This window comes from Dipteris shenzhenensis, chromosome 25 (genome assembly GCF_047967505.1).
Source record: "Dipteris shenzhenensis isolate YYH24624 ecotype China chromosome 25, Dip_SZ_1.0, whole genome shotgun sequence".
In the NCBI taxonomy this organism is placed as follows: domain Eukaryota; kingdom Viridiplantae; phylum Streptophyta; class Polypodiopsida; order Gleicheniales; family Dipteridaceae; genus Dipteris; species Dipteris shenzhenensis.
The window spans coordinates 21,320,645-21,464,823 of record NC_141620.1 but is presented as its reverse complement, the minus strand read 5'-3'; the positions used below and the strand labels follow the sequence as shown (position 1 = coordinate 21,464,823).

At 44.2% G+C, this 144,179-nt stretch overlaps 1 protein-coding gene across 4 annotated transcripts; it reads right to left on the bottom strand.

Annotated features, from left to right (window-relative positions):
* Nucleotides 1-49,489: 49,489 nt before the first annotated feature.
* Nucleotides 49,490-137,429, bottom strand: LOC147885598 (pheophytinase, chloroplastic-like). Of its 4 annotated transcripts, none has more exons than XM_087396995.1 (14): nt 137,246-137,428; nt 136,850-137,154; nt 127,194-127,434; nt 126,818-126,959; nt 126,610-126,645; nt 118,210-118,413; nt 117,970-118,034; nt 91,650-91,796; nt 91,389-91,494; nt 91,079-91,225; nt 67,732-67,810; nt 67,439-67,514; nt 50,409-50,500; nt 49,492-50,046 (listed from the first exon to the last, which is right to left on the bottom strand). In XM_087396995.1, exons 2-14 carry the CDS (start codon nt 136,973-136,975, stop codon nt 49,903-49,905), a joined length of 1,605 nt encoding a protein of 534 aa, XP_087253121.1. In that variant the 5' UTR covers nt 136,976-137,154; nt 137,246-137,428; the 3' UTR covers nt 49,492-49,902. The 4 variants fall into 4 exon arrangements, with proteins under 4 accessions (XP_087253122.1, XP_087253121.1, XP_087253119.1 ...); XM_087396993.1 differs by having other exon boundaries at nt 137,282-137,428; XM_087396996.1 differs by having other exon boundaries at nt 49,490-50,046; nt 136,877-137,429.
* Nucleotides 137,430-144,179: the final 6,750 nt, after the last annotated feature.

The following is a 144,179-nucleotide window of genomic DNA, read 5'->3' as shown; positions in this document are numbered from 1 at the left end:
CTACTTATCTCTCTCTCTCTCTCTCTCTCTCACACACACACACACACACACACACACACACACACACACACACTTCTTTTGAGTTCCTAGTTCGAAAAGATGACTGCAAGACAAACGAGGAGAGGTAGGTAGATGGAATATGATTAGGTATGGGTTAAATGAAGAGAGGGTTAGAAAACATAGAGAATGAGCACAAGTCCGCGGAGGAAAATAGGAAAAAATAGAGAAAAATTTAGGGAACATAGGAGAAAATAGGAAAATATTAGGGAAAAAATAGGACAAATATCTCTCTCTCTCTCTCTCTCTCTCTCTCTCTCTCTCTTGTTAATCCTATTTTGCTTTCACTTTTCTTGTTACTAAACTATGTTTATGGGCTAATAGGATAGAGATGCACTTTGATTCTTCTATAAAAGAAACTTGTAATTCTTGATGAGTTATACTTTGTTTTCTTCGTAGAGATGGCATGAAGAATTCTTAGGTTGGTAATATCACCCAATTTAAGACCTCCTTGTACTTTTGGAGGACTTACCTTTGGCAACAAATAGTACCTGGTCCAGCACATGTAGGACTGAGAATTTCAACCCAAAGAGATGGGGACTAATACTGGAGGAAAGGATTCTCCTCCAACTTACACTAACCGTACACATGAAGTGATGCCTCTCCTCATGCATGGATTCTCTACGGATGATCCTCACAAAAACGGCTTTTGGAATGCTAACGTAGACATTGATATTGCTCGGGTCACGTCCATCCACTTTCCTCCCTTGCTCAAGACGAACGATGCTCCCCTGAAAGAGTATGAGCTACGAGGCACTAGCATTATGCTCTCCCAGTCACCAGATACTCGCAATAGACTCCCCAAGTCAACAGCAAGGCCCTCTTACGCGGGCATGGTCCAAGAATTCAGAGGAGGTTTATTCACTTCCCCATTCACACGTCGTTCTTTTGGCAACTGCCAGCAATGGTGGACAAGGAGAATTAGACGAGAGACTTAACTCCTCCCAACAATGAGCCACAAATGGAAATACCCGAGGCGCATTAGGAAAGCCAAGACAGACCCCGGCCAATGGTCAAAAGACAAGCTCCACTGATGCAAGCTCTTCGAGGAAGGGGAGAAACGAACATGCAGTTGTCCACCAAGAGCTCTGACACCAACGCAATACTTGGGAGCAGAACAGGAAGCCACTCAAAGAGAAGAATAGTTTCCCCCCCCCCCCCCGGTATCACCAGTGATGGCACAGACAAAGGGCCCAAGCCAGCAGACAGCAGAATCCAAGCTAAAGACAATGCACTAGAGGATCCATGACCACATCAGCAAGAGGTTCACCAACCTAAAGAGGAGGAGAAATCATTTGCTAAAGGTAAAGTGGTTGCTTTCCCAGACAAGGATAGATTAGAATAGGTCCATAGATTGGCTTTCATCCCATGCTTTAATTGGTTATCTCCCAGGACCCAGACCTCCTACTGCCTTTCTTGAGGGTTAAGGAATAATTGGATTAAAAAAGGTTTAGTGGTCACTAGTGTGAGGTTTCTAAGAAGAGGTTTCTTTTTCTTCTTATTTGAGACTGAAGACATGGCTTAGAAATCCTTACACCATGCCCTTTGGACTATTAGACATCAACCTCTATACTTAGAATTTTGGACCGAGGATTTCAACCTAGACAAGGCTAGATCTACATTTGTCCCTGTGTGGGTTGAACTCCCTGACCTCCCTTTTTCTCTGGCAAATCAAGCTCCTAACCTTTGTAGAAGCTTAGGACAAATCATTGATGTAGAGAAAGAATAGTTAATTAATCCCAGAGGACACCGTCAAGTATGTGTCAAGCTGGATGTTGCTGTGAGGAACTCCCAAATATCTTGGTAATTAACAATAGGAATGGGAGTGTTTTCATGGAATAGCCTTTGGTTTACAAGAACCTACCTAATTCCTGTTTTTTGTGTGTGTTGTCTACCCATACAATAAAAAGTTGTCCCTTGAAAAGAAATAAGCCTAGGCAAACTCAGGAACAAAACTAACAATAGGCCAGCCAGACCCCAAGCCCAAGTGGACTTAAAGGTAAACAGATTTTGTCTCTGTGCCAACATAGGCTTAGGTAGCACAAAATGTGTGTGTAGAGTAGCGGCAAAGCCCCACTTGTACTTATATAAGGCTAGGAACACAATCCCTCTTAGGAACCCAACTTGCATGTTCTACATGCAAGTTCTACATACGATTCCTACATGCATGTTCTACATGCAAGTTCTACATGCAACTCGTACATGCAACATGCAACTCCTACATGCAACATGCGAGTTCTACATGCAACTTCCACATGCAACTTCTATATGCAAGTTCTACATGTAGAGAGAGAATGTCTTACAATTCCTACATGCAAAGAGAGAAGCTCTCCAATGAAGCCTAGACTCTTTGGAGCATTTTGATGAGTTCTACTTTGGTATTCCAAGTAAAGTTTCTTGCTTGGACAGAATGCAACTATAAAATGACCTTTCTCTGCAAGAACTAAAAGAGGTAGCCTTCTCTATGGCTGATGGCAAAACTCTAGGGGAGGATGGCCTTCCAGTAGAATTTTACAAGTTTTTCTGGGACACAGTGGGCCCTTCTCTAATGGAAGTTTGGAGAGAGAGTACTGAGCAGGGCTCCTTACCCAACCACCTAAATAAAGGAGTTATAAAACTCATCCCAAAGGATGGAGACAGGATAGTGTTAAAAAATTGGAGACCCCTAACCATGTTAAACTGTTCTTATAAGATCTATGCCAAAGGTTGAGAAGTAAGATGCATAATTGGATTCTAAAGGAACAAAAAGGTTTTATAAAAAACAAGCACCTTTTAGAGGCAATCATAAACCTATTGGAAGGGTGCACTCATGCTAAGGAGAGTAAACAAGAGGTGTGTCTAATAAAGATAGACTTTGACAAAGCCTATGATAGGCTTAACTGGGTTTTGCTTCTACAATCCCTCAATATTTTGGGGCTAGGGACAAAGTCCACATCCTTTGTTGCTCTACTGCTCTCTAATGCATCAGCAAAGGTCTGTGTGTATGGAGAAATGTCTCAAAGTTTCTTGCTGAAGAGATCAATAAGACAAGGGTGCCCTTTGGCCCCTTTTTTATTTGCCCTAGTTGCTGATGCTTTGGGATGGCTAATAAAAGACCAAGTGGCAAGTGGTGTAATTAGAGGTATTGAGCTCCCCTCAGGAAAACATCTAGTGAATCAGCAATTTGCAGATGACACCACTCTCACGATTGTATGGACATATTTTGTATGGCATCTGGTTCTAAATAAACCACACAAAAATAGGATATGCCTTGCTCACAGGTGGCTCTCAAATGCTTCTGGATCAGATGGGATGCAAAAGAATTCCACATGGTCAAATCTTCAGGCTTTTCGGTATTCCTATGGGCTTCAATGTTAAAATGAAGGATAGATTGGAGTGGTTCCTAGATAGATTAAAAAAAAAAAAAGATAGACTCAGAGGACTACAGGGAAATCTTGCAGGGAGGAGAGTTGTTCTAAACCATTGCATTTACCCAATAGCTATTTTTTATCTCTCTTGTTGGTGCCCCTCTAAAACAGGCTTAGAAAAGTTCATCAGAGTCTGTAGAACCTTCTTATGGGGGGGTTGTGATACAAGAAGGAGAATATTAAAGGTTAAATGGTCCTTTTGTACCAAACCTAGAAAGGAAGGAGGATTGGGAGTAATCAATATCCAGTTGGCAGCCTACAAACTTGCAGCCACTTGGATAATAAAAGCTATCACCTCCCCTGACAGTGACTAGGCTAACCTCCCCTGACAGTGACTGGGCTAACCTCCTACTTAGAAACTTTAAATTTGTAAGACCCTATAGGGCCCCTAGGTGGAAGGATTTTCCTCTCCTCTCTACTTTTGGTAACCTGGAGCCTTGTATGTCTAAGGGGAGTCAACTCTGGAAAACTTTATGGGCGGCCTTTGAACAGATCAAGACTCATATTGTCCTCTTTAGTAAAGGGAGTTTCATGACTCTCTCAATTTGGGTGTCTGTTTTCTTCACCAAGCAGCAACTAAGGGATGAGGGTTTTCTAAAAGCATGGCAACTTTCAAAGAAAGGTCTAGTCACTTGGGGAGATTTGTGGGACGAAAACAACTTCAAATGGAAGACATGGCTGGAGATCAGAAGGGAACTCAGACTTAGTAATGCAGATCAAGATTTGGTCATGAGCAGATTACAACTGTGGGAGGGAGACATTACTTAGAAAGGGGGCAGGGTCTTAAAATTCACTAGAGAGTTTAGCTAGGTTGGCAGCTCATCTTTTCTACCAATAGCTACTCCTTTTGAGGGCATTGAAGAGGTTGTTTTCACTCTCAATGCAGAATGGAAACTTGCTGATACTAAAAGGAAATGGGACAACAGGTTCTCACTGATCTGGGACAGAAGGATACCAGAGAAAATGTCTACTCTTTTGTGGCTAATTCTACATAAAGCTGTCTGGACTAATTGCAGAAGCTTGAGGATTAGCAAGGGAGATGGCACCTGTAAATCCTATTTTGGAATCTAAGAAGATATAATCCATCTCTTTATTTCCTACCCTAGGGATAGAAAAGTCTGGAAGGTGATTCAGTTAATTCTAGGGGAACCGATCAGCTGGAAATCACTTCTTTTGGGAGATGCAATCAAACTGCCTTATGCCGCTTGGGTTAACATCAAAGCATGGTTTATATGGATTGCCAAGAATTCATATCAGTTTAATGATGAGGTCATGCATCTTGATCAGTTATTTTTGAATTGGTATGGAAGAAATTTTCTTACTAACTGAGTACTACCTTCTGTGGTCTAGGCCAAATTTCTGCTGGATCAAGAATTCCATAACTTTAATGAACAGGTCTCACAAGTGCAGGCTGCACTGGATGCCCACATCAAGGATGTTGGGAGATGCACAAACTCTATCATGGACCTTCAAGCATAGCTCCTACCATCCTTATTCCTTGTCAAAGATGAACCTACAAGTTGATTGTACACTCTTCTCTTCTGCCTTGGAGCTATCTGGATGTTGTTAAGACACTAGGAGAAGTAGATTTTGGTTTTTTCCCTCTAAGCAGGAGCTATTTTGTCTACAGACTGGTTATTCCTCTCTAGAGAGGGGTATCTTGTACTTATGGAACTTATGTGTACAAAGCTTATGATCATAATATAATCAAACTTTTTTTTTGCCCCCCCCCCTAAAAAAGTAGTTAGTAATACATGATGGGATGCTTATCACATCAGAGAAACGATGGTGACATGGAGGCTAAGAAATCCCTATCTTTAGATAGCTCGCTTCTATTTCTAGAGGTTTCTCTGTCTCTTTGATTAGCAGAGATAACATGGATGATTTTTTGTAGAGTGGCACAACTCAATTTTAATGGAAAAATAGGCAAGACTTATGATTTATAGCACCATGGACTAGCTTTTGATGTCTTTAAATAGCTAGTTTTTTATCAAAGGGGATGATTTTGATGTGTTTAAATAGTAAGTAGTTGATAAAAGAGAATGTTTTATGCCTTCCCTCTCTTTTCAATTTTGTCCCCCCTTTTCCCTCCAAACTTTTCTTTGACTTTTCCAATCTTTTCTTCTTTCTCTTTTGGAAAAGTTGTTAGGCGGTCTTTTTCCTCTTATGAAGTTGCATTTGTTAGCAAGGAGTTGGGACCATGCACTAGGCCTAGGAAATGAGCTCAATAATCTTTGTCTAGGAAGCCACAATAGTCAGTCACAACGTAGCTCTCTTGGTCCCCCCCTTCTCTCTCTCTCTCTCTCTCTCTCTCTCTCTCTCTCTCTCGTGAATTGGGTGTTGGTCTATGCTATAGTGTGTCAGTTTGGGTGTTGGGGTGCTAATCGGATTGGTTGTTGCACTATGTTTTGAACAATTTTGATATTCTTGTGCTCTCTATATGGCAATCTTAGGTGTTTATATGGGGTTTGTGTTATGTTTAGATACTGCTTGCTCTTTCTTTTACATTGTTTCATTACTTGTTGCTATGGTTTAGTCTGGGCGTCATTTGTGTGTTGGTGATGAGTTGGTTGTGGTGGATGAGTTGGTTGTGGTGTATGGGTGATCTATAGCTCTGTGTGTTTGTTTGAGTTACAATTTGTGCTTTGAGCATCTAGTATATTGTGTTTGTGTTGTGTGGGTTACACATTTTGTTGTGGTGCATGGGTGATTTCTAGGACAATGTGTTGTGGTGTATGAGTGACTTGCAAATCTATGTGTTGTGGTTGAGTCGTGTGAGTTACACATCGTGCTTTTAGTCTGAGTATATGTGGGTGTCCTACTATGTGCTAGTTGTTTGCTTGCAGTTGGGTGGTGCTATGCACAGCATGTTGTGTTGGTTGTCAAGTGCTAGTTGTTTGCTTGCAGTTGGGTGGTGCTATGCACTGCATGTTGTGTTGGTTGTCAAGTGCTATTATGGGCATTATGTCATTGTGATGATTGTGATGTTTTTTTGCTAGGTTAGCTATTGGCTATTTAGTGTAAGTTCAGTTTTGTTGGCAATTTTCTTTGTTGTGTTCATCGTGTATGTTATGTGTGTTTCCTTGCTTCTTGTTTGAATGTTTCTGGTAAATAGTACCCATATTTCATGTGTAGGTTGTTGCCTTTGCAGGTGTAGTTTGTCATCTTTCAAGGTTGTCTTGGCCATGGGTTCTCACATGTGTGGCCTTGATTTAGGATCATGTTATGTATGTAGTGTGTGTTGTGTGCTAGCTCATTACAATGTCTAGGTGGCAGGTTTACATGTATATGTGTTCTTGGAGGTCTGTGGTCATGCTATGTGTGATGTGTGTTAGCTCATTGTCTTGTGTGTTCTTGGTCCGTGGCCATGCTATGTGTTTGTGTGTTAGATCATTGTCTTGTTGCAAGATGATATATATAGTAGCATCATGAAGTAAAGGATATTTCTTTGTTGTTAGAATTAGGAATGATACAACATTTATGTACATAAAAAAATCACGTTGTCAAGTAGTTCACAAACCAAAATAGCATATCAGTGCTCGTTCCCTCCAAAAAACCTAGGATATAAAGGTTAAACAAAATATGACAACAACAACATGCTAAATAAGAAAAAAAATTATCATCCAAAGATCACTGTGAAAAGCAAAAACATATGAGTGTCTAACCTTGCAAACAGTGTCTGGTGGACATGATAATTTGCATGGCATGGCATGCATCCAATGCACATTATCCTTGGCTTCTTCAAAAGAGTTAGGTTCTTCTTCATCAAGAAGAGTACCTGCATAAGCTATCATTTTCAAGGAGTTATTAAATGTGTGTTGTGTGTTAGCTCATTATGATGTCTAGGCTACAGGTTTCATGTGTGTGTGTGTTCTTGATCTGTAGTCATGCTACGCTTGTTGTGTGTCATTCCTAGGAGATTAGAATGCTTCATTCAAAGATCAATTCATGGAATGGGTCATGGGTCAATAACGGCCTTGTTGGTTGATATAGTTATTTTTCTTTTGAGGGGCATAAGGCCACAGGCCGAACTTTAGCTTGATCATGATTCATAAGTATAATTCCAACAACTTTGTAAAACTAGCAACATCCAATACTTGAAATTTTAAATGAATGTTATATTTGGAATCAACTTTGCTTCAACTGGTGGACATAATCCACATACATATGGTGTTGGGTTTGGCCTCACATTGCATAGAGTAGTGTTTAATACTTTTGGCCTCACATTGCATAGCACTAGTGTTTGACACTTTTGTCTCACATAGAATACATAACTTGGTGTTCTCAACTAAATTTTAGTGTTAGCTTGCTTAACCTAGCTAACAATGATTAGAATTGACACTCACAAGTTGATACATAAGGTCACCATCATGCTTGCAAAGCACTAAAATATTCTCACAAATCATACTCCTCTTTTTTCACCATTATGAATTAGTGAAAGCATTAAAGGAGGGGATTTACTAGAAAGCTTAGATGACAATATTTGAGAGAAACTTTCTTGGAAAGTAGCCAACCTCGACGCTTTCCCTCACATGAAGGCTGAAGGGATCTCTAATGAGGATGCATGGAGGGAGGGGGATATATGGAGCCCAGGAACTAACGTTTTAGATATTGAAATAAGTCCAAAAGCAAGTGCTTTGATGGAAGAGCGAAGTAAGATAACCAACCTACTAATCAAAGAGCAAATGGCCAAAGGCCAAGACTTTGAGATAACCAACCTACTAATCAAAGAGCAAATGGCCAAAGGCCAAGGCAAAGTCAAAAGTAACTTGTGGCTATGTGTCAACATTATGTATCAAATGCCAAGTTCCTCATAGACCAAGCTATGTGGCAAAGTGAGGCAATGCTATGGTGGCAAGGGGCACAACTATTAGAAGCCTTTGGCGGATGTCAAGTGACACTGAACATAGGATCCACAAAGGTCACAGGTGTCAGTAGGATTCGATACGATGCAATGACACATACACCTCTGACTCAAAGATGTGAATGGTTGTAAACGACCTGGTCGGTAGTACCCACCACAAAGGTCAAAAGAGGTCATGTATATAAAGTCCTAAAGTTTTAGGAGTTAGGGTCATTCTTGCACATTGGTGCATTGAGTGTGGCCTTCAACCCATTGTATCTTGATTGCTAATTTTGGCTAAGTAATAGAATAAGGCTCTTTCCAATTCATGTGCTTACATTTTCTCTCTATTACAGGGCTATTTCCAATTCATGTGCTTATATTCTCTCTCTCTCTCTCTCTCTCTCTCTCTCTCTTTCTTTTGCTTTTTAAGTTGTGTGTTCCCCCTTGTCCCATGCTATGTATTCATTGCATGTCAATTTACATTGCTTGACAAAGAGAAAACACCCTACAGGTCATTTGGAAATGGCGATTGCCCAACACAACTATGGAAAAACAAAGGCCCATGAGATAAATCAAAGCACTAGCATGCAATACCACAGTTTTGTGTTAACATTTTGTGACCCTGTTGGGGAATGCAAATTGGTTTGCATTGGAGAAACCAGTATAGTGGAAGCAAACAAACTATTAGTGAATGACGGAGCCAATGGGACACAAGAGCGTGATGTCAACTAAGATACCAACAAAGAGAAGAATGGATTTTTAGAACCAAACCTTAGATAAGAAGGCTTTGGGCACACCAGAGAAGAAGAATACTTGACATAGCAAGGGAAGTGAGCATGCCAAACAGTTCATCACTTTGATGCCAAACAAAGAGAGGGAGAAGGGAGCAACCAAGAGAGTCAAAGAACCCGACCTCATACAAATTTGGGAAATTTTTGGAAAGAAAAAGAAAGCAGACAAATTCTAGCAAGAACAAGAAAGTAGATCCTCATGACCCTCACAAGGACGAAGGTTGAACAGAGCAAGCAACCTAAAATGGATAGATTTGGGGTGAGTCCACCATTGAGTCGCACCAAGGCAACAAGAGGACTAAAAATATGAATGAAATACCAAAAATGCATGGGACATCAAGGAGAGAATCCTTGATTTCATCCACAAAACTTTTAGTGAACAGTTACAATTTCGCAAGGCAACATGGAGGAAAAGTACTTGATCTATTGCCTTTTTTTTTTGTGGACAAGGACATTGAATGGTATCACCACTACCCTGATAACAATTTTCCACGTGGGACAAATGAGGGTACTGACTAATCAGGTCAACAACATGCAAGATAAAAGGGCTTTGAGATGAGTGGCCTCGCTCATGGTGCTAAGTTGCGTAACATGGAGTAAATTACCCAACAAGGACATATGACAAATTGTGCAATAGAGTGACTGTGGTCAAGAAGGGGAACATGGAACCCTAGAAAAAGAAGAAAGTGTGAATTTGAGAAGTGGTGATCAACAAACACCAAGGTTGAGAAAGAGGAGCGAAAAAATCTTTTAAAAGAAATGGGCATCAGAGGCATCCAAAGAAGGGTGGGCCTAGTTCCACAAGTGCAAAGTAGATGGTCATATAATGAATGAGTATTGGTTAGGTAGGTATTGAAACATTTGCAATTACTTAGGCCACAAGACTGGATATTGTTAATCTTAAAAAAATGAATGATAGAAGTCCCCAAGTAGAACAAGACACAAGAAGGCCCTATCAAGGGGACAAAACGAAGAGCACCAACATGACATGCTACTTTTGTAGCAAATAGGGCCACCAAAAGGCTAAATGAGAATTGTGGAAGAAAAAACTCAACATGCTTAAAAAATTATGCAATCAAGATGATTGTGCACTTATCATGGGCATGGTACTAATAGAAGTAGATATGAAGGTGGTCACAAGATCACAAGGGGTGGCGCAAACGAGCCCAAAGAAGCCAACAAAGTGAGGATTTTATTGGAAAGAATAAAAGAAATTGGAGAAGGAAATAAGCTATGAACTTAAGCAAAAGAACCCCTCATTGAAATAGGGGAGTCATTGGGTTGGCAACCAATAAATGACTGACTAATGGGACCAAATGAACCAATGTAGATGGTAGTAATTCTTGAGCAAAGACAAATCCAAAGGACCATTGGGTTAGAAATAGATTGACTCATCTTGAGAGAAGCTTTGAAAACTAAACGTGGCTATCTCCATTGGCCAATTGATGGAGCTCGTGCCCCACTATGCTAAATTATTTCAAAGCCTACTAATCATTAACAAATGAGATCAAAACAATGATCTAGGACAAAGTGCCCATGTTCAATGTTAAACTATGAAATCATACAACGAGTGGAGTGCTCTGCGATAGAGTCTTAGGAGGAGTACACAATAATCTTTGAAGAAGTGCAAAAGAGACTGAAATTGAAGAACTTGAAGCCCTTGCTATTAAAATTTTATGGTAGATCAAAGGTTGGTGATGCCCGCGGGCATGCTCAAGGATGTTGCATAAAGATTTGTGGAGCTACTTCATGGCTACTTTCTCATGGTAAAAGTGGAAAGCAAACAAGGTTCCCAATGTTATTGGGACGAACGTGGTTGAAGTGTGCTAAGGTTCTCCACAATCTGGGGGAAGAGACCCTCAGAGTTTTCCAAGACAAAAAGTTGATACCCATGCGTGATAGCACAATCCAAAAGAATTGCAAGCCCGCTAAACTACTCTTCAAAGAGTACTAAGAAGTATTCACTTGGAAATACACGAGTTTTAACGGGATCCAACCCAGAACCAAATTGCCCTCATTCTAAATGCAAAACCAATTCTACAATAGCAATATTGAATATAACCCCAACTACACCAAGTAGGTTAAGGTAGTGATTAACCAACTACTCAAGGCAAGATTTATCTACTAGGTCAAACAAAGCATTTGGTTATTTCCAATCATCATTGTACAAAAAAAGAATAGCAAGTTTGGGAGTTTGTGCCAACTACTAGAAGTTGAGTGAGCAGACCATCAAATCCATTCACAAAAATAGTCCTAGACAAATGAGATGTATTTGTTCATGGATGGATACACTATTACAATTAGATAACTCTAGCCAAAGAAGACAAAAAAAAGGCCACGTTCATCACCAAATGGGGCGCATACTCAAGCAAAGTGATGCCATTCAGATTGAAGAATGCATGGCCCCATTTGATTGCATCATGGAAGAAACCTTCCAAGAGTACATCGAAAAATCCCTGTCAATATTCCTAGATGTTTTTTAAATCTAAATTACACAGCAAGCATACTTGGAATGTTTGCAAAAGATCTTTCAAAATTATAGGGAGACATGGATTTACCTCAATCCATACAATCGTATATTTTGTGTGTTCTTAGGGGTGTTGTTGGTCACACAATCTCTGGTCAAGGCATCATGACCAAAAAATCCAACATGTATTCCTCACTGCCTTGTCACTTGATGAGGCGATGGGCCACAAATAGCTTTTCAATAGCCTCCTTTCAAAGTTGGAATCTTATTGGCACTTTCCATGTAAATTACCTTATGTTTCTCTAAGTTCCTCTCAATCCTATAACAAGCCTTAAGTTCTATTGTAAAAACATTAGAGAGAAAAGAAACATTGTTATGTTAGCTTATAATAAGTTGGGGAAAAACATTTAATGGACTCTTTGTGCACACAAAAATCTAATAAAAATAAAAATTCTATTCTAATTTTTTTTTAAACAAATGAAATTAAAATGCTTATAAGGTTTGAAGCCCATTTTAGTTCTAATCGACTAGAATTTCCATGTAAAATGCCTTATCTATTCTTAATGCTTCTCTCGACCTTGTAGCAATTGTAAACCCTATTGTAAAAACATAAGAGAAAGTGTAAAATTATTATGTTTCCTCATAATATGTTGGAAAACAACATTTCATGCGTGCCTTCTTCCATTACTTAGCCTAAATTCGCATCAAATACAATTAGCTCCAGGCCACACTCTATGCACTTGTGTTGCTATAGTAGCAATGAATAGGCAAGGAACATAACTCCTAGAAATCTAGAAGTTAAGGCCACAAATATAGTTGGCTCAAAGCCACCCTCTACGTGCCAATGTTGCCTTGGTATCAATGACCATAACTCCTATAACTCTAGGACATTATATATCTCTTCTCTCTCTCTCTCTCTCTCTCTCTCTCACACACACACACACACACACACACACACACACACACACACACACACACACACACACACACACACACACACACACACACACACACACACACACACACACACACACACACACACACACACACACACACACACACACACAAACACACACACTTACATTCCTAACCTGATTAGCACACACATTTCGTTATGGGAGTAGGTGTTTAATGCCTTATTTCCTTATGATTCTTTGTTATCTCTCTCTCTCTCTCTCTCTCTCTCTCTCTCTCTCTCTCACACACACACACACACACACACACACAAACAAACACACACACTTACATTCCTAACCTGATTAGCACACACATTTCGTTATGGGAGTAGGTGTTTAATGCCTTATTTCCTTATGATTCTTTGTTATCTCTCTCTCTCTCTCTCTCTCTCTCTCTCACACACACACACACACACACTTACGTTCCTAACCTAATTAGCACACACATTCGTTTATGGGAGTAGGTGTTTAACGCCTTATTTCCTGATGATTCTTGTTATTTAACCATGGGTGACATGGAATATCTAGGCTTGTCCTCCCTTAATTGTCATAATAAGTCTATAAATAATGCCAAATTACCATTAATGAGCCAAGATACGTGAGCTCTTTCTCCTCCCTTGGATACCCCCTACATACTCTAATGGTAAGTACCGTGCTCCATTGGCCTTTAATATAAGGTCAATCATTCAAGCTTCCCCCCACTCTTGGCCTTCTTCTTCTTATTGCTCACAATCTTGGCTGCAATCTGACATTGGGTAGCAAGATGCCAAAGCTCCTTTATTACTGGACTGGCAAGGACTATATTCCCTGGAAAACTTAGGTTAGGAGCACTAGGAAACCTGGTATTGGATAGAAAGATGCCAAAGGTCCTTTATTATTGGACTGGCAAGGACTATAGTCCCTTGCTAACTCTTTTTTTTCCTCTTTCTCTGTGCTCTCCATCTCCATGTTCCTCATGAGACGTAGTCTTCTCGGGTTTCCCTTATGGCCTTTTCTTTCTTAAGTTTTTTTTTTTTAATTGGGTTGTATAGACTCTCATAAGGTGGTAAGTGGCTTTTATGAAGTCAATGTTAAGGTTGATCGACTTTTTTTCCATTCTAATGACCCTGGTTTTTTCCTTGGTGTTTGAAAACACTCTAGTATTCGTTTATACACATTTGCTTTACATTTCTTCTCAATTGAATTAATTTAATGGCCCTTATTTAGTTCTTCTAACTCTTTTAATCAATTTTTATTAAAAGAGAGGGTGTGGATGACCCCCCTCTTCATTCTTTTACTTGTTTCTCTGTATTAAAATAAATTTTTGGGGTAAGAAAAGGGGTACGGTTGTCCCCCTTCTCTTGGTTTTTCATTCATTAAAGCTTTCACTTATAATCTTTCATGGTTTTTTCCCCCTCTTGTTATTTTCTCTTTTGCTCTTGTACTTTCATTATTTATACATTTCTTCCTTATCATACGTGACCTTCTTCCTCATATCGAACTCCATTTATTTTTTTTGGTTTATTTTCCCTTTATGCCCTGTTAAATAATGCTTTAATTGCTTGATTCCTCTTAAAAATTTAGTAGGCTAATTCGTGGTATTTTATTTAATGGGTGTGGATTACCCCCCTTAGGATTTTTTCACTTTATCAGATTTCTTTAGAATGTAAACCCCCGCTATGTTCTTAAATTCCTTTAGGGCTCCTTTTTATCTTAGAATTCCGAAAGGTTTGTTCATGTTCTTTGGTAAAGCGATAACAAGCCAGGGGATACATGCATTACCTGTCTACCCAAATTCAACTTCATTGTTCTAACAACTGGTTGGTTTGGATGGTGGCAAGTAAGTAGACCTTGACCTTGGAGCCTCGACTACCTAAAGGATTCAACACTGTTGTACTGATTCTTTGCTTAAGTTTGCAAACTCAATATAAAGAAAAATTCTATTGCCATTCCTCTTGTTTTCCATACCAATTTTTGGGATTGCAATTTTGTCAAAAGTTATTTCAATTTAGTTTTCTTAAAGAATTTCAATCCTTTTCTCATATGCATCTTTTTATAATTATCCAAATGATTGGATTAATTGTATGGTTCATTTATTGATGGGATTATTAAATCTAAACACACACACACACACACACATAGATATAGATATATTATATATACATAAATATATATATACAAATTTCTTATATCTCAAGCATTTCTGTTGCTTGAGGGTAGTTGCACATCTTTTTTTTCCCCTCGTGAGTTCTATTCTAGGAGGATTTTCATATGGTCTCTTATTACCTTAGTCTTGGATTCCTAGTGCTAATCTCGGGCCATGTGGCAATCACTCTACTGGGCCAGCCACCTCTTTTGATTGACTGTAAGACCCTCTCTCTCTCTCTCTCTCTCTCTCTCTCTCTCTCTCTCTCTCTCACACACACACACACACACACACAAGTTGCACCAAGGCAGTCTGATTGTGGGTGCGTCAGGGCTTTACCGCATGCCACGTCTCTCTCTCTCTCTCTCTCTCTCTCCCTCTATCATCTCACTCTGTCTCTTATCTCTCTCTCTCCCTCTCTTTCTCTCTCTCTCTCACCTCTGTTTCCATCCCTCCCCCTCCCCCTCTCTCTCTCTCTCTCTCTCTCTCTCTCTCTCTCTCTCTCCCCCTCTCTCTATCTCTCTGTATTCAACTGTTCACTCAGACTATGCACTCTGTGTGTTACTGAGCAGCATGTCAGACTGTGCCCTCTCTCTGTCAAACTGACGGTGCTGCTCGCGTTTCGCGCCTAGACATCTGGCGCATGCCTCTGTAGCTTGTGGTTCACCTGCGACACGTGGCTCGTGGCTCTCTCCTCACTACATTGCGTGTCGCCATGATTAGCCCCCTATTCAGAGGAGACTATGTCGTGGCGTTTGGCTATCAGTCGGTGACTCTTCCCCCCATTTCCTTCATCTTGATCTAATGTGCCCAAGCTCTTCCCCCCTTTTCCTTCATCTTGATCTAATAGCAAGAAACCTCTCTCCCCGGACCTCGCTTCTCCTCCCCCGAGCCTCCCCCTGAACCTTGTTGTTTCTCCCAACCTCTCGCGAACCTCCCTCCGAGTAGATATGGTATTTCTCTCCTTAATATAAGATTAATATATAGTAAGAAGTAAGATAACATGAGAAGATTTCTCTTTTATTCAGCAAACTTTTTATGGGGTGAGAAAGAAGGCAACAAGCATATAAATTTGAGTAAGACTCTCCTTAGGGTGGAGGAGGGAGTTACCCCAAGGTGCTTATGATGGAAACATTAGCCGTGTAATGTTCACATGTAAGATAAGATAAGTGACAACATATGTTGTCATCCTTAGCCATGCGAGAGTTCTTTGGCTCAAAGGACGATAGGCGTGTTGCCAAGTATATTAGATTGTAATTTTCAAGGACCTTACAGAGACTCAAAGGAAACCTCCATTCCCCCCCTCCCCCCCTTCCCCCCCGCCTAAACACACACATACAAACATATGGCCAACTACAGGGGCATGCCGCTCGTAGCCTATGGTGATAGGGCATTCCAAGAGGGGAATCGAACGCAAGCAGCTGTTCATGTGGGTGAGTGCCTTGAGGCTCTTTACACACTGCCAAAGGGTGCCCAAATAGAGTCCAATGTGTGGGTGCCTAAAAAGAGTCATGGCTAGCCTGGAATGGGTGCACCCCATTGCACATCAGCCGCCCATACTGGAGGTGAAAGGCAGAAAGACTGCTTTTACACCAATGGTATGGTAGAAGGACGGTATCCATTGGCAGGAGCCCTTAGATGGCCAGACTCAACTCCTTGCCCATGAAAGTGGAAACGAAAGCATGAGTTGGCAGCAGCAACTGAGTCAGCATTTGTTTTCTTGTGCCCATTTGTTGTGTGTAACCGGTGTGCACCCATTTAGGAGTTTGTGTGTCACTGCTTCGGGTAGTTACACATTTCCTAATGCCCATCTGCTTGTGTGTGGTAGGCGTGCACCCATCCAAGTGTGGCCCCACTGCCTCCCCACTGCTCCCCAAGGTTGTTACACATTGTGAAATGCTTGCCCAAGTGAGGGGCAGTGTGTGGGTTACACACCAAGCGGACAAGATAAGACTAACAAGTCCTCCAAGCATGTGAAAACGCCTAAGGTGTTTTAGGCTGAGGATCTTGTGATTGCATGGAGTGAGCTTGTTAGGAGGAAGGGGAGGCGATGATGAGAGCGGGGGGTTCAATGCTGCTTGCCCGAGGCGATGGGCGTAGCCTTTTTTTGCATGATGGATCGCACCATGCCAAGTGGACGTGGTGAGTAAGGGGGCATGTCTTTCCTAGCGAAGGCACGCGCCGGTGTGCAACCAACTGCCGCAGTCATCAAGGGGGTGCCACGTGGACGAAAACAAAGGAATGCCGAGTTGGCAAAGTTATGGTGCATGAGGTTTGCACGGAATTTTGCTCAACCACACATGCTCTCCTTCTCACCACTTATTGTTTCACACACATTTTCCATTCGAAGATCATACATGTCACAGCAGAATTCTCAGCAAACACTCCTTTCGGTACTTTCTTAATCTCCTTCATTTTCATTTTTGGCTCAACAAGGTGATGATCAATCTGCTTCTCGCAATACGCTTCCTTTTCAGATTTTATCTTCTGTAGCCTTAGCGAGCTTATGTATTACAACGCCGTCAATCTCGAAAACGCTAAACATTCAACATCACCTAGCATCACAGTCAGAATGTACAGATCTGTCAGAGAATTTATGTCCTTATAGTTATATGGCTACTGTACGGCACTTGAGCAGAACGACGAATTAGCAGTTGGAGCAAAACTTCATGGACTATAACTGAGCAGGTACAATCAGCTATACGGACGACGCAGATCTGGAAGTTTGGCTAGAACTCAGCGTGACTAAAAACAAAAGCTTGGTGTGGGACTAGCAAGAGCTAGTCAACAATATGGATGAGGAATGCCTATTGTAGAGAGTGAGTTGAATCTACAAATGGTGTCACAGATCTATGTGGAGATTGAAGCTACGTGGACAAGCTTCAAAAATGAAAATGGAAACCAAATGAAGGTCAAAATGATCGTACCCGCTGTCCTTAGAAGAGGGGCAAGCTCAGCCCTAGCACCTATCCTCTGTCCAAGCCCCCAACAGTGCACATTTGACCCTCAATCATGAACAAATGGAGGAATAACAACAAATGGGATTGAATCAGCTTCAGATAGCATCAATCTAGCTTCCCGATGCTCTATCCCAAGTGGGAACACATCTAGAGGGTAGCAGATGCACCAAGCAAGAGGAAGCAGGAGAAATGTGCAACTTAGAGAGAGAAAGAAATAGGATTCAATGTGGAGAAGATCATGGGCAGGAGAGGTGTCATGTGCATGGATCGTATCTAACAAGTGCACAGGACTAGCTTTGGTAGCCTAGGGAGGCTAGGGGCTAGGTCGGCGATTCTTAGGTTGGGTTGGGCGATGGACGAGTTAGGGTTCTCACTATTTTTAGTGAAACTGGACTAGAGCCTATAGAAGGGGCCCTGGGGTTCAGTTTTCTTACACACAAGTTAGAGCAAGTCTAGATCTTGGAGCGTGCTACGGACGGGAACTTGCTTTCTAGCATAGCTCAGATTCCTACTGCAGTCCTGAGATCCTATGGGCACCTTTTGGTGGTATGGTACACCAGGAGGTTGTGGACTAGTTGGATGCAAATGTTCGTGCCAGCAACCCCGCTTGTGGCTCAGGGGGATGCTCAGATTCTATGGGTCCTAGACTCGTGAGCATCATGGTTGGTCGTGAGCATGCCTGTGCCTCTCTTTGTGGTTCTATGATCGGTTGTTTGTGCTTGTGTGCAAGTCTGGATTCCCAGGATGCAATCGTGGTCATGTCAGTTGGTATCAGAGCCACTCCTGGATGGCGAATTTCTAAAGGAACGTTAGCTCTTCTTTCAGCAGTTCGTTGGAGAGGGCAGCCTTTAGTTGGAGAGAGAGAGAGAGAAGAGAGAGAGAGAGAGAGAGAGAGAGAGAGAGAGAGAGAGAGAGAGAGAGAGAGAGAGAGAGAGAGAGTCTCATCGACTTTAGCTGGTGCACCAGGCCTTTTCCCCCTCCAATCATCATCTCTGACAAGTTTTGCAATTTAGATCCTATTTCTTTGGATATTTCCTTGTTGTTTTCCCATGGCTGATGCAAGTAGTCTCCCTAAGGTGGACCAGAATATAAGCAATTCCAACCAGCCTTCCCCTATACCTAAACGGGATGTTGATGGGGACAATAATGATGTATATGAGGATCTGGTTACTAAGGAGGCTTTCAACCAATTCCTGATTCGATGAAAGATTTGCGCTCTTGAACTCGAACCATGAGCAGTTTTTCTAGCAAATTGTTGCTATGTAGACCCAACTTCAGACTTTGACTCACATGGACACAATGCCTTCTATTCTTGGGCCCAATATCACCCATGTGCAATTCTTGGGGGAATGCAAGGATCGAAAGAAAGTAGTGGATACTTGGCTTCACAAAAGGCAAGTCCACTTCAATTTTCACACCTACCTACAAGACAAGCAAATACAGTTCGGAGTTGGATACCTAGCCAGAAAGGCTCGCTCTGGTGGAAGGAATTGAGGCCTCAGCCCTCCACTTGGGCAGAGTATGAAGAAGCTTTTAGAACCGAGTTTCTAAAAAAGGAAGATGAATATGATAGCATGGCCAAGTTCAAGGCCTTGGTGGATACGACGAGGCAGAGCCTCTCTTTTGAGACCTATCTCCAGAAATTTCGAGACCTACGGACCCGCACTACGAAGATGGATCCTGTTACCCTCTTGGGTTTCTTTGTAGCTGGCTTACTCGATTCCTACAAGTTATAGGTCAATAACAATAAAAGATCTACCTTGAAGGAGGCCATTCACTTTGCACACATTTATGATGATACTATGACCTTGACCAAGAAGTTAACTACACCCGAGACCAAGGGCAAGAACAAGAGAAAGTTCTTGAATGCAGCTTCTAGCACGAGAGACGTGATTTCCTCTAATTCTCTTTCTCAGAAGAAGCAAAAATTTGCTAAGGGCAGCAAGGAGCGCTTCCTTCATTCGCTTCGGCTTTGGAAGGAAGGACGATGCTTTATTTTTTAGGAGCGTGGGCAGGTTCAGGCGGCAGGAGTTCATTGGATGATTTGGAATGCTTGCTATCCCGAAATGATAAAATTTGCATACTAGATGTGTCGGATCTTCGATCCAGGATTCTTCGGGAGTGTCATGATGCACCTAGTGTGGGACATCGTGGAGTACACATGACTATCTCTTGTGAAACATAGTTTTTACTGGCCTAAGAGGAGAGAATTTGTTCAGGACTACGTAGTAGGTTGCCATACTTGTCAAGTGACCAAGGGAGAACACCTTAGAAGCACGGGGTTACTACAACCCTTGGGTATTCCTGGTTTGGGAAAGTATTTCCATGGATTTTATTACGGGATTGCCACGAACGCGCAAGGGTCATGACTCCATATGGGTTATCGTGGATTGCTTGAAAAAGGTGGCTAGATTTATACCTGCTAGATCAATGGTCACAGTGACTCAATTGGCTCAACAGTTCGTTGACCAATTGGACTCTAAGTTTATGAGTGGATTCTGGACATTTGTCTTTGACAAGTTGGATACCACTCTTAGTTTGAATTCCTCTGAACATGCCCAGCAATCTAATGGCCAGACGGAAGCTGTGAACCAACTTCTGGAGGATATGCTTCGAGCTTATGTTTCCAAGAGGCAACCATCATGTGAAGACTCAGTCCTTTTATGCTTATGTACGAGTTTCAACCTAAGTCTCTAGTAATGGTCAAGGGAATCAAGAATGATGCTATGAAAACATTCTTGCAAGGCATGCAAGAGATGTTGCAGTTTGCCAAGGAGTCTATTAGAAGCGCCCAAGATGGGATAGATTTTATGCTAATAGACATCGTTCTCCTAGAGAGTTCTCTCTTGGAACGATGTATACTTACATATTCCCAAGGAATCCAAGAGTCTCAATATTGGTCAGGTTTGAGAATTATCTCCTAATCAAAGAAAAACAAAGCCGTTTGGTCACCCCATGCTTTGCCTAACTCTGTGGCATCTTCATCCTGCTTGTCCCCTATCACATCCAGCATAAGACCAGCTATGGGCTTTAGCCTCTTGTCCTTCTAATAATTCTTTATTTCCTTCCTTTCCTCACCCTGCTCCCCTAAGGGGTACTTCCTCTTTCTATTTGGGCATTCAAATGCTCTATGGCCCTCTTCTTTGCATATTTAATACTTGTTGGCATGATAGAGTGCTTTCTTTTCCTCTTGTGTCATCTTTTGCCGAGGCAGTATTCGCCTCTATCCAGCAACAAATCGTGCCTTGGAGGGCTACAAACTTCCTGAACTTTTTAGGAGTTTCCTGGTTGCTGCCCTTCAAGCCTGAAGTCTTCCCTTGCAAGTTGTAATGGCATTTTCTATAAGCTGAGACATGTTAGAAACTTTTGTTTTGGTATAGTAGTCCTAGATTTCTTTTGCCAGCCTACAATAGTACTTCTCACGAGCAGCAATGCTTCCCAAAACTTCTTATTGTACTCTTCTAGGTTCTTCCAATTTCTTGCATCTCGCTTGTGCCAAGCTGTCATAGTATACACTTCAAAGGTGGTGGTGAGCCAAGCAGCCGAAGGCACTTGCTTGAACTCCACCCATGTGGTAGCTCTACCCTGTAGAAGTAAATTGGTCCACCACTGAAGTGCATTGCCTTTGAGAAAGATGGCTGCCTTTCTGATCTTTCCCATCGGCAGATGCTGCATCAAACTGTTGCACAAAGGTCAAGGCCTTCAACCTATCCTACATTCCATTGAAAGTTTCAAACTTTACTGCAGCCCCACGTTCTTTGAAGTCTTTCAACTTACCCTTTGGTGATACATGGGTGGCCGCAAAAATGGCGGTACCATCATCTGTCCCTTGCTCTGTGCATTACTGCCTAGGTCCCATTCCCTGCATCCGAGGCATGTTTATTAAACCACATCATCATCCCAAGTATTCCCATTTCCATTCTGGGCTGCATCCCTATAGTGGCATACATCATGTTGGCATTTCTAGCCTGCATACCCCCCGTCATAGGTTGCTAGATCCTAGCTGCATACTTGCCAAGTAGGTGCCAGGCATTGCCATTCCTTCTGTGGGCTATCCAATCATTGCATGTAAGATAAAGCCTCACCCCGGATGCATCACTGAGGGGAGAAAAGTTTGCTGTCCTTGATTAACGGACTGAAAATTGTTGTGCTGTTGGGAATTTCCCATCCCAGGATCAACTGAAGGCATCACGAGCATCACGGGTGGCTGTCACAGGTGGCTGTTCACCAGAGGGTGTTTGTCACGGGTGGCTGTCCCACTAGAGAGTATGATAAGGAGTACGCCTTTGCTTCTTCTACTTCCTTTTGGTTGCCTTTTTCCTTCGGGAGGAGCATTCAAAATCTCAGCGAGGTTTTGAGATAGTTGTGTGAGGGTAACCACTGAACTTGCCAACTGCACCTTAAAAAGAGCTTCTCCATCTAATTCTTGGGCCTCATTTGCCTCATCCTAAGAAGGCTCAGTGGCATGCTGTGAGGGAACATGTTGTTCCTCATTATCATGCACCCCAGCATTCTACTCTTCTTTGTTGCTTTCTTCATACCTTGCCTTAGATTCAAAAGACTCTGAGTCCTCCTCCCGATCACTAGGTATGTTCACCATTGTGGCCGAACTTTGTGGCTGCAATAAAAAATGCGGCAAAGGCTTCCTTGTCCTAGCACTACCAGGGCTCGCCTCTGTGAGAATTAGATGGTGATGATCTCGGCAATGGAACCGCTGAAACCGGCCTCTAGCAAGCTAAAGGCAATAAACCGTAACTAACTAGACTTCCACACTATTCACAGCCACAATGCATCATTTCCAACCACTTCCATTAATTAAATATCACTTAGAAACACCCTTTGAAAACACTGAAAGGGAGTGCCCATGCTTAGAAGCCATCGGTATTTATTTAATTCTTATGGCAATGGAAAATGCTTTTACAACAAGAGCTCACCCCTTGCACTCTGCTTCACGGGCAAATCAACTGTCCAAGCCAATTCCTGGCTTCGAAATGCATCCAATCCCAGTACAAACTAGAACCCAATTGCTAAGGCAAGGCTAAGGCATTCCTACTGCCTGTGTGCAATCAAAAGCTGTCAATGAATTCCGCAAGGCATCCAGCTTGCTGGGTTTGGCAGTCCCACAATCCAGTGTCTAGCCTCTCAGGGCGACATAGATCTCAATCTGAACAACTACCTCAAGCAGTGTCACAAGAAACGTTTCTAGATTTTGCTAGGCGTTTCGTCTAGAAACATGTTTAAAATTGTATTTTTAATAAATTATATATCAAACATAAATAATTATCTCCAGATTCTCTCTTTCTTTGAAAAGAGCTCTCAAATACACACATACACAATGAGCACTCTCAAAAGAGTCAAAAACAGTAACAGTCTGGCACCAGGGCATTTCCCCCAATGCACTAGCATTTTGCTCATTTCGGCGAAACGTTTCTACACGGTTCGCGTGGGCGAAACACGTTTTCTGGTTACACTGACCTCAAGGCAAGAAGAAATCCACAACACTATCTCTTTGGCACCAATCTAGACTCCCCCTCTATGTCAGATTGACTATCCACAGCCTAAATGACCAAAGAGAACTTCGTACAGCAAAAGAGCAAGGACAAGCTTCAAAAATGACAAATGGAAACAAAATGAAGGTCAGAACGACCGTACCCGTTGTTCTTAGAAGAGGGGTGAGCTCTGCCTCGCACCAATCCTCTGTCCAGGCCCCCAGCAGTGCACAGTTGACCCTCAATCACGAACAAATGGAGGAATAACAACAAATGAGATTGAGTTAGCTTCAAATAGCATCAATCCAGCTTCCCGATGCTCTATCCCAAGCGGGAGCACCTCCAGAGGGTAGCAGATCCATCTAGTAAGGGGCACTAAGAGAAATGTGTAGCTTACAGCGTGAAAGAAATAGGATTCAACATGGAGAAGACCACAGGCAGGAATGGTGAATTTTGATAGCTGGCAATGAGCATCGTTATGCATACAAGAGGGAGAGCCATACAATCAGCAATTGCCCTCGTGATGCATGATACTCAGCCGTACAACCAATTGATGCATCTTGGAATGTGTGCAAAACCCCATACAACCTGCATTCAGTCTCGGGATGAGTGCCAATAGTCCATGCGTGCAACCAAAGCGCCTCATAGTACGTGCAAATAGCCATACTACAGCAATAGCTCTTACACAACCTCGTATGGCATGCCCAAATGGCCTGTACAACCGTATGGCCAATCAAAGCGCCTTGGTATACATGCACAATATCCGTACGGCCTAGAAATGCATGCAAACTGCCTCGATTTACATGAAGGTGTTCATGGGAGAGAGAAAATCGCTGTACATTTTTGTAACATCTCCAAAGTCCAAGGTTAGAGAGAGAAATCGAGCTAGAGAGAGAAAGTCAACACTGAAGGAATCAGAAACTATATTCTATGCTCATGAAATACGCACAGTTGCATGAAGAAGAAAATTATATGAAATAGCACATGAGATGTAAAGTTCTTCTATTCCATAGTTCAGAGAAGACTACATCTGGAATAGACGCTTCTACCAAATCATGGAGACACTGCCATTAAATAGACCGTGGAGGGACACTGCCATGAGCGCTCTGATCACGACGAAATCATCTCAGCTTCAATCTTGCCAAAAACTGAGTCTCATAACAGCTGGTGCCTCATAAGACTTCCATGCACCAAACCATGCCTATATGGCACTAGGCAGAGGACTTACCAACCCTCCTTGATCTAGACTAGACCTAGACTTGACCGAATACACATTCATGGTTTGCTATCCAACACCCCCCCATGGGCGACTTCAAAAGACCACCAGTGAAGAATCTTGCTGCCAACAAACTCGCAAAGCTGGACACGTTTTTGTATTGGCTAGATTCTGTGTCAACTTTGGTTCAAGCTCTTTGTTTATGACGAAACAAAGTGAAAACACCAAAAGTATTCTGCCCGTAATGTTTCATGGCTGATCAAACTCGAGCAGACAAACCATGAAAGACTGACAAAGGGACATGACAAAGGGACATGACTATAGTATTTTGGGCTGCTTTTACAATGAGTTTATTGACTGTCTATCCGAGACTTCTCTGCCCTTTTAGCATGTGTATTCATCCGAATCCGAGCTGCATGCTTCCACCTCGCACAACCCAGCGAAATGCTCGACTACATGCACATACTCTTTTGCCTTCTCAGTTGCCTTATTTTTCTTCTCTGTATCTTCTCTCTTCTTGAAACAATACTCCTCTTCATGCCTTGGTTTCCCACAATACGCACACTTTAGTTCTGGTTTCTTTATTTTTAGCAGGTGTCTTCATAAGATAAGCACGCTCTGTGTCATAGCTCTCTTCAAGCTTCTGCCGACGCTCGTCATCCAACAGTGTGGCTATCATTTCACGATCCCTGCATACAATGGAGGTAAGCTTGAAAGCAAAACAGCCTTGATATAATCGTCCTCCGCCTTGACCTTCAAGTCGAGCAGCTGCCGCAAGATAGCTCTCATCCTGCTCAAGTGTTCACCCAACGTCATTGTATCCTCCATCTTTAAACTAAAGACTTCCTGCTTCAATATTACCTTGAAATTTTTGAGTCGGGCTCTGAATAGAGTTTCAAGCGCTCTCCAATAATCAATTCTCAGCTGCACTTGCTGCTATATCTAGGTGGTGGCTGTACCGAGCGCCAAGTGCTCTCCCTAGGATGCCAAGAGCCTGCCCACACTGATTCTGAATATCCCACTGCAATGCATTGTCAGGGTCTTCTTTCTCTACACAGGAAACAATAGGCCAGAGGCCCTTCTCCATCATCTGGAGGCGCACCATCAATTGCCACGAAGGAAAGTTGACACTGGTGAATGTAACTAGTTTCACACTCTCCCTAGGATGCCAAGAGCCCACTGATTCCGAATATCGCACTGATTCCGTATATCCCACTGCAAGACATTGTCAGGGTCTTCTTTCTCTACACAGGAAACAATGGGAGAGCGGCCCTTCTCCATCATGTACAGGCGTACCATCAACTGCCACGAAGGAAAGTTGACTCCGGTGAATGTAACTAGTTTCACACTCTCAGACTTCCACTCCATTGCAGGACCTTTCGCTCAGATGAGACGCTCTACAAACCTCGCATGCAGCTCACGAGAACACTCTTCAAAATCTCTGAGGCCATCAGAATACCTAGCTCTGATACCAACTGAAGGAATCGGAAACTATATTCTATGCCAATGAAATACGCGCAGTTGCATGAAGAAGAAACCTGCATGAAATAACACATGAAATGCAAACTTCTTCTATTCTATATTTCAGAGAAGACTACATCTCGAATAGATGCTTCTACCAGATCATGGAGAGACACCGCCATTAAATAGTTAGTGGAGGGACACCGCCATCAGCACTCTGATCACGGTAAAATAATCTAAGCTTCAATCTCGCCAAAAACCGAGTCTCGTAACATGCAGTTGGTGCCTCATAAGACTTCCATGCACCAAACCATGCATATATGCCACTTGGTAGACGACTTACCAACTCCCCTTGATCTAGACTATTGACCTAATACCCATTCATGGTTTGCTATCCAACAAACACTTGCAACCACATGCACACAGGGGACTACCACGTGGCACATTAAAGCCCCTAACCCTCTTAACAATGACATACTTATGTCCTTCCTAGGGGTCAACTTTTTGACCCCTCTTTTCCTTGCCTTTGGCCTAGCATTTGGGCCTAGTAGGTGCACCTAGGGATTGAACACACTTCTAACATCAAATCCTAGGGGTTTATAACAACGGGTTTGCTTGCACATAGAAAATCACGTCCCCGTGACACTATTACACCTTATATACAATTTTCCAGGGAGCAAACTCTAGGATGCTAGGGGACATGTAGATTGATGAGACTCATGTGAAAACTTTTTTCCCCCAAGAGGAATGTGATGGCGGAGCTTTTGGATGTGCATGATACAATGAAGGACATTGAAGTCATGAAAACAATAATTATTCCCACCCTTCCAATGAAGGATGCAGAGATCAATGCACAAATGGGAGCAAACGATAAAAATCATGCATAACTATGGACATTGAATGGTGGATAAAGGGCATCCTATCTTTGTTCAAGCAAGAACGTGTTCAGTTCTTTCCTTCGATGTCAATGTCTCTATTGTCAGAGTCTCCTCAAGTGACATGTTTACCGGTTCATATTGCTGCAACCTTGACTAGTTTTAGCAGGTTACCGGAAGTCCTTGTTAGTGACTCTCTTACTGTAGCTACCCTAACCTGAACTAAGCTCTACACTTAGGTATATCATGACCTTCTTTCTGAGTGATATGAAATAATACATGTATCCTTACAAGGAAAGAGTTGGCACTCTAGCAAGTGCAGCGCAATTTATGTATGTGCACATGATTTGGTAAAGTTTTAATTATCAAATTATCATACTCTTTTTAGACAACAGTTTTAAGGCAATTAAAGATAAACATGTTCATTTTGTGTTGATGAGCATTTCTAACTTATATTATCACCAAAATGGGGGTCAATCTCACTTGCGAGGCAGCCTGGAGGGTGGGCAAACCGGAGGCACTTACCAAGTCACTAGTGCTGAAATCCCAGATAGCCATGGAGAGGAAAACCCTCATGAGCATGAGAGCGACTCTAAAGGGAACCAGGATCCACCTAGATGATGACCTTACACTTTTACAACAAGAGCACCGAAGGGAAGGTATGGTACAAGTAAGGATAGCGAGAGAAGCAAGGAAATGGGCTGTATATAGGGATGGTAGGGTGATCATCCGAGAAAGAGGAGATAAGGAAGAGAAGGATGAGAAGGAAGAGGGAGAATTATGACAGTTTCGAGCTCATGGGATGTGTGCACACTCCAGAGTGAAAGTAGCAGTATGGAATTGTAATGGCACACTATGGTCTGACCTAGGAGGTCTCTCAGAGACATACAGAGGCCAGAGAGGGGGCTACCCACAATAACAAGATGCACGTGGGAGTCAGGGAGTTGAGGAGAGATAGTGAAGTACGAGGCTCCGGGGTGGTGGTTTCCTTTTCAAGTCACACCTAAGACCACTCCTATCTGTGGTTCGTAGAGAGGAGCATGCACGACACATGTGGATACGAGTTCAGCTTCCAGATGCTTGACCTATCTTCATTGCGCTGTGCTACTTTCCTTCAAACATGTCATCCTATGCACGAGAGCTCACTACAGACGAACACAGGCCATATGAGATGATCCATGAGGACATCACGGAGTTCTCCAAAAATGGAGACACCGTCTTGTCGGGGGATGTCAATACACGGACAAGAAATAGGCAGGTAGGCTTGCTTGACTTCACTGATGACAAAGATCCATAGATAGTCTCGGAGCTAGATGCAACTGAGCTCGGCATACTGAGTCATGCAGATGCCCCACAGGTGATAGGATATGGACGACATCTGCTTGAGGTGGGGGCAATCCATGACTTGATCATTTATAACGATCTTCAAAGATGGCTATCATCTGGAGGACTCACTTGCTTCCCACATGGTGGTGGGTCTAGTACAGTGGATTATTAGGCCCACTAGACTTTGTCTCGTGGATACATGACTTTGCCATACCTCCCCCAACACAAGAAGTTGACCACTCATACTTGGCCTTCCATATCTCTACCACTATGCCAGCCATAGGGAGACCCCCCCCCCCCCCCCTCGTGCCTGCACACATCTTGATCCACTTTGACGGTGTCCTTGACCTAGTGTACATGAGCCTGGCTCTACTTGGAGATGATAGAGACCTCGTCAGCACCTCTGACACCCTCGTCTCTATGGTACACGATGCCGCTACCATATCCTTCCCCATGACCCGACCCTTGTAGATCCGAGATGGGAAGATGCCCCAAAACCCTTGGTTCGACAACAAGCGCGGAGAGGCAAGAGCCTACCTGACATGGGAGCTGGCTTTTGGTCATCTAATGCCACCTAAGGGACATCGGATCTTTTGATAACTAACACGTCATATGAGGTGGTTCTTCCTTACACATAGGATGTCAGATCTTTTCGAGGAGGAGACTCGACCACTGGATGGGGGTTCCTATCAGAAGGGAAGCCACCTATTCCCATCACCAACCCAGATGTGTGGCACACATATGCATGTTCCCTCTATGATGCCTCGATGCAAACACCACCGCATATGTCCTCTATGCCCAAGCCCACCACCTACCACTTGTTCACCACACAGAATGTATGGGCTACGCTTCGACGATTACACAATCGGAGAGTGCATGACCATGATGGCCTATGGGCTGAGCACTTTCACTACTACACGCGGATCCTATTGCGACGCTTAAGTACTGATGTTTAGCATGCGTGAGGGTCGATATTGGAAGTGGGCTTCGTTAAGGGTCGCTATATAGCGACTTTAGTCAAACATCACTATATAGCGACGCTTGCCTAAAGTCGCTATATAGCGACCCTTATTAGATTGGTAATGGTCGTTATATAGCGACACTGAGACAGTTTCCTATAGCGACGTTTTACAGAGAGTTTTTTTTTCAATACCGACCTTAAAAGATAGTTTTTTCCAATTAATTTTTTTTTTCATTTTCATACATGTGTGATCCTTTGAGAGAATAAAAGTACAAGAGCATGTACATCAAGCCTTTGAAGCTCATATATCCATGTCCAAGTTTGAGATGAAAAAAATTAATGAAGAGCATTTACATCAATGGCTTCATCCTGAGCCAAGTTAACACGCCAAACAAGTCTATCTCTAACTCTATACCAAGTTGATCTCCTATATCATCATCGTACTCTAGCATCGTACGTTCACCTAAGAGTACTTGATCATCTTCTTCAATAACGTGTGGTGATTCTTGATGATCATCATAAGTTCTTCCTCAATATCATGATCTCCGTCTTCCTCCTGTACGATGTCATTATGCGCATCTTCCTCTTGGCTCATATTGTGATCTTCATCTTCTTCGCTAGATCCATCTGGATCAATTGGATCCGGCATTGGTAGTGGCATCTCCATATCCACATCTCTATCTTCAAAAATTTGCTTACTTCGTGGTGTAACTTGGATCACGTACCACCATCTTGGATCAGAACGATCCGGATGAAAAACCACCTATATTGAAGATGGGTGCCAAATGCCATCAATTTTATATATATGAAATTATGCTTAAGTACATGTATCAATGGATCTTTTAAAACGAAAGCTTCGATTAATTAAATCATTAGTATGCACCTACTCACAGTGCTCGGGAAGAACAAAAGTATCACTTTCATCGGTCCAAAGTTTAGTGGAGTCTATTGCAAAGAAACCGCTACTGTCTTTTCTCACTATCGCATGGGGACCGTTGTAAATAGTTCTAAACCATTTTACATCAAGAATGAAAATACTAAATCATCTGAAATCAACTTCATAGATTTCACATATGGTTCCACAATAATCCAACTATGAGGAGAGAAGATTGGTATCCAAAGCACTTGCTCGGCTATCTTGTGTGAAGTTAGCCATGACTCCACAATCATACGTGACTCTCTTTGAATCGATGCGTTCCATGCGAAAATGTCATCCATATGACCATAATGCACTGTACTTTTTATACTGTAAAAGAGCATCATTAAAACAATGAAGATGCATCTATTTTATAGCATCTATTGCCACAAATAATTACTTAATTACGTTGGTAAGAAACTTACATGCATCATACATCCAGATGATAACTCTCCGCTCGTGCTCGTTTATTATCTCTCCATTGCGTTTGGCTTTACGTAGAGCCAGTTGTAGCCAATCAAGTGACATGGGAGTGGAGAGAAGGGTGAGATCCCGTGGATATGGTTGCGATCGCCTGTACATTACTCTAAATCTCGTCCTTGCATTTATTCTTTCTGCTTTAGCTGCTTCATATCTCTCAATCCACTTCTGCATCTCTTTGCTATTGAGGATACAAAACTTATTGAATTTCTCCATTTGCTCTTCACTCATCTTTCTTTCAATTCCTTTTCCTTGGGGAACCTTGCCAACGATGCGATCGTCATCCTTGTTATGCCAAGCTTGTGGCATATCGGGATCCGTGGATGCAAGAAACTCCGTGATATATACTGATGACTCTTGCACAAGCCATCCCTCTACCATGCTTGCGTCTGGTCTTGCTCTTTGTCTTACAAATCCCTTCAAAGTTTTCATAAACCGCTTGAGAAAAAACATCCGCTGACTATGAACGGTACCTGCAATGGCTACCTCATCAACTATGTGCACAAGCAAGTGCACTTGAGTTGTCATAATGCTCGAGGGAAAGTGCTTCTCAAGCAAGCATACGGCTTCGATGGATTTCACCCTAGCCTTCTTGATGCTCCATATGGAGATATCTTTTTGAGATATCCACCTATTTCACATGCCCATGTAAGATATATTCATAATCAGTCTACAGATTATTCAGCTTAAATTGAAGAAAATGCAATCAATGCGATTTGATAGTAAGCATACCTCACAATACCACTGATCTTGAATATAGCATTTCTAACATCTTCTTTTAAGCACCCTTTTATTGTAATTGGGAGAATGAACTATCAAAGCAACAAAGAAGTCATGTCAACAATATAACATAATCATAATTACACTAACGCATCACGATTATCGGTACACTAATCCTACAGCTTAGAATACCTATAAGACCTTGTGCCAATCATGGGACTTGAGCCCACTAAGCTTATTGTCCTTTGAAAATGCTCCTTTCAAGCAACGCATGTACCCTGTGGGTGCTTGAAAAGAGGCAATGTCCGCCTTGACCGCTGCCTCCTCTCTCGTAGAGAGGATCCATGTTGCTTTCGGGAGGATAACTTTTTCTGAAGCACGCACTTGGGGCCACAAACGAGACATCCTATTCATGGCACGCAAGTCTTTTCGCACTCCTCTCGAGTCTTTGGAACCAACCAAGTGTGCCCAAATAGTAGCCCCCTCACTCTTGAACGCCTTGACCGCTGCCTCCTCTCTCGTAGAGAGGATCCATGTTGCTTTCGGGAGGATAACTTTTTCTGAAGCACGCACTTGGGGCCACAAACGAGACATCCTATTCATGGCATGCAAGTCTTCTCGCACTCCTCTCGAGTCTTTGGAACCAACCAAGTGTGCCCAAATAGTAGCCCCCTCATTCTTGAAGATATGCATGGGATCCAAGAGATGATTGATTTGTAACTGACCCCAATAAGGAAGCTCGTGAAAGATCAATAGCCTCTTCATACCATGAGGAGATTCCTCTCCATTTGCCCTCCAAGCCTGAATCTAGCTTGAATCTAGTCACTTGCCTTCAAATATGGTGGTGGTGGATCAAGTTGACCTCCACGCGTGAGATCATACCATGAGGAGATTCCTCTCCATTTGCCCTCCAAGCCTGAATCTAGCTTAAATCTAGTCACTTGCCTTCAAATATGGTGGTGGTGGATCAAGTTGACCTCCACGCGTGAGATGGTCCAGCGGAAGGTATCGAGCATGACCTTCATAAACATTTTTCCTCATATGTTTGGAGTATCGTGCAAGCAATTTCAAACCCGGTCCACAAACACGACAAGCATGGTACCCACTTGTAACAAGTCCTGCACGCGTGCATGAATGTGTTAGTATAAGACATGCATGCGAAAGAGAGTCATAAAAGCATAATCCTATATTATACATGTAAAGACACAACCACGTACCTACGCACTCTCCATATCCTGGGTAGTCATGCATGGTGCACATCAAGATACCCCTGACCATACATTCATAAGTGGTGCATGATAATACGACATTGATGTCGTACTTCTTGCTTGCAATGAGTGCAATGACAATACAACCTCTCCGTAAGACACTTTGTGCTCCCGGGCGTTGACGCATCATCTGACGAGCTTCCATTCATCCCTTCCATCTGCACACTTCCAAAATCATAGCATAAGCTGCAAGGAAATCTATTAAGATCCAAAAAACAGCCACCCATGAGCTCCTTTTCTCTCTTCTAACAATAAGTGCCCTGAACCGTTGCTATATAGCGACACTTTGCTCTGTTCCGTCGCTATATAGCGATGCTTTTTGGATATAAACGTCGCTATATAGCGACTAACCAGTGTCGCTATATAGCGACGCTGGGGGCTTAAACCCGAAACCCTACGCGATGCTTTCTTTAGCATCTCTATTGTGTGAAAAGCAAAAATCTCTCCTCCCATCTTAAATTCGACGACTTCGCTTTCCTCCTCTCTATTCTCCACTCCTCACTCCTACCCAACCCCTCTCCTAATACTTGTGCTCCCTCTCCACCCTTCTCTCTCTGCTTGTGTAAAAAGAAGAATGTAGGTTCGTTTTTTGTGAGATTTCATTTTGTGAGTGTTGAAGCATGTTTCTCCTTGTATTGCTAAGGCTATGTGCTAGTTTTCATGCTTGATTTTCAAAGGTTAAGGACAACAAACGAGATTTGGTGAAAGAAAGAAGACTCACCTCTTCTCTTTTTGGTATTTCTCTTCCTCCTCTTTCTCCTTATTTGTAGGCTTATGCTTTCTCCTTGTTTGTAGGCTTATGCTTGTCTTCTCAATCCAATTCCTTTGAGAAGTTGCTTCTCTAAACTCCTTCTTCCTCTAACTAGTTATTTGAAAAATGGTATGTTTCCTCTCTTTTGTAGGGCCAGTCCACAAAACACCTGCGGGACTATTCCAAGTAAGAAAGTGCTTCCTCTTTTTTTCTTTTATTATTTTTATTATTTGCATTGGCCTGCAGCTGCAGTGATGGGCGTAGGAACCCTCTCTTTGCCTCTCTTCTCTTATTCCCTCTTCTTTCCCTCTTTTTCCCTCTTCCTTCTCTTCTTTTTCCCCTCTTTCAATCTCCTTTCCCCTTTTCTTTTTCCCCCTCTTTCAATCTCTTTTTTCCTCCTTTCCTTCTCTTCTTTTTCCCCTCTTCCTTCTCTTCTTTTCTCCTCTTCTTTTTTCCCTCTTTCAATCTCTTTTTCGCCTCTTCCAATCTCTTTTTCCCCTTTCAAACATATGCTTTCTCTCTTTTTCTCTTATGCATATGTTTTTTCTTCTCCTATGCTTATGCTTATGCATGAGCATATGTCTCCTTCTCCTTCTCATTCTCCTCTTTTCCTATTTTCCTCTCTCTTTCCCCCCCTCTTTCCCCTCTTTCAATCTCTTTTCATAAGCATATGTATTTGCCTATGCCTATGCTTATGTGAGCATATGCTTATGCATGAGCATATGCTCATATGCTCATGCATAAGCACAAGCTTATGCTTTCTCTCTTTTTCTTTTATGCTCATATGCTCATGCATAAGCATAAGCATATGCTTTCTTTCCTTTTCTCTTATGCTTATGCTCTTTTTCCTCTTCCTTCTCTTATGCTTTATGCACGAGCATATGTCTCCTTCTTCTTCTCCTTCTCCTCTTTTCCTCTTTTCCTCTCTCTTTCCCCCCCTCTTTCCCCTCTTTCAATCTCTTTTCATACGCATATGTATTTGCCTACGCTTATGCTTATGCATGAGCATATGCTCATATGCTCATGCATAAGCACAAGCTTATGCTTTCTCTCTTTTACTTTTATGCTCATATGCTCATGCATAAGCATAGTCCTCCTTACCCGGTTGAGGACCTGTCCTATCAAATCACGGTTGCTGGAGAGATAATAGAAGATAAAAAGGGCATAGCAATGATGGCCACCATGAGGTGGTTGATGAGCCACCACTTCAGGAGCGGCATAGCTACTGACTGGCGGTATCAAGATGACCAAAAGAAGCAAGCGGTCATCGATGAATTGAAAGCAAAGTACCCTAACCCCCCAAATTGGGAGTTCAATGAGAATTACATGTGAGAGCGCATGGGTTTGGTCTTGAAGCATCGTAGGCTAATCTTGCGTACTTCCATCGCAAAGGGGAGGGCTAAACCCAGCTAGGTAGACAAAGCTGATTGGAAGTTTTTTAAGAAGCAGAACAGGGACCACCATCCCAAAATGTTCGAGGGTCAGAGGAGGGCTGCGAGGAGACGATTGGACACCATAGGTACTTCGCACTTTGGTGCAGGCGAACGGTTGGCGTTCGAGGCAACCGTGGTAAGTCTACTTCTTCTCATTTAATGTATTGTTCTATTTGCTTTACTACATATTGCATGCACTTTATCTAACTCTCGTAAATTGGGCCCACAGCAAGCTGCGATGGGTCACCTTCCTACAGACGCAGAGATAAGATGCGCATTTCATGTAGGAACAAAGCCGTGGTTTATTGAGCAGGAGGCAATGGGAGCGACAGTCGATTGGTCTGAGGTGGCTGCTCGCACGGTATAAGTCTACTCCTACTTGTAATCTCACTTTTTAAACTGTTTTATTACTTAAGTTCCAATGTGATTTCCAATTAATATGGTTTCACTCTTAGAATCAAAGCTTGAGCATCCCATCAGCAGAGGTGAGCGGTGACGAGGGCCAGGGATCAGGCGTAACTCATGAGGGCCAGGGATCAGGCGCAGCTCACAAGGGCCAGGGATCAGGCCAGCAAGACGAGGACGATGACGACAACGATTCGAATGAGCAGTAGTAGTAGTAGTAGTAGTAGTAGTTTGCATATACTTCACCATGTATATCCTTTTGTATATCGGCTCGTTTGAGCGATTTTGTATCACCCTTTTCGAACGGGTAATTTTGTAACAAACAATGTTGTATATCTTCGACATGTATATGCTTCTGTTGCTCGATCGGTTCATTTGAGCGATTTTGTATCACCCTTTCCATAAGGAAAATTTTGTAATTAAAAACTTTTTTTTGTAATTACTAAATAAAAAACATTAGTGGGATAAAATAGGGCTTGCTGTGGCCCTGTTCAGCCCCAATAATGTTTTTTTTTTAGTTTTGTTAATCGTCGCTATATAGCGACGTTTACCAGTGTCGCTATATAGCGATGTTTACTAGCGTCGCTATATAGCGACACTTATATAGCTACCGTTCTTTTTCGATGCTTGTAGCGACGTAAATAATGACCTTTACGCCTGTTAAAAAATAAATAAATTGTGTAAAAAACGTTGGTTTTTTCGTCGGAAAAGGGCCTATGCCTTGTAGTATTTGCACATGGACAGGAGGTCGTAGCCCCGATCCTAGCATAGATGTTCAACTGGCTATATGCCACTACTTCCTACCTACTTGGAGTACTACCAGTATTGTATCGATACACAAAGCTGGGGAAAGCTATGGAGACTGGAACTACTGTGAGACTACTGTACCCTCACGATTGGCCACCCTCTAGCCAAGATCTATAGATTAGTCTTAGAGAGGGAGTTCAGCAGTCATAGAGGCTCGGGGACAACGAGCACTAGGGCAAGCAGGATTCAGGAGATAGCATTCTACCCTAGATCACATTTTCACTCTGAGGGCTATCATTGAGGAGGCGAGGTCCACCAATAGAAGGTCTACACATGCTTTGCAAACTTTCAGAAGGCTTTTGACACTATCCCATGGCCCCGCATGATCAGGATACTACAGTCCAGATTCGAGAGACACTGATATGGGGTGATGAGCTTGTATGTCAGAGGTAGAGTTTGCGCCCCAGGTGGTCTATCGGATTGGGTCGAGAGCAGGATTTCCCCGAGTCTCACCGAACTTCTTCAGGCTTTACATTGACGAGATCACTTCCTTCATAAACTGCCCAGGAGGCGAAGAATCACTTCTAGTCGATCTCATGATACAGATAGTGTTATATGCTAATGACATAGTCCTTATGACATCCTCAGTGAAGGGGCTGCAGAGACATTTGGAGGCTCTATCTAGAGGTGTTCTGCAGAGAGAGAGACCTGACAGTCAACCTTGGGAAGACCAAGTTCTTAGCTTCTTGTTGCATTTAGGCACGATGACGATGGGTGAAACCCAATGAGTGTGCTCTATCTCATAGATGAATCCGACATCTAAGAGTTTTTTTAGTTCGTCACATAAACCATGGTGCCATACTTTGGATTTGTTCGATAAGGTCCACATACCTTAGGGTGGGCACCTTCCCTTATAGGTATTATGTGTACTGCCACTTCTGGTAAAATTCCTTTCATTTCCTTGTATGACCATCCTAGGCAGTGTCGATATTCCATTAGGAATGCTTTGAGCTTGGTTTCATCTTCCTGTGTAAGCTGTTTCCCAATAAAAATCAATTTTTCTTCCTCCTCTTCAAGGGCGAGGTTTATTGTTCGAGTTTTTGCCGGTCCCTCATAGATTGGAGTCTCTTCAATGCTATCGGTTTCTTGAACTTCAGATTCTCTTAGTGGCTCCGGCACTTCTCGAAGATCAGCCTTTGGTGGTGTTGAACTAGCCTTATATGTGCTATAGGTATTAGGTGGCATAGTATCATTAACCAATTTTTGAGGCTCTTGGGGACTTTCTTTTTCAGAAGTCTCTTGATCGAGCTTCATCCGCACATGTGGCTTATATTTTCGAAACTTCTTACGTTGGGAATTGTGGGGTAACTTTTCCACTGGCAAGGAATCCTTAAGTAAGGGTTCATTTGTTGTGCATACTCCAAGTCCATCAGGGGACCATTCAAGAGGAGGTGGCTCAGATTCTGAGGGATCTAGCTTGGCAAGACACAATTCGACGATCCTAGTTTGGACTCGTTTGAATTCATTGAAGTGTTTGGCCTTAGCTTTGTGGCGATATCCTCCTTCAGCTTTCCTATGGGATCTTCTGCTATTATTCAACTTTGGAGTTTCAACTTTGGGAAGCTCGACCGTGATTAGGGCATGCAGAATGGCTAAGTAATTGTCAATGACTTGATCTTCAAATTGAGCATTCTCAGCCTCAGTTTCAAGGTCCCAAGGAAAATCTAAACCCCTATTGGTATTGGTACCTTTTTCAGGTTAATTATTCCACTCGAGGTCAACCATAAAGAATGGCAGCTCTAGATCGATTGGTTCTTCATGTGTGAGTGGAGGATCTTCCTGCATGACCTTAGCATCAATCTGCGAGAAGATGGGGTCTAGTGTATGGCAGTTGTTGTCAATGGTTGCGAATGCTCGTATCTGTAGGGGCGCTGATTTGCTTGAAATCGTCGTTAAAGAGGTTTCATCCAACGCTCTAGGCACAATTGGTTTTATTGCTCCTGCCCCACATTGACACTGGCTACGGTGTCACGATTTTGGATTGTCAGTCTATCAATTCCCCAATCATGGAGGACTGATGCTTCACGCAACCAAGGATGTCCCAGTAAGATTTGATAGGATTTCTTGGGGAGATCCAAGATTATGAATTAAAGGGAAAAGCGGACTCTTGCGACTTTTGTTAAGACACCATTCACTAATCCCAAGGGTTTTGCTTGTGAATCATCGGCAAGGCATATGTTGAAATTACCCTTTTGCATTGGTGGGAGACCCCATTCATCCTAGAGGTCCTTGGATAGGACATTTACACCTGCTCCACTATCCACTATGGCTTGGACTTCATCATATGCCTTGTGGATCAAAGACACAGTGATGTTGCGTATGTCATATCTCTCACCCATCTGCACAGGGATATCTTCTATGTCTTCCATAGGTGGAGAAGGATTTGTGAGTTCAATCCAGCCTTTGAAACTCTCCCAGAGATTGGGACAATCTCGAAATAGGATTCCAATGGGAATTGAGACAGGGCAATTTAGAATGCTAGAGAGTGCGGCTCCTTCAAGTTGGCATGGCGGTACATTATGTTGCAGATTCTATTGTTGGAATAGAGGCTTGAGTACAGTATCAATACTCGGTGGGGCCAAGTCAGGGATTGGATCTTGTGTTTGCTTCTCAGCCTCAAATTGAGCTTGTTCCTTTTGTACCCATTGTTGAAGTGCCTGAAATCGATCCTTCTCCACTTCTGCATTCAAGTATGGAGCTTCTTTTATTTGAAGCTTGAGAGCTGATGTGGATGAGCTTGGCTGCTCATTGCCAGGTGGAGGTGGAGGCACTTGTACTTTCTTATGAAGAAGTCGCCTTGATTGAATTGGAATATTAAGGCCCTTGGTGGCCTCTTTTACTAGTATTAAACCTTCTACGCCTTCCACATAGTATTCTAGGTACTCAGCTTCATATTGGAATGGCGAATCCACTTCCTCGGCTTGAAGTCGTTGTATTGGAACTGCTAGAGGAGATGGATTTGGCGCTCTTGGATATGGTCGTGGATTTGGATTCCTGAGTAATTGCAAGACTTGTGTCGGGATGGGAACAGGATTCAACCTCAGAGCTGGGGGCGCTTGTGCAAGTGCCGGTTGCCTGTACATTGGTATGGGTGTCAGTTGGTATTGTTGAGGTCGAGGCGGGTTGTTGAAGATGCAACTATTTTCATCCTGGCCACCGACTATGCAAATATGGCACCACAACCTTGGCAGTGGATTTGCTTGTGCACTGATCCTGGCTCTTAGGAACTGGCCTTCATTTGCTCTATGATTGGCTATGCCGTGGATAAGTCTGAGGTGGCGGCTGAGACATGTGAAGCTTTTGTTCCATGGCCGACATCATTTCTTCTTTTAGCTTCATGGTCATGGCCTCTACGTGATCTTCATTTGACATTTCGGTAGTGGACTTGGATTTTCCCTTTTTAGAGCACTTATCTCGTGCATTGGCTCTTCCATCATCACTGCTGGTGTCAGAGTCGGTCATGCCATCCTCGATGTCAATGGCTCCTGCATGAGCATCCCTAAATGTATCGTAACTGCTAGTCTTTTCATGCTTTCAGATTTTCTTCCTTAGGCCTGCAATGAACCAGGCCGTGACGTACTTAGCATCAGGGCGTGGGTCACATTTGGCAATTAATCATTTTATCTTGCCCAGGTACGTGCGTACATCTTCTCGACGACCTTGTTTGAGCTTGCCTAGTTGGAGAGCGGGCTCATCTTGTAGTCTCTCCATTTCAAAGCGCCTCTTGAATTCTGTTTGCAACAGGTCCCATGTGGCTCTTTCTTTCATTAGGAGGTCTAGGTACCATTCTGAGGCTTCATCGGTTAAGGCCATCGGATACCAAGCGACCTTGGTTTCATTGGATTGATCTCCACTCGCTCACATGCAGCATCAAAATGTTGGAGGAATCGGACTGGATCGCCCCTACCATTATATTTGGGAAGTTCGAGTTTGCCCAAGGGGCGCTTGCCTTGATTGTTATTATTGTTGCCAAAATTGTTGCGATTGTTAAAGAAATTATTCCCCTCCACTTCGAGCTCAAGATCCCCATCATTGCGACGGCGCCTGGCCATGTGTCGTGGAGGAGTCAAAGGGATTTCTTGAATTTCAGGGGGGAATCGGGATAGAGGGTTGTCAGAGGCGTTAGCCGCAACAGAGTTGTATGCAGATTTGGCGAGCGTAGTTGTTAGATGTGCATGCAGATTTGCCGAGAGGTGGAACGAGTGTCTCTACCGCTGCAAGTGCGGGTGTTGATGTAGATGTGTTAAGGGGGTTAGAGATGTGTTCGTGTTGTAGGGACCGTCATGTTAATAATGTGCCTAGAATTGTCCCACATGTGTAGGAAAATGTGCCAGTGTAGACGGATCGTCAATCGGAGGTCACATCGAAAATTTATGAGCGAATTAGAGCGAAAAGAGGCCCTCACGGGGGCACAAATTAACGAGTGCTAAGGATGACAAAATGGTGTGTAATGGGCTTAAAAAATGCCCTATAATGTGGTGTTTTTATGTGTGAAACCGTCGAGGTGAGCGCACCATCGCGAGCGGGTTGGCTTGCAGGAGCAAGGGCCTAAGGCCCTTAGGTTAGATAGTAAGATAGTTAGGGAGAGAAGGGTGGGCAGCGAGGGGGTGAAAAAAGGGGGGGGATGGAAGCGGCGGGGGGGTGGAAAAAAAGGGGTGGGTGGGTGGGATGGAGGGAGGGGGGGTGGATGGAAGGGGTGGGGGGGAGCGGGTGTGGAGGGGGGAGTGGGTGTGGGTGGGAGGGGGGGTGGAAGGGTGTAGGTGGGAAGGGGGGTGGGACGCGGGGGGGGGGGGGGGGGGGGTAGGGATGGAGGGGGGTGGAAGGGGGGGGGGAGGGGGGGGGGCGGGATGGGGGGGGGTGGAAGGGAGAAGAGGGGGGGGGGGTGGAAGGGGGGGGGGTGGAGGGGTATGGGATGGGATGGTGAGGGGTGGTGGAAGGGGGGGGGAGAGACGGTGGTGGTGGAGAGGCGGTGGTGGTGGAGAGAGAGGGGGAGGGGGGTGCAGAGGGGGGAAGGAAGTGGAGAGGGGGGGGGGGGGCGTGTGGAGAGGGGGGAAGGAGGTAGAGGGGGGGGGGAACTTGACGGACCAAAAACTTTGACGAAAATTCAAAGGGAGGAGGAGATGGTCACTTGCAACGCTCTCCAAGTCTTTCTTGATGTAACAAGATTGTTGAGGGCGAATGGACGGTGGGTGGATGGCTAGGTTATTGCTGCGAGAAGGGCTCAAAATAACTCACCGTGTGAGAATGGGAGTAGAGTGGTGGTCGATGGGAGGGAGGGTATTGCGTAGGGCTCGGAATGGGGAAGAGGATGGAGGGTGAAAGAAGAAGAATGAGGGGCTGGAGTGGGTTTTTATAGGAATGGGTGTAGGGTTAGGGTCAAACCCTAAACTCTTCCCGGGCCATAACTTTTCATGGTTAGCTCGGATCGCTCTTTTGTAAAAAGGTTGAATGTTTAAAATTGTGAGCTCTACGTATTCGTGTCCATTACCTAGCCTAATTTGTTCTTCAAGTGGCTTATTTTTAAGAAATAAAGAAAACTTATTAAGGTAGTAACCCAAGGTTGATGCTTGGGGTTGGTATGTTTGGCGAGAGTTGGAAAAAAAAATTACCCTTGAGTATTATGTTCGTGAAAGTTTGTAGTAGTTTGTTTTTTACACATACTTGTGTATGTTTACTCGTTACTTGAGATGCTAGTCTCCCCGGTAGTGGCACCAAATGTAGGCTCTTTCCCACGGCTTCCGCAGGAAGAGCAGGGTATTCTCAGTATGCAGGGTTCCAAGGCTTTTCGTCACTTACAGATATATTGGTGTTGTCGTTTGTAATATAAAGTATAGCTTAGGACCTCGGGTCGTATTTTAGCGAGAGACATATGCCTAAGTGTGGTAAGCAAACATAGTTCATGCATGTGTGAAAGGAGCGTGCATCATCATGGCTGGGGTAATGAAGACTTTCACCTTCATTGGGGTTGAAGGGTTTAGGAGGAGTTTAAGGGTTAGGGGGAGGTTCAGGGGTTTAGAAGCAGGTTCCAAGGTTCAGAGAGAGGTTCGGGAGTTTAGAAGAGGTTCAAGGGTTAGAAGGAGGATCCAAGGTTCAGGGTTGAGTACATGGTGGAGAACTCGTCTCCCTCGTAGATCATGGAGGTCAAGGGTTGAGGAACTAAGGGTTTAGGGGAGTGGGAGAGGAAGAAGGTGTAAGAGCATGGGGGGGAAGGAGAGAGAGGAGAAGGGAGGAGGAGGAGGAGGAGAAGGGAGGAGGAGGAAAGGGAGAGGATGGGTTGCAAGGTTGGAGGAGAGGGGAGGATGAGTTGCAAGGTTAAGACATGCTTTTGGACGTGGAGTCCAAGGAAGCATGGACACTTGGAGACAATTGCTTGGAATACCAAAGTAGAACTCAACACAAGGCCTCAAAGAGTGTGGGCTTCATTCCATTATGGGGTATTTATTTGTAAGTTGGAGAGCTTCTCTCTCTGCATGTAGGAATTGTAAGACATTCTCTCTCTACATGTAGAACTTGCATATAGGAGTTGCATGTTGCATGTAGGAGTTGCATGTAGAACTCGCATGTAGAACATGCATGTAGGAATCGCATGTAGGACTTGCATGTAGGACTTACATGTAGAACATGCATGTAGGAATTGCAAGTAGAACTTGCATGTTGAGGATCCCTAAGAGAGATTATTCCTAGCCTTATGCAAGTACAAGTGGAGCTTTGCCACTACTCTACACACACATTCTGTGCTATCTAAGTCCATGTTGGCACAGAGACAACACTCTCTCTCTCTCTCTCTGCCTTAGGCGTTGGAAGAAAACAAGTGGCAATTGACTCCCCCTTGACTCTAACGATGATGATAATATAGGAGTAAGTTTATGTATTGATTCTCATTTAGGAGATGTCAATAATGTGAACATCACATTACAATGAACTCTCAGGGATGTGTGGAACACCTATTGGTCATGGAGGATGGCATGTCTGAGTCCTTCCATTTCACCTTAAATGGTGAAAAGGTAGGCAAGCATGCAGAGAAGCACATGCATAGTGTCACTTTTATCCCTCCTCCAATACTGAAGATGGTAAACAATGTGGGGTGGTGCAGCAATTGTGGATTTTGACATTTTCCAATTCATAGTGGTGCAATTTATTTGATGTTTTAAATGGTTTGGTTTCATGTCGAAAAAATTTCCAAAAAATAGAATTTATTTTATTATTTATATTTAGAACATTTGGGTATATATAGGTTGTAAAGTTACTGATTAGGGGAGAAACGGGGTCTCAAAAGTGCCTCATAAGGAATGGATTAGTGGAATATTAGTTTTCATAATCCAATCCTACGTGTAAGATTGATAATCGAGGACAAGGTGGTTTTGATAGCCTGTACATGGTTTTGGGTTGGAATTATGGTCAAGGCTCCACCAAATCACAAAATAATCTTAAAACATATTTTACATGGCAAAATAGTGTCATCATTGGCTTGGTAGCCTCATGGTTAAGGCTCTTGCATGAGATGGAGGTGGTTGTGGGTTCCACCATCTCTGGCAATGTGCACATTGCATTTACTTTTGTGTTGGCATGGTGGAGCATTTGGTGTGCAAGTTTACACATGGTAGGCTCACGCATGGTGCGGCCTGCACTGCTCCATGTTGCAAGCGGGTGTGACATCCACCCCTTTTTTGGCTCTTTGCACTAGCCATAAACGCAACCGCCGTCCCCCTCATTTTGAAACTTGGCTTCCTTTTTTACTCTTTAGACAACCATTAAATGCATCCCTCTCCCTCTTTTTGAAAACTTGGACACATGGCAGCACACGATTCTCCCTTCCCAATCCTAGTGGTTTTATTCACCAAAACCATGGTATTCCTTCAACAAAACCACCTCTTTTCATATTGAAATCACCTCAAAGTAAATGCCCATGCCACCTCAACATACCATTGGCCCACAGAATCAAGCACTCTCATTGGTACACCTCAAATCCCTCTCTATTCCCTTGAAATTAGGAAAGACTAATTGGAGGCCCTTTCGAGACCCCAATTCTCCCCTAATATTGGTTTCAAAGTTTCACTATCATAGCCATAGTTCTCCTAGCTACCAAATCACCATGGGTTATGCTAAGTCTGCCTTCCACAATTTCATCTCCCGTATTTGTTAGGTTTTTTTTCAAAAATGCAGGTTTATATTATCATGTCAAAAAAGAGAGAGTCAATTTTACATAAAGCGTTCTCTGCCCCATATCGAGGTGAAGTAACAAGGGCACTGAAATAGAAAGGGTCATAGAAAGTCCTACTCCGTTAGTTGATAAGGAGGAGTTATTTTTATTATTTGATAAGAGCATAGATGTCCTAGGCACCTACTTGGGAGCCCGATACGATTTTGAAGACCTCATCAAGTATATGCAAGACCACATCGCGAGTTTTGCATATCAACTTGATGAGTCTACAAAAACTTGAAGTACTTGTTCAAGCAAGACCCAGGTTCGTGAAGCGTTTAGACCGTTTTTGAGCCCTTAGGTTTAAGGGAGGTGGGGACCTAGGTTCGTAAAGCGTTTAGACCGCTTTTGAGTCCTAAGGGTTTAGGGAGGTGGATACTAATGACCTCGTAGCAAGTGGAGTCATCAGAAACACAAGAAATAGGTTCCTATCTTAAAAAATGACCTTGTTCAATCAAGAGGTTCGTGAAGCGTTTAGACTGCTTTTGAGCCCTAAGGGTTTAGGGAGGTGTTCAATCAAGAATCCAGGTTCATGAAGCATTTAGACCGCTTTTGAGCCCTAAGGGTTTAGGGTGGTGGACACCAATGACCTCCTAGCATGTGGAGTCATCAGAAACACAGGAAATAGGTTCCTATCCTGAAAAATGACCTTTATTTTCCTTCTCCAGGCCTCGACCTCTTAAGCCTTGACCCTGTCCCTACCCCTGCCCCTGTTGATCCTCTTATTTTTGTAAATGAGCCCAACATCCACAATGAATAACCCATTGATAAAGAAGCTGAGGAGTGGGAAGCTGTGTTGGCCTTAGAAGTGCTCCAAAGACCTCTTGAACCCCCTTCCACTTCAAAAATTTCATCTACCTCGGGCACCACCTCTGTTGACCCCGCAACAAAGATATGGTTTCTTGCTCCCCTTCTTGTCGATGGAGAACAATACCTCTTTCTCCATGACATCAAGGTTATGTTTGTTCTTCGGAAGGACGAAGCCCTTGGTGCCTTGTGTGGATACGAGGTGGACGGTACTATGCAATTGGGTTTTTGGGAGCAGATGATTCAACAAAAGAGGTTCTTGCTTTCACACTGGCCACAATCAAAGATGTGTATATAAATCAATCTACTCCGACCTACCTGATGTGTCAGAAGAAGCCTCCACATCTCACTCCAGACAGCACAAGACCCTTGGATCCATCCTCATTGACAAAGAGGAAGGGATCGAGCATGACGACTCCATAGTGGTAAGAAACTATGAGCTTTTAAATTCTTCTCTCTTGGTATAATTTTGCATCATCGGCCTTCTAACATAATGTTGAATTGTTGCAAGAGGCACTTGAGGTTCACCTCTTCTCATCTCGACAATACCATGGCTTGTCCACGGTAGCTTTAATCAGGTCACTCACTAGCACATTACCTCAACCAAGTAGAAGGGCGCTCTGTGGTCATCCACAAAAGGTTTTTGCCATGAGGCACTGAGGACCTCCTAAAGTGCAAGGCCTTGTCACAGGTGATTGGTCATGCTGACATCTTGCGAGATCCTGAGCACTTTTGCCTTCTACGCCATGTGAAAAAAACTTCATTTGACCACTCAAATTCACACTGAACTTGCATAAAGGAATCGAAAGCATCGCATAACATGTATAATAACATGGGAACAATAATAGAACATAAAAATATCTTTCATTAATTGGTCTCAAAGGGTAGATATTTACAAAATGATTCAGATTACACCAAGTGAACCTAAGCATAAACATCTATGGCCTAAGGAAGGGATTGGAGCGGATGCAATTGGTGAGTGTAAGTTCCTTGTCCATCACTGTTACTCTTTTAGCGTGAATCACGCATAAGTTCGCATCTTCAAAAAGACCTTTGACATCTGCTCCATTGCCTCTTAAGTTGCTCCCATAGCACCTGAAGTGAAACACACATCATCCTTGTATTGCTGTGCTATTTTGCGTACAATGCAATGGAAGGGCGCACGGGAAATGAGATTGTCCACATTGAGCTAGAACTTGCGAATCTCTTGAAACCTCTTAATATTTGGGGGACCCTGCACCGGCCTCTGGATGGCTCCATGGCCGCTTGTCTGCTTTGAACTTCTTTTGCCTCTCCTTCCTTACAACCTTCTCTTCAGACTCCTCTTCCTATGTCTGATGGGTCTGTGGAGATAGCCTCTCGCATCTCGGGGTCTTCTTTGTCCTTGTCTTCTTTCCCTTTGGCTAAGGCTGTGAGTCAAGTTGCGGCTCTTTCTCACCAGAGGCTTCTCAAATGTGACAATCTTGAGACACAAAGGGTTGATGCTGCTCTTCCATGCGGTCTACTTAGTTGGAGGATCGGGACCAAGGTTCATGATATCTACGAGCCCCTAAATATTTCCTCTTATTGTGGCCCCTTTAATTTCTCCATCTCCTTTCTTTGCCCTTCTTGCTCCCCTTGTTGGTCCAGATGCTCCATGCCAGGACCCCAAGGAGGAGGGAGGGGCCTGACAGCGATTTGCAGCAATCACGATTGTTGGGACTATTTTGAACCCCTTGGGAGACCTCTCTACTTCCATGGTTAGTTGTGTGAAAGGACTAAGAGGACCCTTGATCGTGTTGGGATCCTTGATCGTGCTGAGATTCCAAATCGTGCTGGGATCCCCTACGAGTGTCGAATGGTGGGGACATTCTTATCTTCTCTTACCTTCTTCTCTCATCCCATATAATTTGACCATGGCTCTCTGCGAATTCTCTACATCCACGTAAACATTATTGAAATCATTCATCTCAAACGTATGGATGCCAGATTTCTTTTTACTCTTCCAAGTCATTGTGCCACTTACACAATGGTATCCTGATGTGCAAGCCTTACAGACCAGGGTGTGGGCAATGGCACTTTATACTTTTTCTCCATAACAGACTTGGAAATTTTAAAAACAGAGTTGTAAGCTTCACGACTTACACCAGCAGCATCACAAGCTCCAAGTACCTCCTTTGCTTGCACGAGGCCCTTGAAGTCCTTCATCACCTCTCTAGCAACTTGTTCACACAGCCCTTTTTTTCTAGGGTCCTTCAATACTTCAATGACATCACTTGGATTTATTAAACTTCTTAGAACATATGAAGGGTCAATATCATCCATTTCCATTATTCCCATCACATCCTCCATGAAATTCCTTAAGTAGAGTACAAATGAGTCTTAGTGGGAACAATGCAACACCACGAATATTTTAGAGTAAAAGAAATTCCATACTCTCCTCTTTCAGGCACCACTATTGGCCAACAATTCATCCATAGATTGCAATTGTCTTTTTCTCTCCTTCAATCCCAAAGGTGTGCCTTCAACTTTTGTACTCCTTCTATTGACTTCTTTCGTTCCTTCTCCAGAGCACGTTGCACTTGGCCATAGATAGACCTTTCCAAAGCTTGTTTGCTTTCAGCGAGCTTATGGATTGATTCTTCCAATTCATATCGCTCCAAGTCCAGTGCACGGGCTTTGTCACTGAGTTCCTTGTTTTGCAATTGGAGATCCTACATACTACTATGCATTGCTACAATAGTAATATTTTCCAAATGTGCAGGAGAGACGTATGCTCAAACAACGAACTCACATTGGTTGGGCACAGTGGGACAATGGTTCGGCCAGATCTTTTGGGAGATGGAGCAGATTGCCCATGGAGGCAGAGGTGAGGCTTGGCGCCGTAGCGCATCTGCAAGGGGTGGGGCAGCGGATGAGAGAGATTGACCTAGCCATCCTTGAGTCCTGGGGTGAGGGACTTTGCGTTTGGAGGGACATCATTTGGTTGGGGCAGTTTTCTCGGACTGATGTCCCCTTGAGGATGATGATGCAACGAGGCAACACGCACCCCGACTTCTTTCGTGTAGGACCTGGAGGCCTACTTCATCCACTCACTGAGAGAGACCCTGAGATGGATGGGAGTCTTAATGGGATTCACTGACAGATGATCAGAGTGGTGGGACATTTGGGAAAGGAGTGGCACATTGACCCTCCCAGTATCTTAGAGCAAGATGCCCCCAGATGGCGCCTCTGGCTGTGGGAGGGTAGACCCTTGAGGGAGGTCCAGTGGGATCCGGGAGAGTGGTTCTGGCCTTCCAAGGATGGCCTTGCCGAGCCGATGGACAAGGTGCCCTTCTTTTCCTACACCACACGTATTCGTAGAAGGCTTCAGATGGACTCTTCGAGGTGGACCTCCTCAAGGGAGCGCCATTGGGTGACCCAGAGAGTGCCCCGGGATGTCCGTTCTAGATTTTGGACGCGGTTATGATCCAGTTTGCAACCGAGGAAGATATCCTACTTCTGGTTGGCCACCCACGAAGGCTTGTCCATCGTACGTGGTTGGAGCAAATGCGAGTGGAGAGGCAAGTGCCATTGTTACTCTATTGGTTTCCTGGAGACGATCCCACACTGCCTTTGGAGGTGTCGTAGAGCAGCGAGGATCTGGATGGGAGCCCTCAGGATCATGACCTATATGCAAAGTCTTCAAAGGGACAAGGTCAGAGCATTCAGAGGATAGCGCTCCATGAGGTAGTCCCTCCTGATAGCCTAGCTCCCCCTTCTCCTCGGAAGGACAGCATTTGGGGGTTTTTGCCAGTATCACTGCGTGGAACATTTGGGTGGCTCATTGCAGTCTCGTGATGGGTGAGCATCCGATTTCACCCTCGACTACCCTGGTCGCCATCTGACAGAATATCATCTACACTCTACGCTCCACCTGAGAGTGTAGGACTCCAAGCTCTAGAGCAACTATAGAGAGACGTGCTCAATTCTACAAGGCTTGCCCTGCAGGAGTTTTCTACATCTTCACTCCGCGAGGGATTTGCTGGTTGTATAGTCCCCCCACTTGGCTGTTAGCCCCAATACCAGAGATCCCCTAGGCAGTGAGTTGGGTTTCTTTCAGCCTTGTCCGATTTTTTTTTCATACTGAGTACCTTCGGGGCTGCTGTTTTGTATGAAGTCTTTCAAGCATTGATAGAAGTTCCTTTCTTTGCAAAAAATTAAAAAAAAAATCCTCTCCTACGTTTCTCTCCTACTTTGGATGGGCTGAACTCTATGGCCCAGTCTATGGGGTTGGACCTCAACTTGGAGCTTGATCTCACTCAGAATGCATGAAGTCCCTCTCTGGCTGCCGTTCTGCTTCAGCTAACCCAAAGTTTACTGCTGCTCCTGACTAGTTTTTCCACAGACAAAGAATCACCAGCTCAGGTCGCTGTGAAGTAAAAGCAAATTTTCGAAGATACGCTACAAATGGGAACTTCACATGGCTATTTCATGTCTTTTAAGACGTAATACAAAAAATTTTGCTTTAAAAAAAGGAAAAACACATTAGTGCATTTGCATGCTCCCACATTATATTCACACACAAGTTTTCATAAGCATGCATGCACATGGATGCAACGCCCCCCCCCCCCCAACCATCCCCACCACCACAAAAAAAAACCACATGTGCGCACGTGGAATCCCATCCCCTAGTGGTATGGTAGCTAGGCATGTCTTTTATTGTCGTGGGGCAAGCGCATGCAGACATACATGCACGCACCCCTGTATGCACATGTACAATTGGCCTCTCTCTCTCTCTCTCTCTCTCTCTCTCTCTCTCTCTCCCCAATATGATAACATACTTTAGGAAAACCCTAAAGTGCCTTGTAGTAAATCGTGATTGATGATATACACACTTTTGATATACAGAATCCTATATAATGCTTGAAATTGTGTCAACAATGATAACAAGAAGTCCACCCCAACTTGCCCCCCATTTTGGGACAGCTGCAGTTTGCCAAGTTCCAAAATCCACTGGAAAGCCTGACAACTATAAGAACTATTCTACACAAATCTCTGTACACTTCTATATATGCAATAACTGTGAAGAGAAAACACCTGAAGTGGGAAGCAATTCCAGATTTCAGGACAAGAACTTTAGGCACCATTTACAGACCTATGTACAGTTAGTCCAGAGAGCATTAATTGTGGAGTGACACAAAAGATGTAGAAACATCATTACCCTAAAGAGGAAATAAATGGTATCATGTAATTGGCTGCAAGCTCTGGCCTATCATCGTGAGGACAATGACCAACATCAGGAAGGGAATAGACAGCCACATTATCACGCTCTGCAGCAAGCTTCATGAAATATTTTGCAACCTGCAGGGAAAAGAAAAAGGGAAATTATGCCTGGCAGCAAATCTAGGAACCAGTAAATGTCAGCCCTTTGATAAATAATTGCATAATCAAAGCAGCTTATAAAGCAGAAGCAAGTAACCATGTCAGTCTAAACACAAATAAAGAGTTCAAAGTAGAACATAATTGTTAACAAAATCCCTCCAGGACGCACATTTTGGAACTAGGAAGAGCTTCTTTACAATTATTAGCACATTAATGATGTTATTCAAGCAAGAGCAAGTTTTTATTGTGTTCCAGCCATAACAGCTCAGTTAGTAAAATGAGATTAGTACATGGTTTTGTGGATCTTCATTTGCAACTTTTGGCAAGCCTCAAAAACTTACCGGTCCATTCACTGGAGTCCAGATGTCAGAGTCACCCCATAGAAGCAGCAATGGTACATATATATTATCCATTAAGGCTTCAGGACGTGGGCCTGCATAACAAATTACCAATTACAAGACTGCTTGACAAACGACAAAGATGACTTCAGAACAGCTGAGTAAAATAGCAACTACAGCCCCACTTAGTTCTGCTCGGCCTAAGTAACAAGTCTCAAGTAATTAGAGAAACTTAGTTATGCTCAGCCTAAGTAACAATATTTTGGAGAAGCAAGCAGGTTATTTCACACAGACGTTGCAAGATTATCACAGTTTACAAATTAAACCTTTAAACAAATCAGGCTGAATTAACTGCTGGTATAGTAAGCCTTCCAAATATAGACAAAAAAGGTCAATTTTGGATTAACTGCTACACCATCCCTAGTATGGTAACAAGTGTGATGTGTGTAGTTTGAGATGCAAACTGACTAATATGCTGGTTATCCAGGATGCCTCCAAATATTGTATCATTCATGGTCGTGTGTTGTACAAAATAGCTCAACCAATCAAATGCAGTCCTTAATTCCCATCCAGCTTGTCAGAAAACAGAGAGACATGAATAACTGGTACACATGGCTTGGTTATGTGGCAGCATCAATTGTGAGTGGATAATTCAAGTAAATCATTTGGACAATCACTTCCTCATAGGTTAAATGCAATCTTTGGGATTGCTCTATGACATTAGCATATCACCTTATTTACCTAGCATTTAGGCATTCACTCCCACAGAAGTTGTTCTACTCTTTTGGGATGTTCAAAATATTTATAGGTCCTAAGGTAGTGGCCAATGCTATGTAATAAGGGGCTAGAGGCACTTTTCCCCTTATTGAGGTGTTTTACCCCTACTCTCAGTTAGAGGTTGAGTTTGTGGGTGAGTTAGTCACCACACAACTTATGACCCCAGTTACGGTTCATTCTAGGGTTTTTTCTCTATGACTAACCTAGCTTTGTAGTTCATTTGTGTTGCTGCAATTTCATTCCAGCTTATTTCAGCTCCATTCTCTCGTTTCCACTTCCAACATTTGGTATCAGAGCAGGCTGCCCCTCATTCCCACAGCACTCCCCATGCCTTCCCCTCGCTTATGTCATGAAAACTTCACTTTTGTCGTGATGAACTTGGCCAATACAGCTCCTTTTTCCTGGCAGGCACCTCCTATAGGGTCCATTGCTTGGGAGCCACTTCTGGAGGAGTTTTACTCCTATTCTGGCCTTGGGAGACCAGTTTTTTGGAGGGTTTTTTGCTGATTTCCACCTGGTTTGAAAAAGCCACCACCTCCTACTGCAAGTCCAAGGCTGGGTGCCTCGTATTGAGCACTCTAGAAGCTTCTCTAGGCTGGGCGACCTCATTTCAGACCCGTTTTTGACAAAAACGGCCAGTTGAACCTGTTTTTTGTGGGGTTTGTTGCTAATTTCAAATGCAGGCGGCAACAGGCTGGGCGCCTATATCTTGAGGGCTGGACATGCTTTTTGAAGTGTTTTCAGGACTCACTCTCAGGACTGTTTGTGGCTTCTAGAGATCTCTCCTTCCTATTTTGAACGTGTCAAAAGCGATATTGTGCAAGGACAGCCCAGGTGCATTTTCAGTCCACACAGTTGGGGACTTGCTGTTTTTGTTCAAAATAAAGATAAAAATCAGTCATTTATTGCTTGCTAAGGCAAGCATACTAGAAAACCACATATAGTTCGTGGGAGACCAATTTCAGCTCATCTTGAAACTATTTTTGGAGGCATTTTGCAGCCCATTTGCTTGGGTTTTGATTTGGTTAACTTTCAGTTTTGTTACTTGCATTGGGAGTTCTTTTCCCTCTCGATTGCTTGTGTTTGTTGGACCTGGTGCCATTGGGGTTTGCCTTTGTAGGTACAATCAAGCATTCAGTTGGGTTTATGCCTTGTTGAGCCAAGCTAAAGGGCTAGTTTTTTAGGGAAAATTCTGAGATTGCAGCATATATCCCAGCACGGGATCTTTCTGATATATTTGAGGGGCATCCTCAAGCCTAGCATAGGCTTTGGCAGTGATTTATAGTGCTTGAGCAGGGTGTTCACAGTACGTGGAGTTTTGCTGAGGTTTATTTGCCCCCCGTTTGCTCAGATGGCACTACAAAATCCGAATGATGTTTTTCAGTTGCTTGCCCAAGAGGATCAGTTGGATAGCACTAACTATCCTCTTTGGAGTTTTCTGATTCGCAATCTGCTGGTTGCCAAGGGCGTCTAGGATTATGTTATAGGTGATGAGGCCCGTTCCAGTCCTATAGCACCAGGTACTCCTCCACAGCAAGGGAGGGGGTCGTGGTGGTGGTGTAGGTCGTGGGCAACAAGGACAACAAGCTGCCCTTGTTAGGCAAGCACTTGCAGGTGTTACTCCTGTGCAAAGGAGGTGGGATACATGTAAGGCTCAAGCCATGTCTTTGATTTCACTGAATATCAAGATCCTCATATCATGTCCTGCCAGACTGCTAAAGAGGCTTGAGATATTTTGGAAAATATGTATCAAGCCCATAATGAGGCGAGAGTCTCATATTTGTGTAGAGAGCTTGATAGCGCGCACATTGATGAGGGTGACTCTATGCAGGAACATGTCACTAGGATTCAAGGTTTGCGAGAGAAGCTCTTGAACATTGATGAGGTCATTCCAGCCTCATAGCTTGTTACCGTTACTTTGGACTCCTTGCCGGAGTCTTATCTTTCTTTTCATATGTCTCTCAACCTTTCGATGTGAGGAAATCAGAATCGACTCACTTTTCAGATAAGGGAGAAAAGAAAATTCAGCCAATTCATGCCTCTAGCAATGGTTCTAAACATGCATATGCAGAGATAAAAAAGGATGCATCAAACCCTTTCAAGAACCACAAGTGCCATTATTGCAAAAAGCCTAGTCATCACATCAGTGAATGCTCCAAGAGGCTTGCAAAAGAGGAGTCGTCCAGTATGGCTGGTTCAGGCTCACCTCATCATGCAAGTTTCGATGATACTTTTGCTGATTTTGTTGAGCATGATTGTGCCTTCTTTACTTGCAGCTATGATGTTTCTTGAAGTCACACATTTTCAGCGTGAATGAGACGGCTACTTTGATAGCGATGCTTCCCGCCATATCACCTCACATAAATCTTTCTTTGAAAAGTTATCCAATGCACCGATTGGCAAGTCAGTTTCTTGTGCCAACGATTCTTCTTATCCAGTTAAAGGGATTGGAGGATTTTCACTCACAACCGTGGATGATTCAGATTTTTGCCTCTAGGATGTTTTGTATGTCCCTAGGATTAAGAACAATTTACTTTCTATCTCTTCTTTCTCTCAAAGAGGTTACAAGGTTATCTTTGAGGATGGCCGATGTACGATCCCTGACAAGGGAAGAGATTATGCCTTGGTTTTCATCAGCACATTATGTCTACGGTTATTTCAGCTTGATGCCTACGAGAAAAGAGCATATTCAGCTTTTGTGGCTTTTACCTCTACCATGCAGGATACAGAGTTATGGCATGCCAAGTTCGCGCATGTAAATTATGGCAAGCTTATGTTATTTCAAAAGATTAATATGGTTGATGCCTTGCATTTGGAGACTCCTCCAAACAAAATATGTGAGGGCTATATTTTTAGTAAGATGCATTGTTTTTCCTTTCCCAAGCATGGTGTTGTCAGGGCTACACGTAAATTACAGCTCTTCCATACTAATGTTTGTGGACCCATGCCCACTCCATCTCTCGGAGGTCATCTTTATTATGTTACATTCATAGATGACTTTGTTGGGTTAGTAGACTCATCCTCATGAGGTTAAGTTAAGTAGGTTAGTTAGTGGACTGGTGAAGAGTCGCCTTCTCTCCAGTAGGCTCCAGAGGCGGTGATGAGGGTCAACTCCTGCGGGTTCAGAGAGAGCACTTGACCTTTGACCTCTCCTCACAGTTAGAGACAAGAAGATTGCGAGTGGCAACCATGTGAAGCGGCTTCCATCAGTCGGTGTGTTGATTATCTATATCGTTTGAGCAGGTCGACTTTTGCAGTTGTTGTAGTAGTGTCTCTTGTGCACCTTTGTGGCTATCCTTGATGTTTGTATTGAGCAACAAGCCCAGTCGGGATGCACTCTTGCAGACAGTAGATTGATGTATCTTTTATGAGAGTTATTGAGTCATTTATCATTTTGGTTCCCTATGAAATTATATGCTCTTGATCTCATTCAAGTTGTGATTAGCTTGTTAATTGTATTGCATGCATCAGTGATTTGAGGCATAAAGCTAACATGTTTTATTTGGTCTTTGCTCTTAAGAAAAAGTCCTAAGTTTGCAATGTGGTCAAACATGTTGATGCCTTGGTTGAAAATCAATCAGAATGCTGGTTGCAGACCCTTCGTTCAAATCGAGGGGTGGAATATTAGTCCAAGGCATTGCAACAATTTTTTGATGAGAAGGGCATTACACATCAGTTTAAGGTCTTGACACCTTACCCATCATGGTTTGGTCGTAAGCCCAAAGTGGGCTATTTACATACATTTGGTTGTGTAGCATATGCACATGTGCCTCAAGAATTGCATGGAAAACGTGATGACAAGGCAGAAAAGTGCATCTTTATTGGATACAATAGTGGAAGCAAGGGGTATAGACAATATAATCCCGTGACCAAGAAGGTTATCACTAGTTGGGATGTTATATTTGCTGAAAATGCAGATCTGCCCTTTGCTGGTTCGACGGAAATCAGGAACCCTCTGACAGGCTGCTGCCCGTTTCCTTTGATGTTGCACCTGATATGGCAGGAATTTGCAGCAAGATATACTAGTGGGTGATGCCTAGTTTAGCCTATGGCTGAGCCTGTTTCTCAGGAAGAAATTGTTGATGTCGTTGCACATGAAAGTACAATAGCGTAGGAAGCAAGATCACTACCTCGGCTGCTGCTCCGCACTTTTGAGGACAGCAAACTTTCTACACCACTTCCTAGCCGTACATGGAGTGGCACTAGAGACACTGAGGATGCCCATTCCTGTGAGTTTGCTTGAGTCAACAGCATACTTGAGGCAGATGAGCCTGAAGTTTTGATGATCCACGAGATAATGTGCATTGGATGCAAGCAATGCAAGTGGAGGTTGACTCCATCAAGAAAAACCACACTTGGGAGTTGGTGGACTTACCTTCGGCAATTGACACAAAGTGGTTCCATAGACATGTGCAACGCATGTCACATGGCAAAGAGCTATGTAGTATGCATAGCGGAAGGGCATAGATTATCATGAAACCTTCACTCCCACTTCTCGTATGACCACCGTTAGGTGTGCGGTTGCATTGGCTGCATTCCATGGATGGAAAATCCATTAGTTGGACATCAAAACTGCATTTTTGAATGGGGATCTTCAAGAGGAGGTCTATGTATCTCAGCCCATTGGATTTGTGAAACCTGGCAAGGAAACCAAAGTATGCAAGCTGAGAAAGTCCTTGTGTGGTTTGAAGCAAGCTCCTCGAGCTTGGTATGCAAAGATAGATGCCTTTTTGACCAGTAGAGGAATGCAGAATAGCCACATGAGAGTACCCTCTATGTCAAGAAGGATGGGGGGATTCGCTCATCATTGTTCTCTATGTCAATGACATGCTGCTCACTTGTACTAATGCTACAAAAACTGCAGATTTTAAGGCGAATTACAGCATATTTTGAAATGTCAGATTTGAAGTTGCTTCACTACTATTTAGGGATCCAATTTATACAAGATGATAAAGGTATTGGGCTGTTGCAGTCCGAGTACATTAGCAAGCTCTTGGAACGGTTCAGATTTCAGAATTGCAAGCCCATCTCTACTCCTATGGAGCCGGGCTTAAGTCGTCTAGTCATGATGTCAGTGAACCTTTTGATGCTCTCTTTACAGCCAAGCTGAGGATGCCTTATTTATTTATGCAACACGCATCCTGACATTCAGTATGTAGTGTCTCGGCTGAGCAGGTTTATGCATAGCCCAAAGACTTCATAGTGGCAAGCTGTGAAGCGTGTGTTTCAATATTTGCAGGGCACCTAGTCTCTTGGTTTTGCTCTTTCCAAGGGGGGCGACTTTCACTTACATGCTTACAGCGATTCAAATTGGGCTGGCGTTTTTGATACTCTGTAGTCCACTAGTGGTAGCTGTTTCTCTCTTGGACACTTGTATATTTCTTGGTTAAGCAAGAAACAATCTACAGAGGCTACCTCTTCATGTGAGGCTGAGTACAGGATAGCCTTCACAAACAACCACAGTCCAGTGTATTTGGCTGAGGCATTTGCTAGGGTGATCTTTATGCATCATTGGAGGAGCCTACTCCAATTCTCATTGACAGTCAAAGTGCCATTGCAGTGGCGTGGAATCCTGTGTTTCATGCTCGTACAAAACACATTGAAATTCATTATCATAATGTGAGGAGCTTGGTCTTCTGCCCCACATAGCAAAATGTGGCAGATCTCTTCACCAAAGCATCACCTTAAAAAGCTTTAAACTTATATTTGTTTGGTGATTGATGTTTACCTTGTACATTGTGACATTGTCACTGCAGATGGTGTTTGAAATATTTATATTCCCTAAGGCTAGAGGCACTTTTTCCTTTATTAAGGTTTTTACCCCTAACCTCAATTAAAATAGCTAACAATAAGGGTCACAAATTCTGTGTTTTCTAGAACACACTGAAAACTTTGTTGCTCATCTTAAGCTATAGCATGTCCAAGCCATGAGCTATAGCATGCCTAAGCTACATAAAGATACAATCACTCCAACAACTAACGAGTCTCACCCAACAAAAATGATAGGTTTCCTTTTTAGAATATGCTGAAGCCAGGGCTTCTAGTTGCATCTAGATGAATTCAGTGATTGGGAAAAGCTCTTATCATTTTTTTTAGTAGGCTGAAAACTTTTTGAATTGCTACAGTCAGCTCAATTTACCGATTGATAACAGATTTTAGAGGATGCATATACCTAAAAGATCTCTTTGGAGCCATAGTATGCACAAAAGGTGAAAGATATACAAAGAGGAAGCCCGTTAAAAATGAAGCAATTGCGAAACCTTCTATCAACAGGTTTTTTTTCACCATTTTAAGTTGAGTGGTGCTGCTGTGCAAAACTTAGCTGCAACAAAGTGTCCACACTAGATTGACTGGAGAGTTGTAAATTATGCTCACGATTCATAACATTATTAAGGATCACAGTTGCATTGTAAATTCCAAAAGGTGCCTACCTAAGGAACTACTTTTTGTTCTAAGACCCATTCCAAAAAACCCAGGTGTCCTATGTGTGGGTGTGACTGCTCCCTTCGCTGCTCCATGACCTCCCCCCTTCTCCTCGCCTTGCTGCTCCTTGCCATCCCCTTCTTCTTCTTGGCCTTTCTCCTTCTCCAAGCCTTGTTGCTCCCCGCCATCCCCTTCTTCTCTCCGCCTTTTCTCCTTCTCTCTGCCTTTTCTCCTTCTCCCCGCCTCTGCTCGTCCCCCTTTGCCACGCCATTTGCTGACTGTGGGTGCTGCAGGCCGACCTGCGGCCCGCCTTCTCTGTGCCATTAGGCGCCTCTTGCACCATGTCAGGCCCAATCTGTCATGAGGCAGCTCTAATAGTTCATCAAGACCATGGAGGCTGACTGTGGGTGCCACAGGCCGACCTGCAGCCCGCCTTCTCTGTGCCATTAGGCGCCTCTTGCACCATGTCAGGAGGCAGCTCTACTAGTTCATCAAGACCATGGAGGGGGCTACTGCTGGCGCGACCTGCTGGATGAGACCCGAGAGCAAGCAAGGTTCCTCTCCTTAGTTCTGCCTATGCTCAAGCAGTCCCTTGGACCAGACCGAACTGCTAGAACCCCATGGGTACCCTTAGGTGATCTAGAAGCCTTCTAAGGAAGGCCCTGATGTGTTTTCGACCAGCTGCTCGCTCCATAGGAGTAGCCCGACTCAAGTTCGAGGCCCTCTGGCTGCAAGGTTCTGAGTTGGCTCTTCCAGACCTCCTTAGTATCCGCCAAGTGCAGCCTTTGGTGGACCTCGGCCTAGCATGCCTCGATAGGTTTTTCTTGGAGTCTTCTTGGACAGTGTACTAGCTGCTTCGGCCTCTTTTCAGGCCCCCTTGCCAGGCCTGTAGGCAAGCAGTGCTTTTGCTCAGCTTCGTGTGGGACGATACCAGGCAATCCACTAGTGGTAATAGTTTCTTTTTTGGGAAAAGCTTGCATTTTTTGGCTGAGCAAGAAGCAATCTATAGTGGCTACTTTCTCATGTGAAGCTCAGTACAGGGAAGCTTTCACAGCGACAGTTGAATGTCTTTGGCTACGTCGTTTGTTTGCTGATCTTCATCTCTTATTGGAGGGTCCTTCTCAAATTCTCATTGATAGTCAGAGTGCTATAGCAATGGCAAAGAATCCTGTGTTTCATGCTCGCACGAAGCACATTGAGATTCATTATCATTATGTCAGAGAGAAGTTGCATGTAGGGGAGATCAGTATGATCTATGTGTCAACACATGACAATGTTGCAGACATCTTCACCAAAGCACTTCCATGTGAGAAGTTTGAGGCATTTCGCAGTGCCCTAAACTTATCTCCTTTTGGTGATTGATCACTACCTTGTACACCACATTGGCACTGCAGGGGGATGTTAGAATTATTATTATATTCTAGGCAATGGCCAATGTATTGTAATAAGGTAGGTTAGGGGCACTTTTCCCTCTGAGGTTTTTTCCCCTAACCACAATCCAATCCCTAGCTACGGTTAGTGGATAGGATAGGGTTTTGTCACTTAGACAAAACCCCTCACTTCAGTTTTGTACTTACTCTCATTCTATTTAGTTATTCAGCTTCTACGTGTGCTCTAGCCAATTCTCAATTGGTAACTCCTATGGAAAAATCACTGACTCCTCCTAATCAGGTTGAGAGGTCGACCTCTGGACTTAGAGAAACCTCTAACATTCTTAAGGACTTGAAACCACCAATTTTCAATGGGGAAGAAAAGGAACGCAATAAAGATGCAATTAATACGTTCTTGCAAAAGTGGCAAGACTTCCATCGACTCAGGAATACCCCTCCTGAAAATCAAGTCGTGGAAGTAAGTCTTTCCCTTGGAAACAAGGCCTATAAATGGTAGATGAGCCTCAGAGAAAATGATAGAATTCCTAGGTATTGGGCTGAGTTTGAACAAGTCTTCTTAAAAGATTTTTTACCGGAAAATGAATTAGAAAGAGCATGGGAGGCTTGGGACAATTGCACTATGGGTAAAAACACTCTAGTCCAGTACATAGCAAGCTATAGGGAGGCAGTCCTTGAGCTGAAGGGAATTCATGAATTCCAAAAGATAAGGGGTTTCGTGAGAGGTCTCAAAGACACTCATAAGGTTGAGGTGAAAAGAAATTCTCGCAAGACCTTTGAGGAAGCAATTAAGTATGCCCAAATATATGACGATACGACGGGGAAGTCCAAAGTTGGAACTTTAGAGCAAACAGATTTTGTTCCTAAGTTCAACAAATTTCCCAATTTGAAAAGAAAGGGGCACTGGAGGAGGTTCCTCAGGTAGCACCTAAGAAACCTCAAACACAAAATTATCCTCTCTTGAAGAAAGAGGATTATGAAAGGGCCAGACAGGAAAATCTTTGCTTCAAATATTGGGGCAAAGACCATGCTGCTTGGAACTGCCCTAAAAATAAACAAGCGGGAGCTAAAGCACCAAATAGACTTCCACAAAAACAAGTACACGTGGTGCAGGTGTTGCCGCTTAATGGTACTGAAAAGTACACTGAGGTAGAGGTCTATCATAAGAATAGCACCCACATGTGTTGTCTATCATCGGCAATGTAGTAGCTAATCTTTGGTCCTAATGATTTAATGAGGATACATGGAATAATAAAGGGACAAAGGGTAAGAGTGATGGTCGATGATAGTGCAACACATAATTTCTTGAGCTATTCGTTAGTTAAGAAATTAAAATTGCCTGAGAGTCCAAGTGCCCATAAATATATGGTCTCTTTGGCAAAGGGTAGTGATAAAAAGTTTGGGATACCATGATACATGGTGTAGAGGTGGATATTCAAGGCTATCAGGATGCCTTGGATTTCCAAATCATGCATCTCGATCGAACAGATGTTGTGCTTGGTCGAGAGTAGTTGTATAGTCTTGGGCATAGTTTACAACGGAGTTATCTTAATAACTCCATTGTGTTTGGAAAAGAGGGTAGAGTCTTCTAGATTCAAGGAGAACATGATGTGCCTAACTCTACTCTTAGGTGGAATTGGAAAGACTACTACACCAAGAAGAATGCGAGATATATCTCTGTGAAGTTACTTTTATTGGTGATTTTATGTCTTCTGCATTGAAAAAAAGTAATATTATTTTTGATAATGTTAAAAAGTATAAACCTTCTTTCAATGATTTAAAGTTTGAATTTAAAGATGTTTTTCCTTCTGACTTTCTTGATGGTTTACCCCCCGACAGAGAAGTAGATCATAAAATAGATTTAATTCCTAGATCTACCCCTGTTTATAAACCCCCATATAGGCTTAGTCAAATGGAGGAACGTGAGGTCAAAAGACAATCAACGGCATACCTTAGGAAGGGCAAAATTCAACCAAGTAGCTCACCTTGGTCTACACCAATTTTACTGGTGAAGAAAAAGGATGGTACTATGCGTTTATGCATAGATTACCGAGCACTAAATAAAATTACCATAAAAAATAAGTATCCTATGCCTCGCATTGATGAGCTCTTTGATCAATTACAAGGGACAAAATATTTTACTAAAATTGATTTAAGGTCAGGATATCACCAAGTACGAATTAGGGAAGAGGATGTCCCTAAGGCATCATTTTATACTAGGTATGGGCATTATCAGTTTAAAGTAATGCCATTTGGATTAACAAAGACTACAGCAACTTTCATGACACTTATGAATAGTGTCTTAAGGCAATATTTAGGAGAATTTGATGTAGTATTTTTAGACGATATCCTTATTCATAGTTTTTTTTTTTTTAAATATTTGGAACATTTTCGAAAAGTGTTCCAGCTGCTTAGAGATAATTCACTCTTTGCTAAAGAATCCAAATGTGAATTCTTTGCAAAAGAAGTGAAATACTTGGGACATATAATATCTCAACGAGAGGTTCGTATGGACCCTGAAAAAGTAAGGGCCATATTGGAATGGCCACATTCTACAAACCTAGAAGAATTACAGATATTCTTAGGCTTATCCGGATTCTATAGGAGATTCATCCCCAAGATTACGCTAAGATTGCTATTCCAATGACGGACCAGCTTAAGGGGAAGGGAATCACCTTCATGTGGGATGAACCTCAAAAGAGAAGTTTTGAAAAATTAAAAGTAGCTATAGCAGCAACTCTTGTCTTACAGGTAGTGGATCCCAATGAATCATTCGTGGTTGAGGCAAATGCCGGTATTTTTCCGTTGGGGCAATACTTTTAGAAAAAGGTCGACTAGTGGCTTTTGAAAGCAAAAAGTTAGATCGTGCCTAACGGAATTACTCGGCATATGAGAAGGAACTATATGCTATAGTTTATGCTTTAAAGAAATGGAGGCACTATTTATATGGTGCCAAATTCGAGATCATCTTTGATCAAGAGAGCATTAATTGGATTTGTAATAGCCAGAGCTTAAAGGTAGAAAAGCTAGACGGACTGAATTAATGATAGAGTTTGATATAAAATTGACATATCGGAAGGGGAAGTTCAATGTGGTAGCAAACTCTCTTAGCCGAATGCCAATTGTTAATGAATTGAGTTTTACACAATTTCAAAATAATTTTCTAGAGTCCTTAAAGGGAAAATGTGAGTTTGATCCTCATTTCTCTGAAATATGGAAAGCAATTAGAAATAGGCATCCAACAAATTGAGAGGTTTTCATTTAGGGTTCACTTACCTGCCACCATCTAAGAGAAACTAAGTGTTAGAACAACATAGCTTCAATTGGGTAGACAGGTAATGCCTGTTTACCCCAGCTTGTTATCGCTTTTACCAAAGAACCAAACTCCCTTCCAGATTCAAAAAAGTACAAGGGGAAATGTGTATGAAGTAATAGGTATGTTACACTATATCAGTGAGACTGTGTCCATGGGAGGATATAATCCATGCGCTTTTTAGGCTCCCTATAATAACATTAGGAACTCATAACCAAGCTAAAGGTAAGTGCTAAAGGTAAGTGGGAGGTACAAAGTTATTACTACTCAAGAATCCTTTATAAAAATAAATTGCTTGGGGACATTATTAAATGGAAAAAATATACTATTAAGGATGGCTACCTGCTCTACAAGGATAGAGTATGTGTCCTGCATAATAATGACATTAGGCGCCAAATTCTTTTTGAATGTCATGATAGTCCGAGTGTTGGACATCTGAGAATTTATAAGACATATGCACTTCTGAAAAGACAAATCTTTTGGCTTGGAATAGGTAAGGGCGTCCAAGATTATGTATTGAAGGGTCGAAAATAGCAGGTCAATAAGGCTAAGCGCCTTAAGGTAGGAGATCTCTTACACCCATTGGAGATTCCATCTAGCAAATGGGAAAGCATCTCCATGGTGGGATTACCTTGGACAACTCTGTGTGGGTAATTGTAGATCGGTTGACCAAGATGGCTCATTTTATTCCTATCAATGAAGATGTTAAAACTCCAAAATTAGCTAGGCTATTTGTGGAGCATATTTATAGGTTGTATGGGCTACCAGCCGGTATTGTTAGTGACCGGGATAGCAAATTTAATAGGCCCATTTTTTAAGGGCTATGTTTATGAGGTTAGAAACTTCATTGAATATGAGCACCGCGGATCATCCACAAAGTGATGGTCAAACTGAAAGAGTCAATCAAATCATTGAGGATATGCTTCGAGCATATGTAAGTAAACGGCAAACTAATTGAGAACAGTATTTGCCCATATTAGAATTTGCATATAATAGTGCCAAACATTCCGCTATAGGTTTTAGTCCATTCATGATGATGTATGGATTTCAACCAAGAGCCCCAATGGCATTGGGACTCGAAAAAGAGAAGGTTCAAGCGGCCAAAGACTTTCTTGAAGATATGAATCAAACGCTTAATTTAGCTAAAGATAGCATAAGAAGAGCTCAAGATAGAGCACAAAGTTATGCAAACCCCCACCGTAGAAGATTGGAGTTTCAAGTAAATGAGAAAGTCTACCTCAAGGTACCTGAATCTTCAGAATCTCTAAAGACAGGTAAATGACCGAAGTTGTCTCCTAGGTCTATTCACAATACTTAAGAGGATTGGAGAATTTGCTTACAAATTAGCCTTGCTTGAGGGATGTAGAGTACAATCAGCCTTCTTGACACCACATACAAGATCTTAGCCAAGGTCTTGAGCTTGCGGCTGCATCCTCATCTCTCTAACATCATCCACTATACATAGACAGGCTTTGTCCAAGGAATGTAACATCCTGAATAACATTTTCACCTTCTGGATGAACATAGATTGGGCCAGGGACGAGTCGCAGTCCCTATCCATCCTTCTCTTGGATTTCGAGAAGGCTTATGATAGGGTGGAGTGGTCCTTTCTGGAGGACACTATGCACTGGTTGGGCTTCATAGACCGGTGGATCCGGTGGATTCCAGCACTTTATGCAAGGAACTCTAGCCAGATGCTCATTGGCGGCCACACTGGCGAGGCTTTTCCTCTTTCCCGTTCAGTACGACAAGGCTGCCCCCTTCCTCTCCCTCTTTGTAGCTGAGGCGCATGGCTATTTCCTACGATCCCACGCTGCAGGATTGACAGGGATGAGACTGTCGATCCGGCAAGAGGTGGACTCCGAGTTTACAGATGACACGGCGATGTATGTGAATGGGTCAGCATTGAGCCTAGAGGCAGTCAAAGGAGCTTTGGCCATCTATTGAAGGCCTTTGGCTCCAATCAACTAGAACAAGTCGGCCAGCTTCATCACAGGGATGGAGGAGGTCTAGGAGGTTTGAGACTGGGAAGCAGCCTTTGGTTTTCAATGAATCTCGCATGGGCGGACAGCAAGATATTTGGGTTGTCAGGTGGGGATCGACATTACAGCGGAGCAGCAGATTGCCCCGGTTCTGAAAAGTGTGCAAGGAAGCTTTTATATTGGAGCTATGCCAAACTCTCTCTAGCAGGAAGGGCTCTTGTAGCCAACCAAGTTCTCTTAGCTACAGCTTGGTACATTGCTTCCTGCTGGTGCTTTCACAGGGTCTGCATGGGACAACTCAGGCGCCTAGAATGCGATTTCCTCTAGGCCAGCTCAAATAGCATGAGGAACACCAAGGCCAAGGTTGCTTGGCAGACAGTCATTTTGCCGCAGGCTAGAGGTGGTTTGGGCATCATCAATCCAGAGATTTACAGTAGAGATCTTTTGGACAAGCTAGGGGTTTGCTGCCTCTTCGGGCTGTACATTGATGAGATCATCTCTTTCATAGACCGCCTAGGGGGCGAAGGATCACCACTGGCCAATCTCATGATACAGATATTACTATATGCCGATGACATAGTCCTCATCTCATCCTCAGTGGAGGGGCTGCAAAGACACTTGGAGGCCCTAGTACAGAGCCCTTGAAGCTCCTCCTACAGAGGGGACTTCTCAGGAGTACTCCACGCACAAGTGGTCAGTGGCAACAGTCCCATCGATGACTCTTCTGGGAGGCCCCTCTCACAGGGAGGGGATCCCCACTGATGCGGAGCCTTTTTTAGGTCTGGCAGAGGCTGGCAGGACTTCTTACGGGCCCCACCCAGGTGCAGAGAGGAGTTTGAGTGCCAGCCCCTCATTTGGCACCCGGAGGTCTGGGATCGAGATGGTTGTATGCTTCGACAACAGACACACATAGGCTCGGCTCAGTAGGACGGTGGACCAACCAACTCGCTTGGGGCTTGGAGCAGACTCCCATCCGACCTCAAGAAGCATTTGACAGCTCTCTCTCACTTATACCAGAGGCATGGAGGGCAGCTTTACAGACTAGACAATAGATGGCTAGGACAGTTTTCAAGGACAGGTGTCCCTCTACGGGTCATGATGAGACGGTCTTCGTAGGCTCTCATTTCGCATCATCCACCCACATGGAATTCTCTACAATTGTGGACCGCATGGTGGCTATCTGTGCCTCAATGTCCTCTACTGCTGGCCCACTGCGCGGAGCTATCACCGAAGCTGCCAACTCCTTCCGGAGCTGTGATGTCTCTTGGCTCAGGCTATGGATGAGACCATCCTACTATGCCTCTCATTTGCGGTCTATCTCTAGGAGAACATGGTCCCAGGAGTCTAATCGGATCGTTTGGCCATGAAGTGTGTATGGGTGTGGTGTGAAAGGGGGTTGGATGATGTGGGGCAGAAGTGGAGAATGGTGAGGCGACACCTGGAGTGTGGGTGTGGTGGGAGCGATTGAGGAGGGGAAAGGTGGCTGAGTGAGGGGTAAGGGTGACAGACTGTGGAGTGGGAGCATAGTGAGTCGGGCTGAGATGAGCTATCCCTGACTCTAACATTGATGATGATGATGATGATGATGATGCTGTAAACTCTGGTGCTGCCCCGGACACTGTCAATAGCGGTACAGTCACCTCCAAAGATGGTGCAGGGGATATCGGTGATGATGGAGGTGATTTTGAGGAGGAGGATGGTGATGTAGAGGCTGATGTGGAGGCCGATATGGAGTTAGAAACTGTTTGGGAAGAAGTTTTGTTAGCTGCCTTTTGTGTGGCAGTGCTGTTAACCTGTAGGCCACTACGGTTGCTACACTTGTTCATATCATCCATTGTGAGCTGCTTCTGCTGCTTCTCCTTCCTGGGGTTTCTCTTTATATCACCTTTATCCCCTTTGGCCATTGCCTTTTCCTATTATCTACTCTTTCAAAGGATGCTGAAGATCTTGCTGAAATTCATTGAGGGGCAGAGGGTATACAGCCCTCCATACCTTCCATTTCTTGAGGACTGAAGAGGGCTCCTGATATATTTGAAGACGTGAAGAAGTGGCCCCAAAGCACTATGGACCCGTGCTGAACTGTTCAATCCATGAGAAGCCCGTAAAACCAGCAGTAGCAGATGGTGCAAATCTCAAGAGATACTTGGAGCCCTTTTCTGAGTTTTGAAATTTTGAATTTTGGGGTGTGGTCTGGTGTTGTGAGTTCTTGGAGGTCCTAGAACTCCTTCGTAGTCCTTTTCTAATATTTAAGTAGATTTTTGTTGCTCTTTCCCAGAGATTGGTCGTTTTTGGGGTTGGAGCGGTCAATTGGTCCACAAGCTCGTGAGCTCCCTCCTGTGAAGCTCAACTTGTACAGAGACCATTGCCTACAGATTTCAGCGGAGGGCTTCATCAACCCACCAGGATACACGCAGATCCACCTCCCCTACTCCATGAGGATTTCAATCGGGCAGTTCCCAGTCTCATCACACCGTCTCCGTATTGAGAGTGGTTGCAGAGGGTCGCATCTGCACCTTGTGCGATTCTCGGCGGATCAAGTCAAAGGGAGCAGTTCGCTTTCATATGTCCTGTGTACTATGAGATCAGAGGTCAGTATCACTGCCTTCTCAAAGATGGTTTTGGATCCCTACCTAGCTTCTGGTCCTACCCAAACCAGAGATGCTTAGCATCCTTCATCCATGAGGCCGTACGACACAAGGAGCAGTTGCTCAGGGCACATAGGGGAGATCAGGACACACAACCAAACTTCACATAGAGCATGATCACTGAGTTTTTCCAACTAGAAAGCACCGACCAGCAGGACTAACAGAGGCAGCGGCTGCAAGGACCCGAGCCAGAGTCGGAGACACGCCAGACTCGTCAGTGTACTAAGGCACAAATCACATTAGGGACCTTCCTTCCATGCTCATATCACCAGATGCACGACCCACAGGAGTGACTCTGGCACTTGTTGGCCGCAAGGCCTCAGCAAGGAGACTACACTGGACTGCACATGTCAACAGCCACCGCCGGTGCTCTATCACAGGGTTTATGCCACCACAGCAGCCTCACACATCGATGTCCCCCCCTCCTAAGCTGCACATTACAACTTTGTACCTATCAAAGAAAAGGTGACGTGGAAACTTGTACAGTTATGAAATGAAATCTTACCTGGGTCTCCAGTGAACACTTTCACAAAAACATTTGTAGCTCCAGGATCTGTTGAAGGCTTATATAAAATATCAACCTACAAGAAGAAAGATGGAACATTTAGTGAGTGTAAAAGAATAAAAATAAACCAAGGTCATCCTGAAAGTTGTAAAGAACACTGGGAAAATGTTACATCAGAGAGACATTGGAGTCTATGTTATTTCCACAGACTGAGAATTATGATTAAGGTAGCTAAGACAGCTGACTTTCTATCATTTGAACAGAAAGCTTATGCACACAATCACTCATTTTACCAGCTGGTCAGTGACAGATGCTTTGTTTTTATATGCCTGCTCCTCGAGAATCTTTCTAATATTCTCCTTCCTCCGAAACCTGTATGATAATCAGGATTGCAAACCGATAAGCTAAGCTAGAATACAAGAATAGCCGTCCACTTATCTCCCACATGTCTTAACATACTCAAGTTGAAAAAAATGGTGCTTATCAATCTTTGAACAAGCCATACATCGCCATATACATATTTACATATGTACATATATACAAGTGTGTGTGTGTGTGTGTGCGCGCGCGCTTGCGTGTGTACATGTGTAGATGAATGCCAGAACATATCCAATCTCATTCTATAGAAAGAGTGCAATTTTAACCACATGACAATCAACCCCAAGGGTGAAAAGTATTTATCTCCATCACACATAGCAGGGACTAGCTATATTACATCCCCATCAGTGCACAGCGGTGAGTGCAGACCATAGAATAAATACCAACGATGAAATACACACATATCCACACACATCCATACGTGCTTAAGACATGCATTTATACAAAGGTCTTTGAGCTGAATTTCTGAAAGCACTCCACAGGTAATTGCAAACTCAGCCATGACAAAGGTGGGCATTAAAGGAGATCAAAGAGTAGTCCACATTACTCTATGAGACCCGTGATGCAGGCATGCTTGAGTAGAGGGTATGCTTCATTGGCCAGACTAGAGAGGCAGTGCTTCCACTCGCACTTTCAGGATCCATGCACCAAGGGGTTGCTTTTTGACTCCTTGGTTCGCCCAACAGGGATGTACGACAGCCCTTGTTGGGGGCCAGACTTGTCGGATACAGAGTGGGCCCGTGTGGAGTGGCTACAGGTTCTCATGTTATCACGGATGATTCGTGGTAAGTCATCCGTTCCTCACCAGATCATTCAGGCTGAGTTTGGGTCACCCCCTTTACAGCTATATGCTGCATTTCAGGTCATCTGAAACCCAGAAGGTAATCTACCATGTCACTTAGTTCTCTACAAATAGCTCCATGTTACATATCTTCGTGGGAAGCGTCACATAACAGCAGCAGACACTCTCTTTTCACTACACTCTCATTCTCTCTCTCTCTCTCTACACAGTGCTAGGGCCCAGGACAACAGTTGGGCTGGGACCCCCCGAAGGATTTTATTACTTGCAAAGAGAATTCTGAGTACATAGTTCAGCGTGGAAGCTGTGTCTACAAATCCCAAAACATGAATGAATATACATGAGCTCTTAGGCTCTCTTTCTTGGCAACAAGCCACTTGTCAAATTCTACATTACTTTCCTAATTACATGCCACTAAGGGAAGCTCTGGAGTCTTCGAAGCACTTGGTCACGCGAACCGCCTCCTAGATGCTTGTTAGGCTCCGTAGCGCTTAGGAAAATAACCCTTCCTAGTACCTGCAACAATTAATTAAAGCGCACCACCATGGCACCCATTAATTGTTAGCGCTTTGCATGCAAATAACACACTGTGGACTAATTCTAGCCACGGTGGGTGTCCCCACTGAACACATGTGCACACATAACAAATATAAAAATATATATTTATTCTCTGGTTAACCGGAGTCAACACTCTTGATTATAATTAAGAGGCTTTGACCAAGGGTTGAGGCGCCTTAATTATAATCAAGTCTCTCCAACCGAAGTTGGCACACTCTCCAACCGAAGTTGGCACATCTTGGTTAACCGTAGTTAACCCTCTTGGCACATGCCAAGTCTCGTTGACCGAAGTCAACATTCTCTGACCGTAGTCAGCTCTGTAGTTCTCTGGTTAACCGCAGTTAACCCTCTTGGTAATAAACCAAGTCTCCTCGACTGAGGTCAGGTTTACTTGACCAGAGTCAAGTATCTTTGACCGTAGTCAATTCTTTGACCATAATTAACACATATGAAAACTCTTTAATTATTATTAAATAAATGGTCAACTGTACTTTGACTTAGGATATTTACATTGTGGTGATATCCCCTCGGCTTCTATTCAGTTGACCTCTAGCCCATGCATCTATTCAAATCGATTGACCTCGGCATTAAGCACTGATGCATAAATCTTGGACATGACATGTCCGATCATGATGGTCCTATAGTTCCTCGGGTTCATGGGTTTTCCTATTTTGTGGATAGGTGAGATAGTGTTAATAGTCTAGGTGTGTGGGAAGCCAAGACAAACAGCTTCATTAAAAAGCTTTGCTAAGATCGGGGCTAGGATATTAATCCCATATGCATTGAATTCTTTGCATATACCGTCATGATGCCATTATGAAGCTTCATCACAACATCCTTGAGGTGGCTGATTTGGGATGTCGTAAAGTGTGCGTGCATAATCATACCAGATTTTAGTGTCAATAAGACACGAAGGGGCTTGTCGCTCTAGAAATCTCTGCTAAAAGTCCTTGGAGTTGTTGCTAACTGAAAAGCTTCCTTGTAAACATCCAAAAGCTATGGATGATCGGACAACATGCCTTCATCCATCCACTTGGCATCCAATGTCGTATAATTCTTGAATTTTAGAAGATACCTGTAAAACTTCTTGCCCAGAGGGCCTTTGCGTATAGTATGGTACACAATCTGCTCTAGCTGAAGGACTTCCTCCAGCTCATCCACTTCTGGTGGATCCTCTCATACTGGCTCTATAGGCTCTGGCCCCTAGAATTTCTTTAGAAGACTCACATGAAATGCATTGTGAATCCTCCAATGCTCTGGCAATGCCAACTTATATGCAACCTCATTTATTATTTCTGTAACCCTTAAAGGGCCATAGTACCTGGGAGATAACTTTGCATACACTTTCTGTTTGCCTTTGAACTTACGGCCTAGCTTTCTCGAACTTTAAAAGTACCCAATCCCTTTCCTTGAGATCTAACTGTCTTCTATGCTTATCTGCAGCTCTTTTATGCTTCTCTTGAGACCTTTCAATTGCTGTCCGGACTTGGCTGTAAGCTGTCTGGAGGTCTCTCACAAACTGATCAGCTGCAAATATTTCGTCCTTGGTCCTCATGATAGGTGGCAAAATCACCTTTCCATAGATGACCTCAAAGGGGGCTTTCCCTGTAGAGCTGTGTACTGTATTATTATAAGCAAACTCTGCCAATGGTAGGTACTTTTCCCAGTCTGAACCTTGGTCACCCACGTAGCATTTCAGCATATCCAATGCTGTAGAGTTTGCTACTTCACTTTGACCATCTGTCTGGGGATGGAAAGAAGAAGAAAAATTCAGATTCGTCCCCATATTATCAAATAAAGCTCTCCAGAATAGACTGGTCATTCAGGGATCTCGATCACTGACAATGGATTTAGACATACCATGATGCTTAAAGATCTGTGCCATGAAAAGCTTAGCCATATGATCTACCTTTATGGTTTTGCGAACCGGAATGAAATGAGCTTGCTTGCTGAATCTATCAATGATAGTCCAAATCCCATCATTCCCTGACTTTGATCTTGGCAAATCAAAAATGAAGTCCATTGTAATACTTTCCCACGGTGCCTGAGGCACAGGAAGAGGCATAAGTAGGCCAGGTGCCTTCCGTCTATCATACTTCACTTTCTGACACGTAAGGCATTTAGTAACAAACTAATGTATATCTTTTGGCATCCCTCGCCAAAAGAAATACCTCTCTAGTGCTAGAGTTGTTGCTGTAATTCCTCTATGTCCAGCATAGGGAGGTGCATAGCATTCCTCCAAAATCTTTTTCCTCATCTCTTGGGTGATGCATAGGCAGTCATCTTTCATTAAATACCCATCTTTCAGGGAATAGTGACTGGTGGACTGCCCCTCTTGCATTTGCTGTAAAATCTCACCAAAATCTGCATCATTAGCATATTGTTTCCTCATATCTTCCAGGTCCTGATGATAAGTAATAGTTACATTGTTGACCTGGGGTCTTCGGGACAAGGCATCTGCCACTTTGTTCCGAATTCCTGGGGTATGGACAATCTGAAAATGATACATTGACAGCATATTTGCCCATTTCATATGCTTCTCGAAAAGTTTTGTCTGAGTTAAAAAATATCTCAGACTTTGGTGATCTGTTTTAAAAGTAAAATCTGCACCCAAAAGATAGTGCTTCCATGTGTTCACAACATGAACTACAGCCAACAATTCTTTTTCATAGATTCCCAGATATCTTTCAGCATCACGCAATCTTCGGCTCTCGTATGCTACTACATGTCCATTCTGATGTAGTGCAGTCCCAACACACTCTCTACAGGCATCGCAATCAACATCAAAAGGTTGATAAAGATCCGGGGACTATAAGAAAAGGCTCTGTAGTCAACTTCTCCTTGAGTGTATTAAATGCTTTCTTTTGTGATATTCCCCATGTGAAAGCTGCATTTTTCTTAGTAAGGTCATGTAATGGAGCTGCGATATCAGCAAAATGCCTGATGAATCTCCTATAGTAGGAGCAAAGTCCCAAAAAACTACGGACTTCATGCACAGTTTTCAACTCAGGCCATTCTTGGATGGCTCGAATCTTTGCAGGATCCATCTGTATCCCATTCTTGGATATTATATGCCCCAGATAATGGATCTCTTCCAAAAAGAATTCACTTTTCTTGCTATTGGCAAAAAGCTGATGATTTTGAAGTTCTTGAAATACCAAAGCAAGATGTTCCCTGTGCTCTTCTTCTGTCTTTGAAAAGACTAGGATATCATCAAAGAAAGTACCCGTGAAGTGCCTGTACTTTCGGAAGATGTGATCCATCATTCTATTGAATGTGGCTGGAGCATTTTTCAACCCAAAAGGCATCACTAAGTATTCATACAACCCAAATGTCGTGCAAAAAGCTGTCTTATGCACATCTTGTGGTTGTATCCTGACTTGATGATAGCCACTCTTCAAGTCTATCCTGCTGAAAATTGTTGCCCCTTTGAGCTGGTCAAGCACATCATCTATGTGTGGTATCGAAAATCTATTTTTGATGGTCATCTTAATCAATGCACATTCGAAAAGAACCATCTTTCTTCAAGTTCAAGCGACGCTTGGTCTCCTCGACGGGCAATGGTGATGGCGGCACAAACCATGAGTAGTTGTAGCTATGGCTCATGGTTGCTATGAAGTCCGCCCAACGGAACACGTTGACAAAAAAAAAAAAAAAGGGCCACCCAGAAATGCTTTCTGACGCAATAAAACTATTGCTCTGTTCATCGCCCACGAGCAGCGTTCACTCTTGCCAGCCCTCCGCCCGAGGTTATCACTCTATTCAGGCATCTCCGTCACACTGGACTCCAATTGATTCGCCTTCATCATAAGCGCCCGCGTGAAAACGTTATTTCCATCGCCAAATTAAATCCGAAAATTCCTTGCGTGGTCACAAGAACTACCCCCGTTGGCTCTCCGTCTTGCTTATCAGCCCGCTTCACGGACAATTGAAGACAACTCAAGCCTTCCAATTAGTAGACTTCGTCTTGGATCGTAAGCCTCTTAAGAAAGGGCCTGATCCTGAGCTCTGATACCAATGAAACCCAGAAGGTAATCTGCCCTGTCGCTCAGTTCTCTACGAACAGCTCCGTGTTACATTTCTTCATGGGAAGCGTCACGTAACAGCAGCAGACACTCTCTTTTCACTACACTCTCATTCTCTCTCTCTCTCTTCTCTCACTCTACCCAGTCCTAGGGCCCAGGACAACAGTCGGGCTGGACCCCCCCCGGAAGGATTTTTCCACTTGCAAAGAGAATTTTGAGTACATAGTTCAGCGTGGAAGCTGTGTCTACAAATCCCAAAACGTGAATGAATATACATGAGCTCTTAGGCTCTCTTTCTTGGCAACAAGCCACTTGTCAAATTCTACATTACTTTCCTAATTACATGCCACTAAGGGCAGCTCTGGAGTCTTCGAAGCACATGGTCACGCGAACCTCCTCCTAGATGCTTGTTAGGCTCCGTAGCACTTAGGAAAATAACCCTTCCTAGTACCTGCAACAATTAATTAAAGCGCACCACCATGGCACCCATTAATTGTTAGCGCTTTGCATGCAAATAACACACTGTGGACTAATTCTAGTCACGGTGATTGTCCCCACTGAACACATGTGCACACATAACAAATATAAAAATATATATTTATTCTCTGGTTAACTGGAGTCAACACTCTTGATTATAATTAAGAGGCTTTGACCAAGGGTCGAGGCGTCTTAATTATAGTCAAGTCTCTCCAACCGAAGTTGGCACAACTCTCCGACCGAAGTTGGCACATCTTGGTTAACTGTAGTTAACCCTCTTGGCGCATGCCAAGTCTCGTTGACTGAAGTCAACACTCTCTGACCGTAGTCAGCTCTGTAGTTCTATGGTTAACCGCAATTAACCCTCTTGGTAATAAACCAAGTCTCCCCGACCGAAGTCAGGTTTACTTGACCAGAGTCAAGTATCTTTGACCATTCAAAGAACTCTTTGACCATAATTAACACATATGAAAACTCTTTAATTATGATCAGATAAATGGTCAACTGTACTTTGACTTAGGATATTTACATTGTGGTGACATCATCACGTATCTGTACCGAGTTAGGGAATATGGGGATTATACCTCGGGGCGTAGCAGGCTACCATGGATAGCTCTATCCTCTTCTATGGCACTTGCAGCAGGAGGAGACCAGAGGTGCTAGTATGCACGTACAGAGAGATGGTTTGAGCCATTCGGGCTCCACATGGATAGACTACCTCCCTTCCAGTACAGCATGGGTGCTCCGTTTTCTTCCCTCTTATCACACGAGGTCAACCAGGTTATTTGTGAGGATCTACTACAGCTACACACATTTCAAACCTGGTTGGGACCGAGTGAACTCCCAGTTAAGCTTAGCTTCTACAGAGATTACTTCTTACATATCACAGCGGAGGGTTTCATTGACCCACCAGGATACATGCAGATCTACCTACCCCACTCGCTGAGGATCTCTCTTGGGTAGTTCCGGGTCTCTTCACACAGACTTCGCATCGAGAGCAGCAGAGCAGAGCGACTACCCAGGGAGAGGTGCACATGCACACTGTGTGACATGCAGGAGGTTGAGACAAAGGAGCATTTCATCTTCAGGTGTCCTGTGTACTATGAGATCCGAGGGTGTTTCCACTGCCTCTTCAGGGATAGCTATGGGATTTTGGCCTGTTTCCTCTCCTACCAAGACCAACGGTGTTTGGCAGGCTTCATTCATGAGGCACTTAGACACCGTGAGAGGATACTCCGACCACAAAGATAGGAGCAGACTTCTTCCTCGGCTGATCCCTGTTAGAGCTCTATCACATAGTTCTTTCAGCTAGATCACATGGACCCCTACGAGACGAGGCCTCGACATGACCGTGACCCCGAGCCTGTGACCCGACAACTCAAACAGAGGGTCGACACACATATCACACTTGGGGACATTCCCTCCTTGTTTAAAGTCGGAGCCCGACTGATGGGGGTCACAGTAGCCCTGGTCAGACCCAGAGCTACAACCAGGAGACGTGCCAGGACCGCACCTCTAAGTGGCCGACAACACTCTATTGCCGACTTCATGCCTCCACTGCCTCATCCATCCTAATATCTTGCTACTGCCGATGATGATGATGATATTGATGACGATGCTGAGATTGATATATAGTTGACCATCGACATGACTATGTTGTACTTAGGACTTAGTACTGCCATTCTGCATTTTTGCATTTTGCATTGGTATGGACGCTCGTTTAGTAGCTCCACTACCACAGCTTGTTGTATCAGGATTTTCACAGTCTCATAGACCCATCGGTCTTCCGAAGACTTTAATAAAGTTTCTTTCTTTCTTCATCCCAGCTACAATTGCCTGCGAAGACAAGTGCATTTCAGATTCTTGTCTCTCAAATGAGTATTTCTAAGCAAAAGAGCTAGCTGATAGAGCGACACACTGCTACAATATAAAGAATCGTGATATCAGCAGGCCGCAACTTGGATGAAAACTCACTAGCTTACACAGAAATTTACATTTAGAACTATGCCTTGGGGAAAAAGACATGATTGATGGTCTCAGGAAAAAGAATGTCCAATGAACTGCTCAAGGATACACAGATGGAGCACTCCGATGCCATGAAGGCATATGGCAATATCTACCACTCAATCTGGACATTTTTGCATGTAAAACCTTTTTTCAGACTCTCATATTGCTACATTTTGCAGCCACAAGTGCTGCTATTGTCTGTGTCATGTTGTGAGTGAATGAACCATGCCTCATATTGTTATGGAGATATGAATATCTTGCATGTGATTTGGGTGAATACACAAGGCAAGTTGGTGATGATAGAGTAGAAGTTCATACTTGGGACACAAGTGAATTGAATCCTTTGATCACCGTCTATAATCCATTGTATCTCATTACAATAGGAAATATAGGTGGTAAGGTGACAGCACTTGCGCAAGAGCGCACGATGCAAGCCATATATTCACAATACAAGAGGACCCTTAGGGCCCATTGAAGACACATGGGCAGCATTTTGATTGACAAGAATAGCCTCAATTTTTAGGTTGGAAGGGGCATACGTGTGTTAGGATATCAGAGAGTTTAAAGGGGGGCCTTCAAAGCCTACCATGTGGGGGTGTACAAGTAGCTAGGTTTAGTCCTGAATCTAGAATCTGCCTTCAATGTGTTCTAGGAAAACGGGAACAGATCAAATGAATATGCTTTTTTGCATCTTGGTATCCAATGTTAGTTTTCTTTAAACGACTGTTATTTTGGATATTTGGCCAATGTGACGGAGGGTGTGCTGCCCAAACTGCTCACCCCATATATACATGTATATGTGCAAGTGCACAGTAGACACATGATATTCTTAGTATCCCTCTTTTAATAAGGACGGGAGATAGATGTTCAGTTCTTTGGAAAAAGTAGGAGCTACATTATGAAAGACAAGGATCTTGTAAGTGGGGGTATTCAACCAAGTTCTCTATCATCAGATAGGACAGTGAAATGTGATTGCAAAGGAACGGAATATACTTCAACTGGGATATTTTAAGATGGTGAAGTTAACTTGAACCAAGTGCTTCTCTCAAATCCATGTAGAAGTCATAGCAAGAACCATCTGTCTCAGCCTAAGAAATATAAAGTAGGTGGTGAGGTTAAAAAAACATTGTGCTGCCTATCAGCACCTATGAAAGGATGTAATACTATGGAAGAAAGTGAGCCTAAGAAGTAGGAGGCCCTCGATAAATCCAAAGAGAAAAGGAGTGGTTGATTTGGAGAGAGTTTCGATGAAGGAGGTATCAGCTGCTCAAGAAGATCGGAATTGGAGGCAGATAAAAATGAGTACTTGGGATAGAAGATGAAATGCCGTAGGGGCATTAAATTTAGCATCAAACTGAACCACCTCGTCATAACATCTGGCCCAGGCATTGTCTGTGAATGCATGCAGTGTAAGTGAGGACTTAAGACCATAAAGAAGGCCAAGACCTTGGGCGCCTGGTAGGCAAAGACAAGTTTTCATTGCCTACCAATGTATTGTGTACTCGGACGATGCATGAATTTGCTCAACTTGGAAACAGCATACTGAAGATCAGGCCATGTGTGACACAAATATGTCAAGCATCGAACAGCCTATTGATAGAGAGTGGCATCAAAAGGCTCAGTACATCATCCAAGGAGAAACAAAAACCATTCTACGGGTGTAGAGACTGTTTTACTATCCTCAAATTGAAATCTATGTAGGAGCTGTCCAATATTTGGACTGACTCATGATGATACCCCAATCAACATGAGTAGACTGAATTCCAAGATAGTAGTGAAGGTGAACCAAATCTATCATTCAAATGGCTGCTGCAATTCATCCTTGAAGGCTGCAATATGTTGAGTAGAAGGTCCAATCAAAAGCATATCATCAACGAATAGAATTAAAATCAGCAAGTTTGCATCACACTTGCAGACCAAGAGTGTTCTCTATACGGCTGTTCTAAAAACCAAGTCTAAGAAGATGAGCATGTATCGTGGCATACCAAGCACAGGGTACCTACTTCGACCATACATGCTTCGTGCAAGCGGCATACCTTATTTTCAAATCCTTTGATCTCAAAACCAGGAGGCTGAGTGACATACACCTCCTCATGCAAGTGTCCATGAAGGAAAGTGGCTTTGATATCGAATTGATGCACTTGCCAATGATAATGGGCTGCAATAGCAATGACACACTTGATAGTGGTAATGTGTGAACTGGGTACAAATATCTCCTCAAAATCAATGCTCTACTATTCAGCACGACCTTTTGCAACAAGGCGGGCTTTGTAGTGGTCAACATTGCCATCAGCTTTCCTTTGAGTTCATACATCCACTCGGAGCCTGTAGCATGCTTGCCTTTAGTCAAATCACACAACTCCCAAGTGCCATTGTGATGAATTGAGTCTAAGTCAGCCTTCACTATCAAAGGCATCTGTGTGACACAGTGGCTCTTTATTGCAAGTTGTATCAATCAATGCAACCTCCACTAAGTGTCTTGCATGTGACGAGAAGCTGCTCTTGTGTAGGCAGACAAATGTGCAGCTTGTTGCTGTCCTTTGATGTATTTAACAGCCATCTAGAGACTGTTTTTGGTTGCCATATAACAGCCCTCTCTTCGGTCAGTACTTGCTCTTTGGCAGCCTGATCAATGTGGGGTAATTCGGGCTGAATCTTTCTGTGGTTGTAAGTCACCTGCTAGTGGCTGAGTTGGAGCCTCCCCATGACTCGTCAAAAATATGAAGCAGACTTTAACAAGGACAGCAATGTATCAAAGACATTAGAAGCAACAATGGTTGGCTGTTTTTGACAATCCAACAATGGCATAACAGAACTTTCAGAAAAGTCAACATCTCTAATAATAATACTCTTCCCATACTTGGTTGGTATAACAGACGCTCTTTGCTTTCTAAACTGTAACCAAATGAAGATGCATTTAGGTGTCTTGTCCTCAAGCTTGTGCAGTAATTGAGATGGAGCGTGTGCATAAACAAGGCATCTAAACACACTCGTGTATGAAACGACTAGCTTACGACCTGTTCAAGCCTCATACGGAGTAATAATCTTCAATGCCCTGGTCGATGACTTGTACAAGCCATAATTTGTGCACATTATGGCAGCCAGAATTTGTTGAGCAAAGACTTGCCTTTCATCATGACCATGCCATCTCCATCAAGGTTCTATTTTTGTGTTTGCAACACCATTTTGTTCTGGTGTGTATGGCATGATACATTGATGAATTATACCATGAGATGCTAAAAAATCAGCAAACTCTCAGGACATATACTCATCCGCCTCCCTCCCCCCCATCAGTTCAGAGTGTGACTAGCTTGTGTCCACTTTCATTCTCAGCCATAGCAAGAAATTGTTTGAAGCATGCAAAGACATCTAACTTGGATTTTAATAGATAAAACCCATGACGGATGAAGTCGTCCACAAAAGTGACAAAGTATGAATATCCACCAATAGATGTTGTCCACATTGCACCACAGACACTACTGTGAACCAAGTACAACTTGCAGGCTGTACCATCACTTCCATCTTTAGGGAATGAAAACCAATGCATTTTTCCAAGTAAGCATCCATCACAAAGTGTTTGGATAATGCATGCATTTTGGGGAGATCAACAACAAACTACCATAGTTTAGATGCCCAAAATGCTCATGCCACAAATGCGTGTATGCAATAAAAGAATCCTCTACTACAAGTGCTTCTATGACTATCTCTCATTCATAGGCATCAATTCTGTAACGCCCTCTGGTCAACGTTCGAGGGATGACAATGGTGTTGCCATTTCTGAAATAGTAACCATAAAAGATATCTCTATATCCAGATGTAGCAATGGCTGAAATGGACATGAGATTCTTTTTAATTATCGGAACGTATAAAACATCTTGAAGAGAGACCGGATCACTACATGCTGAAGTAAGCTCAACTTGGCCAACACCTTTCACGGCATAAGAAGCATTATTGGCACAAGTCACAATGCCCCCCTTGTTGAAAAGGTCACCTCCCCATCTGTTAGCCCCCAAATGAGGAGAGCAATGGGGAGGGAGACCTAGATCTGCCTAGAGAAGAGAGAGACAGGGAGCTGTACATGGGCAGCACCTCACAGCAAACAAAGGAGGGTTCATCCCAAGGTATGAAGGTAGGTACATGGGCTGCATCAGGCCTGGAACATGGCAAGAAGAGACGCAGCAAATGGCAAGGTCTATGAGCAGGTACAAGGCCTGCAGGAGGCCTGAGAGCAGGCGCAGTTATGGCAGGGGAAGCCTTGAAGGGGTCGGCCATTGGACAGGCCTGGTTAGGGCTGGTTGGAGCCAGCCAACCAGGGCAGGTTATCAGCAGACCAAGGGCTGGGCCCCTGCATACAAGGAGGGCTACAAATGGGCATTTCCCTGCCCTTAAATAGGGCTGGGCTGGCAGGTCGGCTGGCCAACCAGGCCAGCACACAGCCCCATAAATAGGGCTATGTGGGGGCAAGGAAGTCGGCCAGCAGGGCTGGCTGGTTGGTGTAAATAGAGGGCCACCAGCCCCTGTAAAAGGGCCCCCTTGGGGTCTCATATCATCATCTCTGGAGCAGCCACTTGAGGAGCAGTTTGGAGCAGCAGTTCAGCACCCTTTGGCCCACTTCCAGGAGGACAAAGAAGGCTGAGGAGCCGCAGACATAGCTCAATGGAAGCTGCCAACCTAGGCTGTACACTCAGGTAGCAAGGTGGAGAGATCAGACACGGAGACTAATTCTACAGTCTAATCTGATTTCTTCCTGCTTGTCGTCAAATCACGGGCACGGGGACTTGGTTTCTCCTCCAAGCCAACCTCGTTGGTTGCAAGCTTCCAGATAGATCTAATTACGTAAAAACTCATGCTTCCTTATTCCCAACGAGCCCCAAAACTCCCTAGATGAATCTAGTATGCCACATGTCATAAATGTAGGGTCCTTCCTTAATGCATTATTTACCCCTCTCTTGGGATATCTTTTAAAACATTTGCCCCTAGGCACATTTAATGCATTAAAGTCCCTTAGCCTTAGATCCACCTAGTCTAGTGCCATGTCACCCACACCAAGGACCTTGACCTTTATTCCTTTTTGATCATTTACATGAAGCCCAAACAAATATAATACAATTATTGATCCTTTAAAGAAAAATGCCGACTGACCCTTCCGAGGTCATGTTACCTCGACTTGAGCGTAACATTCCTTCCCTCTTCAGCATCAGCGTCCTCGATGATAAAGTCTGGGAACACTCTCCGTAACTGGTATACGGATTTCCAGGTAGCTTCTGATAGAGGTAGACCATGCCATGTAACCAACACCGTGGGTATCTTCCGATTGCATACTTGCATTGTTCCTCGATCCAGGATTCTTATTGGTCTGTGTCTTGCATTATCCTCTATCTGTTGAAACAAAACAACACCTTCGATTAGTGAGTCACCAGTATGCAAAAATTTCTTTAAACGAGAAACATGAAACACTAGGTGCACCTTACAACCCTGTGGCAATTCTAATTTATAGGCTACCTTGCCTATTCTTTTTAGAATTAACCATGGCCCACAATATCGAGGTGATAACTTAGCACACTCTCCTACAGTCAAAGACTAAGAGTGCGAAGGAACTCTGAGAAAAACTTTTTCTCCTTCCTTAAATTCTCTAGCGGATCGATTTTCATCCGCATACGTCTTAGCTCTATTCATAGCTTGGCGGATGTTAGCTCTCGCAAGTGCCAGCATCTCCCGCATCTGAACCACAAAGTTCGCGGCACTAGGCACTTTCTGAAGTATTCCAACTATAGTTGGATTCACTGGTCTATAACCATAGTTCAGCTCAAACGGACTGAACCTTGTAGAGGAATGTTTTCTATCATTGTAGGCAAACTCTAACAATGGCAACCACTTGTCCCATGTATGTTGCCTCAATGACACATATGCTCTAACCATATCCTCTAAAATTTGGTTGATTCTTTCCGTCTGACCATCCGTTTCTGGATGATCCCCACTACTCATTCCCAACTCAGTCCTTAGTGTCTCAAATACCGCAATCCAAAAATGACCGGTAAATTTGACATCTCTGTCTGACACTATGGATTCGGGTAATCCATGCAGACGAAATATATGTCTAATAAACAAATCCGCCACTTGCGGGGCACTAACAGATTCTCTAGTTGGAATGAAGTGAGCCATCTTGGTAAGACGATCAACCACCACAAGGATAGAATCATATCCACCTTGTGTCGTAGGCAGACCTACAATAAAGTCCATGGAAATGCTCTCCCACTTACTTAGTGGTATCTCCAAGGGCTGTAAAAGTCCGGGTGGCTTCACCCGCTCTGCCTTACTTACCTGACACGAAAAACAACGTGTCACATATTCATGAATATGCTTTTTCATCTTTGGCTAAAAGAAATCTCGCTTCACGAGATTATATGTCTTCTCGACTCCTGGATGTCCCGCACATGGGCTATCATGGCATTGTCAAATGACTCTCTGCCTGAGATCATTCTGATTAGGTACTACTACCTTGCCATTTCTTTTCAGCATACCATCACTTATGGCATATCTTGCATAAGTTTGGCCTTTTTTGGATGCCAGGTCATCCTTTTCCCCGGGTTTGAACACATGAGCCTTAGGCCAAAGGCTCCGGACGAACTCGTCTACCTTTTGAGTTTCTCTAATCTCGGTCATTAGAGCACTCTCTAACACCGTGAAACTCATGTTATGCATAATGCGTGACAACGCATCATCAACTTTATTATCCTTCCCTCTTCGGTACCGGATCGTCAAATTAAACTCCTGCATGAGTTCTACCCACCTAGCTTGGTGGCCTCTCAAGTCAGGTTGTTTACAAAAATGTTTCAGAGTATCATGATCAACATCCACATAAAACTCTGATCCATACAAATAATGTCTCCATGTTTTCAAAGCATGGACAACAGCATACAACTCTAATTCATGAGTTGGCCAATTTCGTTGAGAGGGAGAAAGCTTCTTGCTTTCAAAGGCTACTGGCCTTCCCTCTTGAAGGAGAACTGCTCCTACTGCAATGCCACTTGCATCGGTTTCAAGGAGAAACGATTTCTGGGGATCAACTATTTTTAACACCAGTCCTTTGACCACAGCTTATTTTATGGTGTTAAAACTTTCCTGTTGATTCTGTCCCCATATAAAAGATACTTTATCTGAGGTCAGATCAGTCAATGGCAATACTATTTCAGAATATCCTTTGATATGCCTTTGATAAAATTGGACAAATCCCAAGAATGATCGCAAAGCGGTCAAACTCTGAGGGATTGGCCAAGTCAGTATCGCAGCCACTTTCTTTGGATCCATTTCTATCCCCTCAGGAGTAATTATGAATCCTAAATATTCAAGTCTTACCATACACAGTATAGTTTTCTTTTTATTTACATAAAGACTGGCTTTTCTCAAAGTATTGAACACTATTCTTAAGTGTTCATAATGCTCAGTAATACTCTTACTGAATACCAGAATATCGTCAATAAAGTGTACTACAAACTTTCCGATATACGGACGTAGTAAATCGTTCATAAGCATGACGAATGTAGCTGGAGCATTGGTAAGTCCAAAGGGCATTACAAAAAACTCATAATGTCTAAACCTGCTTCTAAAAGCGGTTTTATACACATCTTCGGTTCTAATACGGATCTGATGGTAGCCACACTTAAGGTCTATCTTACTGAAAATTACGGCCCCATGTAATGCATCTAGCAAATCATCGATCCGAGCCATCGGATACATGTGCTTAATAGTGATATTATTCAATGCTCTATAATCTATACAGAGACGAAAAGTATCATCTTTCTTCTTCTTTAATATCACTGGCGAAGCAAAAGGTGAGAAACTTGGTTGAATCTGCCCCAACTTGAGGTATTCTTCCAGTTGCCTTCGCATCTCCGCCTCTTCAGTAAAACTCAACCTATAGGGAGGTCTATTTACAGGTTCTGCCCCCCGGATTAGTTCAATCTTATGCTGAACATTCCGCTCTGGAGGTAACCCATAAGGTAGCTCATCCCTAAAACAATCAGAGAACTCCTCTGTTATTTGATCAACCAGCTTGGCCATCTCCCCATTTTGAGCAACATCAGTGCTAGCCGAAGAATCATCAACCGGCTCTACCGATGCTGTACAAAGAAACAAAAACTCTTCTTGAGCTTTTCGGATTTCCATCACGGAAACCAACGGTCCTTGAGGTATATCCCTCTCACCTCGTAAGACATACAACACATCATTCATCTTGAATTGATAAATGTGCTTTTTCCAATCTATGGCTGGATTCTTCCTAGAATGCCAAGCCTTACCCAAGGCTATGTCTGCATGAGCAAGCTTAGTCATTTCAAAATCAAGCTTCTCAGCATAGTCCTGAATTCGAAGCTCCACCAACTGGGTAACCCTTTGGTCCCATACTTCAGTTGAACTTCCATCTGCCATCCTGACTGTATATGCATAGTCAGATGGGCTAGTTTTTAATTTCATCCTCTTTACGAGCTTGGAGTTAATTACATTGTGCGTTGACGCTGAGTCAAACAACACAATGACCTGATGATTAGCTACTTGCCCTCTCATCTTAATTAACTCCGTATCATTAAAGGCTGTATACCCCGTTGCTGCGGGCTTTGACATGATATTATTAGGTGCACTAGTTACTAACTTAGCAACAGACACACATAACAAAAAAGGTACTGACCTTTGAGAAGATCCCGCTAGCTGAATCTGCATCTATTCTGCTCTAGGACTTCCCTCCATTTCCACGTCGCATTCTGAGACCATCATCTCAGCCATCCGACGATCTTTGTTCCGTGGACAATCTTTCCACTGATGTCACGCACCGTTCTTTCACAATCACGATCAAAATTGTAGCAAGATAATAATCACGAATGAACAAGAAGAGAGATTGTAGTATGAATCAAACTGATGAATCTTTACAATAATATTGAAGAAGAATCACTCCGTGAAGGAGCTCGATACCACCCGTCCACCCCCGAGCTATCTCACTCTCACTCTCACTCTCACTCGCATGAAGATGTTCAAATCAGATGATCAAACGATCAAATCTGAATCACACTCTCACTCTCACTCTCACTCTCAAAATATCTTGATCTTATCTTCTTCTTTGCGCTGCCTCGATTCGCGTGCGCTATTGTCACTTTCGCAGCGCCTCGATATGCGTGCCTTCTCTTCACTCGAGCAACCTCGATATGCGTGTCTTCTCTTCTCTTTCGCGCAGCCTCGATATGCGTGCGTTGGGATTGTGTCTTCTCCTTCTCACGATCTCCTCTTCTTTTATAGCCTTTCACGACTCCAAAATAAGCCGCCAAAAACCTCCAAAATCGGCCAAAAACAGCTTTTCTCGGAAAGCGTGCGTGTGCTTTTCACCTTCTTTTAGCATGCGCTTATGATAGCAAACGCATGAAAACGGCCCTGTTCGGAGCATCACCACGCCTGCCTCGTACATCCAATGGACAAGCTCAATAGCTCATCTCGAAGATTGGACCCTCTTCTTTCCCTTTGCATTTGACCTTTCATGGCTAATTCTTCCATCTCGACCTCCATCTAATGCCTGCAACTCTTGACACGGAAATCTAGATGCACTTTTAGCTCAAAACCACTTTGTTAGCAACTCCTGAGCTCCATACAGGCATGCAAACGAGTGAACCACAAATTTTTCACTAGAACAAAGTTTTTTTACTCAACAAGATCTAAAACTCTCTCATACAGAGTTTCTTCAAATTATTTCTCTAACCAACTCAAAATCAAGCTGCAAAATCTAGCCGACACCATAATGGACAAAAACCAAAATTTTTCGACCAACACCAAACTTTCCCAAAACCTTCAAAACATCAAAACCATCCTTTTTGAACACTATCTGTGATATATATTCCAAAATATTTCATATACAAAATTGGAGCGTCACAACTGATAAGGCTGAAGGCAACCAAAACATAAGCCTTCTCTCCTCGCTTTTTCGCTTTGCTTTGGGTTCAAAGAGGACTTCGACCTGCCATTGGTGTTCGTTTTCTTTTTATTCCAATGGTGGTACTTGATTTAGGAGTCTCAACTGGTTTTGCCTGCTTGGCTTGACCACTAGGCTGTGAGGCACCCCCTTTGCTAATCCACTTCTTTTTAAACCCAGTTTTCTTCGGGTACCCATACTGAGTCCCAACCTGCACAAACCCACTTGGTCTGTTCCCTTTTGCATCTTCATAGTTCAGGGCTATGGCAATTGCTTCATCTAGCGTGTTCGCATACTTAGCCCGAACTTCCATCTTTATTCGATCATTCAATCCAAAGATAAAATCTTTTACTCGGATTGACTGAGGTAGGGGTTCATCAACCTTCATTACACTTTCTCTAAACTTATCAGTGTATTCTGCCACTGATAAATTTCTCTGACGAAGGTTTCGATACTAATCCCAAGCTCGGGATGCTTCGTCAGGAGGTAGGAAGTGTTTTCTAAATTCTTTTTTAAACCCCTCCCAGGTAGTGGATGCTACTCCATCTTTCTACTGTTTTATCCACCACCTATCCGCTGCCTCATTAAACATATGGGTGGCCTCGCAAATTTTCTTCATGTCATTCCTGATTTCACAAATGGCGTATGCCTCGTCCCATTTGTGTAACCAGGTGTCAATGATATCGGAACTACCGTCAGACATCCGACCAGAATACTTTTCTGGCCTATAATTGGCAATATTAGGCACCTTAGCCCTCCTAGGCTCGACCGTAAGAACACTGGACTCTGGTTCCATCGGAGATTTACCTTTCTCCACACGAGATGGTCTGACAGACATACTATGCACCATTTTTTTGAGTTCAAACTGCCCCACATTTGTTTGTAACTGTTGCGCTAAAATCTATTGCAAGGCATCCTCTAACATTGCAATTCTGCCAGACAATGTATGGCCTGCTAGGCGCGACACCTGCGGGGTCGGCCGGACTCCCGACTTTACGGGATCCATCCTGGAAGCTTCTTCTTCTACTTCCATTCAGGTCAATGGGTGTTTTTTTTTTAAAAATAAATAATAAATAAAACACCGCTTGAAACTGTAATTACAAATCGAAAATCCAGCTTCCAACTTTACAACTGACAAAGCATATATTACACTGAAACCAAACCCACTTTTCCCTATACTAGGGAAACTCCTGCAATTCTAAGTTGACTCAAACCCTTGAATCCAAAAGCATAATTTCGCTCCCAATCCAGCTCACACACCTCGAAGCTTTAGAAATTTAACCAAAATAAAATAGAGGGAATAAAGAGTCGAAAGCCCCCTGGTATATCCACACGAACAACACACGCTTCCTGCTTCTAAGGGACTGTTCACGCGCAGGGCCTCGAGCTAGGCAACGCTATGGTCCTTTGTCGATCGAACTTTTCGACGCAGCCCAACATTAACGATCCATTATGAACCAAAAAAAAGAGCTGATCGTTTATCGCGTCGAAAGGCCTCCACATAACGCAGATATTCCGATTAATTTCCCTGGTCCTAAGCTAGCTCCAGGTTGACGAACAGAATCACGATAATTAATTACAAACTAGCCCATGCTCACTGGCCCTTCCCGCGATGTCATGGAGTCCTGAAGGTAACCACCCGTAATCCTTGCATGATGCCAAATTATAAGCATGCAGCTGTACGCGATCCTGCTCTCCTGCAACGATGCTGACCAGCCATTCCTACACCTGTGGTTTAGCTGTCTCGTCCGTTGCGCCATCACCTACGGTAGCTAATCCCGTGACCACCTACGTGAACCGTACGCTCCTACGATAGCTGCGTCATCGCCTACAGAAGCTATTCCCGTGACCACCCGATAGCACACGTCGCTCGCCGTTCATCCAGGCTACCCAATACAACCTGCGCTCCCTTCGTACGCAACTCGTATGAATCCCATCATCCAGCCTAAGCGCTCTGATACCAAATTTTACAGTCTAATCTGATTTCTTCCTGCTCGTCAAATCACGGGCACGGGCACTTGGTTTCTCCTCCAAGCCAACCTCATTGGTTGCAAGCTTCCAGATAGATCTAATTACGTAAAAACTCATGCTTGCTTATTCCCAACGAGCCCCAAAATTCCCTAGATGAATCTAGCATGCCACATGTCATAAATGTAGGGTCCTTCCTTAATGCATTATTTACCCCTCTCTTGGGATATCTTTTAAAACATTTGCCCCTAGGCACATTTAATGCATTAAGGTCCCTTAGCCTTAGATCCATCTAGTCTAGTGCCGTGTCACCCACACCAAGGACCTTGACCTTTATTCCTTTTTGATAATTTACATGAAGCCCAAACAAATATAATACAATTATTGATCCTTTAAAGGAAAATGCCGACTGACCCTTCTGAGGTCATGTTACCTCGACTTGAGCGTAACAACTAAGGTCTACATACACTCGAGGTGGAACACGCAGACTCCGGGATCTAGGAGTGTCTAGGAGGTAGTAGGACAGCATCTTTTGGTGAGGACAAAGGACCACGGTTTGGTGGGACTTTGACCCTCTATTGTACTGTGTCCATTGGACGGAATTATTTCTCTCTCTTCGAGCATTGTCTATTTCATCTATGTGAGACATGATAAGTAAAGAAGTTTGTGATTCCACCCACACCACACACTGTGTGAGCTCCTGGACTATTCTATCAGTCTTCCGCTGTGCGTACCCTCTGTTGGTCGATTTCTAACACCCTTTAGATGCATCTTTCAAAGAAAGAAACAAATCTCTGCATGAAGTTATGTACTTAGAAGCACCACTGTGAAAGTACCAAGTACTAAATGCATCAGTGACAGCCATGTATGAATCATGAACTGAGATTATATTAGCATGTGACAACAGAATCCTAATCATGATGAGCAATAGTAGTTGATTTATCCTTCTCATGTGAAGTAATTGCAAGGCTAGCATGTTTCTTCTTCTTTTCTAATTCAATGCACTTAAAATGTCATGTTCTAGCTTTCTACAGCAGTGGCATCTTTTCTTTTTCTTATCTGCATTCCTATTGCCATTAGAAGTGTTAACAAAATTATTCTTAGGTCTCCCAAAAGACATTACCCTTAAGATGGGTAAATGCTTTATCACCATTAAAAGAGGCATTCTGATTTGATGGCTTTGCTCTTGCAAAAACAAAGACACAAGCAGATCAAAGGTAAAGTGGTTTGCATTGCCCATTGCCACCGAGCTCAAAGTGGTTGCAACCCCTTGATATGAATCACAAAGTCCACTAAGTGTGGTGGACATAATCTGACTATTTGGCACAACTTCGTCAATGTTGGCCAACGATTCCTTAAAGTCCTCGACTTTGGTCAAACATGCATTCAAGCTTTCTCCCTCATCCATTTCCAAGGCATCCAACTGCTTTCTCAAGTATGTGACTCCTGTTTCATTGTGGATCTTATATAAAGAGGCCAATTTATCCCAAGAATCCTTTCCGGTTTTGCAAGGCTTGATGTGAGAAATTATCACTCTTTTAACTGGCAAAGCAACATGCCAAACACATGATCTTGGACTCAACAAACTATGGTGATGTTAGAAATGAACCAAATAGAGGGTATCCCACAATGGAAGACCGAACATAGTGTCCCAGGATTTCACACAAAAGTGTTTAACTACGGAAGCCAAAACTTATCTACTTGTGTGTACTCAACATACATGTGTGTGTGCGAGCCGATAAGTAGGCATTGCTCTACGAGAGAGAGAGAACCGACAAAAGATATATTTTCGTCCACAACTCGACACAATACAAAAGAGTCCAGAGTCCCACAAAACCGTGGTCCTTTGTTCTTACAAAAAGTTGTCCTACTACCTCCCTCGGACTTCTAGATCCCTGAGCCCGCATGCTCCTTGCCGAGCTTCTATAGACTATAGTCTCCGTGCCTTGATCTCTACACCTTGCTGCCCTAACTGTCAGCCTAGGTATGCAGCTTCCTGTGAGCTATGTCTACAGGTCCTTGCCACCTCCCTTGAATTCATGGAAGCCCTTCTGGCTGGCTGTGTACTGCTCCAATCAGCTCTTGAACTACTGCTCTAGATAATGCATGATGCGCCCCTTGGGCTCCCCTTTTATAGAGGCTGGTAGCCCACCAATCAACAGACCTGGTAGGGACAAGAAGATAGAGAGCCCCTTGGAAATACATCCTGCTTTTGCTGGGTTGAAGCAAGCTATTCAGTCAAATCTAGCACAATGAATTGCAGGAATGTTGTGCCTCCAAACGACCCAACAGCCTGTTTTAACTGACCCACCCAGTCTATAACAAGCAACCTAAACGGATTCAAGCACTCAATGCTGTCCTTCACCTTCAGAAACGTTTCTGACTCCTCATTTGACCATCTCTCTAGAACTGAAATACAAAAGGGCATACAAGGAAATGAAAGAACTGAAATCTGAGAATGAAAATTTCAGAAAAGATCTAACATCTTTGTAGGGTAAGCATGCAAAATTTACACAAAAAACACCGAAGGGGAAGCCACAATACTAGGATGAAAAGATGCAGTAAAAAAAGGCACAACAGCCCCCAAAAAGGAGTTCATTTCTGATGCCTTAGAAGAGGATAAAAGGAGGAATAACAATGCATTCAATCTCATAGAGGGAAGCCTTGTTCACCAAAATCGGCATGAATCAATCTCACATGTGAGAGAGCTTGGAGAGTGGGCAAGGCGGTGTCTAACTCATGGGATGAGAATACAACATAAGCTGAGTATGGTAGTGTGGAATTCTAATGGTACCCTTTGGTTTGACCCAAGAGTTTCTCAGAGACCTACACCGATAGAGATGTGATTTTCTATATGGAGACACATGAGAGCCCAGATAGGGGGCTGCCCACAGTGACAGGGTATACTTGGGAGTCAGCCCACCAAGAGAGAGATGAGGAGAGACAGCGAGGTATGGGTCTTTGGAGGTGTGGCAGTTCTCTTCAGATCATAGTTGAGACCACATGGGGTGTCAAGTGTCGAGAACAGGTGGGGACCACCCCCTTGATGCGGGCTATGAAGTATAGAGTGTGGCTGATAAAATAGATATGTTTATGCTTCTAGGTGACTCATGACGATTCCTGCACTCGTAAAGCTTAGAGCACGGCAGCAATTATAGGCAACAACTTCACACATGTGACGAGCATCACTAGAAAGAATCTCTCTTTGCAAAATCTCACTCGGAGAATGGACTTCCCCCTCCGATGCGAGAGCATTGTAACTACAAAGTCATCCACGGTTGAGAAGGTTGTACACAAATAGTTCTAAGATCCTGTTTAGGCCCCTCACTTTCAATTCTACAAGTAGTATAAGCAATAACAGGCGGCATAGTGTGAATCCCCCATTACTCAATCGAAAGATCTATAGTAAAGGTCTTGCACACAGGAAAAGAAAAATGAATTAAAAGAAGCCACTATGCATGCAAAACACTTTTTCTTACCTGTCAAAAAGGAAATTTGCGATACGAGGCCTCTGCAAAAGATACTCAATGGCAACAAATATTGGTGATAGCAAACGAATAAGTGGATCATCTTGGCTTAAACCTTTCCTGTTCATGGCACCTGCACAGTTTAGAAGCACAAGGCCTCTGGAGGAAAACAGCCATATCATTGATTTTTGCATTGTTTTTACAGGATAGTTCATACATTCAATTCTCATAATTGACCTAGCAATATTTAGGAGAAACTGTAATGCTTCTTTACAAGAAGTCATTCAAATATTTTGACCCTTTGTGTAAGACATAATACTACCTAAATAATCTCTCTCCACCAATTGCTGCAGCTGCTAAAGATGTGAGAGACCCAATAGAATTTCCAATCAACACTGCCCCTTCCTCTGCAAACTCCTTTGCAAAGTCTGCCAAATCCCCAAAAGTTGTCAAAGGAGCTTGTGATTACTAGCATACTACTAGAACTATATGCCTATGATATGTAGGGGAAAAACCAAAAAGCTCTGAATTCAACCATACTGAGGACCCTTTTCACCACTCTAGTAAAAAAAAGGGGGACTACCACAAAGGAGCTCTGCCCATAGCTCTGGGCCATAGTTTGCATCCTGAGGCTTGTCTGAAGCCCCAAATCCCAATAGATCAATAGCATACACCCTGTAATTGTCGGTAAGATAAGGAATCAACTTTGCGAAATGGCCAGCATTCCCACCTGAAAACTCATCCACACAAGAGTTTAGCAAAGAACTCCATGCAAGTGAAAGCAAGAAAGGTTTCACATGAGACAAAATGTTGGGAATACTCTCTCTCTCTCTCCTTGTTTCTTCTCCAGAGGACAATGTTTGGATTATGGTTTCCAGCATCACTAGTTGGAGCATTTGGATCACTCACTGCAGCTTGGTGATGGGAGGTCACCAGGTTCCTCGGGCTGCTACCCTCGTTGCCATTTGGTAGGATACCATCCACACTTTGCGTGCCATATGAGAGCACGAGACATGAAGATCTAGGGCGATTGCTGAGAGGCAAGCATGTATGTGCAGAGCGAGGTAGTCGCTGTATGTGTTGTTGGCTCTAGTTTTGGAAATTCCCTAGGCAGTGATCTTGGTTCTGTGAAAACATACTGGTTGACAGCTAGTTTTTCTCTTTGTTTCCCACCCGGACTATTGATTTGTATAGTTGGTTTCTCAAGCATTAACAGAAAGTTATTTTCTCTGGGATGCTACCGAGAATGGGGAGTCGCATTCTGTACCTCGGTCCGGAAGACCTTCTATCCCTAGATTCTATAAGCTAAGATGATCATGTCAATGGAGAAGGCGTGGCCCACTCTGCCAACCACCAGGTAAAGCCCAGCTACAACCTCTACATCCGAGCCACTATGCTAAGGGGCCCCTTCCAAATCCTCTGTGCTGTGGGGCAGCTTCAGAGACAGTCTCAAGGTCTCCATCAATGCAGTGGTGGCACCTTCCGAGAATCCACGTGCACTTGCTCCAACAATGGGCCAATGGAAAGATCCCCATGGGCAACAATCCATAAGAAGTGAAACCGGCTTTCAGTTAACTAAAGGGCAGTAAATTGTAACTAACTTAGCAACCACGTCATTTACAGCGACATTACATATCTTTCAACCACTTCATTAAGCATAAAACCACTTAGAAACAACTTTGAAAAAAAAACTGGATGGAGGCTAGAGTGCCCCTGCTCAATGAAACCAAACATGAGACACCACACTCGGCCCAAATACCTTGGCGCCCCTTTCAGTATTTATTTAATTCCTTGGGCAATGGAGAATAGTGCTCTTACACCAAGAGCTCACCCTTGCACTCTACTACACTAGCAGACCACTGCATAAGCCAGCACTTGGCTTCAAAAATGCATCCAATTCCAGTGCACCCACTAGCACCCAATTGCCAAGCAAGCAAGGAAAAAAATAGGGGTGAATATTAACCCAAGGGCAAATTTGGAGCCTTCCCCAAGTTGCCTGGGCTAATATTTACAACTGTAAATTTTATATCTTTGCCCAAAAATTGACATAACTTTCTCATACAAGCTCCGAATTTAGCCCTCCAAGTACTCAAATCCATACCAGTTGTCCATGGCAGAGGGGTAAGCTCTATCTTGCACCTCTCTATCCAGGCTTCCAGGGGTGTAGAAATGGCGGGAAAAATCAACTCGCCATCCTGTGCGTCTCTTCAAAAAAGCCAAAGCAAAAAAAAGGTTGGAGGGGGGAAAGAGTGCATGCATGAGATATGGCCACTTGGCTCCTCATTCATGCTCTAACCCTTCCAAACCAATGGAACATTGGTTTGTCCCCACATTAAAGTCCTAACCCTCTCCAACCAATGAAACATTGGTTTTCCTTGGGCCCAACTTTTAGACCAACACTTGGGCCTAGTGGGTGCTCTAGAAATCAAACTAGGGACTTCTAGGAAGTTGACGCTTCCTCTAGGCTAGTCCCCGCGGCCAGTAGGGAATTCTAGGAAGTAAACGCTACCTCCAGGCCAATCCCTCGCGGCCAAAATATCCACGGGTGTAGCCATCAGTTTAGATGCACATGAAATTCACGTCTCTGTGACAAGAAGTATGTAATCTTCCCTAGCTGGTGGCTAGTCCACCAGTGTGATCAAAAATTAAAGATGACCTCTTGGGGCACTTGCTACTCAATCCAATGTTGCTCTGTTTAAAAGGTCCAAGCAGCCATCTCTAGCTAGAGGCGACGAACGATGAGTATTGTGTACAAGAAAAATGGCACCTCCACACACTGATGCCTTGCTCTAGATGGCCAAACCACTCACGTGGATCCCATTGTATCTCAAGAAGAGGATGGCCTTCCCACAGCCAGAGGCACCACCATGACCTATCCAACTCTAAAGTGACTGCCCCTCGGTCAATGGCTTAATCCTTTCCAAAGCGGCCCACTACCCTAATTCTCTGCCATAGCGAGTCTAGCGTCCCATCCAACTCTGACCTCCATCAGACATTGGTTGAAGAAGGCCCCCGCCTCCACTCTATATTACCAAGAGTGAAAGGATCCAAGCGCTCGGGGCAGATACTGGATCCTCATGGGCACCCCTATCCGCAGAATACCCATACCAACGTGGAAGAATTGACTGTCTGTAAAGTCCATCCTTCTAAGACCTAGTAATGGAGGAGCCTATCTCTAGCATCCGCATGCCTACCCCCCTTAGGTGGGAGAGGGCTCTCGCCCATGCCTCTACCTCAATGGGAAGATGACTCCAAGCTTCAAAAGACCTGCCTGGGCCACTATCTCATTGTGCCCGGCTGATATTCCTCCGTTGTCCTAGCATGCGACCCTCCTAATCTCGAACATCCAAATGCCAAAGAAGGGGCTAGCGCTTAAACTCCTTTGGGCATTGAGGGCTGGCCCAAATGAGTCCATCAGACGGCCATGGCCACATCCTATGTAGACTCCTCCTCAAGGGTGAGCCATACCCAATGAGGGGGACCTTTGACAAGATCCACCAATGAGACTGCTGCCACTGACCGCTTGTGTCGAGGGTGTTCCTAAGAAGCCATTCACTAAAGCAAGCGCTTCCAGGGCTCCAAACTCCATGCACTACTAGCTTGCCCAAAAAGGCTCTTTAATGCATCACTGGGTCAATGATGGCAGGTCGTTCCTCTGCTAAGGACAAGACCACCATCTCCCATGCAACCCTAGCCCTACTATTCCTCGTGCCATCCTATCCCACCCACAAAAAAGTTTTGCACCAAGCACCTAAGCTTTCCCATGCATCCTCTATGAAAACACCAGCACAACACTATGTACTAGGCCATGGCTAAGAGGACCTTGTTGGCCACAACCCCTCTAGGGAGAGTTTGGCTAAGCTCCAATACAAACGCTTATACCACACAGTCTCTAGCATGGGAGCAATCTACCGCTTTGCTGAAATGTCACTGCCCACCTCAGTACCTTGTTGTCTAAACTCGTGGGATCCAAGAGCGGCTCCCTAGTCCATGGACTCCTAAACCTCCTCAGTCGTTGCTGCAAGGAAGCTAACTGATTGGATTAGTTGATCCTGGCTCCAGATGCCTGGCAATAAACCTCAAGGGAACCCTAGACTCCCTCATGTCTCTTTGTCGTTTGTGCCCTACACAAAAAGGGTCATGTCATCAGCAAACTCTGAATCTACAAGCTCGTCCTCCTAATGGATCAATAAGCACATTCCAATGAGGCCAGCCGTCTAGGAGTGCAAAATAGCCTAAAGCCTTGACCACAAAGAGGAAAAGAAATGGAGCTGGAGGCAGCCTTGCCTCATTGAATGTGATACAACAAGAGGGTTCTCTAGCAAAGTTTCCACCCAGCCACGGGTCCTGGCAAGCTCCCGTCTTTGTTTCTCTCTCTCTCTACTCTCCACGAGTCCTCAATGTTCTTCTTGGTTGGAGCTTTCTCCAAAACCCTCCCCCATGCCTAGTGCTTGCCACTTAGCTTGCTCAATTGGTGCCACATGTTCATTAGGACCCTTACATTAAAGCCCTCTCAACATGGCTTCCAATAAAGCTTAGGATTAATCCTAGACCTTAACCATCTAAGACCACCAATTATGCAAACACTGCCAAACCCTCTGGTGTCCCTCCTCGCCATAATTGAGCAATAGGCTTCTGCTATTATGGTCGCCATAACATTCTCTTCTCCTTAAGAATGGTTTATGTCCTCAAAAACAAATTGGGAAACCTCCTCTGGAGATTCCTTATCCTTTCCCATGTTGAACTCTCTTCAGGTCTATTTTTTCACTTAACCAGACATTCTTGCCATATTGTATGTCGTGTTCTTTTTTCTTGTTTGTCTAAAAAAATTTTTGGTTCATGTGGTAAACTAGTAGGCTGAATGAGTTCAACTAGGACTTCATTTCCAATGAGATTATGTGATAAACTAGTAGGTTCAATGAGTTCAACTAGGACTTGATTTCCAATGAGATTATCATCATCTCCTAACTTTCTTTTTAGCCTAATCACATGAAAAACTGGATGTACTCTACATCCCTCTGGTAAGGCTAATTTATAAGCAAGTTCTCCAATTCTCTTAAGTATTGTGAAAGGTCCACAATACCTAGGAGACAACTTAGAACATTTACCTGTCTTTAGAAGATTTAGGTACCCTCACATAGACTTTCTCATTTACTTCAAACTCCAACCTTCTACAGTGGGGGTTTGCATAACTTCTTGCTCTATCCTGAGCTCTTCTGATGCTAGCTTTAGCTAACTTAAGCATTTGATTTATAGTCTCGAGAAAGTCTTTGGCCGCTTGAACCTTCTCTTTTTTAAGTCTCACTGCAATTGGGACTCTAGGTTGAAATCCATACATCATTATGAATGGACTAAAACTTGTAGCTAAATGTTTAGCACTGCTATATGCAAATTCTAATATGGTAAATATTGTTTCCAATATAATTTCAAAAGGGGAGTACAAGGTGTCCCAATTCCTTCATTATAGTCCTCCTACAGTTTACCGTTTACTTACATATGCTCGAAGCAAATCCTCAATGACATGATTGACCCTTTCAATTTGACACTGTGGATGATCCGCAGTGCTCATATTCAAAGAAGTTTCCAACCTCATAAACACAGCCCTTCAAAAATGTCTATTAAATTTGCTATCCCGGTCACTAACAATACCGGCTGGTAATCCATACAATAAATATGCTCCATAGATAGCGTAGCTAAATCTGGAGTCTTAACCTCTTCATTGGTTGGAATAAAGTGAGCTATCCTGGTACAATCGATCCACAATTACCCACACAAAATCGTGCTCCCTCTGTGTCTTAGGTACTCCAATAATAAAATCCATGGAGATGCTTTCCCATTTGCCAGATGGAATCTCCAATGGGTGTAGGAGACCTCCTACCTTAAGGAGTTCAATCTTATTGACCTGCTTCAGTACATAGTCTTGGACGTCCTTATCAATTCCAAACCAAAAGAATTACCTCTTCAAAAGCACATATGTCTTCGGAATTCCTGGGTGTCCAGCACTCGAACTATCATGACACTCAAAAAGAATTTAGCGCCTAATGTCCTTATTATCTGGGACACATACTCTATCCTTGTAGGCACGTAGCCATCTTTAATAGTATATTTTCTTCATTTGAGTCCTTTATCACCAACATGTGGTGTGTCACCATTTCCATGTGACTCCTCAGTGGAAACTCCTCAAATTGTTGGATCGCTATTCTTAATTGCTTTCCATATTTCAGAAAAGTGAGGATCAAACTCACATTTTTCTTTTAAGAACTCCGAGAAATCATTATGAAATTGAGTAAAACTCAATTCATTAGCAATTGGCATTTATCTTGGGAGTCTGCGATCACATTGAACTTCCCCTTCCGATATGTCAATTGGATATCAAACTCTTGCATTATTTCAACCCATCTAGCTTTTCTACATTTAAGCTCTGGCTGATTGCAAATCCACTTAATGCTTTCTTGATAAAAAAATGATCTCAAATTTGGCACCATACAAATAGTGCCTCCATTTCTTCAAAAAGTGTAGTCTACAGCATATAGTTCCTTCTCATATGCCGAGTAATTTCGTTAGGCACGGTTTGCTTTCAAAAGCCACTGGTCGACTCTTTTGTAAAAGAACCGCCCCAACAGTAAAGTCACTGGCATCTGTTTCAACCACGAAAGGTTCATTGGGATCCACTACCTTTAAGATAGAAGCAATGGAAGCTCAAAATGAAGGAGAGAAGACAAAAAACGAGATGCTATAATAAATTGCTGCAAAACTGAGTGAAGGCTCAAGAGAGAGCCAATATAACAAAACCCTAGGAAAAAGTGCCCTCACCTAAGTGGTATATGTACTAACTGTACCAACTAGCCTACCTAACTGTAACTAGGCCTACAAGGCACATACTAAGGAATGAGTGGCACCTATTGATAGCCCATAGAATGGCCTACAAACCCCTCTCCATGGTATAGGCTGAAGTATCCTGGACACATCTCACAATACCTGAATATCTAATGTCATGGTTGCACATGTTCATCCTGTAAGAATATAGCAACCTATGATTGTACAGAGTACAACAGATCAAGTCAAAAAAGGTACTAAGTTTAAAGCTTGCCGAAAAGCTTCAAACTTAGGTCGAGGAAGAGCCTTCATAAAAATATTTGCCAAGTTAGTCTTGAGTAGGGACGTAAGACAACTGAACATCACCTACTACTGATAATCTGTTGCTAACACAATGATAGTGAACCTCAATATACTTTGTGCGAGCATGGAAAACACGATTCCTTGCAACAGTCAAAGCACTCTGACTATCAGTGAAGATGACGGTAAGATTAGTCTGACATGCATGAAGATCTACAGGTAACTTCCAGAGCCAAATACACTCCACTGTAGCTGTAAAAGATGCTCTGTACTCAATCTCACAGCTAGAAGTAGCAACTATAGTGTGCTTCTTGCTAAACCAAGAAATGCATGAAGTACCAAGCATGAAACATTTGCCACTATGTGACACACGGGTGTCCGAACAGCCAGCCCACTCTTTCAGTGAAACAAGTTATTATTCCTCATATCCGGTCTTGCAAGACAGCTAAGCAAGCATGGGATCAACTTGTATCTTTATCAGGTGCGGAATGAGGCGAGGGTTGCCTATCTCTGCAAGCAATTGAAAGACTTGAAGCTTGAAGAGAGTGGTAACATGGATGCCTATCTCACTAATGTGAAGGATTTGAAAGAGCAGTTGGCCAACATTGATGAGATTATGCCTGATTCTTAGCTTGTTTCTAATACCCTTGATGGGTTTCCTGATTCATATCAAGGCTTTGCTACTAAATTGAGGTTGGTTGCAGGGGGTGATGCCAATCATTTCTCATTTGACCAACTGGTTGCTCTTCTTCTTCAAGAGGAGCAAAGTCGTGCAAATCGCAATGCTTCTATGGCTAGTGATCAAGCATTTTCTGCCCATCACAAACACAAAGGTAAAGGCAAGGTTTCAGCTGGAAAACCCTCTCATTCCCATGCCGATCATTCACATGGTGCCTCTTCTTCAGGGGATAACAAAAAGAAGAGATGTAATTATTGCAGGAAACCTAGGCATGATATTTCTAAATGCAGGAAGCGCATTGCATCTGAAAAGAAGAAGAAAGAGTCTGGTCTTGCAGTATTTGGTTCTTCTAGTGCAGAAGATCGACATGAGTCTGCTAATTTCGCACAAGACCAGCATTGGGCTTTCTTGGTTACATGTCAATATAATCCAAATGTTCATGATGCTTGTATGGCAGTTTCAGATGTTCATGATGTTTGGTTCTTTGATAGTGGTGCTAGCAAGCACATCACTTCTTGCCGGAAGTAATTCAGCTCATTAGAGCATACATCTCAGGGAGGCAGTGTCACATGTGCCAATAATGCATCATATACCGTGAAAGGTAGTAGGCAAGTTGCTCTTACTTATGTCTGGTGGTATTGTTACTCTAGAGCATGTGCTTTATGTTCCAGGCATTCGTAAGACCCTCTTTTCTATTTCAGCCATTGCTACATGTGGCTTTCAAGTTCTTTTTTATGGTGTTAGGTGTGCAGTGTATGATGCTACACATGCCTTTACCATGGTCTTGACTGGCACATTGACTAGAGGTCTTTATAGACTTGATGCTTATGACAGATGTTTGGATGATGATGCTGCACTTGCAGATGCACATGCCTTTGCTCTTGATTCTACCATGGCAGATACCCATTTGTGGCATGAGAGGTTTGGACACCTCAATTTTGGAGCCCTAGTGAAGTTATATAAGGAGGGTATGGTTGTTGATCTTCCCAAAATGCATATGCCTACAAAGCATGCTCTTTATAGCATCTCGTTTTTTGTCTTCTCTCCTTCATTTTGAGCTTCCATTGCTTGCCATAGCCTACAATTGTATCACAGCAGGTTGGGGATCCATTCCCTCAGCCATTGGCAGCTTGTTCAAGCTGTTTGGCAGCCTCTTCACCTCTCATTCTTGCTGGTCCTCTGGTTTTATACACACCCGTCAGCGTCTATGGCCTCTCCAAGCTCTTCTATCGCAAGAACTTCGCATTTGGCATGTGAAGATTGCATTTTGGAGCACCCGTTGCGAAGAGAGACCCATTTCGGTTCATTTTCTACTCCACCGGCTTCACACGTGTGGTTCCGTACAGCCGTAAGGACTATACGGACCTGTCAGAACATCATTTAATGCTATACGTGCTGTACGGAACAGATTCACCTGCATTTATGACGTTGTACGGACTGTGCGGAGACTAGTACAGTGCAATAAATGCTGACGTAGACCTGTACAGACCTGTAAGAGGCATCATAAATGTTGTACTGGACACATTTATTGAGAGTTCGACTAGTACAGATTTCTGTACCATCTGTACGGAGAGTTTCCAAGCAAGGTCTTTGGAGACTTTTAGAGCTTGCTGCAATGATCCAGAGGCCTCTCCTTGAGCCCTTTCCTTCTCATTTGTTAGTCCCCTTGCCTCGGGCTGTGAGTTCCCCTTCATTGGATCACCATTCTCTCATTTCAAAGTGTTCTCCTCCTCGTGGGAGCACTTTCTCTTGCTGTAACTCTAATTTCCAGCGTTCTCTTGGCATCTCTCACTGCCATTTGCTGTTCTTTTCACCTCTCCTTCAAGGATGAATCCCTCTGCTCACATTTGGAGCCTTTTCCCTACTGTACTTTTGGGCTACATCATTGGGTAAGCCTCATTTGCATTGGTTCTTTTCAATTTTCCCAAAACATGCCTTTCTTTGCTTCATTTGCATTGTGGGAAAGCCTCGTGTTGCCTTTTAAGGAGTTTTTTGCAGCAGGTACACCTTGAGACAGCAGAGTCTTTTGCAATGAAAAACTTTGAAGCTTGAGGAGAATGTTGCCACTTGATTTTGAGAGGTTGCCTCCTCTCATTTGCTTTGCCATTTGGTGCTTTTGTCTTGAAATTCAACACCATGACTAGCAGCAAGGATGATTTGTTTGGGATGCTTGGGGATGAGGACAAGCTTGATGGCATAAATTACCCCACGTGGGCATACATGATGGTGCATGTTTTGGTTGCCAAGAATTTGTGGAACATTGTTTCAAGCGTTGCGGTCAAGCCTACTCGTAATGCTGCTTTTGGTGCTACATCTACTGCTTGTGGTACTACAAGTACTGCTTCAGGTTAATCTGGTGATGGGTCTAATGCTACTTCTGGAGCAACTGCATCGTCTAATACAGGTACTTTGCCTCCTACACAGGAGCAGATTCAGTGGGATGGTCGTGATGCCAAAGCACATGCCTTGATTGCTCTTTCAATTAAAAGGGTCATTATCCCTCATATCCGGTCTTGCAAAACACCAAAGCAAGCGTGGGATCAACTTGCATCTTTATATCGAGTGCGGAATGAGGCGAGGGTTGCCTATCTCGACAAGCAATTAAAGGACTTGAAGCTTGAAGAGGGTGGTAATATGGATGCCTAACTTACCAGTGTGAAGGATTTGAAAGAGCAGTTGGCTAACATTGATGAGGTGTGCCTAATTCTCAACTTGTTTCGATGGGTTTCCTGACTCTGATCAGGGCTTTGCTACTACATTGAGATTGGTTGCAGGTGGTGTTATGCTCTAGCCGAGATAGCATGACCTCGGAAAGATCGGTGGGCATTTTCCCTTAGAGGACCGACCTCTGTAATATTTTATGTGCGTAAATTAAATGGTCAAGGGAAGTAACTACCAAGGTCCTAGGTGAGGGTGTATTGGCATCGAATAGGTGGTTCTGAGTGCTTAGGCCTAGGTGCACCTAAATGTGTAAGAATGCCAAGGGACAAATGTTTTAATTGTGCCCCAAGAGAGGGGTAAATGGTGTACCAAGCTAAAGGTCTAAAATGATGACATGTGGCAGAGGGAACCATCTAAGGAATTGTGGGCTTGTGGATAAGCATGAAGGAATGTAATTACGTATCTTTGTGTGCATGCAATCCACAAGTGAGGCTAGGAGGAAAAATACGATGCCAGCGCCTGTGATTGCCTGTGATTCGACGAACGAAAGTGAGAATAGGAAAGAGTGTGTCATTTGGTATCAGAGCTTCAGGCTGGACGAGGAGTTTTGTATGAAGGAAGCGCAGGGTGGCACGGACGGCCATCAAGAGACAAGTGTCCCATCACACAACACCTACTCTGGTGGGTAGGATTTCTGTACTAGAAGATGCCTTACGACAAATCATGAACCAGCAGCTTCAAGTGAACGCTGGTCAAAATGAAATTAGACAGATGGTGCAAGCCTTGTCGGCTAGACCATCTAGAAATGAAAAGGGCAAAGCTCCAGCAGAGCCAGAGCCCAGTATACACTCGTCGGAACGTGCGAAGGTCAAGGTACCTAATATTGCCAACTAAGAACCGAAAAAGTACACTAGTCGGATGACCGAGCGCAGTTCTGATGCAATCGAGGTTTGGTTACACAAGTGGGAAGAAACCTTCGCCATTTGTGAAATCAGATCTCATCTAAAGAAAATCCGCGAGACCACTCACCTGTTCATTGAGGCAGCAGATAGGTGGTGGATAAAGCAACAGAAAGATTAGGTTGCCCCTACCACCTGGGAAGGGTTTAAGGCTGAATTTAAGAAACACTTTCTTCCACCTGACGAAGAGTCCCGAGCTTGGGATGCTTACAGAAACCTTCGCCAGAGGAATTTGTCGATGGCAGAGTACACTGACAAGTTCAGGGAATGTGTTATGAAAATAACAGAGCCTCTCCCTATGTCGGTTTAGTTGAAAGACTATATCTATGGACTGAACGACAAGATTAAAATGGAAGTTCGGGCTAAATATGTGACTACATTAGATGAATCTATTGCAGTAGCCCTAAACTATGAGGATGCCAGAGGCAGATCTAGTGGATTTGTGCAGGCAGGGACTCAGCATGAGTACCCGAGAAAAGGGGGATTTCAGAGGAAATGGACTTCAAAGACAAGTGTCTCGCAGCCAAGTGGCCAAACCAAGCAAGTGAAGCCGGTTGAGGGACAAGCAAAGACAAGTACCACCGTTGGGGTGAAAAGAAAAGTAACTCCAATGGCAGCCCGAGCTTGGTCAAAGTCCTCGTTGACCCCTGAGCAAAAAGAAAAAGCTAGAAAAGAAGGATTGTGCTTCGGCTGCCTTTAGCGACATCAGTGGAAAGATTGTCCACTAAACAAAGACTGCCGCACGGCCAATATGATAATATCTGAATGCGACATGGAAATGTAGGAGAGTCCCAATGCGGAACATATGTAGATGCAATTGGCGGGACCTTCTCAGAGGTTAGTACCTGTGTTGTTAAGTGTGTCTGTTACTAAGTTAGTAAGCGGTGCACATCAGTAGAGTCAATTGACAATACATCGGCTAGCACTGAGGCTACCCAAGCTGGGGAAATGGCCGAGTTGGCTAAAGAGATATCGGAGAAGTTCTCTGATTGTTTTAGGGATGAGTTACCTTATGGGTTACCTCCAAAGCGGAATGTTCAGCATAAAATTGAGCTTATCCCGGGGACAGAACCTGTAAATAGACCTCCCTATGGATTAAGCTTTACAGAAGAAGCTGAGCTGCGAAGACAACTGGAAGAATACCTCAAGCTAGCGCAGATTCAACCCAGTTTTTCACCTTTTGCTTCGCCAGTGATATTAAAGAAGAAGAAAGATGATACTTTTCGTCTCTGTATAGATTACAGAGCATTGAATAATATCACTCCGATGACTCGGATCGATGATTTGCTAGATGCATTACATGGGGCCGTAATTTTCAGTAAGATAGATCTTAAGTGTGGCTACCATCAGATCTGTATTAGAGCCGAGGATGTGCATAAAACCGCTTTTAGAAGCAGGTTTGGACATTATGAGTTTTTGGTAATGCCCTTTGGACTTACCAATGCTCCAGCTACATTCGTCGTGCTTATGAACGATTTACTACGTCCGTATATCGGAAAGTTTGTAGTACACTTTATTGACGATATTCTAGTATTCAATAAAAGTATTACTGAGCATCATGAACACTTAAGAATAGTGTTCAGTACTTTGAGGAAAGCCAGTCTTTATGTAAATAAGAAGAAAACTATACTGTGTATGGTTAGACTTGAATATTTAGGATTCATAATTACTCCAGAGGGGATAGAAATGGATCCAAAGAAAGTGGCTGCGATACTGACTTGGCCAATCCCACAGAGTCTGACCGCTTTGCGATCATTCTTGGGATTTGTCCAATTTTATCGAAGGCATATCAAAGGATATTCCGAAATAGTATCGCCATTGACTGATCTGACCTCAGATAAAGTACCTTTTATATGGGGACAGAATCAACAAGAAAGTTTTAACACCATAAAACAAGCTGTGGTCACAGGACCAGTGTTAAAAATAGTTGATCCCCAGAAACCGTTGTTCCTGGAAACCGATGCAAGTGGCATTGTGGTAGGAGCAGTTCTCCTCCAAGAGGGAAGGCCAGTCGCCTTTGAAAGCAAGAAGCTTTCTCCCTCTTAACAAAATTGGCCAACTCATGAATTAGAGTTGTATGCTGTTGTCCATGCTTTGAAAACATGGCGACATTATTTGTATAGATCAGAGTTTTATGTGGATGTTGATCATGATACTCTGAAACATTTTTGTAAACAACCTGACTTGAGAGGCCGCCAAGCTAGGTAGGTAGAACTCATGCAGGAGTTTAATTTGACGATTCGGTACCGAAGAGGGAAGGATAATAAAGTTGCTGATGCGTTGTCACGCATTATGCATAACATGAGTTTCACGGTGTTAGAGAGTGCTCTAATGACCGAGATTAGAGAAACTCAAAAGGTGGACGAGTTCGTCCAGAGCCTTTGGCCTAAAGCTCATGTATTGAAACCCGGGGAAAAGGATGACCTGGCATCCAGAAAAGGCCAAACTTATGCAAGATATGCCATAAGGGATGGTATGCTGAAAAGAAATGGCAAGGTAGTAGTACCTAATCAGAATGATCTCAGGCAGAGAGTCATTTGACAATGCCATGATAGCCCATGTGCGGGACATCCAAGAGTCGAGAAGACATATAATCTCGTGAAGCGAGATTTCTTTTGGCCAAAGATGAAAAAGCATATTCATGAATATGTGACACGTTGTTTTTCATGTCAGGTAAGTAAGGCAGAGCGGGTGAAGCCACCCTGACTTTTACAACCCTTGGAGATACCACTAAGTAAGTGGGAGAGCATTTCCATGGACTTTATTGTAGGTCTGCCTACGACACAAGGTGGATATGATTCTATCCTTGTGGTGGTTGATCGTCTTACCAAGATGGCTCACTTCATTCCAACTAGAGAATCTGTTAGTGCCCCGCAAGTGGCGGATTTGTTTATTAGACATATATTTCGTCTACATGGATTACCCAAATCCATAGTGTCAGACAGAGATGTCAAATGTACCGGTCATTTTTGGACTGCGGTATTTGAGACACTAAGGACTGAGTTGGGAATGAGTAGTGGGGATCATCTAGAAACGAATGGTCAGACGGAAAGAATCAACCAAATTTTAGAGGATGTGGTTAGAGCATATGTGTCATTGAGGCAACATACATGGGACAAGTGGTTGCCATTGTTAGAGTTAACCTACAATGATAGAAAACATTCCTCTACAGGGTTCAGACCGTTTGAGCTGAACTATGGTTATAGACCAGCGAATCCAACTATAGTTGGAATACTTCAGAAAGTGCCTAGTGCCGCAAACTTTGTGGTTCAGATGCGGGAGATGCAAGCACTTGCAAGAGCTAACATCCGCCAAGCTATGGATAGAGCTAAGGCGTATGCGGATGAAAATCGATCCGCTAGAGAATTTAAGAAAGGAGAAAAAGTTTTTCTCAGAGTTCCTTCGCACTCCAAGTCTTTGACTGCAGGAGAGTGTGCTAAGTTATCACCTCGATATTGTGGGCCATGGTTAATTCTAAAAAGAATAGGCAAGGTAGCCTATAAATTAGAATTGCCACAGGGTTGTAAGGTGCACCCAGTGTTTCATGTTTCTCGTTTAAAGAAATTTTTGCATACTGGTGACTCACTAATCGAAGGTGTTGTTTTGTTTCAGGAGATAGAGGATAATGCAAGACGCAGACCAACAAGAATCCTGGACCGAGGAACAATGCAAGTACGCAATCGGAAGATACCCACGGTGTTGGTTACATGGCATGGTCTACCTCTATCAAAAGCTACCTGGGAATCCGTATACCAGTTACAGAGTGTTCCCAGATTTCATCATGGAGGACGTTGATGCTTGAAGAGGGAAGGAATGTTATGCTCTAGCCGAGATAGCATGACCTCGGAAAGATCGGTGGGCATTTTCCCTTAGAGGACCAACTTCTGTAATATTTTATGTGCGTAAATTAAACGGTCAAGGGAAGTAACTGCCAAGGTCCTAGGTGAGGGTGTATTGGCATCGACTAGGTGGTTCTGAGTGCTCAGGCCTAGGTGCACCTAAATGTGTAAGAATGCCAAGGGGCAAATGTTTTAATTGTGCCCCAAGAGAGGGGTAAATGGTGACATGTGGCAGAGGGAACCATCTAGGGAATTGTGGGCTTGTGGATAAGCATGAAGGAATGTAATTACGTATCTTTGTGTGCATGCAATCCACAAGTGAGGCTGGGAGGAAAAATACGATGCCAGCGCCTGTGATTGCCTATGATTCGACGAACGAAAGTGACAATAGGAAAGAGTGTGTCAGGTGGCAATACCAACCATTATTCCTTTGACCAGCCGGTTGCCCTCTTACTTCAGGAGGATGTAAACCGCAATGCTTCTATGGCTATTGATCAAGCCTCTCCTACCCAGCATAAAAACAAAGGCAAAGGCAAGGTTTCATATAGTAAACCCCCTCATTCACATGCTGGTAACTCCCATGATGCTTCTTCTTCGAGGAATAAGAAGAAGAAGAAGAGATGCAACTATTATAGGAAACCTGGGCATGACATTTATGAATGCAGGAAAAGAATTACATCTGAGAAGAGAAGAAAGAGTCTGGTCTTGCAGTATCTGGTTCTCCTAGTCTAGATGATAGACATGAGTCAGCTAACTTTGCACAAGACCAGCATTGGGCTTTTCTTGTTACATGTCAGTATAATCCTGATGTTCATGATACCTGCATCATGATACCTGCATGATAGTCTTCTGATGTATCTGATGCCTGGTTCTTTGATAGTGGTGCGCAAGCACATTACTTCCTACAGGAAGTTATTCAGCTCACTTGAGCATGGATCTAAGGGGGGGACAATCACATGTGCCAATAATGCCAATAATTCATATGTATCTACTAATATTTATATTCCTTCATAAGACTAGCATATATTGAATCTTGCAAAGTAATCTCGTCGTTGGAAAGCCCGTCGTGTGCATCCGGCTGCTGTCTCAGTTGATGGATGTAGAGCCGTGTAGGCTCCTAAGGGTGCTTTGAGGTTCAGTCTTTCAGAGAGCGGTCTCCAGCTCTTGCCCAACCATTTGGGGGGGGGGGGGGGTAAATGGAAGGCCTTGAAAAAAGGCACCCTATCCACCTCAAGGAGAAACAGGTTGTTGCAGGCAAGGGCACCAAAAAACCACCTACGCCCAAGTTAATGAAGCTCGAGCCGGCTCGGGGGGGGGGGGGTAAATGGAAGGGCGAGGCTGGAAGAGATAGAGGGGCGGAGGAGGATGAGGGTGGGAGCTGTGGAAAAAGGGCGGGCCGGGGAGAGAGGGGAGGGGGGTTAGGCAGCTTGACCAGGGCAAGGAGAGCCTATATGCAAAGTCATGGTAGATGGCAGCATACGTTTGCGCTTAGAAATGAAATCAACTGAGAGCATGTATACTACTCTGAGAGTCACTAGTCAAATGCTTAACACCAATGTCAGAAGCAAATAGATTATAAGACTGGATTGGCTGCCACAAAACTTTGCATGATGATATGTGTAGGCATGCTATCATCTTATCAACAACGATTCTGTGAAATAACAGCTTCACAGCCTTTCAGCCGATCTTCATCATAATTTTTTACAAAAACCAAGAAAAACCCTTAATATGCAATATCATATTTATTCATACATAGATACCTACATACATACATATACATAGGTAGATACCTACATACATATACATAGGTAGATAGATGGATAGATAGTTAGATATACACTTATTTATTAATCATATGTATCTACTAATATTTATATTCCTTCATAAGACTAGCATATATTGAATCTTGCAAAGTAATCTCGTCGTTGAGAAGCCCGTCGTGTGCATCCAGCTGCTGTCTCAGTTGATGGACGTAGAGCCGTGTAGGCTCCTAAGGGTGCTTTGAGGTTCAGTCTTTCAGAGAGCGGTCTCCAGCTCTTGCCCGACCATGCTCATTGCAGGCCTTTTTTTGATGTCTTTGTTAACACAACGTAGCCCACAAGTGTACTTGTAAAGGAAGGAGGACACTCGGGAGCATGATAGTAGACACAGAATCGTCGCATGGCCGCTTCGCTCAAACCGACAGAGGACGCTAACTACGCTTCGGTACCATTCGTTGCTGGCGAATGACGCTCTAGCAAGCTCGTTGGTGGCAAGGTAGCAGTGAGCACCGGTCGAGCAAGCACTTTCATTCGGGATTGGCACTGCCCATTATGGTGTACAATGGGAAAGGCTGCTGTGGTGAGGCGAAGTAACATCTCCAAACAGTGCGCGAAGCATCAACGTCCTTGAGCACCAAGCTCCACCACTCCGTGCACTTTGGGCGAAGCTCTCGTGGACTGAATAAGTATAATCTTTGACCGAGCCTCCGAGGCTTTCAGGAACACAGTCAAAGCGAGCATCATCGCTCCACCGCGGAAGTTAGCTAGCGACGCAATTGGGATCGCCACAATCGTCAGCACGATCCTGCTTTTTCCTTTGCAGCATCTGCTCAAGCAGCGACGCAAGATTGGTGGAATTAAAGATCCTCAATCAAGAACACGGTCAAAGCAAGCATCATCGATGATTACTCCGCCTAAAGTCAACTAGCGACGCAACTGGGGATCGTCTCAATCGTCAGCGTGATCATGCTTTCCTCTGTGGCATCTTCCGAAGCACCGATGCAAAAATCGGTGGAATTGAAGCTCCTCAAGCTTGCTGTGATCCTCACAATGATCAACACGATGCTGCTTTCCCCTTAAGCAGTACTCTCCTACTCAACACCAAAGCCTCATCCCAATTGCCATCCAGGAAGGAACGACAGCGAAAACCTTCGGCAAACGCGTATATGAGGGGAAGAGAGGAAGAGTCACCCTCTTCGTTCTTAGAAGACGTGCTGGAGCATGTCTTGAAGTTTGTCGGGTCAAAACTCCTATTCACTTTGCTATGACCCATCGGCTGTAGTGGAGGGTATCCCTTTGTTCTGCTTTCCTTTTCACGCAGCAGCGGGCTAATTGGTTTTTTCTAAAGATCAACCTTGACAGTGACCCTTGGTCTGGCAAGAGGGGCTCAAATGGCAGCACCTTCGACTCCCAATACTGTTAAGGTTTTGCTCTCTCCGGAGGATAAGCAACACGTTCAAAGTGCAGTGGAGGCTCTTCAAGATAGGGCCCTAGTAGGCCGGATTGTTGGGCTCACTCCCTCGAGGTGATAGATTCGGGATTGGCTTCAGGCGAGTTTAGCCCTAGGGAATGACCACATCCAGAAGTCACCATCTATGGGAGAGGGGTCTTCCTTCTCCAGCTGAGCTCTCCAGAGACCACCTTGTCACTTGTGGAGCAGAGCCCTATCTTTCTTGGTCCTCATCTAGTCTTTCTCTTCCCTTGGTACCATGGCTTCACAGTGGCAGACATGGACAACTCACCATGTATCTCTCTTCCCGGTGACGCTCCGCTTCTCGAGGCTCCCAAAGGAGTATAGATCCATTCTCCAGTCTATCGAAGGACGTTTTGGTACGGTGCTAGAGTCTCCTCCTCCCTCGACAGCCACAATGGTCGCAGATGATGGGGTCCCCAGGCTCAGAGTGATTAAGGACACCCCTGAGACACTTCCTGAGAAGATCCTTCTGGAGACCTCAGGCGAACTACGTCAGAGAGTTGAGGTATTGGGCTTCCAGGCTAATGCCTCCGATGCAGACAGATGGGATACTTAGCTCGAGACTGCACGAGAGGCCAGGGTAGGGATCCTCCTCAACCTAGGCAAGAGCAGGGGGCTCCCCCTTAGCCCAGGCAGGGGCAGAGAGCTTCCCAACATCGGCCAGGCAATCAGATCGTCAGCAGCACTCGCAAACACCTTGGGTCGAGCCCTCTCAGGGGACTTAGACCAAGGTTGAAAACAAGAAGCCCAACAAGGCAGCCCTCAAGCATCGCAGGTATCGAGCTAGGGTCGGAGAGCGCGAGAGAGCCCGATCGGCGATCCCCCAGCCTCAAGAGAAGATGGCAGAGGTTACCCCTATGGAGCAGGAGAAGGAGACCTTCGATCTCCCGACTGAGCCGCAAGTGCCAGCAGAGCAGAGCACCCGGGTCCCTTCGCAGCAGGAGCTTGGAGCACCACTGAGCAGGTCTCGATGGACCCTCCATCGGGGCCGCCCGCCCCCCCCCCCTCAGCCCCCCCCCCCTCAGTCCCCCCTCCCCTCCCCTTGAACCTGCAATCATCCGTACCACCGCCCATCCCCCCCCTTCTTCTTGCCAGCCTCCCCTCCCTGCCTCCAGGGCTACAGCCCCTCCGCCCCCTCCGTTATCCGTCCCCCTTCCCTCTCCAGACCCGTGCCTTCAGACAAGGGGGTCCAGGTCCTCTCCCTTGCAGCAGGCCTTAGGTCCCTCTTCCCAGGCGCAGCCTAGTCCGAGTGCATCCTCCTCCACGCAATAGAGCTCAGGAGGTCCGTTTTCGCAGCTTCTAGGTCCCAAGCCTTGTCCAGGACAGCCTCTACCTAGAGAGTTCTGGTAGCTAGGACTGTGGAACTATCTTGAGATCCCTGACAGATACCCGATGGCTCTAGAGGTGTCTGTCCTGATTTTGCAGCCCCGACAAGGCTCTATAGGAGTGTTTGCAAAGATCACGATCGCGCCCTTTCTGGGGGTTTCTCTACACGGCATCTGGAGAGAAGCAGTGGACTCCCACACTATTCGACCTTATGATGCAGTAGCAGATGTTTGACATGACGGAGGAGTGGCTTGGCCCCCAAGGGAGGGAGATGTGGGTCACCCATGGTCACACCGCCACTTTTCAGCTTGGCTTCTCAGCTGACCGTCGGGAGCTAGGTGTTGCAATCTGTGTGCTTCACCTGGGACTCAAGGTTCAGCTGAAGCACGCCACGAATTGGACTCTACAGCTTTGTGTAGACAGATTAGTGATTGATCCCTCATTTCTGAGACAGTGGGCCACCAAGGTAGGCATCGACCCAGTTATGCCCTTGGTGCGACGCCATACTGACACAAATTACTCCCCATCTAAACCCGCAACGAAGTCCCAGAGGTCTTAGGTTTTAGTACAGGCTCCCAGTCATAGGTGAGCTCTATTCTCCACTCCCCCCACCTCCCCATGAGTTGGACCATGGTGAGTTGGAACATCCATGGGCTCGACGACCGCGCGCGTCAGCAACCGCACCATCTGTTACTTTGACAGGAGTTGCATAGGGCAGTGGTTGGGTGGACAGTGGACTTCCTTTTGATCCAGGAGAATATGTTTTCAGCCGCAGATGTTTGACGTAGACAGCACCTCCTTCCAGGGAGAGGCCTTGAGGTATGGTCCCCCGCAGTTAGCAGGAGTGGGGGGTCTGCATTTCGGTGTCCCAGTCCGTTGGAACGGATGTGTAAGATCAAGGCGATCTCATCCCAGGCAGATCAATATGGATGGGTTTGAGGGTTGGGGACTCTAGGATTGGGGTTCTCAATGTGTATGCCCCAGCTTGTAGGCAGTAGCGACCCGCCTTCTGGAGGCAATTGACGGAGTCCCCCCCGGATGTGGACTCGTGGATTGTTGGAGGTGACTTCAACAATCTCGAGTTTGAGGAGGACAAGCGCGGGGGTGCTTCTTATTCCGAGATGTCGGCTTCGGAAAGAAGCACTTGGGAGCAGTTCATCTTCTCGATCTGCGGTCAGGACCCCTGGAGGGAACCGGAGTTTTCTAGGTCTCCTAGCAGTCTCAGTTTCTCCTTTGGGCAGCAGCAGCAGGATGGTTTACTTGAGAGACTAGACAGATTCTATGTTGGAAATTGGTCCATGCATAGGGGTGGAGCCACCGGTATTCTAGCAGGGACTACCCTCTCGGACCACTCCCCTATCGTTCTTCACCTAGAGCAGCCCCGTCGTGGCCTACCGCAGAGACGAGTCTTTGCTCTTGGAGGAGGAGGTACAATAGAGTATTACAGCTATTTGGCAGTAGCGTGAGTCCGCCCCCACAGGGAGGGTGGGCCGTGTGGGCAACTGAGGCGATTCAGCGGAGCAGTGAGGAGCTTCGCACCCATGCTATGCACCGCCGTCATACTCTTCAGGAGAGAGAGAGAGAGAGGGCTTTGCAGCGGGACTTGGCCTCCATTGAACGTCTTCAGGAGTAGGATTCAGAGTCGCAGTGGTTAGCAGATTGGTATGTGTGCGCTCGCTTGGAGCTTCAGGACATTGAGGTGAGACGGGCTGAGTACTCCTCTAGATCTTGGTGGGTACAGCAAGGTGACAGGATGACCAAGTAGTTCTTTCAGGCCACTGGCCCTAGATCAACTGGCGCACAGTTGCAAAGATTGAGAGACTCTAGTGGGCAGACGCACTCGGATCCGCAAGAGATCTTGGAGTTGACCTCGGATTTCTATCGGTGTTTATTCCAAGCCGAGGAGGGGTCCCCGTAGGTTTGGCAGCTCGAGATTCAGTTTGGGCGCACGTTCTGGAGGTGGTCTCCCGGAGTGTGAGCAAACAATTAGATGCACCTTTTTTGGATGCGAAGCTTTGGGAGGCCCTTCGGGCTCTTCCATCCCAGAAGTGCCCCGGGGAGGACGGGCTGTCCCCGGCTTTCTTTAGGTGCTTCTGGGAGTGCATTCATACCCCCCTCCCCTTGGCTTTTCAGGAGATCTTTGACTCGAACTCTCTCCCTTTGACCCTAAGTTGTGGCTGGATATGCCTGATCCCGAAGGGAGGGGATCACTCGGACCTGAGACAGTGGAGACCGATAACTCTCCTTGACACTGCTTACAAGATCTTGGCCAAGGTCTTGAGCTTGTGGCTTCACCCTCACCTAGTGGACATCATCCATGACACGCAGACAGGTTTTGTCTAGGAGCGTAGCATCCTGGACAACATCTTTACTTTCTGGGAGGCACTAGATTGGGCAAGAGAGGAATCTCAGCCTCTCACGATCTTGCTTTTGGATTTCGAGAAGGCCTATGACAGAGTGGAGTGGTGTTTCTTGGAGGGCACCATGCAGAGGCTTGGCTTTTCAGATTGCTGGATTAGGGGTGTCTCAGCCCTTTATGCAGGTAGTTCGAGCCACATACTTATTGAAGGCTACACGGGGGAGGCCTTTTCGCTTTCCCGCTCGGTTCGGTAGGGATGCCCCCTTGCACCTTTCTTATTCCTCTTTGTGGCCGAGGCCCTAGGGTATTTTCTAAGTTCTCAATCGGCAGGACTCACGAGGATAAGGCTCCCGATTCGGCAGGAGGAGGAGCTTTTGGACTCAGAGTTTGCAGATGACACAGCCCTTTTTGTCGAGGGCTCAACTCGGAGCTTGGATGCAGTTAGGGAGGCCTTGGCAATGTATTGTCTAGCCTCAGGCTCTAGGATCAACTAGACCAAATCAGTCAGCTTTCTCGCAGCGACAGAGGCGGTACACGAGATCCAGGATTGGGGTTCAGCACTAGGCTTCCGGTGGATTCCAAGGGGGGCATACAGTGAGATACCTTGGCTGCCAGGTTGGCATTGATATTTCAGCAGAGGAGCACTCCTCGGTCCTAGAGAGTGTTCGGTGCAAGCTTTTGTACTGGAGCTCGGCCAAAAACTCTCTCTTGCAGGAAGGGCCTTGGTGGCTAACCAAGTCCTCCTTGAGTAACACTCGAGCCAGGGTAGCTTGCCAGACAGTAATCCTGCCCCAAGCCCAAGGAGGATTGGGCATCATTGATCCGGAGATGCAGAGCAGAGCCGAGCCTTGTTGGGCAAGTTGGTAGTGAGGGGCCTCACTCCAAGACAGAGCCCTGGAAGCTTCTTCTGCAGCACGGTCTCCTTTGGAGCACCCTTCGCACAAGTGGTCAATGGCAGCAATCACAGAGATGGCTCTTCTCAAAGGTTCCCCTTACAGGGAAGGGCTCTCCCTTGATGTGGAGTCTCTTCAGAGTTTGGCAGCGATTGGCAAGGGGTCTTCTCCGAGCTAGTCCTCAGAGTCTTGGTGGGCGGGCCTTCAAAGTTTCACTGTGGTTGGGCCAGTTCTCGGGGACAAGGCTACCTCTTCGGATTCATCTATGCCCCCTCCCTCCCATTCTTAGCCGAGCCCGGTTCTACAGTGTGGGCCCAGGTGGACTCTTGCAGTCTCTGACAGATGGAGATCCGGAGATGGATGGAGCCTTGGATCAATTAGGGTGGCAGAGCGTCAAAGTAGTGGCCGTCTGGGCAAGGAGTGGTCGATCGACCCTCTCGCATCTCAGATCTGGATACAGCTCGCTGGCGCTTATGGTTATGGGAGGGTCGTCCCCTCAGTGACGTACAGTGGGACCCAGGCGAGTGGTTCTGGTCGTCTAGAGTAGGCCACTCAGAGAGAGTGAAGGAGGTGCCCTTCTTCTCTTATACTACGCATAGGACGCCGCTTGCAGTTGGAGGCGATAGCCTGGACTTCGTCAAGAGAGAGGCATTGGGCAGCGCAACAAGTACCTCGAGAGGTGAGATCCAAGTTCTAGACACGCCTCTGGTCCAGTCTCCGACCACGGAAGATCTCCTACTTTTTCTGGATGATAGCGCATGGAGGTCTTCCTGTTGGCCCTTGGTTGGAGCAGATGCGGGTGGATGGCAGCTGCCATAGATGCAAGATTAGGACTTCGGAGATGATCCCCCACTGCCTTTGGAGCTGCTGAGCAGCACAGAGGATATGGCGAGGAGCGCTTCGGATCATGGCGAGGCTTCAGGGTACGCAAAGGGACTTCACATGAGGCATGGCTGCTTGGTTGTCAGAGGGTGGCCATGCCTTTTCCATTGGCGTGGTCTCTTTAGCATACAGGATACAGGGCCTATGCATTCACAGCATTGAGTTTCATGAGGCGACCCCTCCCACTAGTCATCAATCTCTTCCTTCGTCGAAGGACAGCATGTGGGAGACAGTAGCCAGCATTACGGCATGGAACATCTGGGTTGCTCGTTGCAGCTGGGTTATGGGCCAGCACCATGTTCCACCGTCGGCCACCTTGGTAGCCATCTAATAGGACATCATCTTCACGCTTTGTGCCATTTGGGAGCGAGGTTCTCGAGCTACCGTCGCACGATGGGAACGTTTTTTAAGGCTTGGCCTGCCGGTGTTTTCTACAACATCACCCCTAGAGGGATCAGATGATTGTATAGTCCGCCACACTGGCTGTTAGCCCCTGTTACAGAGAATCCCTAGGCAGTGAGCTGGGATCTCTAGCAGTGTCTTTCTGACAGCCTGAATTTTATTTTTCATTGATTTTCATGGTTGGCACCTTTATGGTATTTGCCAACTTGTATGATCGTTTTTTACAAGCATCAACAGAAGTTCTTTTCTCTAGAAAGGAAAAAAAAACTTACAAAGTAAATGTTTTGCAAAATGAACAAAAATCTGTGACACACACACACACAAAAAAAGAAAGACAGATGTATTAACATCTGCGAGAGGCCTCGCAGGCCTATGAGACAAAGTACACGCCAAAAAGGTAACTCATACAAGCCACTAAGGGCTGAAGCAAAGGGTTCACTAAGACTCTTGCTGAAAGCTAAAAAGCTAAAGTGCTAAAACTAATGAATCAAGTGTCGAAATGCTAGAGTAGTGAAAGCCAAATAACAGAGGAGTGTCAGGTGCCCAGAGCTAGCACTCCTAGTACCTGCTCAGGTTCCGTATATCCAGGTAACCTAGTGGCTCTCTGATGAGATGTGAGGAGCTCTCGTATTTGTGTCTGTCGAGCTGTCTCACGGCGTGAGGGAGGGCGTGGTCTCCTTGATCTCTGGATTCGGTAGGCTACATCAAGGGTGATGCCTCGCCCCTGGCAGTCACCTCTAAGAAGGGCTGAGATAGACCAAACCTCGATCATGCGTGCTCTGGTCCCTATCCGTGTCGCACGTGGAGTGTGTCCCTCGTCTGGCAACATCGTGGTGGACTCTCCCACTGCTAATCCATGATGCTCTGATCTCCTCAAGCTCCTCTCCCTCAGCCTCACCCGCAACTGACTCAAATGCAAAAATCTGTAACCAAAGTCTGTGACCTGTCAATATCGGTGACCTGTGGCATCAGTCTCTGCTGCTCTCTGATCTGTGCTCTCTCATCTGTCGCATCAATGTGTCTCTCCATCGACGCATCTCAATCAAGTAGAGCCCAACACATACCTGATCGTGAAAATGGATCAGCCGTGTAAGTGGACCAAAGCCATGCCCCTCTTGAAAGGAATGGGCAAACACATAGAAAAAACTCCTCCGTCTCGATCTCCTCCATCTCTCTGCTCTTTGGGTATGCTTGCAGCTCTCCCTGCCTCAATCCGCAGCTGATGTGATGAGACTCGCAACTGACCGATGGCGACCCTCAATGCATGTGAGACTCTCCTGTCCTCAAGATATTGAGGTCTAATGACAAGACCGTGCTCTGAGACCCTCAGGAAGTGGTCATGGTAGAACTGGATCTTGATGGGGAACTCCTCTCCCCCCCAAGCCCTAGATGTATGGAGTTGGAGGAAGTCCAACCGTATGATACGGTTGATCTCATCTCGTGGGATCATCTCAGGTGGTGCATCTAGACTGTACTGCAAAAGGGGAAAGTCTATCCATCCAAATGCCGTGGCTACCAAACCACGTGGATATTCGTGCATACCATGCCGTATCAACACCGCTCTCTGCTAGTCGCCTAGAGAACTCTAATGTTAGCCTCGGTAATCTCCACTAGGGTAAGGCCCAAACTTTGTGCATCCAGACTGTACTGCAAAAGGAGGAAGTCTGTCCATCTGAATGCCGTGGCTACCAAACCACGTGGATATCCGTGCATACCATGCCGTATCAACACCGCTCTCTGCTAGTCGCCTAGAGGACTCTAATGCTAGCCTCGTTAATCTCCACTGGGGTAAGGCCCACACTCTGTGGAGGAACGTCATTGTCTAAAAGATGGCATCAACCTGGACAAGGATCATGGCGAACTCTGCCTATATAATCTAGTGGGGGACTAAGGGTTTACTCCGAGCCATCCTGGATCCCATAGTCACCTGTTGCCTCTCAAATCTCCTCCACTCTGTCGCTGAAATATCGCTCCCCTAGAAGGGTGCTGCATGCATGGCAGTCGGTCTCACCAGTGTGTCGAAAAGCCAACCCTTCGTCGGAGGGTCCTGGAAGTGTGCCTAGAAGCATCGCCTCTCTAGTCACGGGCTAGAGCGCCCCGTCCTCGTGTGAGTCATGCCGTACCTACATGGATCATCGTGAAACCTGGCCCAGTGAACACTACCCCCAAATATGTGTAAGATTGCACTATCTCCACAGCCTCCTCATGGTATGTGAAGCTATGTTGACGGGACACTGCTCGCGAGGTGGAGTAAAAGACACAAAGGGAAGAAGGGAATTTAAAAGAGAATAAAACAAAGCTAAGGAAAAGAGAAAATAACTTGGTAAGCAAAGCTACAAGGATGTTCTCATTAGTACCAAGCATAAGCTGCCCCTGAAATTTTCTTGGGAAAACCTAGTACTTACAAAGCTATAAAATCCAACCTGACAGCAACTACAACAACAAAAAGGAAGAATAAGAACAAGAAATGAGAGAGAGCATCTAAAGATAATTTCATCGGTATAAAATCAACAAGAATGCTTGCCAGGCATAAAGGTCTACTTGCATCCATACCAAAACCATGCACGAGAATGATAGGTTTTCCACACCCTGCAACTCCAAAGTTTATCTTGTGTCCTCTGCAGCATTAAAAATGTGTGATTTGACCAAATTAGTGCACAGTTGAATAGTTGAAAATTTTACCACAAGGAAGTAAACACTGACACACTGCAAAAAACTTGCTACATTGAAACTTGTGCTTCAAGGGCTGACCAAATATCTACAATCTCAGTAGAGTATTGCAAGAGATTAGACCTCCATAACCAGGTATTGGACTTATATGGTAGGATGAGGAGCTCTGAGTCTAACTTCTGAATTTCATTGGCCAGTGAGAGACATGGAAGACTTTCCTCCACCTGCATATGTACAGTAACAAACCCTCCTCGTATGCCCCCTTCCATAAAGGGACCAAGCCAAATGTCAACAACACCAGGTATCCCCTTCAACTGAATTTCAAGCCTGCATTGTAGAACTCATTAAATCATTGGCGTACTAAAATTTTGCAGAGTGCAATACTATGAACAATCTATTGTGCATTGCAAAATGACCTACTAAGACACCCCTGTTGAATGAGAGGGAATGGACCTGCAAAGGACCACTGCGCTTCTCAACTGTCATTAATGGGGTTGCCTGTGTGCTCAGCTTTCTTTAAAACATTCTTAATATATTTATGTGTTTTCATGTAGACAATTACTCACTTTGACGACCTGTTCATTTCTAAAACATCTAATGTATTCTAATTTTAGGATACAATCAAATTGAAAGCTAGGACATCGACTGACCTTATATCCATTGACAATGTGAAACGTACCACCATACAGCTTAGAACGTAGATTCGGAATATGCTTTCTTTCTTTTTTATACTCTTTTTTATACATAACTTTTATCTGTCAGCTGTCACGATCTGTGACGTATTCCTTTCTCTATATCTAGACTTATGGATAATTTGATGAATGGACACTTGTGGAAGGGTATGCCCTTTCGACGGGACACTTCCTATAAGGCACAACCCTTCACAAGAGACATTCTATTGAAGAGACACTCCTATTGTAATGTACCCTCTCATCAAGGGTCACACCCTTCACAAGGGGTACACACCTCTTCATGCACATACACTTTGGAGTACACACCTTTTCATGTGTGACTCTTCACTCTCTATATAAGAGAGGCCCAATTGTATGGATGACACACTACAGACACTACAGACACTCAAGCAATACAAATATTCCTTGTTCTCTGCTATTTCAGTCTCCTTTCCGTTCCTTAGCACATTTCTAAATATAGTAAATCTAGGATTTCTTACAGTGGTATCAGAGCAAATTTCGCTCCTGCCTGTAGGAAATGCCCCTCTAGCGCCTATCTGATACATTTATTTCCGCTAGAAGGATATCCGTGCACATTGTGCATGGAAGAGATGGAGAGAATGAGCGTAAAAATTTTTAGCACCAACCCCACCTAAAGTCATCAATGGCCTCTCCGTCTCCCCCCACATCACGAGTTGATGTGAATGGACATGACAAAAATCGTGTCTTTTCATGTGCTTGGGCTGTCCCAAAACCAAGGGACGCACCTTTTCCACCATCGGACACACCTTTTGATGAAGAGTTTTGACTCCTCACCCAAGGGACACACCCCATCGTGGAAAAAAGGACACCTCTTTTTATGTGGGGACACCCCTTTTTAAAACAGGGTCACACCCCTTCATGAAAAGGTACACCTATTCCAAGGGTCACACCCCTTAGAATAGGAACACCTTTTGGCACCAAGCACCACCCTACAAAAGGGTACCTAGAGGGCCTAAAAAGGGCAACCAGCCCTAAACCTAAGGCCCAACCCAAGATTACCTTTGCGTTCAAGTAACCCAACCTTTAATTTTTGGGAAAAGCAAGGCCTAGCAGTTATTGCAGCCTTCGCAAATCAGCCTTTGGCGTCTCGTAAGTCGCGCCCTCTTCTCGAAAGTCGCGCCTACTGGTCCGTACAATCTATCATGCCGATTCTGCCCCTCCCTTGCCGATTTTCTGCTTGCTAGCCCACGCCAAGCCCACGCCAAGCTTGCCGTTTTTTGTTTCAAGGCTTTGCTCAGCCTTTGGTGGCCTTCCATAGTCACGCCAATCATGCCCTCAGCCTTCTGAATCTGTTCGCCAGCCTTTGCTCAGCCATGGATGTGTTCCATCGCCTCTGAAGAGTGATAGCCTGACGCCAATCTCTGCACAGCCTGCTCTATCTCTTCACCTCGCCATTTCAGAACTACAGCAAATGAAAGCCTCCTCCTTTAAGCATGGAAACCCCTGGTAATTCACCCGTCCTTTCAAGGACACCTCAGGCATCATCTACCACACAATATCGTGTTCAGATTGCACAACCAGCCCATTTCGGAGCTTTTGCATCATGGGTCTTCTGTGTCACGTGCCCTTCCAGTGACTTGGACCACATCCTATACCTTCTGCCTGAGGCACCTCAGTTACATTACTTCCTCAGCACAGTTCAGGTTGTGTTCCATGAGACATGTAGATACCCAGAACCCGATATTCCTCACGAGTTTGCTGTCCATCTTTGGAGAGACTTTTACCCCTCAACTTCAGCATCTCCAGGGTACTCTCCACCTCCTTCAGCTCCCAGATATCCTTCTGCACAAGTTGTACCTTCCCCAAGACAGTATTTACACTTTGAAGGCACTCCTTCTCCTAGATATCCTCCACTCCCGACAGCAGCTCCTTATCCCTTCTCAGATCCGTGGACTCTACAACCTACCCCTGTACTCTCACGAGCAATAACACCCATTTCGGCATCACCAATGTTACCTCAGACAGAACCTCCTTTACGAGATTTCCACGCGCAGCCCGAATCTTCTTCCAGGAATGGTACAAACTAGAGCGCAGGTTCGTGCTCTTCTCACAGGGACCTCAAATATGTCGCAACGCTCACGTGCAACCTCTCCGGAGATAAGCGACTCAAGTCCAAAAAAGACCCCTGAAGTCAACTTACAAGGCGAAGCACTACTTCAACTTCAAATTTCCTAGCTTCAGGACAGCATCTCTGACTTGGTCCAGAAAGTCCAACAACTCCAAGATTCTCGCAGTACCACACATACAGAGCATGATGTGAGGCAACCAGACGACTATGTGGACTCATTCCCACCAGAGGTAGAAAACACTGAACTCCATGCCCTCTACCGTTTACTCCAAGCTTCCAAAACTAAAAGACTTGACATTAAACTTCCGGAAGCCTACACTGGTCAACGAAATCGCCGAACAGTTGACCAATGGCTCGCAAAACTGTGCATGTACTTTGATACTGTGCATGTACTTTGATTCTGTTGACCTCACTGAAGGCAAAAAGATTGCCTTGCAGTCTCCCTCCTCAAGGATACAGCTTCCCTATGGTGGCAACGACGCTTAAAGGACGGCAAAAGTGTGTTAACTTGGGAACGTTTTGAACACGTGCTCCGTAAGCAGTTCATACCTGCCAATGCGGACTTCCAAGCACGTTCAAAACTCAGACAGTTGGAGCAAACAGGCTCCCTGTCTTCCTACATCTCTCAGTTCACCACACTGGTGCTGGAGATTGATGGTTTAACTGAGGATGATCGCCTTCATGCTTTCATCTCAAGCCTAAATTCCTCGTTACGCATTGATGTCCTTAAAGCAAACATCACCACCACAGCTGGCGCTATTGCTTACACATAGCGCATTACAGATTTCCAAAACACAGGGAAGCAGAGTGCTAATCGAACACAGAACTCTACTATGGCCAAAGGTGCTCACCTTCAAGATAACCCCAGGTTTAGAAAAAACTCATGTAATCAAGGTCAGTGACAATCTCAAGATCCCCACAAGTCTCAGAAATCGTATGCTGGATTCCAACAGAAGCACCCCTCCAAGGATCGCGCCTCTTCTTCTTCACAAAGTCATTACCGTCATCCCCAACATAAAGCCAGCACAAAAGGACTTTAAAAAATCTGTACAGGCGACCATAGATGGTTCGATTGTCCCAAGCGACCAAAGCAAAATTCCAATATGGAACCTAGCACTTCCCAAACAGAAGATGCTACCCCAGCACAAGACAAGAAAGGCAAAGCTGTTCGAATGGCAAATACCATCCACATGAGCCTTGCCAGCAACCCCGAACCTTCCCTGGCCACTCAAGTACTTTGTGTCCAAGGATCAATTCGTGGAACAACGGTCACTATCCTCATCGACAGTGGCTGCTCGCATAACTTCCTAGCTAGTTCTATGGTCGACAAACTTCGGTTGACCACCAGTCCTAGTCTCATGGACTATCAGATTGAACTCGCAAATGGAACTACCTTCTTGTGCAACACCAGGATCAAAAACTTGTCTTTTCGCATCCAACATTATATGGACAAGTTGAATTTCGACATCATGCCTCTTTGTTGGTAGATGTCATACTCGGACAACAGTGGCTCTACGACTATGATCCATCAATCAGTTTTCGCAGCCATACTATCCAGTTTGTCCACCAGGGAAAACTTATTGAGCTAACTAGTTCTAGGGACTCTCCTTCAACCCCAGTTGCCTCTGCCCTACAAGTAAAGAAGTGGGTTGGTAAACATCAAGTAAAGCCTTCACTTCTGTTGGTTATGGCAGTAGAGGAGACACCAACAAAGGATCCTCCTGAATACCTCAACCAACCTTTTTTCCAGCCCTACCTGGATATTTTTCCACAGGAATTGCCAAAGCGGTTACCACCTCGACGACCAGTGGATCACCCAATCGAACTTATTCCCGGCAGTAATCCACCGTCGAAACCTCCTTATCGGGTTTCTTACACTCAAAATGAAGAAATCCAAAGACAGGCAACCAAACTACTCGACAAAGGTCACATTCGGCCTAGTCACAGCTCTTTCGGATCTCCTGTACTACTTGTGGAAAAAAATAATAAGTCAATGCGCCTCCGCATCGACTACCGAGCCCTCAACAAGCTCACTATCAAAAACAAGTATCCATTGCCTCGCATCGATGACCTCTTCGATCAACTTCTACACACCACACAATTCTCAAAGATTGATCTTCGTTCCGGTTATCATCAAATTCGCATACGAGAAGGCAATGAGTACAAGACAGCTTTTCGAACAAAGTATGGACACTATGAATGTTTGGTCATGCCTTTTGGATTAAACAATGCCCCGGCCACATTCATGACACTAATGAACGACATCTTCAGGCCTTTCCTCCATAAGTTCGTCATCGTTTACCTTGATGACATCCTCGTTTTCAGCAGATCTCTACATGAGCACAAACAACATCTTCACCAAGTTTTTGAAGTTCTCCGCGCAAATTCTCTCTACATCAACATTGAGAAGAGTGAGTTCTTCAAGACCCAACTCAAATATTTGGGACATGTTATTTCAGCTGAAGGCATCTCTGTGGATCCCAAGAAGGTCGAGGTAATCCGAAACTGGCCTACTCCTAAGAATATTCATGATGTCCGCTCTTTTCTCAGATTGGTAAACTTCTACCATACAAAGGTCTATCAGTTTCCGAAATCACAGCTCCTATGTCCGAATTATTGAAAAGCACAGCAGTTTTTCAATGGCTTCCCGAAACAGAGTATAGTTTCCAACTACTCAAGCAAGCACTCACTACCACACCAATTATGGCTATTGCTGACCCAAACCTTCCATTTGAGGTCATGACCGACGCTTCCGACATCGCTACAGGAGCAGTCTTGATGCAAGAAGGCAGAGTTATTGCTTTTGACAGCCATAAACATTCCGATATCCAAACCCGATACCTGGTTTATGATAAGGAGTTTCTTGCCGTTGTACATGCTTATCGCTCTTGGAAACATTATCTCATGGGAGCTGACTCGGTGGTCAAGACACACCATCACTCTCTAAAGTATATCTTTACTCAACCAGTCATGAACGCTCGCGACAAGCACGCTGGGTTGAGTTTCTGGCCAACTTTCACATGACCATTGAGTACATTTAGGACTACGCAATGTAGTTGCAGATGCTCTCAGCAGCTTAACTCTAGCATCAGCTATGGTAATCTCTACATTATCTGTGGATGTTCCGAATTCATTCAAAGGGAAGTATTTTAATGATAAAGACTTCGGCACAGCAGTACAAGTTCTTTCAAAAGATCAACCTTCGACTTCCGAACAGAAGATTTTCTCATCCTATTCTTATACGGACGACCTTCTGTATTATCAAGATCGCGTCTGTGTACCACATGACAAGGATGTTCGACGTCTTTTGTTAAAAGAGCATCATGTAGTTCCTTATGCTGCCCATCCAGACATCAACAAGACTTATAGGTTACTCAGTGCAACATACTACTGGCCTCAGATGAAAAGCGACGTCATCAAAATGGTTACATCTTGCTTATCTTGTCAACAAATGAAAGCAAGCCGACAACTTCCAGCAAGACTTCTTCAGCCTCTTCCAGTTCCAACTGAAAGGTGGGAAAGTATTTCCATGAATTTCATTACAACACTACCACGATCCTCCAGAGGTAACACTCAGATTATGGTAATTGTTGATCAATTGTCCAAAATGGCACACTTTGTTGCTTGCAAAAGTAGTGCACACGCTCCGGACATAGCTAAACTCTTCATACAACACATCTTCCGACACCATGGATTGCGCAAGAATATCATATCCGACAGAGATCCTAAGTTTACCAGTCACTTTTGGATTTCACTGTTCGAATCTTTGGGTACAACTGTACTGTTCAGTTCAGCCTACCACCCAGAATCAGATGGCCAGACTGAAAGAGTCAACCAAGTTCTGGAAGAAATGCTTCGACATTATATTCAGTCACGCCTAGCAGCTTGGGAAGAGTATCTACCACTCCTTGAGTTTGCTTATAATAACTCTTTCCATAGTGCCATCAGCATGACTCCATTTCAAGCAGCTTATGGACACACTCCGATTGTACCAACGAATTTTGTACTTCAACATCGAGTGGCCCTAGCTAATCAACTGGTTCAAGAGATGCAAGACATTCTACTCCAAGTCAGGGATCATATGCGAAAAGCGCAAGAGCGGTATCAATGGTCTGCCAACAAACATAGACGTCACCTAGAATTTGACACTGGTAACATGGTGCTATTATTTGTAGCCCCACATCGCTATAAGACGGTTAAGTCTGTGTTTCCTAGGTTGCGACCAAGATACTATGGACCTTTCCGGATCGTCAAGAAAAATTCACCTTTAAGTTACAAATTGGAATTACCACCATCATGGGGTAAAATCCATCCGACGTTTCATATTTCTTGGCTAAAGACGTACATTCCAGGCGATGAAGCAGTTCCTCCTGCAGGTGATTATGTCCCAGAAATCGAAGACGATTATGTTCTCCTTATTCCTGAGCGTATTCTGGACCATCGACAGCGAGAGACTCGACATCGACTTATCACGGAATTCCTTGTTCTTTGGCGAGATCTGGACGACTCCGACACTACTTCGCAATCTGATGAAGACTTACAGCAGTACCCTGACATTTTACGGCAGTATTTTCAGAATTTACCGTGATATTTTCTACATCAGTTCATTGAGGGGATGTCACGATCTGTGACGTATTCCTTTCTCTATATCTAAACTTATGGATGGTTTGATGAATGGACACTTGTGTAAGGGTATGCCCTTTCGACGGGACACTTCCTATAAGGCACAACCCTTCACAAGAGACATTCTATTGAAGAGACACTCCTATTGTAATGTACCCTCTCATCAAGGGTCACACCCTTCACAAGGGGTACACACCTCTTCATGCACATACACTTTGGAGTACACACCTTTTCATGTGTGACTCTTCACTCTCTATATAAGAGAGGCCCAATTGTATGGATGACACACTACAGACACTCAAGCAATACAAATATTCCTTGTTCTCTGCTATTTCAGTCTCCTTTCCATTCCTTAGCACATTTCTAAATATAGTAAATCTAGGATTTCTTACATCAGCATACACAAATCAGTGTTCAACATTCACAAATTCTTATTCATCAACTCCCTCAAAAATGTAAGTGAATTTATAAATTCCTGTCAGATACTGCAGTTTTGGCATCCATGAAGCTATTCGTATTAAATTTCCTGACAAGATCCATTCTTACCCCTACACAGAGGTCAGACTCAATCCCAGCACTCATCATTTCATAATGGCCATGATAATGTGTATAAAAGTATAAAAATGTGTATAATGACAAAAGATCTATTGTATACACATCATCCTTGTAAAAGAAATTGTTCTGACAAATAAGATCCATCAGACCATTTGTCAGTAATAGATGACACAGCTCATACACAGCCAATTGAATACATTATTGAAAAATCTACCATGAACAAAAAGTGTTGTTTTATGCAACAATAGCTAAATGCAGGCTGCTATCATGCTCATGCATTGTGAGGGTCACGCTTTCTTACAGAATGTAATAGATCTTGAATATCCCGTTCGCATATATAAACTATAATGCCATTCCTTAAGAAGCCTGAGCTTGGGCAAATAAAACAGAGGCTTCCACAGTCTCTTTAATTCTTCAAACCAATGTCTGTTGGAATGATCACATTTGAATCACCTTTTTGAAGGATAGAAACAAATGGCTAACCAAAACAAAGCCAACTGAAGTTTAAACTGACATTTAAAAAAATGCTCGCTTTTAAATCAGCTTGTTAAGTGGAAGAGTCACCTTTGCAAATCATTGTCATTGTTAACTCCATCGATCCTGTAAACAAACAAATTTTCAGCCAGAGGAGACAATTCACTTTTGTTCGCAAACCAGTGGAAGCAAGCGTTATGAGGAAAGAAGAGAGAAACAATTTTGCTAGCTACTGAACCTTGAACATTCCGAAATCCTGCCAAAAAACAAGCAAACAAGTACGAGACAGGATACCTACGTGATGCTCAGGAGGCGAGTTTGGGGTGAAATAGATGCTTCCATACTTTGGCAATCCAAAATTTGCCCACCATCTATTGATGCTATCGGTAAGTAACTGTCAATTTCCTGAGTATTATGACCATCTGCTGTTGTTCCACTTCCTGATTGAAGCAGAAAACACATAAAGAAAGCAAAAAGTATCTCAAATGCTCTGCATGAGGAAATATTAGCCACAACAAAAGAAAGACCACAGAAAATCAGGGCTATAAGGGATCGATATAGTATTTCAGTCACATAGGTCATAATACGAAAATAAAATACTAACCCCAGAGTCCAAAGTAAGAAACAAGGTCACTAAGATTGCATAACACACTATGCCACAAACAACATCCTACCTGCTTGCACGAGTTTTCTGCCTCTTGTACTTAGTGCCTTTGCATTGGCATTCGGCAGTTCACAATGAAATTCAGTATGCTTGTCAGCCCTTTCAGATAACCTCAGATTCCCAGGAGGGAAGCATGTTTGATTTTCCAAAAGGCTGCTACTTCTGTGTAATTTTGAAAATGGGTTCCCTCTAAGGACTACCTGCATTTTCAAACTTCTCCTCCAGCTCTTGCTCTTTGAAAGAGATTTAACCTGCATTTGAACAATGTGCAATTTTCTTTAAAATCAAACAGATCAGCATGTTGATATTGTATATGCTATGCTAATCACCACAGATCAAAGATACGCTCTTTAGAAATGCTGTTTGATGCTTTGTGTAAGATCACTAGCTCTATTAAAGATAATATAAGTTAGAAATGCTCATCAACACAAAATGAGCATGTTTATCTTTAATTGCCTTGAAACTGTTGTCTAAAAAGAGTATGATAAGAGTCGAAGTCTGAGAGTGTGAAGCTAGTTACATTCACCGGAGTCAACTTTCCTTCGTGGCAATTGATGGTGCGACTGTACATGATGGAGAAGGGCCGCTCGCCCATTGTTTCCTGTGTAGAGAAAGAAGACCCTGACAATGTCTTGCAGTGGGATATACGGAATCAGTGGGATATTCGGAATCAGTGGGCTCTTGGCATCCTAGGGAGAGTGTGAAACTAGTTACATTCACCAGTGTCAACTTTCCTTCGTGGCAATTGATTGTCACGGGCACTCTAGCCTCCCTTTCAGTGTTTTCAAAGGGTGTTTCTAAGTGATATTTAATTAATGGAAGTGGCTGGAAATGATGCATTGTGGCTGTGAATAGTGTGGAAGTCTAGTTAGTTACGGTTTACTGCCTTTAGCTTGCTAGAGGCCAGTTTCAGTGGTTCCATTGCTGAGATCATCACCATCTTCTCACAGAATTGAGCCATGGTAGTGCTGGGACAAGGAAGCCTTTGCTGCATTTTTTATTGCAGCCACAAAGTTCAGCCACAATGGTGAACATACCTAGTTATCGGGAGGAGGACTCAGAGTCTTTTGAATCTAAGGCCAGGTATGAAGAAAGCAACAAAGAAGAGTAGAATGCTGGGGTGCACGATAATGAGGAACAACATGTTCCCTCAGAGCATGCCACTGAGCCTTCTTAGGATGAGGCAAATGAGGCCGAAGAATTAGATGCAAAAGCTCTTTTTAAGGTGCAGTTGGCAAGTTCAGTGGTTACCCTCACTCAGCTATCTCAAAAATTGGCTGAGATTTTGAATGGTCCTCCCGAAGGAAAAAGGCAGCCAAAAGGAAGCAGAAGAAGCAAAGGCATACTCCTCGTCATACACCCTCTGGTGGACAGCCACCCGTGACAGACACCCTCTGGGGGACAGCCACCCGTGATGCCCATGATGCCTTCAGTTGATCCTAGGATGGGAAATCCCCAACAGGACAACAATTTTCAGTCCGTTAATCAAGGACAGCAAACTTTTCTCCCCTCAGTGATGCATCCGGGGTGAGGCTTTGTCTGACATGCAATGATTGGATAGCCCACAGAAGGAATGGCAATGCCTGGCACCTACTTGGCAAGTATGCAGCCAGGATCCAGCAACCTATGATGGGGGGTATGCAGGCTAGAAATGCCAACATGATGTATGCCATTATAAAGATGCAGCCCGGAATGCAAATGGGAATACCTCGATGATGAGTGGTTTAATGAACATGCCTCGGATGCAAGGAATGGGACCTGGAATGGTCAACCCAGCTATGGGAAGTAGCAATAATGCACAGAGCATGGGACAGATGATGGCACCACCATATTTGCGGCCACCCGTGTATCACCTAAGGGTAAGTTGAAAGACTTCAAAGAAGGTGGGGCTGCAGTAAAGTTTTAAACTTTCAATGGAATGTAGAATAGGCTGAAGGCCTTGACCTTTGTGCAGCAATTTGATGCAGCATCTGCCAATGGGAAAGATCAGAAAGGCAGCCATCTTTCTCAAAGGCAATGCACTTCAATGGTGGACCAATTTGCTTCTACAAGGTAGAGCTACCACATGGGTGGAGTTCAAGCAAGTGCTTTTGGCTGCTTGGCTCACCACCACCTTTGAAGTGTATACTATGATAGCTTGGCACAAGCGAGATGCAGGAAATTGCAAGAACCTAGAAGAGTACAATAAGAAGTTCTGGGAAGCATTGCTGCTCGTGAGTTCTTACAGGCGTATGGAGCTGTCAGAACACATTGAGAAGTACTATTGTGGGCTGCCAAAAGAAATCTAGGACTACTGTACCAAAACAAAAGTTTCTAACATGTCTCAGCTTATAGAAAATGCCTTCAAGGGAAGACTTCGGGCTTCAAGGGCAGCAACCAGGAAACTCCTAAAAAGTTCAGGAAGTTTGCAGCCCTCCAAGGCACGATTTGTTGCTGGACAGAGGCGAGTACCGCCTCAGCAGAAGATGGCACAAGAGGAAAAGAAAGCACTCTATGATGCCAACAAGTATTAAATATGCAAGGAAGACGGCCATAGAGCATTTGAATGCCCGAAAAGAAAAAGGAAGTACCCCTCAAGGGAGCAAGGTGAGCAAAGGGAGGAAATAAAGAATGATCAGAAGGACAAGAGGCTAAAGCCCACGGCTGGACTTATGCCAGATGTGATAGGGGACAAGCAGAATGAAGATGCCACAGAGTTATGCAAAGCATGGGGTGACCAAACAGCTTTGTTTTTCTTTGATTAGGAGATAATTTTCAAACCTGACCACTATTGAGACTCTTGGATTCCTCGGGAATATGCAAGTATACATCGTTCCAAGAGAGAACTCTCTAGGAGAACGATGTCTATTAGCATAAAATCTATCCCATCTTGGGCGCTTCTAATAGACTCCTTGGCAAACTGCAACATCTCTTGCATGTCTTGCAAGAATGTTTTCACAGCATCGTTCTTGATTCCCTTGAATCCAACCATTACTAGAGACTTAGGTTGAAACCCGTACATAAGCATAAAAGGACTGAAACCAATAGTTAGAATGCTTTGCACTGTTATAAGCAAATTCAACCATGGGTAAGTAGTCTTCACATGATGGCTGCCTCTTGGAAACATAAGCTCGAAGCATATCCTCCGGAAGTTGGTTCACAACTTCCGTCTGGCCATCAGACTAATGGGCATGTTCAGAGGAACTCAAACTAAGAGTGGTACCCCAACTTGTCAAAGACAAGTGTCCAGAATCCACTCATAAACTTAGAGTCCAATTGGTCAACGAACTATTGAGCCAATTGAGTCACTGTGACCACTGATCTAGCAGGTATAAATCTAGCCACCTTTGTCAAGCAGTCCACGATAACCCATATGGAGTCATGACCCTTGCGCGTTCATGGCAATCCCATAATAAAATCCATGGAAATACTTTCCCAAACCAGGAATATCCAAGGGTTGTAGTAACCCCGCGCTTCTAAGGTGTTCTGCCTTGGTCACTTGACAAGTACAGCAACCTACTACATAGTCCTAAACAAATTCTCTCATCTTAGGCTAGTAAAGACTATGTTTCACAATCGACAGTCATGTGTACTCCAAGATGTCCCACACTAGGAGCGTCATGACACTCCCGAAGAATCCTGGATCGAAGATCCGACACATCTAGTACGCAAATTTTATCATTTCGGGACAACAAGCCATTCCAAATCATCCAATGACCTCCTGCCACCTGAACCTACCCACGCTCCTCAAAAATAAAGCATCGTCCTTCCTTCCAAAGCCAAAGCGAATGAAGGAAGCGCTCCTTGCTGCCCTTAGCAGATTTCTGCTTCTTCTGAGAAAGAGAATCGGAGGAAATCACGTCTCTCGTGCTAGAAGCTGCATTCAAGAACTTTCTCTTGTTCTTGCCCTGGGTCTCGGGTGTAGTTAACTTCTTGGTCAAGGCCATAGTATCATCATGAATGCGCGCAAAGTGAATGGCCTCCTTCAAGGTAGAGCTTTTATTGTTCTTGACCTGTAACTTGTAGGAATCGGGTAAGCCAGCTACAAAGAAACCCAAGAGGGTAACAGGATCCATCTTCGTAGTGCGGGTCTGTAAGTCTCAGAATTTCTGGAGATAGGTCTCAAAAGAGAGGCTCTGCCTGGTCGTATCCAAGGCCTTGAACTTGGCCATGATATCACAATCATCTTCCTTTTTTAGAAACTCGGTTCTAAAAGCTTCTTCGTAATCTGCCCAAGTGGAGGGCTGAGGCCTCAATTCCTTCCACCAGAGGGAGCCTTTCCGGCTAGGTATCCAACTCCTAACTGTATTTGCTCGTCCTGCAGGTAGGTGTAAAAGTTGAAGTGGACTTGCCATTTGTGAAGCCAAGTATCCACTACTTTCTTTCGATCCTTGTATTCCCCCAAGAATTGCACATGGGTGATATTGGGCCCAAGAATAGAAGGCATTGTGTCCATGTGAGTCAAAGTCTGAAGTTGGGTCTGCATAGCAACAATTTGCTAGAAAAACTGCTCATGGTTCGAGTTCAGGAGCGCAAACCTTTCATCCAATTAGGAATGAAAGCCTCCTTAGTAACCAGATCCTCATATACATCATTGTTGTCCCCATCAACATCCCGTTTAGGTATGGGGGAAGGCTGGTTGGAATTGGTTATATTCTGGTCCGCCTTAGGGAGATTACTTGCATCAGCCATGGGAAAACAGCAAGGAAATATCCAATGAAATAGGCTCTAAATTGCAAAACCTGTCAGAGATGATGATTGGAGGGGGAAAAGGCCTGGTGCACCAGCTAAAGTCAATGAGACTCTCTCTCTCTACATCGACGAGCTCGAGACCACCATCAGGACACTCGGAGGTGCAGGCTGCTCTCTTGCGGAGGCTGCCATCCAGATTCTCCTATATGCAGACGATGTAGTACTACTATCCTCTTCTGCTACTGGTCTTCAACGACACATGGATGGACTTCAGGTCTTCTGTGATACACATGACTTGAAGGTCAACCTTGGGAAAACCAAGGTGATGATCTTCCATACTTGGGCGTTGTCTTCTCAGGCCCGATCTTCACGATGCGCCCGGCCATGCAAGCCAGGATCAGCTGGGGATACGCCGCTCTTGCTAGGCTGGAGCGACAGTGCTACCACTCCCACTTCCAGGACCCGCGGACCAAGTCTCTCCTTTTTTATTCTTTGGTCCGCCCAGCAGGCATGTACGGTAGCCCTTGGTGGGGAGTCGACCTTTCAGACATAGAGTGGGCTCGAGTCGAGCACCTACAGATACTGATGTTTGCTCGGATGATCCGCAGCAAACCATCGGTACCACACCAGATCATTCTAGCAGAGTTCGGCGCCTCACCCCTACAGCTTGATGCGGCTTTTCAGGCTATCACCTATCTCCACAGAGTCAGGGATTTCAGCTCCTCCACCGACGGTCGCCTCCGCCTACCTTGGCTAGCCCTATCCTCCTCTATGGCCTTATCCGTTGATGGGGACCAACGATGATGGTATAGTCGTCTTTCCAGTTGGTTCACCCGACTGGACCTCGACTTAGACCGGTTGCCTCCTTTTCAGTACAGCCTCGACGCTCCACCATCTCTCCTCTCCCCCACTGACCAGGAGGTCAACCGGCTCATTCGAGCGGATCTGGTCCAGCTCCACACCTAGCGGACATGGTTTCTTCACTCCGAGCTTCCTGTGAAGCTCGACTTCTACCGCCGACACTGCCTCCAGATCTCACAGGAGGGCTTCATCACACCTCCGGGTTACACACAGCTTCATCTACCACATGCGCTCCGGATCTCCCTCGGTCAGTTTAGGGTCTTGTCACACCGATTACGGATCGAGAGCGGACGTGCAGAGGGTATCCCACGAGAGGACTGCCTTTGCCCACTTTGCGACTTGCAGGAGATCGAGTCGGAGGAGCACTTTGCTTTCAGATGTCCTATCTATTATGCCATTCGAGGCCGGTACCATTGCCTCTTCCGCGACGGATTCGGCCCCCTCCCACACATGCTGCAGTTCCCGGATCAGCGATGCCTAGCCGCTTTCTTACATGAGATGACTCGCCACCGAGATACCTCTCTCCGAGCACGGCGACACGAGCAGCACACACAGCGTGAGGACACCCAGCGGCCTATCACTGATTTCTTCCAGTCACAGGATACCTCTCCTCAGTCTAGCCGACGACGCGGACGTGAGCGAGAGCCAGAGCCACGACAGCTGCGCCAGCGGACAGACTCACATCCGGGTCCATGACATCTCATCTCTGCTCTCTGCCCGCCCCACTAGGGTTACCATTGCCCTCATCCACAGGGCCACCCGCCGCCCCCGACGACCGAGCTCGACTAGGCCGCGTGACGTCAGAGGCCAATCATCTATCGCAGGGTTTTTTCCGACCTCCCATTTGACGGCCCCTCTATGATTGGTCTCTGACGATCACCACCTGCACATATATACTGTATCTCCCCCCTCTGCCCCATTTTTGGTGCCCCCCCCTTCTTTTTTGTATCATTTGGAGGTAGACACATATTTTTTGTATCAGGACTAGACACACCGTCCTTCATAACCTCTTTTTTGTAGAAACGGTTGGCTGGCCCGTTTTGAGACCGCCACCGTTATGCTCATTGTATCAGTTATCTTTAGTCTCATAGACCTTCACGGTCTCCCGAAGACTTTAATAAACTTTATTTCTTTCTCTCTCTCTCTCTCTCTCTCTCTCTCTCTCTCTCTCTCACCAACTAAAGGCTGCCCTCTCCAACAAACTGCTGAAAGAAGAGCTGACGAATAAATTCAAGGAGCCAAGAGGGGACGAACAGCCTGCTGGTCCACGCAGCCCATGAGTACCAAAACCTGAGCATGAAGGCGCCTACAAGCCTGGACCTGGACGAGTTTCGCATAGGGAAAAGATGGCATTGAAGTGGCGACTAGTGGCAGGAGGCAGGGAAGAAAAGATTTGGCTAGTTGATGTCACATCCACTAGAAGTCAACAATCTAGAGGGAGACGTTACGTGCACCAGTTTTATAGGGAACTAAGCTCTAAGTCCTAAACTGGTGCCCTAACTTCCAAAAAAGCAAATTTACATGGATGCCTTGTAGTGTACTCTGACAAAAAAACAAGGGTGCTTTCAGACATCTCAACTCAGCTTGACGGATTTCTACCCTTCTCTCAGGGTAGGGGTCGGCTTTCCAATCAGGAAGCTCCACCCTGTATCACTTCTCCCTCACAAATCGCATCACCAGTCACAAAAACGTCACCTAATCACCTCCAAAATCCACCGCCACTCCTGCCTCAATCTGACCCTTCCTCTCCAATGGCACCAAACCAACTAGGACGCATCTTCCCACACATGGAGATCACGCCCAACCTGTCAACGAAAACTGACCAGTTTCTAGCCAAGCAGTGCAAAAAAACGAAATTCACACCTCCTTGGAAGATCCAAACAGATCTCCTTTAGAAATTCGCCATCCAGGAGTGGCTCTGATACCAACTGACATGACCACGATTGCATCTTGGGAATCCAAACTTGCACACAAGCACAAACAACCAATCATAGAACCACAAAGAGAGGCGCAGGCATGCTCACCACCAACCATGATGCTCACAGGTCTAGGACCCGTAGAATCCGAGCATCCCCCCAAGCCACAGGCGGGGCTGCTGGCACGCACATTTGCATCCAACTAGTCCACAACCTCCTGGTGTACCATACCACCAAAAGGCGCCCATAGGACCTCATGACTGCACTAGGAATCCAGGCTATGCTAGAAAGCAGGTTCTACAACACACTCCAAGATCTAGACCTGCTCTAACTTGCATGTATGAAAACTGAACCCCAGGGCCCCTTCTATAGGCTTAGTACAGTTCCACTAAAAATAGTGAGAACCCTAGCTCGTCCATTGCCCAACCCAACCTAAGAATCACTGACCTAGCCCCTAGCCTCCCCAGGCTATGCACTTGTTAGATACGATCCATGCACATGACACCTCTCCTGCCCGTGATCTTCCACATTGAATCCTATTTCTTTCTCTCTCTAAGCTGCACATTTCTCCTGCTGCCCCTTGCTTGGTGGATCTGCTACCCTCTGGAGGTGTTCCCACTTGGGATAGAGCACCGGGAAGCTGGATTAATGCTATCTGAAGCTGATTCAATCCCATTTGTTGTTATTCCTCCATTTGTTCGCGATTGAGGGTCAACTGTGCGCTGCTGGGGGCCTGGACAGAGGATAGGTGCTAGGGCAGAGCTCGCCCCTCTTCCAAGGACAGCGGGTACGGTCATTTTGACCTTCATTTGGTTTCCATTTGTCATTTTTGAAGCTTGTCCACGTAGCTTCAATCTCCACATAGATCTGCGACACCATTTGTAGATTCAACTCACTCTCTACAGCAGGCATTCCTCATCCGTATTGTTGACTAGCTCTTGCCAGTCCCACACCAAGCTTTTGCTTTTAGTCACGCTGAGTTCTAGCCAAACTTCCAGATCTGAGTCGTCCATACAGCTGATTGTACCTGCTCAGTTATAGTCCATGAAGTTTTGCTCCAGCTGCTGATTTGTCGTTCTGCTCAAGTGCCGTACAGTAGCCATATGACTATAAGGACGTACATTCTCTGACAGATCTGTACATTCTGACTGTACTATGCCTTCCGTACACTTGTGCATGTACGGTCCGTACAACTGTACGGATTTTCCAATTCCCTTCTCAGTGTGCAGGTTGCATTTGCAGATTTAGTCAACTTTGTTGACTTTGTGACTGCTAGACGTTTCACAAATTGGGCTTTTGGGTGTATTGATAGCATATTGTACTGCATGCATTTGGCTCTTGTGCCTTTGGGGATCTTTTTCTAAGTACCCACAGTGCAAATCAGTCACTTTTGCAAACATATGCCCTTGAGGCTTGAATTAGTGGTTGGACAAAGTTTTGCAGGACAGACTTTTATTGGATAGAGTTTTCTTGGACGCAGATTTAATGGCTAGACTTTTGCAACCAGATCATTAAAAAAATCCCCTACAAGTGTGACCCAACTTAAATCCCATAAAAAGGAAACGTTTCCAACCTTGCGAACTAGGAAGTAAACCAAAGAGCCTAGAATCTAGACATTTAGAAACCGTCAGACAAGCAAGTAGAATACAAAATATACGAGCTTGGCAAATGGAATACAAAATATACGAGCCAAGCCCAGCTAATGAAGCACTGATCTGTTTCAGAAACGTCTGTGCTGAGACAAAGGAATATCTACCCTGTTTGAATATTAAAGAAAAACGTAATTTTCTGTGGGAACTCCCAACATTTGATTATAAAAATCCTGTTCTCAACATCAATTCTTGACGGATTCAAGTAAAAGAAGCTATTCTATTCTCGTTTAAATACTCGATGCATGAGACGCAAAATAAGTCCTCAAAGCTCACGTAAAGAACCATAAAGTCTGCCGCAGATGCTCCATGCTATGAAATAAGGGATAGTTAAATGCTATGATAAAGCAGCAGAAAAACCGAGACTGTGAACAACCTGATCAATTAATCACAAACTTTGCAAAAATAAACCCAGGCATATGGACAAACATTATGCTTAAGCCTTAACCGTTATACTCGTCGCCTTCTTCAACTCAATGCCCTATGATGTGTCACTGAACTTTGTTATTTTTTCACGTGTTAATTGTTACACATGATGAATTCTTCTGACATAAAAGAAATAAACATACCCAAAGATATGTGCAGGAAGGGCGTACTTTGGCGGACAGACATGGTTGCTTTACCAAGTGAGCTTTAAAATGGGGTCCACAAATCAACTCTGAGCACATTGATATATCTCCCTGATTAGAAACCATGGGCGCTTCTGGTTCTCCTCGTTTGATTCGAGAATAAAATGGTGCAGCAAAATCTCTAAGAACTTGGCAGTGTGCCGTCAACTACTCCACAGACCGGGGGAACAAAGACTCGGCACTATGTTGAAGAGCATGCCATGCTTCTTTAGCTACAATTCGTAAATATGAATTATTGAGGACACCTGAGAAGCCAGTGACAGGAAGATATCATATTCTAGCAAGAATCATAAACAAGGAAACACGGGAAATACGTTTCAAAGAGCATTGCGTTACTCTTCAGAAAAGCGCTCTCTTGGAACTATGGAATACCAAATTAGGTGACGTTGAATGTTTAGCGTTAACAAATTAGCACGCCATTTATGGCATTTCAAGATTGGAATTCTGCTGAGAATTCTGCTGTGAGATGTAGGATCTTAGAATGGAAAATGTGTGTGAAACAATAAGTGGTGAGAAGGAGAGCATGTGTGGTTGAGAAAAATTGCGTGCAAACCTCATGCACCATAACTCTGCCAACTCGGCATTCCTTTGTCTTCGTCCACACGTTGATGATTGCGGCGGCCGGTTGCACACCTGCGCCCGCCTCCGCTAGGGAAGACACGCCCTCTTACTTGCCATGTCCACTTGGCATGGTGCGATCCGTCGTGCGAAAAAAGGGTGCGCCCGGCAACATTGAACCCCCCGCTCTCATCATCGCCTCCCCTTCCTCCTAAGAAGCTCACTCCATCCAATCACAAGACCCTCTGCCTAAACCACCTTAGGCATTTTCACATGCTTGGAGGACTTGTTAGTCTTATCTTGTCCGCTTGGTGTGTAACCCACACACTGCCACAATGTGTAACAACCTTGGGGAGCAGCGGGGCCACTCCTGGATGGGTGCACGCCTGCCACACACAAGCAAATGGGCATTGGGCAATGTGTAACTACCCGGAGCAGTGACACACAAACTCCTAGATGGGTGCACACCCGTTACACACAACAAATGGGCACAAGAAAACAAATGCTAACTCAGCTCTGCCAACTCATGCTTTTGTTTCCACTTTCATGGGCAGGGAGTTGAGGCTGGCCATCTAAGGGCTCCTGCCAATGGCTACCATCCTGCTAGCCATACCATTGGTGTAAAAGCAGTCTTTCCCACCTTTCACCTCCAGTATGGGCGACTGATGTGCAATGGGGTGCACCCATTCCAAGCTACCTACCATGATTCTTTTTAGGCACCCACACGCTGGGCTCTATTTGGGCACTCTTTGGCAGTGTGTAAAGAGCCTCAAGGCACTCACCCACCTGAACAGCTGCTTGCCCACATTTCCCCTCTTGGAATTCCCTATCATCATAGGCTACGAGCGGCATGCCCCTGTAGTTGGCCATATGTGTGTATGTGTGTGTTTAGGCGGGGGGGGGAAGGGCGGAACGAGGGGAGTGGAGGTTTCCTTTGAGTCTCTGTAAGGTCCTTGAAAATTACAATATAATATACTTGGCAACGCGCTTATCGTCCTTTGAGCCAAAGAACTCTCGCACGACTAGGGATGACAACATATGTTGTCACTTATCCTATCTTACATGTGAACATTACACGGCTAATGCTTCCATCATAAGCACCTTGGGGTAACTCCCTCCTCCACCCTAAGGAGAGTCTTACTCAAATTTATATGCTTGTTGCCTTCTTTCTCACCCCATAAAAAGTTTGCTTAATGAAAGAGAAATATTATCATCTTATCTTACTTCTTACTTCTTACTATATATTAATCTTACATTAAGGAGAGAAATACCATATCTACTTGGAGGGAGGTTCGCGGGAGGTTCGCAGAGAGAACGAGGTTCGGGGGGAGGCTCAGGGGAGGAGAAGGGAGGTTTAGCGAGAGCAGTGCACATGGTGCAAAGACTCGCCAAATCATTGGCCATAGTCACTGCAAGTACCCCACTCCCTCCACGTGTCATGCGTGCCAATCTCAGTCCAAACTGTCTAGTCACAAGTTGGCAGCACGCAATGCAGTGAGGAGAGAGCCACGTGTCGTAGCGAGCCACAAGCTATAGAGGCATGCACCACGTGTCTAGGCACGAAGCATGAGCAGCACCGCCGGTTTGACAAAGAGAGGGCACAGTTTGGCATGTTGCTTAGTAACACACGGAGTGCACAGTCTGAGTGAACAGTTGAACACACACACACACACACATAGAGGGGCGGGGGGGGAGAGAGAGAGAGAGAGAGAGAGAGAGAGAGAGAGAGAGATAAGAGAGAGAGAGAGAGAGAGAGAGAGAGAGAGAGATGTGGCATGCGGTAAAGCCCTGACGGACCCACAGTCAGATTGCCCTGGCTCAATTATAGTGACGTGGCATAGCTTGAAGAGGATCTTATAGTCAGTCAAAAGAGGCGACTGGCCCAACAGAGCAATCGTCACATGGCCTGAGATTGGCACTCGAGATCCAAGACTGAAGGTAATAAGAGACCATACAAACATCCTCCTAGAATAGAACTCATGATAATAATAAAAAAGATGTGCAACTACCCTCAAGCAATGGAAATGCCTGAGATATAAGGAATTTGTACATGTATGTCTATGTATATATAATATATATATCTAACTTGTGTGTGTGTGTGTGTGTGAGTGAGTGAGTGAGTGAGTGAGTGAGTGAGAGAGAGAGAGAGAGAGAGAGAGAGAGAGAGAGAGAGGGGGGGTCTTACAGTCAATCAAAAGAGGCAGCTGGCCCAGCAGAGCGATTGCCATGTGGCCTGCGATTGGCACTAGGAATCCAAGACCATATGAAAATCCTTCTAGAATAGAACTCACGAGGGGAAAAAAAAGATGTACAACTACCCTCAAGCAATGGAAATGCTTGAGATATAAGAAATTTGTATATATATGTCTATGTATATATAATATATCTATATCTGTGTGTGTGTGTGTGTGTGTGTGTGTGTGTGTGTGTTTAGATTTAATAATCCCATCAATAAATGAACCATACAATTAATTCAATCATTTGGATAGTTATAAAAAGATGCATATGAGAAAAGAATTGAAATTCTTTAAGAAAACTAAATTGAAATAACTTTTGTAATCCAAAAAAATGATATCGAAAACAAGAGGAATGGTAATAGAATTTTTATTTATATTAAGTTTGGAAACTTAAGCAGAGAATCAGTACAGCAGTGTCGAATCTGTCAGGTAGTCCAGGCTCCAAGGTCAGGGTCTACTTACCTACCACCATCCAAACCAACCAGTTGTTAGAACAATGAAGTTGAATTTGGGTAGACAGGTAATGCAGGTATCCCTTGGCTTGTTATCGCTTTACCAAAAAACATAAATAAACCTTTCGGAATTCTAAGATAAAAAGGAGCCCTAAAGGAATTTAAGAACATAGCGGGGGTTTACATTCTAAAGAAATCTGATAAAGTGAAAAAATCCTAAGGGGGGTAATCCGCACCCATTCAATAAATACCACGGATTAGTCAACAAGGGGGGTATTCCACACCCTTAGAAAAAATCCAGTACCAAAATTAAATGACAACAAAGTTTAAGTAAATGAACATAAATGTCATCAAAGATTTTTTTCGTCTAATAAAAAAGATAGAGTGAAATTTTTAGAATTTATTGTTAAGCAAAGCTAAACCTCCTCTTAAACGTTTACATAAAGGGGGACAAAGACAAGTTTAAAAGAAAAAAATACCTACGTTTAAGCTAGCTTAAAATATAATAAGCAATAAGGGTTATAAATAAAAGTCAAGAAATGATAAAGGAAGGCTAGATGAATTAGAATAAAGACACATATTGAGAGATACAACAAATTTAATATAATAAATTACTTAATTTGAATAGATTCTTTTGAAAAAAAAAAGGGGGAGCCAAAAAAGTAAAAGCAAGCTACTAAATACAAACAAATTTATGAAAAAAAAGTAAGGAGACAAATAAACATTAGTCAACCAAAGAATGAAACAATTGGAGGCATAAATGAGTAAGCCTACTTAATTTTTAAGAGGAATCAAGCAATTAAAGCACTATTTAACAAGGCATAAAGGGAAAATAGACCAAAAAAAATAAATGGAGTTTGATATGAGGAAGAAGGTCAGGTATGATAAGGAAGAAATGTATAAATAACGAAAGTACAAGACCAAAAAAGAAAATAACAAGAGGGGGGAAAAACCATGAAAGATTATAAGTGAAAGCTTTAATGAGTTAAAAACCAAGAGAAGGGGGACAACCGCACACCTTTTCTTACCCCAAAAATTTATTTTAATATAGAGAAACAAGTAAAACAATGACAAGGGGGGTCATCCAGACCCTCTCTTTTAATAAAAATTGATTAAAAGAGTTAGAAGAACTAAATAAGGGCCATTAAATTAATTCAATTGAGAAGAAATGTAAAGCAAATGCGTATAAACGAATACTAGAGTGTTTTCAAACACCAAGGAAAAAACCAGGGTCACTAGAATGGAAAAAAAGTCGATCAACCTTAACATTGACTTCATAAAAGCACCTTACCACCTTACGAGAGTCTGTGCGACCCAATTTTTTTCAAAAAACTTAAGAAAGAAAAGGCCATAAGACCTGCCTAGTCAATTAGTGAGAGATAAATAGACCCGAAGAGAAGAGAAGCATTTTAAGAGAGCAGCCAATAATGCTTTTAAGAGCACAACTAGAAGAGTGACGGGTTAGAAACTAGATAAAGACTGAGCAAGCAACAAAAAAGTAGTTGTAGGGTCGCGCATCTACAACCACTTCATTGTGAAACGACCATCTGCGAGACAATCAGTAAGGAAGCTTAAATGGGCCATCAGAGAACTTGAGGAAGAGACGCCAAGCACTGTAGAGCTTAAGAGACAACACTTGTGGCGAAGTGAGGAGACAGTTGGCACACCAAGCTTCAGAGAAGCGGGGGGGGCGAGAAGTACTGCCATGCAATGGAGTTAAAGAGACAACAGTAGAAGGGGAAGGGAAAGCTAAGCAACAGAAGGAGGTTGCCCTTGAGAGTAAGTGGTAGCCAAGAGGTTGGGCAAAAATGAAGAGCTTACGGCACAGTTTGAAAAGTGCGCACAGTGGCGTAGTAAAGCCCAAATAAATAGAGTTGGTGCCCAACGGATGATCAAAGAAGGCTGAAGCGAGAAGAAGCACGCCGAAGCCAAACGAAATAAATCATGAGCATGTGAAGTAGAATACGGCTTTGCATGGCAGCAAGGTAACGTTGTGAAAGGAGTATAAGAAGCAAAGAAGCATCCGGGACCGTCGTCTGCAATCTAGCCACAAGGGAGGAGCTAGCGAAGTGAAAGCAAAGACGTATTGCAAGCTTAAGGATTCCAAGGCTATGGTAGAGGAGACGGATAGTGAGCGAGACCTGTGTTAGTGGAGAAGCGGAGAAAAAGCATGCGCTCAGTAATTCTACTAGGCCGAATAAGAGCAAAAAATAGGGAGTGGTAGGAAAGCAATAAATAAAGAGAGCATAACGCTCTATCAAGAAGGGAGTGGGTAGTGGTGGTTAGAGGTTGGGTGGTGGGTAGGGAAAAAATAAGGGTCTAGTACAAAAATAAGTAGTGATTACATGAATAGAGGGTTAGCATGATTAGGGGTAAGGGAGTGGTTTGGAGGAAATAAAGGTTAGGGACTGCTTAGGGGAAGCAAGGGGTTTGAGATTGAGATGTGGGTTAAGGTAGCATTAAAAATAGGGAGGGGGAAGCTTGTCTCATGCTATAAGTATGCACAAATCCCTTCACTTGGAATTACAAGCATTCGGTTTAAGGATAAATGAGACTACTGTTTAAATTGTAAATTATGAGTGGTATAATGAATGTTAATTAATTACTAGTGAACCATATGCAAAATAATAAAAAAGAGGGAGCATTAAATCACTTATTAACATTTAATTGTGGAACTATTCACATAGCATAATATAGAGTGAGTGTAAAACTATGTAGGGAAAAAAAATTAAATAAAATGTAGAAAATGTAAGCCTATGTGTGTGTTGTTATTGTTGGGGGGTTTTTTTACAATAGTGTTCTAAGACAGGATTGTGTCTATGTGTGTGTGTGTGTGTGTGATAAATTATTAAGCACAATTAATGTGTGTGTGTGTGTGTGTGTGTATGTGTTAAGCCTATAGGAAACCACCCTGGGAACAGGTAGTGGTCCTGGACTTGGTATTACAAGTGAAAAAACTTCTTGCAATTCTTGATAATATATTTAGAATGAAACATGAGAAATATAATAAGGTAAAGTCACTTTAGAAGTTACAACCCCACTTTGGGATGATGAGATGAGCACACAAAGCAATAAAGGCTTGATCTCATTGGCTGCTACATTGGAGCATAAGTGTTGGGGACTGTTACCTGCATCCATCCAAAAGAAGGTGGTATTAGAATACATCTAGCTTCTAGCTTGGGACTACAAGTGTCATAGACCCCAACTGCTTGTTATCGTCGCAGTCAAGAATACGCACGAGTAGTCGACCAAGAGATCTAGTAGTACTTGTAAGACAAAGAGAAACTTTTACTTAAACTTTATGCTTAGAGATTGAGAGGAGGAAGGGACTCATTTATCTAAAGATAAATTCGTGAGAATAAAACATTTTAGAGGAGTGAAAGCTCCTTAACATGAGGATCTTCGCATCAGCAAGGACCTGTAAGCAAGGAGACAAAAAATTGAGAGTGTACACTTTTTCAAACTGTAGAAGTAATGGCATACCATCCAAATGCCATTACACTTAACCATATTCCCATAGTTTAGGCTAGAAGTAAGAGGCCAACCAAACCCGAGTTAGCCACAAGCCAACATTAAAGGAATTTCCTTGTGGAGCCTACAACAAATTCATAGATACTAGCATAGCATTTTGAAACTAAATCATAGGCTATAAAACTTTCTAGATCAACAACAAAGACCTCAACTTGATTTACCACTAGAGAGAAAAGAATGTAATGGTCATAGCCATATGCTCTTGTGATGAGCTCTACGAACACTCATCATAGGAAAAAACCAAAGTTAAAGGTATCCAAGTGTTGCCCATGCTTTTACTTGAGGCCAAATTCATGTGGGTTAGAGGGAGGACACCATCTTGCAAGGTGCCTTCAGCTAGTGCCCAACCAAATAGGTTATACAATCAAATATAGTTACATTCGGGAGAGGGTAGAAACTAGAGACATAATGTGGAAAAATCAACAAAGTAGAATCTTTCAACATATCCATCATGAACTGTGAAAATACGAGAAGATCCTCAAGTATGGTGAT

What these genes read in the sequence shown, in the direction of transcription:
- LOC147885598 (XM_087396992.1), bottom strand. Translation starts at nt 136,975, where the DNA reads ATGGTTTCTAATCAGGGAGATATATCAATGTGCTCAGAGTTGATTTGT. An exon ending in AATGACAATGATTTGCAAAG is followed by an intron (nt 118,414 to 126,609) that starts GTGACTCTTCCA and finishes TCTACAATGCAG; the next exon opens with GCTTGAAATTCAGTTGAAGG. An exon ending in CATTCTCGTGCATGGTTTTG is followed by an intron (nt 91,797 to 117,969) that starts GTATGGATGCAA and finishes ATGAGTTTTCAG; the next exon opens with GTGGGAATGCTGGCCATTTC.